This window comes from Clupea harengus, chromosome 22 (genome assembly GCF_900700415.2).
Source record: "Clupea harengus chromosome 22, Ch_v2.0.2, whole genome shotgun sequence".
Lineage (NCBI taxonomy): Eukaryota > Metazoa > Chordata > Actinopteri > Clupeiformes > Clupeidae > Clupea > Clupea harengus.
In genome coordinates, this window is record NC_045173.1 from 17,756,561 (window position 1) to 17,859,420 (window position 102,860).

A 102,860-nucleotide genomic window follows, 5' to 3' on the forward strand; every position below is an offset into this window, starting at 1 on the left:
ACTGCATTGGGTCTTGCTTTAACCACTTGTGCTGACCAATGGAAGTTTTTTCAACATGAATGTGCAGGCCCAAGGAATATTTTCCTAGAGTAATTGTCGTATTTGTCATGTGTGACCGTCCTCATGTCTAGGTTTTCTTAAGTGTATGTCAAGCCAAACAAAGTCTTCCATAATGTGAATCCTGTAACATCTGACAATAAATGGTGGTCTCAGTTACTACAGACTGACTTATAAGCACCCAATAACAGACATCTCTGTTTCTTCCTTTAAGTCTTCTCTGTGCTTTATCTATTGAAGTTTTTCCTCTGCGTTGAGTTGGAAAACACAAAAATTACATTGCACGTTGGAATCAGTTTCACCTGGAGCTGTGCCAGGTATGAGTCGTGCGCTGTGTTCCTAGCCTGGCTAAAGCCAGACCATGTACCCCAGCTCAGTTTTCGCTATGGGACTGGCAGAGTCCATCAGGCCACTGTGTTCCTGGCTAGTTTCAAGTGCTATGTCTTCCGCCAGTGCTAGTTTACTCTTCTTTATCCTACTGTCATGTGTAATGATCACCCCTTGAGCAGCACACATCAGGTTACACTGTCTACTTCACCCCTGTGAAAACAGCACAGGCAAAGTTTTGTGTGAGACCCTGCCCAAACGGATCTAATTAATTTGTTCCATCATCACCTGGAGGCTAAGATTAAAGAAGGAAGACTGTAACAGGCTGTGTGTGTGTGTGTGTGTGTGTGTGACTCTGTCTGTCTTTGTCTGTTATATAACTATTCAACATGTGGTTAATCTGAAAATGAGTCTCCTATTATAAAATAACATTGGAAGAGGAAGACATTTCCTGAGCATTTATCACTTCACATTTGTTTCACATCAAGCTTCGTGTTTGAGACGTTTATTGACTTGAGTATTCAATGCCAGTGGCCACTGTGCATCTTTTAGTAAAAACACTCAATGCTCATTTTTTGCCATTGCTGCAGTAACGTTATATTTTTATTCTCTCATTTAATGCTATAGTTGGTATAGTCTTATGTGGAATTATTAAAAAAAAATAAGGCATTGGGTATCTATGGACTATCAAAGAATGTAAAATAACAATGTTTAGTTCTGTGTGGCTGTTTACCAAAAGTTCTCACACAGATTTTCATAAAGTCCTTTTTAAAGTGAAGCAACATACAGTCGCTTATATTGTCTCTTGAAAGAATTGAAAGTTCAGTTGTGGATGTGGATGTTTGCGCACAACAGAGACTGTTGTTGTGACGATATCGATATCGAAACATATCTAAGGCAATCAAAAATCAAAGTTGGAAGAGCGACGACTCTCGACCCCTCAGGGGAAAAAAAACACCTTTTCTTTCTCTTTTTTAGAAATGCATTACATAGCCATAATGGTGTGTGCATGTTCACAAATCAGGGGGTATCAACTACTACTCAGACAATCAGACGGAACAGCGAGGAATGCTTCTGTTAACACCAGGAGACGTCAACACAAGAAACACAACCTCCTGAAAAAAAAACGCAGGACATTATACAAAAGAGAGCAAACAAAAGTGCTCAATAGAAACTCAGTCACTGGTTGTTTTGTTGAACTGTTGCCTTTGGATGGCAAAGGTGAGGTGTCAGGTGTTTAACTTAGCTCTGGGGAGAAAGGGCATCGGACAGGGTGACAACTACTGGGGAGGGGGGGGTTCACAATGTATCATGTTAAAAAATATGGCCTACTTTTGAACACGATTCACCCATATAATATCATATCATGCGTGTATTTTGATAACAGATAGATTACAGTGGGTGGACCACAACAGTGTGTTATTAGGAAATGGAGCTGATGAGACACAACACCAAATGAATCACAGGCTTTGGTGATGACTGAGATTGGTGCAATAGCTGTCAACTGGAGTTGAATGAAAGAGGTTTGGGGTCCCATGGTAGTCGATGAGAGCGAAAAAGACTAGTGCACCCTCTGTACCTGTCCTACCATGTGTAGCTGTCTGACTGAACCTCCATTTTGCAGTTTCACCGAGTCTGGTGGCAGACTCAGTGAATATTTTTTATTGGTGGCATAAAATGTTCGTCAGGAATAAATACTTTTCACAAAAAATACAAACATTCCATTAGACTGGTTTGAATACACATTTAACAAATTACATTCCATTACAGTCCCAAAGTGGTGTGGATAAAACACAGCTACTGAGAGCGGACCTGTGCGAGAGTTTGCTGGGGTTCAGAGCTCAGCGCCGGTTCTCTTCCCCGCCGGGTAGAGGCCGCTGAGCTTGCGCTGGAGCTCGGCATTGGCCAGGTCTGCCGACAGGCTCTTGGCCATGCGCTCGGTGGTGTGCTTCATGCTGCGGGCAGCCTCTATGGCTTTGTCCAACGTCCTACTGATGTCCTCATCCTGCGGAAGAGCAGGAGGAACATCACACATGAAACCTTCCCATCCGGGCCTGATAACTCATGATCTAGAGAACTGTGTCTGAACGCTTATGCAACATCATAGACGTTGAAATATGGGTAATATACTGACAGCAAATATGGTCTCTTTACCTTTGATTTACACATAGGACAAGGTGTTAAATTCCTTGTGCTAGCAGTTAGGGGCACCATACAATGGCCAGATCTTGCTACCACATATGGTTATCTTTCAACCTACCAAAACCAGCGGCCTTTTAGTCTAATCACAAATCACACTTCACTATAGCATACCACACAGTAAAAGGGCAAGTTGCAGTGGTAGGTCAAGCAGGCCCATCCAGACCTGATGCTTACCATGAACAGACCCGTTGCTCAATGCTTAAGCCACACCACATATACGAGAAACACTCAATGACAACAAGCACACAGGCTTAAAATAGGGAATTGCAAACCCCTCTTCACAGTAGTTATTCTACAGAGCGCACTGGAATGATGGGTCAGATAGAGGCAGTGCTTGCCTTGCTGCTTCTGGCTTTGATTCTGGAGCTCCTGGGCCCGGGGGAGTGTGGAGAGGCAGATGTCCGCTGGAAGTAGCCGTCGCTGGGCAGGAGGGCAGAGTCCGACTGGGTAGAGCGCCTCCTCTGGTAAGGAGTGGAATATGTCTGGCCCTCAAGGAGTTTGAAGCTGAAATATTGTGAAGGATGTCACACTGACTGAAACACATTATTTATTATGCTGTGAAGCTTCCTATTCTACTGAGATTAACTAAGTTTATTATACTTGCACTTTACCCTCTCTTTTGGCACTCTTTTTTTGGCACTTTTTGCACCTTTTTCACCATGTCACTATAAAAATTCAGACTTGATATAACCGATCTCAGATTGCTTAGGATTTCTAGAAGGCAAATGTGGTTCCTGGCTTCTCTAGGTGTGCTGGTTATTTGTCTGCACTGTTATGTGTTCCAGTAGGCTACCACATCCATGTCTAGTCCAAATTTGCGCTCTCTGATAAGAAGATAGAGAGGTGTGTAGTACCCATCTGGAAGACTGTGGGAGGAGGAGGCGTAGGTGGCCTGTAGCAGGGGCTTCTGTAGCGGCTGTGTTGAGAATGTGAGCTCCCTGTTTTTCGTATACATGTCTTCAGTGGCTTCAAGAGAAAAAAACACATGCATTTAAAAGAGAACTGCTGTCACCTTGCTACACAGCATCAAAACATCATGCAGATTATCATGTTACGCCAGCCAACACATGGTCATCTTACCTGGTGGCAGGTAGCTGGTACGCTGGGCCCGTCTCTGACTGCCGTCTCTGGTGGAGCCAGAGGGGTGGAGGTCTGGGGACCATCCTCTTTCCCCTGCCAATGAAGAGGACAGATGGGACACAGCTCAAGTAGACTAGCATCATTGTTTATAATGCAATGACTACTCAAGTTTATTTGCTAATAAATTATATAATACAATTTTAATCATGCTATATCTAAAAACATTTAATCATGCTACCGGTATATCTATACAATATTTAAATATCAGTATCACTAAAATCAACTGTTTCAAAAAGAATCGAAACATTCAGGTAACTCAATCAGAAAAAGGCACACAATGGGCACCATATGAGGCCCCTGTCTCATATCAGAGGATCGAATGTGAAGGCCCAGTCTGACCAGTGGATGAGCTGATCTGGGATTTCCTCTGGGGACTCAGGAAGCCTGATGCGCTGCTGAGTGACTTCTGCAGGCTCCCACTGAGGTCTGAGCCCCCACTGTCTGTACCGGGGGCCCCATCAGCAGACACACACACACACACACACACACACACACGCACACAGAGGACTACTGTTACAACACTGCACACTGCTTTAGACATGCCTTTAGCTGGTCTGTTGTAGTAAGTACATGAACCATTCAATTAGGCTACACAAGGCGCTCATTTTTAGCATTCCTCTGTAATGGCTTATTTCCTCATTTTGTCCCTTTTGGTGTTATGTTTCATCAACTGAGAGCTCACTGAGAGTTAACTGACCAATAGTATTCAACTTCTTCCACTAAGAGTATTGGTGCTTCCAACTGAAACTTGTAGGCGCACTACTACAACTGCCATTCACATTACACAGTTATGTTTTTGTCTTAAATGTATTTCTCACCAGCTATCAATGGTTTACTGATAGACATATTTGATTTAGGATCTGCTGTTAGTCAAATCAAAATTACCACATTCTACCTTTGCTCTTGCTTGGATCCATATCTGAAGAGATCCAATCGTCCACCTTGAGGGAGCTTGAATTGGACTTTGTGCACCTAAATCAGAGTAAAAAAAAACCCACCAGTAATTAATTCTATTGTACATGTAACTGATTACTCACACCTTTCTCAACGTGCCTTTGGGGGACCATTTGACGCCTAACTCCCTGCATACCTGCTGGAGTCGGGCCGGTGATGAGCCCTGGGCCTGGCCTTGGCTCTCCTCTCCTGCTTGTGCCTGGTCTGTGTGAGTTGGGTCATCTGCCTGGAGAAGTGGGGCAGGTGGGAGAGACGCTCCTCCAGCTCTCTCTTCAGACGGGCCACCTCAGACTGCAGGGCCAGGATGGCCTCACTGGGGAGATACCATCGTCAGGTTATCAACACAAGGGAGTCAGACATGTATGCAGATCGCAAGAATCAAATCTGCGATCCAAGAGATCTACTATTCAGAGGGATTCACTGTTTTTATTTAGAAGCTACTCAGTAAGATGTGAAATGGCTCACAAACAAATGGCTCCCTTTCATCTAATACCGAATTGTAATCAAAATAAAACTGGTGGACGGTGAAAGTGTATGTAAGCCTTTGCTTCAGCATTTTCTGCAGCTGGCTGTGCTCATTGTCAGTGTGTGGTTGCAGGCACAGGAGCATGGAGGGCAGGTCATGTCTGCTACCATCAGACTCACTTGTGGCAGGAGCAGACATGGGGCTGGGTTTCGCTGGGTGGTAGGCTGCCCGTGCCAACAGTTGCGGCTACACGTGAGAAACTGGACAGGTGGCCTTCAGGGGAAATATCGCCACCTCCTGGAAGGACACACAGCATGCGTCTAAACACCACACCAATCAGAAAACATAAACCATAATTTCTTTTCATAACTCAGCTAGGTCTGAGAAGAAAAATGTGACCTAGCTCTGTCCTGGGCCTCATAATCTGCTAAGGTTTTAACACAGTGCGGCTGTATAAACAAATCAGGAAAATCAGGGGCAGATAATGTGTGTCAATTATGTATTATGTACACAACACATCAACACAAGAGGGTAGGCTGTACAATTGTTAAGAGGGGTAGGAGTTAGCAGGAAAGGCCAGCGTTGCTGATGGTATCTTTGAGCATATGTGCACTCTATTTACTGAATAACCGAATAGTACCTTTGGGAGGGAGCACCATGCCCCCATCCTGACGTGTGATTGGCCTGTCCTGTCGGCTGCTCTTCAGCCAGTGGGGGACTCCAGTGATGCGGAGCGGCTGAGGGCGGAGCAGGGTTGCTGGAATTGCCGTGGTGATGGTGGTCTGCATGAGAGAGGCCGACACCTCGCTGTCTGAGCCACTCATGCTGAGAGGACTGCAGGGGTCTGAGAGGAGCTGCAGCCTGCAGAACAACACAACATTTATATAAATGAATGTATTTCCTCTCGCTCACTCACCCACACATTCATGCATTCATTCTCTCATTCAGTCATCCATCCACTCATGTCTTTTTTGGAATTATTGACAGGTTTGTCATCCATGCAAAAATGAACTTATTCAGCAAAATGTTTGTCAGTCTGATGGAAAGAAGTGGGGTTTGGGTTTGAGAGTAAGTTTGAGCTACAACTGTTTCTGGTAAACTATACACAATAACTCAGAAAACAAGAACTGCATCAACCAAAGTTTCAGAGGTCGTCTGCAAAGTGAGTCAACATTCATGATGAAATCTCATTTGCCTGTGCTACACACTCTGTTAGTTTGAGTGAGGATGGCACTGCTAGTGCTACTCTCTCTGTTAGTTTGAGTGATGATGGCACTGCCTGTGCTACTCAATCTGTTAGTTTGAGTGAGGATGGCACTGCTAGTGCTACTCTAACCTAACCACAGGGATCCAAATTTGTCATGATTTGTCCTCTGGCATTCAGCTGACCACCAGTCTGGTAATTTCCACCATTACCAATAATAATCGAAATGGCATGTGCCGGCAGGACGGAATCCAGGTAAACAGAGGACTCATTGTGTGTGAGTGACCCAGGATAAGAGTCTGGCACGTGGACGTCCTCTGTGTGAGTGTGTGTCTGTGTGTGATAATGGACCGAGTGTGTCTCCTTATCTACAAGAATGTGTGCTAGTGTGTCAGTGCGAGTTGGCCTACATACAGTAGTTCTTTGCTAAGCTGCGTCAAGACATTTTTTGTGGTTGTAATGTAACATATATTTGCTTTGAGAATGTTTGTCTGCACATGAGGACATATTTATTGCTATGTGGTACACACATACTTTTCTGGACATACTTACATGTGTCACTACATGTGTGTTTGTGTGTCTGCACGTGTACGTGTGTGTGTGTGTCTGTGTGTGTGTGTGTGTGTGTGTGTGTGTGTGTGTGTGTGTGTGTGTGTGTGTGTGTGTGTGTGTGTGTGTGTGTGTGTGTGTGTGTGTGTGTGTGTGTGTGTGTGTGTGTGTACCTCTCCGTGTGTGACTGTAGTTGCGACTGTCCTGAGGTTGGTCTGCTCAGGTCAGTGCTTCCAAATCCACTGTCTATCTCTGGACTCACAGTCTTCTGTGCATGTTCAGTAAATACAATCATTCAAACTTGAGAGAATGTACACAGATATGCACACACACAATTACATGCAGTATACACATGCACATCACTCTGTCACTGAGAATTCCCATATTGCATGGGTTGTAATTTACATCCACAATGACTCTGTCTGACAATAACTACATACAGTATAATCCACACATAGAATAATGAAAAATGTTTTTGTGTTAATTGAACTTTGTTGGCTTGCATGAGTATATGTGAGCTTATATAACGGACTGAGTTAAACAGCACTGCTGTGTGTACTGAGGTGTACATTACCTGTATGGAGCCCAGAGCATAGTCCAGGGGGTCTTGAGCATTTCCATTTGAGGAGGAGAGAGCTCCACCTAGTGGCCTCCTGCTGAACTCGCACACTGATTTGACTGGATGCTTCAAACCAGGGCTGGGGTGAGAGATGGGACAGAAATGATGGATGGAGTAAACACCAGATGCTTCTACTGCTGACTATTTATTATCTTTAACATTCAGTGTTTCATAACCTTATTTGACAGCATGCCTTAAATGTATGAAAAACTGATACATTTTCAAGCATAGAAATCTACCCAAATACCTGCAGCATTACAAAGCTACACAGAATTACTTATGTATTTCAAATGTAGAGGGTTTCTTGGTTAGAAAACATGCATATGCACTTGATCATGCAGTTTACTCTTACATGTACAGAGGAAGCATAATATTTAATATGCTGTGACCATGGTCTCTAGAGGCTGCACCTTTCGGATGCAAAGGAAAATATCCAACTGTCCCATTTATCTTTCTGAGGTAAGCTATCTTAAACTGTAATAACGTCACATAAAAGAGTTATGCAAAGGCTGAGGAGAGATTCATCATGTAAGCCCAACGATGCAAGAGCCACTCAGCCTTACCTCACTGAGTCCCACAACCTGTCCTCAGTCACAGAGTGCATAGAGGATGCCAGAACCGTGCCGTAGTCTTCCTCCTCCGATGGAGCGGACAGGCTCTCCTCCTCTTCCTCAGTGGCATGTATATTCAGCAGCCTCTCCAGGGATGTGTCCGAGTACCTGAGTGAAGCACAGAGCTAAGGCACGGGCCGTTCTAGTCTCGAGCGAAACCCACACCAGTACTGTCCCAGTAACCCTATCCCCCCATGGGAAGAACCGACGTGTGCCTGCTAACAGGGCCCACATTCTCAGCTTGCAACGGCAGTAAACATATTGACTAACATTAGTCGAGGTACCTGATAGCTTACTGACAATTCTCCCCATGTGCCATTGTTCTCTCTCTAAAAAGAGAAAGATTTTTATCTCTATTAAATGCTAAGATGATCATACATTTGTTATTTAAACCATTTAATATTAATATTTACAGTACCTGTCCTGCAGAAAGTGTCAAATCTGTAACTAAACTACCTGAGTACCTACCCTGAGCACAGTGGCTGAAATGACCAGCCCCGTCAGAGTGTTAAAAACACTTAGTGAAGCCTAAGAGGGTAAATAAAAGTATGCATACTGCAGACCGATGCCGCTGTCTCCTGTGAGGTTCAGAGGGGGGCCTGCTCGTTTTTGTCCATCTGCACTGACTCCATTCTCCTCCACGTGTTTGTCAACGCTTATGGAAAGGCAGGGCATCAGCTCCTGAAACACGACACCGTCAGAACAAGAAGCTCAAAGCAACCCACAAACAAGCAGCCCTAGTCATCTTTCCGTCTTTCACTCATGTTTGTCAGGCAAGACAAAAAAAAGAGGTGGTGTGAAATAGTGTGAAACCTGCATGTGTGCATGTGTTAGTGATGTCAGACAGGGTTAGGGAGTTAGAGAGGTGAGTTCAAGGGCTCAAGTAAGGAGCCGTGCATGCAGGTGTGGGGGTTACCTCATGCAGTGATGGCTGGGGGGAGGGCGGAACAGGGGTGGAGGTCGAGGGCGGAGGGGAGAAGCTCTGACAGGCGTTTGTGTCTATCTGCTCTTTCACATCCTCCAGGAACATGCCTATCCTGAATATCTCTCCCTCTACCTGCCTTTTAAGAGCCATGCACACAAGACATACAGCTGAACACTATAGCCACCTCCATCACTCTCATTACGTGCTACTCTTAGGGACCACAGCACACTAAAAATACTGTGTTAGATAAGCTAGGAGGTGTCCATTAGCTCTAGTTGACATGTTTTAGTGGTTAGTTCAGAACATCTATGTACATTAACAAAATAAAAGAGGGACGTGTTCATTTTCTCATGCTTACCTGTCTGGATCAAACTCGCCTGTATTTTTGGCAATGCCCATGTAGTTTTGCATCTCCAGAGCCCTGTGTTCTTCCTTCTTAATTATGTAATTCCTCTCTAACTGATCCTGGGCATCCATCATACTTTTAAAGACCTGAAACAAGCCATTAACTCTGCTCACTATCTTACAATACAAACGACCAAACTAGAGCACTAATAAAGGCAAAACGACTAAACTACAGTACTAATAAAACACTATCAGCCTGTAATAAACAGTGTTGACATTATACAACATTTCAAATGTAGTAGTAAAGATGAAATCACCATTCGTTGTTCCTCAACACTTATAGACATTGTGTTGACTCCATTTTTGAACTGTGCCACCTATAAAAAGCCAAATGATCCCATTCGTTTGTGAAAGAAAGCAGACTGAAATTCCGGCTATGCATTTTCATTGAAATCAATACTTTCACACCATTATTTTACCTTGTCCCCAAACTGACTAATAATAGTCATTAGTTCACTGGTCATCTTTTCCCCTTCGCTTTGGTCCTTTGGTTGGATGGGAGGAGGTGCTACTGTGCTTGGATCAGTGGCTTTGTTAAAGTCCTGATCATACACTAAAAGAAAACATGACAAGAAAAAGTCCAGGATAAATTCACCCAGCATGGAAGACACACACTGACTTTGTGTCTTATTAACTGGACCCAATTTTAACCACAGTTGTTGTGGTTAAATGTTTGCCATATTGCATCTTTGAAATTAAACTTAATTTCTGAGCCAAGCATAACTAGCTATTTGGGAGTGCTACAGTGTTTCCAGGTGTGGTGATGGTGATGTCATGATATGTTTCTTACGCAAGTACCCAAAACACATCATTTATGGTGTGTCTGGCACGCCTTAAAAGAAACACGAGTAATAAAAAACATGATTCAACTTCATGGTCAAACAGAGTTTGCTTGAGTTAACTTCACTCTCTTCTCAGGTTTCTGCTATGAAGGCTGCAGCCATGAATGCAACATGGACCTCATGTCACCCGACACGTAAGCCTTACTCAACACGGTGTCCATTTCTCTGTAATTTGTTGTCTGGGATACAGTACAGAATTTCAAACAGTGTGGACCCTTCACATCAGACAGAGGAAGGAAGGAGGGAAGGCGCCGTGCCTGTTTGAAGACGCTGGGTGGACCTCTCAGTATCTCCAATTCCACATGAATATATCCCAACTCTTATGACTTCTTCTTCTTCTTTATCAGAGCAGCTTGTATGAAAAGAAGGGCCACTGGATGCTTGGATCTACTTATGGAAAAACACAATGAACTGTCACATACACAAATACATATTTCACAATTTAAGAATGAACAACTGAGGTAACATTGGTGCCAAGTTTAATCAAAAGCTTTATTAAGGTGATTTAAAAAGCTTACGTTAGCTCCCAGTCTCATCTCATCAATTAAGTTTTCTGCTTCAGCATTTTTGGTGACCAATTTGTCATATTCCACCTAGAATTACAGAGGAATATATGTTACATTGTGATGTTCACATAATATTGAGTGGCGGCAAGCTAGTGTTGAAAGTAGTTACAACCTAGACAGCCAAACGCCTGTTTTGTACTAACAAGCTTTTGTTTATGTATATGTTTATTATTTAAATTTCCTCCGACTGCATTCTCTGGTCCGATCAAAAGCGAGTTTGAGGAGCACTGAAACACGGAGAGTTCCATTCAGCTCAGGAAGCGGTTAGAGGTTGAGTATTTCTTTTTGTTCCTGTTTTTTACGTCGCAATGCATTGCTATATTTTTTAGTTCTGAAGAGGATTGGTGTTTTTGTTGCATATACAGTATATGCATGTCAGTCCTTTTAGTGTGTATAATGCGGCTCAGAAGAAATATGCACGGAAGTAAGGAGGGTGATGTAAACTGGAAATAAAAGTTAGCCTGTGCTAACCCCAACCAGAATGGCATAATGCAGCACTAAGTCTCATCGGACATTAATGAGGAAATGTGAATAATATAAATTCCTACTAGTTACCTGCAAGGGATGAATAGACCCATGACACTTGTCTTGCTCTTTGAAGACAAACAGCTTATCAGGAGGCAGTATGGTGTCCTCCAGTACCCTGCTGATCACATCCATGGTGGCCATATTGGAGGCTGAGGACTTGGCCAGCATCCCTGGAGAGGACTGGGCCCTCAGGATGCCTGGAGAGGGGCACACAGACCTCACTACTATCGCACCATTAGCTTTGGGGATTTTCACCTTTGGAGCCACCTTGGAAAAGTCAGGTAGAGGATAGTGGACCTGTCCCTGTCCGTACTTTAGTTCACTGAAGGACCTCGTCCTGACTAAAGAGCATCTCTGGATGGAGTCCTCTGCGTTAGCTGGCTGGGCACTGCTGGATCTATGGCTCACCTCTGGGGAGTGCTCGCCCTCTGACTCAGAGTCTCTCGCTGACCCAAGGGCAAGTTGGCTGCTATGTGACTTCTCATCCTCTCGCTTTGACACCACTGGGCTGGCACCTCCACTCTTTACTTCCGATTCACGTTGGCTACTGTCTCTCCCTCCATTCCTGTGACTAAAGAAAGATGGTCCATGGTATGCGATGTGCTGAGAGACCATGCTCACCACAGTAGTGTCCAAGCTCTCCATCAAGGACACCTCAGGAAGAGTCTCTGCCTCAATGAGCTCAGTGGCGTTCAGCAAATCCTCTCGTGTGAAGTGGCGCAGTAGGAGGTCTGAGATCATAGTGCTTCCTACATGTTGAGGTTGGTTTGATGTGGGAACCGCCTCTTCTGGCTGTCTTTGATCAGTAGACTGTTCTTTACCACCATCATTTACAAGAGCAGCATCAACCCCAGAATTAGGCAACTGACTGACCACCATGGCAGTCTGTCGCAAGTTTAAACCTGTCGCTGTTTTTTTATCTGTATTTTTAGAGTTGCCCATTATTCTCTCCTCTTTCTCTGAAGTTTTTCTCCAAGCATAATTGAGAACACCCTGATTGGCCAGGTCATCATCATACGGAAGATCCTCTTGGTCTTCGTCGCTGGTGTTCACAGGATCTTCATTATACCTCCACATCTGCTTTCCCTTGAGGCTTACAGGTGTTTGCCCTGATGTTTGGGACAAATGTGTTGCACTGTCTCTAATGCTACTGCTGCCAGTCACAGATCCACCACTGGGAGTGACTCCAGCTTCTGTAGCTTCCTCTTCCTCCTCATCTGAACTGGCCAGCTGTGTGTTTTCTTTAAAATAAAACAGATAAGAGAGCTGTCAGTGAATTGCTGGTTTAGGCAAGTCAGTCCTAATCTGTTTAGGTGTGAGGCCCAAACTAGAAGAACCCTGAAAACAAAAGAGTCTGCATCCCAGAGACAGAGAGAGGAAGTAAAAGGCTGATTTTTCTTTATTGAATTTGTAATACACTAAAGTGAAATGAAAGGGCAGATGTTACAACACAATCACAATTTCACAGATGTTACAGTATTCAGAAAATATTTAGTCTTGATCATATCCTCTGCACACTACTTTCTAAATACATGCAATTGCGCACACCTTTATACTCTGACTATATGGCAAATCTATGTCTCAATGAGATTTGATAATATAATTTAGAATGTGTATCTACTGAAAAAGACTCTCTCTAGGACTGCAACTATTGGTAATCAAAAGCCTACACACAATCCCAAATACACATACAAAAAAGCATCTTACCTCTGATTTTAACGCTTGCCTCCGACGCTGGTGAGTCTTGATTGAGACAGATGTCAAAAGAGCCTGGCTTCAGGTCGCTGAAATGCAGGCTGTCATCGTCGCTTATGTCCACAAATATACTCTGCTGAATACATTTCGTCCACAACACTGAGGAAGGCCTCTCCTCGTCAGCCTCTGCCTCGTCATCTAGGTCTTCTGGTGTTCCCTCCATGCTTTGGCCTGAGGCACTTCTGGAGGCTGTGACTGAACCTAACACTTCTTTGCGATGTGGTTCTTCAGGTGCTGGTTAATTCACGTCTTAGCAACAGGGCAAGGTAAACAGAATCGAGATGAGAAACAGTAGCAATTATTGAGGGATATGCATTGTTTTCTGACTGAGAATTGTGTATGATGTGTTTGTTACTTATGTGGCCCCTCTGAATCAAACCTGTACAAGTGCTACTCTAAAAATATATGTGTACACTGACATAGTTTGACCTCTTTAACTCAGTGCAGATAACAGCAAGCTCCTGTACATCATACTGTTTTATTTGGTCATGCTGGAGTCCTGGCATAGCATTCCAAATAGCTACAGTTTTACAGAGACAAACTCAGAATGTTTACAGCAAAATGAACACATTTATCATGACATGTAACTAGTAACCTACATCAATACAACTTAGTACTACTAATGAAAAAACATCCAATCCAGGGCACTAACGTCGACCAGTCCACTTACTTTGAAGCAGTTCCATAGAGCTCCAGATTTTAGCCTTTATTGTCAGAGCATGTCCGTGACAGCTCTGCTCCCTGCACGTATTTCATGTAATGCTATGACCAAGTACCCGAGCATTAGTATTCTACTAATTTTAATGCTTCAATTTCCCTACTGTTACCCTCATCAATAAGTGAAAACCTGCATCGCTGAACGTCTGGACAAGACATAAGATAGGCAACCCGGGGAGGAGTTTGGTTGCTTAGGTAACGACACCATCGAATTGTTCTGCAGTTTCACCATTTCGATGGCATTTTCAACGTGTGATTTGCACATATAAGCATATTGTAAAACACACTGGCATCAGATAATTACTCTATATATAAGAAAAGTTAACCAACTTTTCCACACCTTGCAATGCAACATTTACAGTTTCTTCCCTTATTGAGATAGTGCATTCAAATTTGATTGGTTAGTAGGCAGTTGTTCGAAGGCGTGGTTATCTTTGAATTATTTGCTCTGATTGGCTGGTGGAATAACAACAGAACTTCGCTAACGTTGGTCTTTTCTATCGAAGTGTAGCTAAAAGTTTAGGAAATAGAGTAGTCCTGTTATGTTAGCGATACATTAAATACATAATAGATACATATTACTGTTGTTTTAATATGAGTGAGTTAGTCTGTAAAAATTAAGTGTTTACCATCTGGAGGAATTTATGCTTTTGAAACACACTGTGGGAAGTTCCGGGAAGTGTAGTTAACGTTAACGTCTGGTAAGTAACATTAGCAATTACTATATAACCTCAGCTAACAGCTAGGTTAGGTTAGCATATGAGTAACAGTAGGAAATGTCATCTGGGTTGGTCACTATGATAATCCTGTTAGCGTGTAACCAGCGGCATTCAGTTCCTACCGTCTTTTAAAAACTATCCTAACATTCCTTATGCCACTGAAGAACAACGATTGTAGCATGTAACAAACATAACTTATATGACAGTTTAGCTTAAGTCACGTATTGCTAGGTGTTAACAAGCAACCCAGCTAACTCGATGCATTAATGTTATCATTTGTTGGTCACTTTTTAGTGTAAACTGTGTAAACTGTCATCTAGTGTTTTTGCGATAATAGCCTTGTCCTTCAAAGGCCATGGGTGTCCATAATTTGAATTCAATCCATAAAAAATATTTCATCCATAGTATTTTTAAAGTTAAATATGACGTGGTCAAAGAAAACATGAAGGAAACGTCCTGTTAAGACAAATAAACTTAGGTAGCGACGATGTCATATTGTCATTCTTATGACTAGTTGAATACTTATCAAGCTAGACAGTATTCTTATCATGCTTGTAGACCATAAATTAACGTTATTGTTTTGTAAAGCTACAAATATTGATAGTTGTGATGGCTGAATATTGTTATTGTGAAAGATTCGTTTAACCAGTTTATGCTATCAGTATTCATTCTAAAATAACGCTTAGTCTTTACATTAATCAACTTTTCTGAACCCTGACTTTTGGCCGCCTTCATCAGGGTTAACGTTACTTGTTGCATACAACATATAACGATGCGTCTCAGTCTCTGCCTAATGTATTTTTTCCTTCTTCCAGGACACTAAAATCTCAAGCTGCGTTATTACTTGAGGTAAGTAGATTTTATTTTTTTTGCATTATGGATAACCGCTCTTTGCTTGCGTGGGTATTGCTTTAAAGTGTTGACAAAAGTCAGTGACTGATTGGAGTCACTACTACTAATCTGCTGATGGAGTTTCCTGGGGGCCTTTACTCTAATTATTTCCTCTTATGGTTATCCTAGTAGGGTCCCTTAAAATCATTTACCACAAGGCTAGTGTGGATTCTCACAGAACTTTCATTCTCCTTCACTCTTCACACTTTCTGCATTTGCCTGAAAAAAGTGTTGAATCCATTTGTCTAATTATTTTTATCGTTGACCTCTTGTGTGCCAGAGATGGTTGATGCATTTGTCAAAAAAGTATCATCATAGTTTCTACAGTATGTCCGAACCAAAGTAGAAAAATTAGGTCATGATTTATTATTTTTCTTGTTGACGTGTTACCCCATTGGCAGTTGTTGGCTTTTGAACAGCTTTGTGGTGGCGGTTAGTCATCTAGCCTGATTCGTGTCCCTTCTTGTCAGTTCTTGCCAATGAGCTCATTGGATTTAGTGGATGTGAATGTGTCCCCAGCAAAACCACCTAAGCCAGTTTGCAAGTTTCCCTTTGTTACACTACTGTCATTTTCCCAGCTGTTGGTTCATAGGGTGTGTGCTTGCTCACCTGTGCCTCAGTCAACATAAACCAACAACGTCCAGTTTGTTCATGGCGGTAGTGTCTAGAATGGATAACCTGTTGGGGCATACAGTATTGCCTGTCCAGTAAAGACTTAAAGCCTAGATGAATGCAAATCATCCCAACTGTATACAAAATCACCACAGCTTATGCATCTTTTATTTGTGAAATATCTTGTGTATGCAGTCACAACATAGTTTCAAAGCAACCAACACCCCCAGGAAGTGTCTTGTGCGTGTCTTTCAGTGCTTCATTGGCGTGTCTTTATTATCTGAATCTGGGCTTTCTCGAGCGCTACACTAAACAAGTTCAAGTTTCCAAGCTATAGGACTCTACGTGGAACTAATTTTGAGCCATGACATGATTGGGTGAGCGTTGTTTCTCTGAGTTTCAAAGATGTTAAGCCTCCAGCCACTAGGACTGTATTGGGTCTGTGGAGTATGGCGTATTACTGTGGATTAGGAAATGTATGACTCATCAGACTAATCTTTTCAATGTCAAGCCATTTAAACTGTGTTTACAGTAAACTAAGATTGGTTCATAATGAGACTACTTTTTACTCACAGTGCTTGTTAATTTGGTATAAAAACTTGATATATAAATAATTGAATTCATATCGCTGTGGGTTCAAACCGTTTGTAGACAAATGGATAACCTAAGATAAGATCATAGTCCAAGAAGCTAAATTAATTGTTGGCAAGAACCGGTTTCATCTTTCCCTTTTCTCTTTCTTTCGTTCTTTAATTTTTTGGTTGAGGTTTATGTTTGGATCAAAAGTGAAAGGTTTTCACAAGCCTTAAAGTATCCTTGCTTTATTGTGCTTCACTTGCTCCTAATCACATCGCTTGCTCCCATTTTTAGAGAGCAGAACAATAGTTGCTTTATAGAGCCCACAACTAGGTCATTAGCAGTGGTTATATAGTGGAAACATTGAAATGTGGCAAACAAGCTAATGCACTTTCACTGGCACCTCTCACTGGAGTCATCTCATGCCTAGATACACAGTCTGGATTCTGACACACACACACACACACACACACACACACACACACACACACACACAGCTGCCCGCATTCACTCTGCTTTTGCACGCTGCTTGATGGGTGTTGCCATGGCGTTACACACTCAGAATGAGGCTTCAAACACATCATCTTGTGTTCTCTTCACAGAGAGCTGCGGAAGAGAGAAAAATTCACTAAACACACACCAAAGCTAAAGCCACAGGAGTGTGAAGAACCGCCACTGTTTTAGTCACCGCGCCGGCTTGGGTTCCCCACCTCAGCTGTAGAACTATTGGAGGATACATCTGTGACGATAAAGGGAATATTAGACCCCCGTCTGCTGTTCTTGACTGATAAGTTAACCAATGTTACTTTATCCGGACCACCCAGCAGTTCTCTTTTTGTATGTCTTTTTTCCGTTTGCCCTCCTTTTGGCACATGTCTGAACAATTTTTGGGATCTTCTTCGGGATATCAGCTCTTGTTATGCCCTTCAATGGATGCCAATGGCTCGATGGTTAGCATGCAAAGCGAAGACCATTCCTCTCATGTCCGCTACAGGTAGGCATGCAGATCTGCTGTTTTTTCATATGTTTTGTATTTGAAGTCATGGTCAAATGAGACCAATGATCAAATGACACCATGGTCAAATCAAACTAATTGGATAGTTTCCTTACTCATAATATTTTGGTACCTCTCTCAGGGGATTTCAGACGTAGTAATATTTTGCCCCTGAAGTGATGGACAGAGTCTGTTCAAACAAAAAAAGTCACCTGGTCCTGTTCACCATGGTTACGGTGAAGTCGCAGTGCGCTGCAACTGCTGGGGTGGTGCAGCACCAGGTGCACTTCTGTGGGGCGTCACGGAGGGGTCCCTCTCCCTGCTTACTCCATTTTTAATGCCCCACTCAAATATTTATGATTATTTCCCTTTTGTTTTTTTGTTCTGCATTCTAATGCAAACATCTGCTAATGCAAGTCACCTTAATTGGTCCTGGTTGTTTAGGCAGGGGCTCACAATTGGGTTCTGATTTCTAAGGGTGTTAATTCGGGATGGTATTTATTCAATACATAATTAATGTGCTCACTCACAAAACAAGTCCTTTGTAAAGTATTTCTGTACTATAATGTCATTAGATTTCAATATTGCACCAAGGTTTCAAAACATCACTGTACATTTGGGTAATGTGACACCTAAAGGAGTGGACCATACGCTCAGAACAGAATTTGAATGGAGCACTTTTTAAGAGTCCAAACAAAGGATCAGCTTTTATTTAGACATTCCTGCAGCCACTACATTTTAGAAATGTACAAAAACATGCAATAAAGGGTAACTTGAGGCATCTCAATGCAAAAACTAGAGGTTATAGAGGCATGTGACAAAGCCCATGAATTGTTCTGTAATACAACTCTTAGTAGTGTTTCTGATCACCAGAGTGCCCAGAGAGAGAGGGGGAGAGATGAGAGGGAGAGAGAGGGAGAAGTAATCACAGGTGACGGCCGAGGGAAAAGGGTCAGATCAGATTATCCTCCGAAACGCTGACAGTCCAGCTCTCCCCAATCCCTCCTCTGCCCTATCAACAACAATGAAGCTGCGTCAGCTCCGTTTTAAAACCTTAATAACCAGACAACAGATCCTGACTTCATTCATTTTAAGCATTGTTTTTTTAACAATTTATTGTTATTTATATATTTATATATATATACACACACGTATTTAAGTTTATATATATATACACACGTATTTAAGTTTATGGCCAAGTAGAATCAGATGCAGCAGTAGGCCTCAGTATGACAGTAAACGGGTGCAGTTGTGCTGGACTGCCGTCTCGGAGGAAGCCTTCCCTTGCAGACCTGTGGTGCGGTGGCCCTGAAGGCCCCGGCGCGTTTTAGATGCCTCTGAGGTGCCCAGAGTGCTGCAGTTGTGTCGAGCCAGATGACAACAGGTAGGGTCCTAGCATTGCTAATTAACCCAGAAAAGTAAGCAAAGGAAACCCTGTTGTTTTTTTTGTTTTGTTTTTGTCTTGATGTGGTGCATGTAAGAAATATTTGTATGGATCTAATTGAGAAATGTCAGTATTTAAGGGTTTTTCCTTCTATAAGCTTAATCCTCCGAAATGCCTGTAGCTGATTAGCTGTGTTGCAGTATCTCGCTGTCTTTGTCTTGAAAGAGTGTGCATTTACTGTAGTATTCCTAACCTAAAAAGAACATAAGAGTGTCTGTGATGTCTGCTACCTGCTGCCTTGAAGCGGTAGCTAACAGCACAGATTTCTCTCTGTCCTCTGCTTTCACTTGGTTGGCAGCTTTTATAAGAGAGCTTATTGGATTCATCTCTGAGATTTATCATACAGGCTTTGTGTTACTCATATGTCACAGTGGGGTTAATTCCAGAGTCTAGGGAGCGTGGAGTTGGAGTTAGGCTATGCCAGCCTAATGTTTTAGCTCAGGGTCCACTGGCATATAGTCTGGAAACTCTCAAGTGAGAAAAAACCAGTTCCACATTTTCTGAACAACCAATCAGTAAAAAGGGCTAGAGACAGTTCAGGTAAAATGTAAGTTTTCTTTTGGTAACTAGCTTTTCTCAGAAAAAAAACAAATAATACATTCCACAAATCTCTTTGACTTGCCCACAAAACATTTTTTTGTTTTTAGAAGTGCTGAGCTGGTGGTTAGGATGCTTTAATTAGTAGAGGAATTCAGTCTACTGGCCTCCAACATCGTGCTGGCTTGCAGTCATGAAGGAGGCGTCAGGCGAAGAAATGCTTCATGGCTAACCTGTCATTTGGGTTTGCCTGTGGTCTTCATGAAGCACATCAGATCCTGAAGAAGAAGCAGTCTGCAGCAAGTGCTGTATGAACACCTACTATGATTACACGGCAGTGTTGTTTTAAACTTTCTCTTTTGAGTGTGCACAGAAGTTAGAGGAAGTGCCACTCCGTGCAGTTGTGTCTTGGGAGTAGCCTTCTCAAGCCATAGTTAGCACGCAAACTTGACAAATGACCATGAGCTGGTTTAGCGGCTCAGCCTCTGAGTTGTTTCAGGGCAGACCTCTAAATCTAAATCCACTGTATGCGTGCGTATCACAATTATGGAGAGACGGCCAGACCTCAACATAATTATCCATCTTTTTACTGTTATAAATTATATCAATATGTAATGTAATTGAATTTGACAGTTTGAAAGTATTTTTATGTATGAAAAACATGTGAAATGGAAAATAATTCTTGTTTAACGGGCACTGATAGTTGATTCATGACTTTAAAGGTGCCGTCCTTTCGACAAGATGGGAACCTACTTAACCCCACATAACCTCCTTTAGGAGTTTCCTGCACCTCCTGCTCTTGGCCTCACATTCATTACCATTATTACAGTTATTATGTTTCTATGTTCTTTATAATACACTTTACCTTTTTACTCTCTTATTTTTCTATGTTCTTTGTATCTGCTCATTTACAAAGCACTTTGAATTGCCAATGCTATATAAATAAACTTGCCTTGCCTTGTCTTACGGTAAAGGAAGGAATTGTACACCACTGAGGCCACATATCTAGGCCCTGCCTTAGCTTCAAGTCCAAGGTTCAAAGGGTTATGGTTCTTACCCTTTGTTTACAACATTGCTCTCACGGAGCACTCACTAGTCCCTTGTAGCATTAGTCTCATGTAGCTAAAGAACTGTGGTGAGGGCTGGACCAAATGAGGGTGGAAACGATTACAGCAGTAATAGTATTCAAACCTTTTTTTTTTTTAACTTAACCCAAACGCCTCCTGAAGGCGGGGCTTGAAAGAGGACTGGGAGTATTTGGTAGCCCTAGCCTCGCTTGCTTTCGTTTTCAACGCGCTTTTAGTCCACAATCCACAAAGAGCTGTCTCAAGACTGTGAGCTGTTTTCACATAGTGCTGACATCTTGCCCTGGAAAACTACGTTGCTTACAAGCAGGAGCGTTTGGTGTTTTTGTTTTAGTGCTGTTTATGAGTTGGTGTTGACTTCTGTCTCCTGTGTCCTCCTCGTCAGGATGGAGGCCTCCTGCCTGGAGCTGGCCTTGGAGGGGGAGCGGCTCTGCAAGCTGGGCGACTACGGCGGTGGGGTCTCCTTCTTCGAGGCAGCCATCCAGGTGGGCACGGAGGACCTACAGGTGCTAAGCGCCGTCTACAGCCAACTGGGCAACGCCTACTTCCACCTGCACGACTACACCAAGGCACTGGAGTTCCACCACCACGACCTCACCCTCACCAGGTCAGGCACCTGCCCCCCTTGTCCTTGTAGAGTATGATGAGGAAGTGCCTGTATCTTAATAGTCTTAACAATAATTCTATATCTTAATAGTAGCTCTCCATGCCCCTGTTTTGGACCTTCTAGAGTGCTGCCTCTGAGTGGGGTTTTCCCGTGTAAAATCACAGCTGAACTTGACTTTGCTAAACCCAGGATAGGCTTGGCTTACTCACTCAACATACAAAAAACATCACATCACATGAAACGGAAAAAAATACTTAAATGCAATAAATCCGTTGATGAAAGAAGGATTTCAAACAAGGAATACATAAGTGTAAAATGCTGAGATGTACAGATGAATGGAATAGCTGAAAATAAACTTTTCTGTGTGTTCCTCTCAGGACCATTGGGGATGAGCTTGGGGAAGCCAAAGCCAGTGGGAACCTTGGGAACACTTTGAAGGCGATGGGCCGCTTTGATGAAGCCGTTGTTTGTTGTCAAAGGCACTTGGATATCGCCCAGGTCCTTAATGATAAGGTGGGGAATTCCTGCTCGGTTTACCAACTGCTTACCGATGAATGGAGATTCATAGTTAATAAACTGTTGTAAATGCTGTCTAGGTGCTATGGTTATTCCATGGTATCATTTTGGAATAACTGCTTGCTGGAAACTTTAAATGCTGGTTGTTCCTATGAAAATAGCACTGTGGACTATGTTGTGCTCTCTATTTAGCAGTTCATATTTCAGCATGGTCTGTTTTAATTAGCCAATCAGGAAACTTCCATAGGCTAAGTGTGGTGGAAGTCCATTTGAGTTGAGACGCAGGTTATTTTCGGACCAAAGTTTCCTGGTGTGCTCTTTGTTAGGTGTAGTCCTGCATTGTTTTTGCTTTCTCTGAGAGTGTTTGCTTGCTTTTCCCGGGCAGGTGGGCCAGGCAAGAGCACTTTATAACTTTGGAAACGTGTACCATGCTAAGGGTAAGAGTGTCTGCTGGAGTGGGGCCGACCCAGGTGATTTCCCAGAGGAGGTCATGACAGCACTTACAAGAGCTGCAGATTACTACAAGTGAGTCCTGATGCCGGGTGTGCATGTGTGCGCGTGCGTGTGTGTGCAGGTGTGTGTAGGCTTACTTGTGTGTGGATGGATCAGTTAACATGAACTAACATGTATGTCTGTGCACAGTGTGGGTCTCGCATTTCCAAAGGTAAGCATTTATGTGTAAACCTGAACTTGACTTTCTGTTGTTTGTGCTGATTGAATGGTGTAGCGAAAACCTGGCTATCGTGAAGGAGCTTGGAGACCGGGCTGCCCAAGGCCGGACCCATGGTAACCTGGGCAACACATACTACCTGCTGGGAAATTTCCGCAGAGCGGTGGCGTCCCATGAGCAGGTGAGCATGAGTGGGGTTTTCAAGAGTTATCTCACTTCCCGTGAGAAACATTAACCAAGCAATACCAACTTACGAGACCTACTTCTAGCAACATACCTTGGAAAACATGATGAAGGAACATGGTCAACATGGTCAACCGTGATCAACCACTAACCTACATATTTGCTGTTATGAACAATATTATTTTCTTGAAATTTCTCTGAAAGGATTTTAAGTGAAAAATCATTTTTTGAAAACATTTCAGTCTTCAATGGGTCTTCGTCAGGGTGACTTTAACATAAGTGGTTTGTCTTTATGACAGCGTCTGCTCATAGCAAAGGAGTTTGGCGACCGCGCAGCCCAGAGACGGGCCTACTGCAACCTGGGCAACGCTTTCATCTTCTTGGGGGAATTTGAGGTGGCAGCAGAACACTACAAGTGAGCCAGACATTCATTCATCACCCAATAATGAGGTTTTCTGCCCCCAGCTGCCCCGCCTGAGAAAACAAACGCCTTTCTGCCCTCTATTTTAGGTTTTAAAAAGGCAAAAGTGACCTTCAGAGATTTCTAAAGACTGCCAGACTAAATTGTGTTCTCTTTCTGTTTTAACGTTGAGTGACCTACCAGAGGGACATTATTCCAGGTTGCTGTGTAGAAGGTTATGTACAGGTCTGTGGGTGTGGATGATTTTTTGGGAGGGGAAATGACTGCTAAAAAAAGCCATTTCCTCATAATGCTTTTGGCAGGCCTGTAGGCTGAGATGAATTATATGCCTTTTTGTAACTGCAGAGGAGAGGAAAGCAGTGCCCGTGTAATTAAAAGGGTGCTATTATTAACAGAGAAGTTCTTGCCACGTCAGAGTCTATTCATACAGCACTGTGATTAGAGAGGACGAAGACGGGTTGCAAGACTTTAAACTGTGACTATCAAATTTAAGTTTATTAGATAGTCTGTGTAGTCCTCTCAGAGCTAGTGTAAGCAGTAGTCCTTCGGAAGTCACTGTGTCTGAGGGTGTGTGTGGTGTGTGTGTGTGTGTTGTTCAGGAAGGCGCTGCAGTTGGCTCGACAGCTGAAGGACCGGGCGGTGGAGGCTCAGGCCTGCTACAGCCTGGGCAACACCTACACCCTCCTGCACGACTACGAGAGGGCCATTGACTACCACCTCAAACACCTCATCATTGCTCAGGACCTCAATGACAGGTGTGACACACACACACACACACACACACACACACACACACACACACACACACACACACACACACACACACACACACACACCACTCCATCCATCTCATACTACACACTTTCACATCATCTGTTTGTACAAAGTAGATGTGTTGCTTATTTTTAAACAAGGAGACTTGCAAATGAATGAGAAATTAATTATTGTATCTGTCTTTGTTTAATGTAGGATCGGGGAAGGCCGGGCCTGTTGGAGTTTAGGGAACGCACACACAGCCTTGGGAAACCACGACCAGGCCATGCACTTTGCAGAGAAACATCTAGAAATCTCCAAAGAGGTACATTTTCCACATACACATTCCCTCTTTCCGTCACATGGAATTCAGGTCCATTACTCGTATTTTGTAACAGTAGCTATAGCTGTGTTGGTCTTTATGAAAGCTCTGATTAATTTGATGTATTTGCTCAAAGACTTTTAAAGCGGTACCACTGTGGCCATATTGGCATGTATATGTCCCTGAATGGTCTATTCGTGTTCACTCCAGACCGGGGACCGCGGTGGCGAGCTGACGGCCCGTATGAATGTGTCCGACCTGCAGATGGTGCTGGGCCTGAGCTACAGCACCAACAACTCCGTCCTGTCGGAGAACAAAGAGATCGACTACAACCGTGCAGGTAGCCCACTGAATGCATCACTCACTCGGAGAGGCTGATTTCCGTACCATGGCCAATTTGCTTTACTGTAATCGTGAAAACAGTTTGCAGCATTAGTATTTATTGCTACTTTACTACTGTCAGACTAGTACACAAAAAGACCCCACCCCTCTTTTTTCTGTGTGCATTGTACATGGGAAGCCCATTCTCTTCTACATTCTGATTGGTTAATATTGCTGGATAGTGTCCAGACTTGCTCTCTTCAGAGCTCAGATGATTCCCAGGGACATGTCGGTTCTTCCCTTCTTTGTATACTGTCTATGTTCATGGCAGTTACCAGAATACAGTTCAGACTTATTCCCAAACAGCACCACTAACAGCACTTTAACAGCCATCTTTATTCCCTCTCACCACATACCATGGAGATCCATAATGACCATAGAGCTGATGATTTGTGCTGTATTATGAAGTGTATTCATATTTTGTTATTAGGCAACAGGCTAAGTTGAAGTTGGCAAAGTTAGCGAGTAATTTAGGTTGTGTATTTGTCAGAATCGAGAGGCTCATTTCATGTTCAGTCTTTAGTATCTAGTTCATTTTGAGTATTTTCTGAGTCTTGACTCAGTATTTGTTTTCATTTAGGGGCACGGCCAAGGATGAGCAGACGACACAGCATGGAGAACCTGGATCTGATGAAACTAACTCCAGACAAGACTAATGTAAGCTTTGCCAAACATCGCAGAAGCTGCTCAATTTACATGCAAGATTGCTTACTTGTGTTTAAATGTTGAAGTCAAACTACTGCATATCAGTCTGGAATAATTGTCTACTAGCTTCTCATAAAACAGTCACCGTTAGTTGTAATCCACTTCTAGTCACAGCTCCATCTTCAGTGCATGGTGGACCATGACTTACTTACCTCTCTCACACAGGGACAGAAATGGAACAGTGACATCCTGAGCAAGCCAGCGAAGCCCAGTCTAGGCAAGTCCTCCTCCAGACTCTTCTTTGTAAACCGCTTCAGGGGCAAGAAGCACAAGACCGGCTCCACCAAAGTCCTGCAGGACAGCAGCAACACTCAGGACACCACGCAGGGGCCTGGACCTCAGAAGGTAACGGTGAAGGCCTTATCTGTTTGACCCTTTAGGTTAAGGGCTTTCTGGTTTCCTAGGTTTATTATTCAGTTTATCTATCAGATTGATCATGTAATTACACTTTTAGGCAGTAAAGTTTCACTCGAGACCACTCTATGTCAATAAGTCTCTACAAAGTCTTTTGGAGGCTGTTGAATGAGTCTGTCAAATTAAAAGTGACACCATGTGCACTACCATCTGGACCAGACTGAGCCAATCACAAGCTTCTCCGATTTCAAATGGCTTTGCACTACCAAACCAAAGAAATAGCTCAGTTCCAGACGTATGGGTGCCTCACATGTTACCCTGTGTTCGCATCATGTCTCATGACTGTCTCTTGCAGAGGGCAAGTGTGGACACGCTGGGAGATGAGAGCTTCTTCGACCTGCTCAGCCGTTTCCAGAGCAACCGCATGGACGACCAGCGCTGTACCATCCTAGACAGGAAGAGCAGCGCATCCGTGCCTTCCAGTCCCTCCCGGACCCCGCCCCCTGCCATGAAGAAATGTGAGCTGCTTCTCCAATCATTATCTAGAGCAGACCCTACGTGTCAGTCTCCGTCTGTTTAAACTTACACACCTCTTGTCCTGTATGTGATTTGGTCTACACCAGAGTTATGAATCAGCTGCTGTCTATAGATCTCTTCACGTTAGAGACAAGTTGTTAGTAACTTGTAGCCCATTTGTGTATCAGCGCCCTGGCTTGGTGTGAAATCCTTCTACAGTGCTAAATGAAAATCATGGCCACAGGCTTCTTTTGATCATGTGTTAAACCTTGAACGATTACTGTTAAAGCTCTTTTTACATGTCCAGGTAATACATCTTGTATTACCAGGACCATAAGCCCACTTTGATGTAAAGACCATAGTTTAGGCTGATGGTTTGATTGTAATACCAACGGTAAATACATATTTCTCCTCAGCATTCTCTGAGGCGTCCCCGGGCCAGGAGCCGTTCTTCAGCCTAGTGGCGAGCACTCAGGGCCGTCGCCTTGACGACCAGCGGGCAAGCACGGGGGGCAGCCTGCCAGGCCTGCGGCTCACTCAGCACAGCAGCCAGGCTGTGCTTAGCCACCTGATGGCCAGCACCGACAACAACGAACCCGACGACCAGTTCTTTGACATGCTGGTCAAGTGCCAGGTAAACCTTTTTTTTTAAATGGAGGAGAAAGCCTCTCAGGATGCAGATCTCGTGTTTGCTGTCTCGTATTGACTTTCAAAGCATTTGCGAAATGTCTGCAAACTGATTCTGTCTTTTAAAGTATTCAGCAGATCCATTAACTTCTGTAGATGCAAAATCGGTAGCAGATACTTAATCCACTATTTACAGCCATTGCCTAGTATATACTACCGACAATTATTTAGGTGTTTAAACACATTCAAAATGTGTCCATGCAGCCTCACTCATCCCCAGTGTGTCTCCTCTCTCCTCTCCCTGTCATTCTGATTGCTCAGGGCTCTCGTCTGGATGACCAGCGGTGTGCCCCCCCGCCGCCCCCCAGCAAAGGCCCCACGGTGCCTGACGAGGACTTCTTCAGCCTGATCATGCGCTCCCAGGCCAAACGCATGGACGAGCAGCGCGTCACCCTACCTGCCAGTGCCAGCTGCCACCAGCTGTAGCGTCGGCCCACGCCGAGCCGACCCGGCCCGCCACACAACAGACTGCTCAAACACTACAATACATGTACATCCATACTGGGTATGCACATGAGATGGTGGTTCAGAGGCCAGCAAAGAGTTTGGGGTCAAATGAATTTCAGTGATAGAAGATTTCCAGGAAATGAACTGGAAGAGGAATGGAAAATGGCTGTTTTTGTCAAAACGGCATGATTTTTTTTAAACTCAGGTTGTCAGGGGCCGTAATCGAATCCAGGCCGCTGGATTTCTGTCCCAGTAAGGAACTCACAGAGCAAAGTAGTAGGACCCAAGTGCAGGATGTATGAAAACTTTGTCTTTTAATATTCTACCAACAAAAATAAGGATATTCCAAACTCACAGAAGATAACGGCAAAAAAGTCAAAGCTCATAAGTATTAAAAGAAGAGCAACTTGAGGTAAAAGACGCGGCTTTAACAAAACAAGAGGCTAGGAATTCACGAGACTTACAAAAACACACAGGGACTGTGACTGGAGACTATGGCACTGAGGCTAGGAAACTAGGAGACTTGAGACTAGAATTAACACCAGAAATCAGAACACCAGATAACTAAATAACAAAGACACAGCCATGAGCCTGAAAACCAGCCAGGTATAAATACCTGACTAATTAGTCACATGACTCATTAACAAGCAGGTGGAACAAAACAATGGTTGGAAAACAGAGGCAGGAAGTAAACAGAAGCACATGTACACACAACAGGCAAAGAGTGTTCTTGTTGGTGTCCCCTAGAGGCCTGAAGGTCACAGGTTCCATCTCTTGATTCGATTTCTGAACAGTACTGCATTGTAAGAATATACAGGAAATTGGTCAGTTTTTACGTTTGTATTCTTACATTCACTGCGTAGTATTCCAGACTCACCCTAAGTGTATCTTTAGATACATGACTGCAGGTTTTGTGTATATTTATTTTGGTTTATTTCAGTTTTGTTTTTCTTAATTAAGTAATTGTATACTGCCACTTCTTTTCTCCTTTTAAGGTTTTTAATCCCCACCAGAATTATTTGTAGAGTTTAGAAAGGTACAGTACTCTATAATTATATTTTTTTAACCGTCCGTATGTGTGTTAGCAGTGTGTGCATGAGAAAATTGTATAATGTATTTGGTAAAATAATGACCTCAGTAATGTGTAGCAGCTGATATCCTTTTGTAAATAACATTTTGAAGCACATGCTATGAGGAATAAAACCTCCTTTGTGTAAAACTGGTGTGGTCTTAAATTGGTTTGCTGTGTGACATACCTTATACATAATGTGCATGTTTATGTCCTTTCCTTGTTTACACTATATTGTGAGCAACTTCACATACCAAGTGAACAGCTACATGTCTTTATTGTCTTATTAGCATTCATATTCACATTACATCGCCCCATGATTCATTTGAACCGTTGACTACTTTTGAGGCCGACTCCTCCTATGCTCACTACACTACAGTGTTGGCCTCATGTCTCGGTGGTTGATTGGCAGTGCTTTGGCAATATTCACCGTTTCAAGAGGTGCCAGGATTTGCAGATGTTCTGGCTGCAACGTATGTCCATCACCCTGCCCAGACAGCACCTGAGAGTGTGTCCGTGCCAGATTTGGGTCGGGTCGGGTCTCAAGTATGACCAGATGTTATGTTTATTCTCTGGTCTCAGGAACTGGAAAGTGAAAACTACAGTATCTCTCACTATCTGATTCTGTTCCATCGCCCTCTCTGTCCAATGGATTTTGGGTATTCTGGAAAGAGAAAACGAGCAAACCCATATAGGCCAAGAATGTAGGCTAGGCAAAGTTCCTGATACAGTGGATGTCCACTAAACTGATTTACCATTTTCTATACTACTACTCACCATTATTTTGTACTTATATTATGCATATATTATACGTTTGTAAGGACCTTATAAACCCTTGCTACACTTACATGTGCTGGGAGGTTGTTTTCAAATTCAGGTCCCATAGCTGCTGGTCTTATCTGTGTTCCGAGTAAGTGGCCCTCAGAAGAATTATCGTTCTCCTCCACTCTCGGCTGAAGGAACTGTGGTGCCTCTTCTACTCCGGGCTCGGGGTCCTGAGGGTCGACATGCTCTCCATGAGCCTCACCCACAGCCTGAACTTGGGGCACAGCTAAAGGAGGAGGGTTGTGGTTGCCCCGGCGTCGGAGGAGGGCCCTGATGAATGTATGTCCCTGAGTTGTGTGAGAAAAAAAGAAATATCAAGTATTTACACTATTGTGTTAAATACTTAACTGGTTCACCTGTAGCCCCCCATGGCTAGTCAACCTAGGGACTCTGTTTTGGAAGCCAAGCTGTAGGTGAATTCAGAGAAATGTAATAACGAATTAAGCCTTGCGCTTGGATTCTTCACATTTGCGAAGCAGGCTACTCACCAGAATAATTAGTAGAAGAGTCATGCCGATCTTGAAGAGGTCAGCAAGCGGTGCATGCTTTAAAATCATAATCGGGGCCCACAACCCGTGGGTTTCGTAGCACTTTGCACATGGGTCATCCTTATCGAGAAGAAAAGACGATTGAAAATGTGCGCGTGCATGAGTGTGAAAAAGGCGAACGTGTTTAAACCAGACTATACATTTATGACTGAACTGAAAGAGAAAACGAAATATTGCTAGATCGATCAAGATTATCAGTCTTACCTTTCTTTTCATACTTTGAGATACCGAATCGTATCTCAGCATGTCTATGTAGTCAACCCACTCATCGTTGCTTCCTGTTGAATAACCCATCAGTAGGAATATAAATACCGGTAATACTTTACTCATATGCATGTTGTAAAGATTTGTGTAGTACAGTCACTCGGTTTGGTAGCGTAAATAAGACGGAACGGAAGAGACTGCCCACAGTATGAAACTGAAAGTGTTTCACCAGTGTTGCCAAAAATAAATTGACAAACTATCGAGCACGAGTTGAAAGCACAAGCAGGCCCGGCTGTAGGGTGCCATGACTGGTGGTAGTAGAAATATTTTGTATAGGTGAACATGGATTAATTTCTGGGGGTGGGGTTCTGCCACACGCATACCAGAAAATGGGCGCGGTGCCAAACAGGTAGTACACTCTGATTGAGTGAAAGTCAGAAAAATGGCAGTGACCAAATAACTTTTTAAAAGATGAATGTGCCATTTATACGGTAAGATCATCCATGGAGCATATTCTGCCTTTCAATCAAGAACGCATTTGGTCTCTCGTCTTCTGATTGCGAAATTTAGAGGAAGTTGCTTTTGGGGCATTTGAGATTTGCAAGGGGGCCAACATGTTCTAGTGTTGAACTGGTCTGAGGTAGGGTGATGCGGTTTGACTTGATTTGAGGGATGGATTTGGCCTGCAGCCCCCAACTGAATAGGTATGATATATACAGTATACAATATACAATATACAATGTGTGTGTGTGTCTATATATATATATATAGACACACACACACACATTGTATGTATTGGCCATGAACAATGTGAACAAATGTATTGATTGGTTCTCCCGATGCTTTCAGATATGTAACACCATCTGAATTTGTATATACTCCGAAATAACTTCAACAGTTGAGTAGTGACAGAAAGGCCTTTACTCCAACATCACTGCAGCAGTCACACTTATCAGCACTAGTAGCTTTTTACATCGTATTTATATCAAAGCTAACAAGATACAACTAAGAGAAATTATAATGTACATCAAAATAAAACAATAAATATGAATTAGTTAAATAATTTGGTTAAAATAAATGACTGTACACAATGCAACAATATTAAATTAAATATAATATGCATTTTAAAATATTAGTTCCTTGGAAAAAGTGCAACTGTAACATAAGATCAAGCCACTAATACATAAAAAAACGATATAAAAATTAATTGTGTTAGAATGTTATGCTTCTGACAAAATTGTTCCCTTTTGCAAAGACAGTGACTGACCCTGAATTACATTTAGTCAATGCCACTACATGACACCATAAGGAAGCGAAACAGAGAAGAAAGTTATAAAACATGTATCCCATGAACCTTTGAATTTTCAAACATTTGATCAGAACTCTGAGATTCACACTACATACTTATGAGTGTTACAGCAAATGCAAGCAAGCCAGGTTTTGTGGCTGCCACAGAACATTAATTTACAATAATCAAAATCGTTACAGAACACTGCTCATTTTGACATTTTTCATATTTTACGAAACAGATCAAAAGCTTTCAGACAGCGCAGAGCAGGCATTTGCCAGTTTCAAATAATCTTTTAGTAACACAAGTGACAACCTGGACAGTATATGACTATGGCCTAGATCTGGCCCAGGTCTGGTGCTGATCTGGCCCGGGTCCGGATGCTCCAGCATCCACCTGGGAAACACGGACTAATTTTGTTCTCATACCCAACTGAGTGCTTCATAATGGATAATAGGCTTGCATGACTTTACCTCACACTTGTTCTTTTTAAAGTAATAGCAGCTTTGCACATGCTCCAATACAACACTATGGAACTTGAAAGGAATGCCGAAATGTTCACATCATGCTTTATCATTATATTATTCTTTGTTTTTTTATTCTGCGATTGTGCAAAGGGATATGGAAAGGCTGAAGAGAGCTATGCAATCTTTTACACAGAGAACTTGGAGAAGTGTCTAAGAAAAGACAGAAAGAGTTGCTCCAGGAACCCCTGTACACACACACACACACACACACACACACACACACACACACACACACACACACACACACACACACACAGAGACACACACAGACACACACACACACACACACACACACACACACACACACACACACACACACAGATCCCTCACAGAAGGGTAGCATACTCTGTTTTTCTATAATTAGTAAAGCTGTTTTTTTAAACGGATAAAACTGGAGCCCATTTCACAAGGCACCAACTGAGCAACATTTGAGCTAAAGCCTCTATTCTTGTTTCATTCGTATTGTTTTTTAAACACAGGTGCACATGGGGAATGTGGTGGATCATGTCATTCTTCTGAGACACTAGCAGAGAGAGAGAAGGAATGATTTTAAATTTTTCACAGAACAGCTCTATCCCTTTTTAGTATATGCACATGGACAGGAAACATTATCTCGAGTCTTGCAATTTACAAGGTGTGGCTATTATATGACAAAGCTATAATTATATAAGTATACAAGTTTAACGAGTATAACAAGTTTTCTTTATTACGACTGAATTACAGCACTAGTCTTATTATTTAATAGCCACACCTCGTAGAGTTTCAGGTCAAGAGAACGGATATCATTTTTAGAAGCATTTCATGAGTGCATGGACTAATATAAATTAACACAAAAAGGTGCAGGAACTACAATACTGTACACACGTATTCTCTGTCTCACACATGAACACACACATACCGCCGCAGTCCAGGCACACACACACCCACACACAAACAGAAATTCACATACTGTGGCATATTGAACACACTAACTCATTCGCTATGACTACTCTTGATGTCACTCTCTGTCCGGAGAAAGAGGGAGGCTGCGGTAGAGTTGTGTGTTTACATCTCAGAGCACTGTCTCCTCCCGGTGGTGAGGAGGCGTACTGCTCTGTGCTGTGCTTGTGGCGGCTCCTCTAATTTCCTCCTAGGCGCTCTGTGACCACAGGGTGACTGTCCGGTCGGCAGAGGACGAGATGAAGGACATGTCGTGTGAGTGCCACCTGCACTGGATCACCTTGTCCTTGTGTTCTCCCGCCAGAGTCAGGGGCAGCGGCTTGGTTAGGTCTCCTGCAGAACACACACACACACACAACACACACACACACACACACACACACATGCAAACATGCATGTATGTACACACACACACACACACACACACAAACACACACACACACACATGCATGTACATACACACACACAAACAACAAACAATGTTAACAAATAAACAAATCAACTAATTTAGTTATGTAACCTTCCCTTATAAAAAAGGATTCATAGTAATGAATGCATGGTGAACACATTAAAACTGTGCAAAGTGTCTTTACTTTTCCACAAACACACTTAGACTTAGACTCACACACACACACACACACGGAAACCTCTGAAGCTGACCCAGCTAGCCCAGATCCCATCATGTAACCTCACCTTGCAGGTCGGTGACCATGACCTTGGTGTCGTAGGAGCCGGTGAGCAGGTAGTGTGCTCCAGGGGAGAAGCGGACGGAGCGCACGTCGCTGCTGTGGGGTTGGTACGTCTGCACCATCCGCCCCCCGCGGATGTCGTACAGCATACACGCGCTGTCCTCCTGCCCCGTCGCCAGGAGACGCCCGCTGGGGTCCACAGCAACAGAAGCTACAGGGCTACCTGTGAGGACAACAGGGGCAGTTAGGTCAACACTCTTCTGTGCCATCGACACCATTCCATGATCTCTTTGTAGTCGCTGTTAGCTAGCTAAATAGGAAATATCTTAGAACAGAATAGAGACAGACTCATACTTAGGTACAGTTTTTAGTATAAACATTTCCTTATACATTCTATACATTAACAGCGTGTGGAGTAGGACCCACCTGAGCCGTGGAAGCCTGTTCCCACCACCCTCACACAGCTGGGCGTCCTCAGGTCCCAGAACCTCACGGTCTTGTCCTGGGAGCCCGACGCAATCATCCAGCCACCCCAGGTGTACAGAGACAGGATGTGCCCTGAGAGGTGGACATACAAATATCGGAACAAAGCCTTTTACCACTGTAGCTTTATTCATTAAGCACGTTATTTTGATACATACATATATAATATAAATGTATACATATATCTGTAAAACTGTACAATGTAGTACAGATTTTTATTTGGGTTTTTACGGGTATCAATTCCATGACTTGGATGTTGTTAGCACCTTAGTCTTTCAGGTGACACACAGGAATACATAACATTATCATCACATAGCATTACAAATACATCACTCTGGCTGTCCACACACACTTACACAGGATGGGATATTCTAACCCTGTAATTGCTGATAATCTGTGTGTGTGTGTGTGTGTGTGTGTGTGTACATGTATACCTGTGTGTGCACTGTCTTCTTTGAACATACATACTTTGTCTTTGTCTATACATACACACACCTGTAGACTATGAGTAGGTGTGTGTGTGTGTGTGTGTGTGTGTGTGTGTGTGTGTGTGTGTGTGTGTGTGTGTACCTGTGTGTCCACTGAGCGCGTGCAGGCCCTGTCCTCTCTGGCAGTCGGTAGTGTAGATGTTGCAGTCTCCAGCCCCCGCACTGATGAGGATGGCCCCCCCACTCTCCGGCCCTTCCATGAAGGCCAGGTCTCTGATGGTACCGTCATGCATGCTGAACTCAAGATCAGGGCCTGCAAAACACACACACACACACACACACACACACACACACACACACACACACACACACACACACACACACACACACACACACACACACACACCATACTAAGTCAATGTCATTCTAGTGTGATGTACTTAACAGTACTAAACTACTATAGTAGACGCGACAAGGGTACTAGTATAGTAAAGATGGTCTTTCCATGTGCTTCACTGTCAGAGATAAACAGTTACTGCACTGAGAGAAGCAGGATGCAGCCAAATGGTGTTCAATAATCTGCAGGGGTAAACCACACGGCTGATAACTGGTCTGTGAACTGATCATGAACCTCTCTGTGTCATATGTCATCACTCACACTGGTTTCACTTGGACGCTGATCTATTTGTGGATAGTAGCCTGCAAGTAATGGTATGATGGGAAACAACCAACCAACCATCATAAACCAACTTTATTGCCCTCAGTCCAAATGCTGTCTCCCAAATCTCTCTCTCTCAGTCTCAGATACACACACACACACACACACACACTCAGTCACTCAGTCAGTCACTCACACACACACACACACACACACACACACACACACACACACACACACACACACACACACCTGTGGCATTGCAGGTCTCTGCGTTGAAGGGCAGCACTTTGACGTATTTGTCATTGGAGCCGGTGGCCAACAGCTGCCCACAGTGGCTCCAGGCCACGCAGTAGATGGAGCCTTTGTGGTGTTTGTTCCTCTTGAAGCGAACCACCGGCGGTTTGGAGCCTCCGGACCCACTGAGACAAAGACAAGCACCCAAACAACTTGACTCTAGCACAGGCCTAGCAAAAGTTGGTTTTCAATTTGCACCCCATTTAGCAAATGGTTTCATACTAATTTATTTATGGTACGGTATACGGTGCATTTCCATGAGTGTGTGTGCATGTATGCTCCCTGGGTAGAGATGGCATTGTTTTTCCCAATAGTGGTGTTATTCAAAATAAATAAATACTATGAAAAAAGGTCGAAATCCTTTCGTAATGACATGGGGAAGATGAGTTGAGCAACACCCTCAACAACTGTACATTACAGACTTTTCAAATGACAGGGGGCCCCCTAATAGCTGTCTCTGTGCTCACCTGGTGTCCAGTACATCTGGGTAGGCACACACTCGCAGTGTTTTGGAATTGGAGCCAACGGCGTAGAGCGCCCCCGTGGGGTGGAAGGCGACAGCGCGCACTGCCTGCGTGTCTTCCAAGGTATTCACGGCCACGAACGTGGCTTTGGACTTCTCCTCCTGCGCCATAGGGACAGAGTGTTAACGGTCAAGAACATGGCTCTGGTCTTCTCCCCCAGAAGGTCAGAAGGACAGAGATGACCCTGTGAGTCTGGGCTAACCCTGAAATCTCACATCCTCTCACAGATTGCTTGTCTCAGTGCTAAATCAGCACAACTCAATAGGCTGCAGAGATTAATCCAGTATGACAGGACGACCAGATAACACTGACATGCATCCTCTCTCTCACACACACTCTCCACATTCTTTTACCCACACAGACATGCAAACACACACACACACACACACACACACACTGGAGGGCAGAGCGTTGTCTCTATCTAATCTAAAAGACAAAATGAATCCCACACTAAGATTAGGATGCTACTACATGGAAATCCTGAATGCCTACTTACAGAGATGTAGATAATATAGAAGAATGTGTGTGTATTCAGTGTGTGTGCGAGTGTGTGTGTTTGTGTGTGTGTGTGTGTGTGTGTGTGTGTCTGAGTCAGCAGAGGCCAAGCAGCTTAAGCAACTGCCTTAATTAAAACCACACCAATGAGCCGACACAGCTGACACACCCTCACTCCAAAACAGACCTACTGTCACACTACCAAACGCACAAGGCAAGCAAGCACCCATCACTGAACCCGAGCTGTATCACAAGATCACTGAGTTGATTTTAAGTACATATATGTTGTGAATAGATAGCTAGTATGTGTTCCATCATTAGTGTACTGAAGTTACGTTAGTCTACACTGTCACATGACATGACTACATTGCATGACAAGGCCATCCTTACATACTCAACTCACATAAGTACGCTGTGCCGCTGTGGCTATTTCAGGGAAACAATTCTGGCAAACAATTCTTTCAGATAATGCTGCATTATCTTTCAGATAAGCATTGATGTCATAACTTTTGAAGCTTCTGCATAATTTTACAGTTAAGTTTGTGAAAATGACCACAGTCAGAAAGCCAGGCTATTGGCAGCATTTGGCTGAGTGACACTTAAGCTGCTGTGGTCTGGGTGCTGATGGGATATTCCGGAAGAATCCGTGAGAGATTAACTACCTCTTCTCTGTGCCCTGTCAGCATCTAAGCTCTGCACGGAGCCATGCAACCTGAGTGAAGACGTCTGGGAGTTTCACTTTAGTTTATTTTGTATTTATTTATCTGTTTTACCCAAAGTGACTTACATTATAATACATAAATGAGAAACAATAATACTGATGATAACAATATCAATTTAATAACTCACCTCTGAGCCCCTGGAGGGGTTCATGGTTATGGAGTCCTCCAGTCCAGAGCCTGGTTTTGACGTATCCGTCTGGACACTGTGCATAACACATGGACATTAAAGGTTCCCTATGCCACTCTGATGCAAAATTAACAAAGCTGTCAGCACCAATTTATGGAATTCCTTGAGAGCTACTGAAAATGTTGCCATTCTACACCTGACAATTGACTTTTAGTCATTTTACAACATTATGAAACCAGCAATGTTTATATCTTACTAAGGGGGAAACAAAAAGTAGTTCAAAATTCCTCAACAATTAATTTCTAAATGGCTGTCAGCAGGTAGACATAGTATAAACAAACCCAACAGAGCTACATATTTACAAGCAGGGACCCATTTGGCTAGGATAGGATTCCTTTGACCATGAAACATGTCCTTTGGCCATAAAACACTGATTCTGACTCCTTATGTAATCACTGAGGTTGCACTTGGCATTCATGCATAATAATTCACATTAACTACACACTGGTGGACTATGGTAAGCACTCATGACTACCATTCCAGAGATTATGAGCGAGTCACATGTTCCCCTCTCAGACTAATGTAAATGTATAATGTCTATATGTATAATATATATATAAATCTATAATTTAAATATATACACAATCCACCTATGATTCTCTCTCAGAGTAAAATGATAAATATATAATATAGATATATAATTTAATAATATAAATTATGCACAAATGCTCCTCCCTCACAGTAGCCTACAGGCTGTGCTGGAGCCTCACCTTGGGGAGTGGACTGGGGACTCGCTAATGGGGGGAGCCCCGCGCCCCGTCCCCGTCCCCGTGCCTGACTGCTGTGGGGTGCTGCACACCACCACGTCCCCCTGCGAGAGGGAGGTGTCGGAGGGGGCGCTGGTGCTGCCGTTCTCCGCCTGGCCGTTGCACTGCTGGGTCAGGGCCTGCACATCCTCCCCCAGATCGTCCATCCCCACGTTCAGTTCCTCCAGCTTCTGGATGGACCTGCAGACATGGCAATTTAGCCACTGCTCAGCTAGAAACACCATCATATCTATACACACACTATGGCTCTGATGAGCCTGCGAACACAACTGGTATCCTTACACAATATAGAGTAATGTAGGCATGTAGACTCACTGATCTTGGTACTAACTCATGATATCAGGTTTTGTAAAACAAGCATTAAGTTTACTCTGAACTCATAATCCACAATAAGCCCAGGTTGTGTTCCCATCAAGGAAATTAGATTTTTCAGAGAGGAAATTTCATTTAGTGAACAGGACAAAAAACAAACTGAACTAAAATAAAACACAAAGCCTTTGGAGTTGAAATGTTAGTGGTACACTGGTAAAACCTTAACTTTCCCAAACCCTTTTGTCATACGCATACAAGCAAGGCAAATCACACTCCCTGTGAAAATCAGGTCTGATTTAATCCAGCATCCAGCATGTAATCCCCCCCCCCTTCAGGACAAGAGAGAACAGGTGTATCGTGGGTACAGGGACAGCCCGGAGCAAACATGATCAGCTGAAAGACTAAAAAGGGTAGGCGGGTATGGGGAGGGAGTGAAAAAGCAACAGAGAGCCTGACAGAGAGAAAGTGTGTGTGTGTGTGTATATACACTTCTCTCCAGGGAGCTGTTTACCCCCCCCACACACACACCCTCCGTTCCCTGGGCACACAGCACCATCTGGGGCTCCCTGCAAGGCTTTGTTCTCCCTTTTTTTCGGCTCATCGCTGACTCCCCCATACTGCCTAAGGATTCCTTATGGGACTCATAAAAGACATGGCTCATTGTCAAGTGTGGGTGTGGGTGTGTGTGTGTGTGTGTGTGTGTGTGTGTGTGTATGTGTGTCTTGGGAGGCACCAACTCTTCTAAATTTGTCAGCCAGGTCACCTTAGCGCCAAAGTCTGTCTCTGGAGTCTAGAGTCACACCTCCATGCTCCAGCTCCGTCTCACTGTTATTCCACGTTGGCATAAGACAGGCCATAAGACATTATCATCTCATTACTGTCATAAGGTGCTCCACGCCAGACAAAGCCTCTCTGATCTCCCTCCCCCAATCTAAATTATTCATCGGTCACTCCATGACCTGGTTTCAAAATAAAAATAGATGTTTACATTGTTTTAAATCAAGTGTAAGCTAGTACAGGTGTATTTGTATATTTTATAGCCTGTTACACCTTAACACTTAACTCTGAATCAGTCTAACCACGCTCCTAGTTTTATGTGTCAATGTGTGTGTACATATTACAGCTTAATTACACTAGCCCAAAGGCTTGGTAATATCAATGTAGGTCATATTTAATAATGAAAAAACATATTTCTTCCCAACTGTGAAAGGACTGACCGTATCTAACTGTTATTTTCACAGATGATGGATGAAAATATTCCCTGTAGTGGGACTCTTTTGTGAAAAGGCTATGGGTCATTAGAGGGAGACTGACGCCAGTGGCTCCCTGCGGTGATATGGGGGAGGAGGAGGAGCAGGAGAGGAGACTACCGTAGGCCCTCTCCCCCCATGGTGCTATGTTAAGAAACACCCTGCCACCCCAACCTCCACCCTCAACACTGTTTGGCAGAGAGGCAGATTCACTTCCTTTCTGACAGCAGGGCCTGATTCATCCAGACCAGCCCAGAGTGTCTGACTGTTCTTCTATAAAAAGCTCTGTGTGTGCAAGTGTGTGTGTGTGTGTGTGTGTGTGTATGTGTGTATGTGTGTATGTGTGCATGTGTATGTGTACGTAAGTGTGTGTGTGTGTGTGTGTGTGTGTGTGTGTGTGTGTGTGTGTGTGTGTGTGTGTGTGTGTGTGTGTGTTGATAGTAGAGTGGTGGGTGTTGGGCACTGCATATAAAGTTGGAAGATAAAGTTAGAAGCCCAGCTCAAAGGCAAAGAGGAGTTGGCAATGAGCAATATAACTGTTGGGATGATTCCAATCAGTTCAACTCTGCTAGTCCCTGTCATGCATTCAAATCGAACAAAGGCTTCCAAAATGACTTGAGGAAAATGGCACAGGAAATGAACTGAACTACAGTGAAAACAGTGAAATAACTCATCAAGATGTCAGAAAATATGTCGAGGGATGGATCTGGTGGAGGGATGAAAGACTGACTGGGTTGTAACAGTAAGGAAATGATTAGCTGAGGGGGATCTCATGTTCTTTTGGGATTCAGATGTGTTATGGTCGACGTGTTAAACACTGACCTGGTGAGGAAGGCCTCAGTGAGGTTGTGTTAATGGTCGACATGTTAAACACTGACCTGGTGAGGAAGGCCTCAGTGAGGTTGTGTTAATGGTCGACATGTTGAACACTGACCTGGTGAGGAAGGCCTCAGTGAGGTTGTGTTAATGGTCGACATGTTGAACACTGACCTGGTGAGGAAGGCCTCAGTGAGGTTGTGTTAATGGTCGACATGTTGAACACTGACCTGGTGAGGAAGGCCTCAGTGAGGTTGTGTTAATGGTCGACATGTTAAACACTGACCTGGTGAGGAAGGCCTCGGTGAGGTTGTGCTTGTCGGCGGGGGGGCTCTCCTGCTGCTGCACTCCTCCCTCCAGGAGCATCTGCTGGTAGAGCTGCCTCTGCTGCTGCTTCTGCTCCAGGTGCTGCTGCACACGCAGACGCTGGCGGTAGTACTCCTCAAACTGCTCCGTGGAGTTACGCAGCTGAGAAAGAGAGGGCAAACACACACACACACACACACACACACACACACACACACACGTGAAGGCGGTGTAGTGAGAGGCTATCAGTGTGACAGCAGTCAGACAATTCCCCTGCTGTATTTGAATTTCAGATTGGCTTGGTGAATCATTCTGAATTACCATTATATATATAAAACATGAAAAAAGCGAATGACCTAGCTTCGTCTGGGGTAGTGAAGACAAGAGTGGAAGACTAGTGAGAAGGGAGAGACACCTTACTGTATTTCGGTTTTAGAATGGCCGTGTAAAGGACTTTGAGTTACCATGGTGTATGAAAAGAACTTGCTCATGCACGTTAATTTGCTTAGTCTTGCTTCGTCTTACTGCTGGTGTGAGAAAAGTAGGTGACAAACACACGTCAGGGAGCTCCTGATCAACTCCTTCACTACAGCTCCACTGACCTTCTAGTGTAGCTCCAGCCACGCCAGACTGTTTGGATAGGCATCAGCCCAATGGCCAGAGCTTTCACGAGTGGTTGACATTCCAATGTCCCCACAAAGGCCCCAGTAACTCTTACAGTGTTTCATACACAAACAAACTCCCCCTTGTCTCCTGAAATTAGTTTTCAGTCAACAAATCTTTAAGGCAGCAACAGCTTTAAAGTATACAATCTCATTCGCAGATGGCGTCAGGCTCAGAGATTTGTACACCCTGGGAAACGGGGTTGCTTTCTGAAGAGTTGCCAACATCCTGGGCACTGCACCCAGCGCATGTAATCCTCGACAATCTGTCAATCTGGAACCATCATAAGGCCAATTCAATACAACAGAGATGTTGTTTTTTTCCAGGAAATTCTCAAAAGAGGAAGCCACTGCTGAGATATTTTTCAAGGAAGAATTCATTTGCAAAAAGTGCTGATATTCAGCTGACTCTGCTGCTATATCTGTGATTGTCACACAAACAACTCCTCTCCCTCCCTAGATTGTCCACATTGCCTGAACGGATGGCTCATATTTCTAAGTCTCAGAGAGATTCCTAGAGAGAGAGAGTGAGTGAGAGAGAGAGAGGAAAATGAGGGGAAGCACATCAATGCCACCCCACCCTCTTCTCTCAGGCTACAGACAGAACACTTCCCCTTTGTGTCCTCCACTTCCTCTGCAGGCGGAGCAGGTCCAGGACATGGTCCAGGCCCAGGTTAGGGATGGCCTGCTGCCAGACACAGGACACTGCAGAGGTTGGGAGCAAGGAGGAGGAGGAAGAGGAGGAGGAGGAGGGGTGAGAACAGGAGGAGAAGGGGTGAGGGCATGAGGAAGAAGAGGAAGAGGCGGGGCGGGGCGAGAGCAGGAAAAGGAAGAGGAGGAACACTGGGCTCCATATGTCTGCCAGTGGCACAAGCCTTCTGTCCAACCTAAACCCAGACCTCCTATCAATCACTGTAATCCGTCGCACCATCACAACCGAGCAACAACCAATCATGACAGGGCCGTAAACCACAGCAAGCTGAAAGCTGAGGGTGAACTTTGCGCATGTTAATTTGCGATTCTGCTCAGGGGCCTCTGCCTGTTCAATGGGTGACAGTTGGTAGTAAATCCACACAGCTTGCACTGAGATGGCAGGGGAGAGGACACGTGTCTCTGATCTGGCCCCCTATTAGCACAGCCAAGCAGAAATGCCATCCTGTACCAAACATATCAAATGTGAAAATTACAACAAAAAGGCACAGATTTGTAAAGGTATCCCAAAGCCATGAGTAGTAGGCCTACAGTACTGGTACTAGTATAAACCACGCCCTAAATGTGTGAACAAATATACTAAACCCAGATACTGGGTGTTCAGGAAGTTGATACGCATTCAACTCTGAGTCTAATTTCCAGCCACATTTGGGTTTTCTTTTCTTATGAAAACACTGGTTACTGCAGCTTAAATTAGCTTCAGACTTTTAATGAGGGGTTTGTTCTCTGATGAACTACTCCTAGTCCCACACCTGCACTGAGCTCCTCCTGACCCCTTCCTTGAGCTCTGGTCCACCTGACCCCCCTGATTAGATGTAACGGGCCCTTCATCCTACCTCGTTCTTATCCGGCGACGGGGCGTCCTCTCCTGGGGCGGAGACTGGCCGCTGTTTCTGGGGTCCCGCCGAATTCATCATTTTGTCTGAGGGCGTGTCAGTCCTGGAGCTGGACAAACAGGGGGCCCACATTACTCAACGCTCAAACCCACGCTTCAGCTAATTACCACTGCATTTCCATGCAAAACTGCCAGAGGCTTATGGAGTAAATATAATGAGCAAACAGCTTTAAGATTCTGTTCTGCCTAGCATTGCAAGCAGTTACATTTTATATCTGACCTATTTTAGAAAACCCTCAATTGAATGTAACTGCACACACCCAACGGATACGCTTGCAATCTCACACCTAAAGAGCCACAGACATGGTGTTACACAGCAGTGTACTGTATATGCACTATCTAGCATTTGTATCTATATGCAAGCTATCTATTGAAGTCACAAAGTTAATGTCGGTTATGAAAATGTACAAAAACATACCCTCTTTTTGTGGAAGCAAAACAAAAGCAAAATAGGAAAACCAAAAAAAAATTCCTGAGTAAAGTTAAGCATAAACATAACCTCTAAACAACCTCTTTTGGGAAACCAAAGGCTTCCTTACCTCTCGGGAGACTCCTCGAAGATGCTGTGGCACTCTGAGCTCTCCATCATAAGGCTGCGGCTCAGCCCCTGCCCGCCCGGGTACTGGAAGTTGGCAAAGGATTGTGACATGGGCGAGACCGTCCCCCTCCCACCTCCTCCTCCTCCTCCTCCGCCACCTCCGCCCCCCGACCCCCCGTTCCGCTTGTCCTGCCCGGCCAGCCCGTGTGACAGCCCATCGAGCGCCGGGTTGAGCGAGCGTGACATGTACGTATCGGCGGACTGCGGTCGCCTCAGCGGTGACGCCGGATACGGCGAGAGCTTGCTGATGAGCGGCGTGAGCAGGTCGGCATAGGTAGCCTTGGCCGGCTTCACCAGCCGGTCGGTGTGGATCTGCAGCATCTTCTGCTCGAAGGCGCACGAGAAGACGCTGGACGACAGGTTCTGCATCCAGCTGAGCAGGCTCAGGTCCAGGTCGTCGCAGCCATTGCCACAAAGCATGTCGATGCCCAGGAGCACCTCGCCCTCAGTGATCGCCTCGTCAGTGGCCTTGCTCTGGCAGAACTCCACGCAGCACTCGTACAGCACGCCCTTGATCAGCAGCTGAAAGAGGCGGTTGCCGCTAGCCTTGAAGCCCGCCTCGCTCAGCTTACGGTCCGCCGGGATGAACTCGGCCACCATGACGCAGGCCTCCTCGAAGCAGTGCACGCGCGCCGTGCTGGGGTTCCAGTCTTTGAACTCGGCGTGGTGGGTGAGACGGGGCAGCGTCAGGAGCAGGCACAGCTTGCTGTAGTCATCCTTGGATGGGCAGAACTCCTCCAGCGCATGCAGGCACTTCACTGCCTCCTGCATGGTGTACTCCAGCTGTGTCACAGAAAGGTTCACAGAAGAAAAGGTCCGCTCAAACAGTGGCTAAAGATGTGGTGCATGGTTTATAATATCATGTAATATTATATAACAACATGCATTTCATTGTATATAAGTTCAGAAGAAGAACCAGCACTCAACAAATAACTAGGCTAATTTATTAATAATTATGAGACAATGCCTGGAATGGATGCATTTTTCTGTTACATCTTCCTCAACGTGCTCCAGACTTACCACAAGGGACAAAGCAGTGCATTCAGTTGTGCTTAACGTCAATCAACTATGCAGCCTAGGAGCAGGCTAACCTGGCCAGACTTGCTAAACCCCTGGTGGACTTAGCCAATGAGGTCAACACCCCCTCATGAGAACAGACTGTACACAGGCATGTTTTTGCTAAAGAATGGATTGTATTTATGATGAAACATTAATTTATTGCATGTAATGACACACATATAATACCACATGTGCATATGTAATAAAAACACCTACTACTGTGCAATATCAGACCTTGTTTTTATGGTGGACTATGATGTTTTGAAAAAAACTCTTAAGTGCTCTTAAGTACTGTAGTACAGTATTTTATGAAGTACTGTTGACAGTAGCATAACTGGTAATACACTGACCCTTCTTTAAGTACACATTCCCAGTGACAACATGTCCGTCTAAAATCCTCTGGCTGCCGTCACCCTATTTAACAACATACTCTTACTGTAATCACTTCCTCTACTTTGGACAAGAGGCTTAATGGACTCTCGCCACATAGAAAACAATGCTTTTTTACACAATATTATTACTATTATTAGTAGTAGTAGTAACATTTGTAAGCTATTGACAAAGACCTCCCTTTTGAATCCTATGAAATTTTCAACAGTGCTATGTGATATTTTTGACAGGTCTGACCTGTCTATCATACCACAGCACTGTACTTCAAAACACAGACATAGAGTCTCTACTCTGTGGTCATTGTTCCCGCGATTACGCCCATCACTCACATGCTGGGGTTCATCCTCTGCAGACATGGCGTTGTTGACACACAGAGCTTCCAGAAACTTCTGCTTCAGCACGATGTAGCGGAACCTGAGGACACAAGCTGACTCGTCAAGAGATGCTTGTCTGTGGAAATTCACACTGGTTCTCCCACTACTACCTGTACCGTCTCTGAGGATTTGAGTACTCAAAAGCTTCTATAGCTCAGTGGCACGATGAAGGACATGTTTTCGCTTTTTTATTGCTTACCTCCCCTTATTTCACTCACTGTTCTAGAACCAAAATGGGAAACTGCACCCTGACTTCACAGACACTTGATGAAAAAATATCTAGTAATGATTACTTAACTGGACAGAGGAGCTGTGTATTATTTATATTTATTCAGTGCCCGATACTGCAGTCTGAACACAAGTGCGCTCACCTTTTCTTTTCAAATTTGTCCATGCACTCCAGGGGCTGAATGAACTGCAGGACCTCGTCCCACTGCCCATCTATAATGAGTTGTCTTATTCAGGACAAAAGTCAAGTCATAGAAACAAAACAAAACAGTTTAATCATTTTCACTAGACACTGCAACAGTAACAGCATAACATTGGGCAAAACCATGTGCAAAACTTGTGAAAAGCTTCGACAAATCTTCAAACATGTTTCTATTCTGTATATTCAAATGTACCACCTAATTGTTATCACATGCACTGCATAATTAATGGGACAATCTAAGGCAACACATATGAATAGTCACTGGGTTAAAAACAGCAACCCGTGGGGGCCCTAACTCATTCAGTCTCTGAATGACTCCCTACCTTCAGGAATGCCACTTTCTGGCACAACTGAAAGAAAGAGGCCTTAAAACCTTCCAGGTCCCAGGACCTATTCAACAGTTCAAGCAAGCATTAAGGAACCTGTCTTCCCTCTTTTCCTATCAGTATGAGTTCATACCTTAACATAGAACTTGCATTTGGCTTTTTGTGCAAGGGAGGTAGACATACCGTAAAAAGAGCATGTCGTCAGAGTACAGGCCATTGATGACGCCACTCTCTTTTTCAAGGGCTAGCATACTGATGTGGAGTTTTCTGGAGTTTAGGAAGTCTAAGATCACTTTGATGATCTCCACCTCCTTCACATTTATGATCTCTTCGGCAGTCATGGTGTCCAGCTAAAAGGGGTACTGAAAGAAGTGAGTTTAAGGATTAGGATTATGTTCATCAAGACTTGGGGTTGTGTTCAGTTAACCTGTCATTCGTAGCAAATATATATATATAAAAAAAACGTTCATTCAAAGTCATTTTTTATTTTTTTACATGTAATGTCAAAGTCGACCAGTGGTACAACTTCACAGGGCAACGCTTATCTGAAATGGATTAACGGTAGCATCGTCCAGCTGTGGAAAACTTAGTGAATTTGAGAGAACAGATCATTTAGTCAGCGCTGTCATGCGACTCTCCATCGTTAGCCACAGTAAACATTATTGCTCTTCAGCATGAACGGAAGGCTAGCCTAACTGTGGCTGACTATTAGCTAACCGCCAGCCAGCTTTCTTTACATCCACATGGGCGGATCCGTTAGAATCGCGCTGGATCAATTCACGTTCAACGTTAGATATATAGCAATATGGAAAACACATTTAACGACAACATTCATATGCTCTGGTTGGCACTGTGTCATTGACAACACTAATTGACTGATAGTACCTACGTACCTAGATTGCTAGGATAGCAAGCTACTTATCGCTAGATAACGGACTCAATCGTATGCCTGTACCTGACACAAATCCAATTGTTACTGCAAAATAATAAAACCGTAAAATCTAGGCACAATTAGGCAATGCATTAGTAAACTATTATAGGAATATCGCTTGCCAGAAAGGACTGATCAGCCAGCAATTACCGCTACCCATAGTGGAAACTGAGCGACGCACCCAAAACGAGCTACGGCAGATTCAGAACATGACATAGCCAGTGAATGAGAAGCAAGCAAACCGTACGAAGACATGCGTCGTCGGCTAGCTACCAGCCAAACCCCGTTTCCTCTGGCTTCCAGGACAGCAAAAACAAGGGAACGACAAAGATTTGAACTCACATGCTGGTCTCTACGTATGCATGAATTCAATATGCAGTCTTTGGAGTGAACTTGTCACCGTGACAGCCACTGTCGCAATGTTTTTGTTGTTCAAATCCAGAGACTTGATTGTTTTCTCCTCTGTTGTCTTCTCCCACGGACAGTTACCACCCAGCCTCTGGTTGTCAAGCGGACAAACTAACCAATCAGATTCACGTATTCCTCGTAAGTCGCTTCTAGAAACCTGGCTAGTCCACTCCTCTCTTTCATCAGACAACCACCGTGCGAATATTCCCACGGCTATCACTTTCCCTAAACTAAGGACATATGCACTTACCGTACCGAATAGTATGCAAGATGGACATTCCCGACGTTGGGATAAAGAGGTCATAGAGGGGGTCTTTGAACTCGCAGCGATTTGCTTATAATAAATTAGGAGAACGAGAACCACAAGAGTTATTGCACAAGCCAATACTCTATATGTACCTGGACAAATCATTTTAATATAATGACAGCACAGAGGAATAGGTGACACTAATGCTATTGACCATCCATTCACTAAATCAAAGTTAAAGACCCAAGTGAATGAAATTAACTACGCAAATATTTAATCCACTATGACATTTTTACTAAAGGCACAAGATGGAATGTGCAGTACATACCCAAATAAAGAGGAATTAGAAAGTATTGACCTTTTACAAGAAATGCTTTAAGATTCTGCCAAACATGTGAAACTAAATAAAGGATTAGAGACAGCCAGAATGACTGACAGGATAGTGCAAAGAGGTAACACTTTTGACATCAGTGTAATAATCATATAGAGTATTTTTGTTGTTGACATGAATAATAAGCCCAGGTTGAGTGAAAAGGACCAGCACACAAATATCTGGTTCTATGTTTGCAATACAGCAGATTGACCTACCAGAGCCTAAATCAATAATCCTGCATTTCTGTGACCCTGTATCAACTCCAAAATATCCCCTCTCATGCAAGTCTTCTTACTGCAATTTTGTACAAGACATGACTGTAGCATCTGCAGATTTGGTACAACAATTACATGGCAATAGATGTTATGTCTTTTTGTCATGTTTTTCCTCACATACGTTCAAAGATAATTAAAAAAAAAGTCAGTTTGAACTGCAATCTGTTTGACAATTTAGAATAAATACACTAGTCAATTTGTTTGATGTAAATCTGTATTTATATACAGGTTAAACATAACATGGAACAAATACAAAATGATGATAAAATGAACAAACCAGATTTAAATGAAATGCTGGATGTGGAAGAAGCAACGTCTGACACTCTTATTCCATCTTAATACATCTCTGTCTTCTTAGTTCAATACCTCTCTTCTTCGCTGTCACACTCTCTTGGTTCTGCTTTGCTGTACACAAAGGTAATGATCCATTTTGTATAACAATCTACATAGTTTTCTCATTTTTATGTAAATTATATGTAATAAATGGCTTTCCAAAATACTTTCATATGACAAACTATATATGTACATCATAAACAAGTTAAAACAAAGGAAGTGACCTAATAGATAAAAAATAAAGACATCTCTCACTGTTCAGGACATGAAGGTAACAGAAAAAAAGAATCATATAAAACAGAGCCCTGCAAATGAAACATGTTATTTTAACACACGTTTACCAGTTTACTCGATATAAGTTAGCAATTAATTTAGCAACGTTATAGGCATCAACTATGTGGAAGCATCATAATACGATATTTAGGATTGTTTATGGTGTCACATGTATTTAGATGGTTCTGTGGCTACGAAACAACTGGTCTGGCATTTCTGTTCACACCATCACATTATCTATAGGATTTAGGATGGACTGCATAATCGTGGAGTTGTAAGAGTGTTTTTTACTCGTCTAAAGCTAAAAAGGTCTATCAGTGGTATGTAAATACACTTAGTTCTCTCGGATGAAAAGGCCTCATATTCACGTCAAATGCTATGTGAAGTAAGCTCGTTTCAATGAAGTCGCCATTATATACAAACAACTATTCATTTCTTTAACATTCAGGTTCTTTGTGAATGCTCTGCGATGAAGGGTAATGAAATCAGTGATTTTAAAGTTCCCATTGGTGCACACAACAGAAGGAAACATTTGAAGTGCTGGTAAACCAAATTATATTTGTTTCCCACTCAGTAATCTACCTCCTTGTGAATATTAAAAATAATGACAATGTGTTAAAAAAGTCTTAGTTTCTCTCACACTTTTGAACCCGCAATTGAACCATCTCTTGCCAAAAGCAAAACCTTTAGGCCTAAGGCTTGAACACATTTCTGTTTACCACAGTTAGAAGCTCATATTTCATGTAGGTGACACACCAGCTGTGATAGGGGACGAGGCATCCACAACTGAACAAAAACAAGCCTAAGGCCACCAAAGGCAACATATGAATAAAAACCATAGTTCTATCCACACAGAGTGACATTCAGTGCTTCAAATCTCTATCCACCAAATGAGGCATCTTTCCCTCCTGTTGTTTTTGGCACAGACACACATACACACACACACATAGGCATAGACATGCACACAAACACTTGTGTGCAACACACACAGTACGCCTAAACTCACACTAGTGTTGCATAACGGTCATCAGATGAAGCCTGCCTAATGATTTTTTTTCATTTACATTCAACTTGATCATGTCACTAAAGTCAAACACTGTCCAAATGATTGGAATAGGTGAAATACTGTGAATGGAACAACTTGTTAGGCTGTATCGCAAATCCAATTTATACAGTGAGGTGTTGGTTGAATGAGTCTGTCTCTTCACATCAGAGGAGAGAACAGTAGTCCTGATTAGACAAACTTTTTGGGCGTTCCCTGTTTCTTGGTCTGCCACAGGTGACCGAAGATGGTGATGGCGTCCACGTTGGCTGACATGGTCTTGGCGGGGATGTGGCTGAACTGCTTCTTGTCTGAGTTGTACTTGAACAGACCCTCGATCATCTTTAGTGTGATGGTCTTGGGTCCGAAGCCGACCAGACGTGTGATCTCCTCAGTCTCTGGACAGTAGGTGTAGAGAGATCGGAACTGGCACCCAGAGTCGCGGAAGAGAATCAGGAAGCTGTTGGACTCGGATTTCTCAATTTCCTGCGAAATATGATGCGAACAGGGAAACAGTGAGTGCAAAGGTTGTAGAGAAAGTTGGCCACCTTTATATTACGTGTCATTCTTACAGTGCACTTACGTAAGAAAACATTTAATTCTGTACTACTAACCTTAATCCAAAGAACATCCATCTAACAACAACATACAAATATAACAAGTACATTGCACTAATCAATAAATTAAGCATTAACTATACACTACCTGAGTAGTACCTAAACTGGGGCTGAGAAAACTCTTTAACTTGTTTCGACAAACGTCTTACCTCCAATATCTTGTTCTTCTGACCTTCATTGACCTTGCCAGCCAGACAACAATGGGCTAGTGCATTCTGAATGATGTATTTGTTGGATTTAGCACTTGGCTCCTTGTATAACTTTGGTCCTGGAATAGAATGAGATGGAATCATATACATTTAGTACATTCAGCCTGAACACAGTTTATAAACCCAAATATACAATATAGAATACTAGGGAAAACATATTTTTTTTAGCATTATCTTTTAGTCTAACGTGATAGTAAAGATCCAGAGTCTAGTCTGGTTCTTGGAAGCACTTCAGCTTCATTTGCAGAAGTTATAAACTGGATGATAAGCATACACAGATACTCCTAATGAAGTATGCCTTCTTTGGTATGAGTCCTGGATGATGAACAGCGGGGCTGAGGGTACCTGTGTACTCAGTGTTGGATGCCACAGATGATGTGGTGGACTCATTCTCCCAGTTTTCTCCGTTTCGACTCACAGACTGACATGGAGACAGGTATCCTTCTGCAGAGTCTGGCCTGGAGGTGGTCGCACGCACACATGCACACACACACACACACACACACACACACACACACACACACACAAACAGCTTTAGATATTTTGTAGAACCATTTCCATTCGGTGTGGAGTAGTAGAAGTGGTGGAAGCAGAAGCAGAAGCAGAAGTGGAAGCGGTGGAAGAGCGAATCGTTTTGAAGCAGGGTTATGAAAGCACACTCTCACACATAGAGCCTGACCAGCACTGAGACTAATGACAACTCATGTGCAGTTAGAAGCATTCGCACTGGAAGCAGAAGCCTGAATGCTGTGCTGGAATCAAATAGCTCAATGGTAGCAGTTAAATGAAGTCAAAGCAGCAATTCTGAATGGTTCATATTGTGTTAGATAAAGGTTGCTGTGTTTTATGGTGATTTTGGTGGTGAAACTGAAGACAGAGCTTGGGTAGCTGTACTACATAACCATTAAGCATGTTAGCTATTTTGTAGTTATGAACATTCCATCACAAAAAAAAGAGTGAAAACTAAAACTTATATCCATAAGTTGTATCTGTATTCATAGAGTGACAAAAAAAATTGTATGGCTGTAAATCATTCTTTTCCTAAGACTTACAAGTAATCACGATGCTATCCGGACTGGTCTGACTCAACTAACAGGAATACTTGTGACTGAGTATCTTTGCTTTGTGTATCTGAGACAAAACAAAAAAAGAATATTTTGCTTGTTTTCGAATGAAAGGCGGGAATAATGAGGTGACCTCTTGACCTTACTGAAGAGACTAACCTTCCCTTTCTCACTTTTGAAGAATTCAAAAAGAAGCTTAAATTGCCAGCAGACAATTTACTGCTTCTGCAGGTTCAGAGTCAGGAGGAGGCGGATTACAAAAGACAGAAAGGTTGATATTAAGTGCAGATTTAGAGATTCAGGTTACGCCATTAAACTGCCAAGAAACGCATACATTGTACAGATAGCTTAACAAAAGAGAGTGTAGGGGGTTTTTATGTGGTGAGATTGGAAGCAGCCTTACCGAGGAGTTCTCTTGTCAGATTGGACACTCTCATTGTCTGCAAGGTTCAGAGACGCAAGTGAGAGGCTGGATACTGAATACCCACGCGGTCGCGACCCTTAATACACACACACAGAGGTGAGAAAAATAGTCACACAGACGCCCAAGGGGCAACCAAAGTTTCAAAAACACTTTGTAGTGACAAAGTCTAGAAAGTTATAATACAATCCAGTAGGACTGATGAGTAAGATCAAAGGTTGCTGTCTAATGTCTCATGTCTAATGTCTAAAAGACTCATGGCTTTTTCCTTTAAACGCTATTGCTGAGTCATGCTCTGCTAGACTTTATCTCAGCTCAGTCATCTCTGGGATACAGACTGGAGACCCAGTTTTTCTGTTGTACAAATCAGTGAGCTACAGAGGCTCATTTAGGCGATAAAACACCTCAAATTTAATTCTGAACCAATTCGGTATCACTTGCCAATGCCCCAACCCCACTAGCCCACCCCCCAAAAACCAAAAAGAATTCTTCACATGCTTCATCAGCAGGGCTGGTCAGTGGGTAGATCTTTCTCCACACTGACATACCTGTGGCCTTGATTGGTGGCTTTGGGGACTCCATGATGTCTCTGTGCATAGACTTGGGGCGGGGCTTCTTCTTGAAGCTGGCGGGGCGGGGCTTGATGACGCCTTCCATGTCCTCAAACAGTTTCAGCTGCTTTCTCCTCAGAAACTCGTTTTTGATGTAGTCCCTACGTGCTTTCTCTTCCTCTCGCTTCTGACGTTCCTCCTCAGCCTTCAACCTGAGGGGACCATGTGAAGAGCAGAACAAGAGTCAGGTTGCAGTCTGCGTGTGCATTACGGAAAGAAAGACAGAAAGAAAGAAAGAGAGAGAGAAAGAAAGAAAGAAAGAGAGAAAGTAGAGAGTGAAAGAGAGAGAGGGATGCAAGACGGGATGGAGCAATTTTAAGTCCTAATGAAGTGCTATAATGAATGTGAAGTGTCTGAATGTGAGGTGTCTGAACAGTGTACTGTGTGTGTGTGTAATATTTCAGGTGTAATATGTCACTACTCTAATTATAACAAACCAACATTAGCTCCAGCTGTTGGGGCTGACACAGTGAGTGAGTCATGAGACTTGAATTTTTTTTTTTTGAAATGTTCAGGTAAGAGGAACTTCGACTCAAACTCAACTCTCCCAAGGCTGTAAAAAAAAATGCTCCTGCTGCACTTCATATCTGATAGCACTGGTCTTGGCAGGGACATTACCACTGATGTCGACCAAAGGTTACTGTCAACAAAAGCTATATCTTACTGTTTCAAATCTTATTAACAGAATTCAATATTCTCCTCCGTCTGCGGTCTGTCAGTCTTACCGTGCCGCTTCTTTCTTCTGCTCCAGCTCGGCCTCCAGCTCCTGTCTCTTCTGCTGCATCTCCCTCTCCCTCCTCTCCCTCTTCTCCAATAGTGCCGCCCGCTTCTGCGCCATTTCCTCCTCCCCCTGCAGGTCATCCTGGGGATAGCAGGCAGAGCAGCCACACAGCCACAGCCAGTCAGTCAGAGACGCTGCCTCAAGGCACGTCACGTCATGCAACACCCTGTCACATCATCTCATTTTAAATGCTTGATTTCTGCCTTCCATAATTCTAGATAAGAGAAAACCTGCTGAGGGCAGCGTGGATGGTCTTTTCTTGTTTCTAATGGATGTACCTTGTAATCATGCTTCTGAAGGCTATACATCCTATGTTTGGTTGTGCTACAGAGAGCCAGATAAAACTGAATTCTCCTAGGAGTGATCAGTGGCATCTTCTGTGATTGTGATATGATGACTGTTCTGATCTCTTAAGTTCAAGGCTGTGTGCTGCCGCAGCAAATGCTATGTGCTGTTCCGCCCCAGTAACTCATGAGGCTCTGGCCCACTTCAAGGCAGGAGCCCAGTAGCAGAGCGGCCTCCCCAGCCGGCATCACAGAGGGTTCACTGACACTGACTGACACTGACTGACTCTAACACGGACTGTTTCTGGCCTACGTTTGTATAGCCCGTCTTCATTCGCAAATAAATTCAATTTGCCGTTTCACTGCACAAATTCAGATGTCCATCTCCCCACAACGAGGACACATTGCTCAGATCCCCATGATAAACAATGAGGATTATGTAATGTAATTATGTAATGACAGTCATAGCAGGCCAATCTGGCTGCTGTTTTGAATCTTTTATTGGGCTGGCTCTTTTGTTTGAGGAAGTGAAGGGGGATGACCGCTGAAGGACTTACCCTGTAGAAGAACCCACAGCACATCTTTTGGTCTTGGTTCTCCAGTCCCTGTTCTCCGTCTGGGCCCGAGTCCAGGCCCGACTCCTGTCCCTCCACGGGCTTCAGCACAGACAGTGGTACCTCTATCAGGTCCTTTTTGGGCTGGGTCTGCTGCTCCGTGACGCTGGTTGTGCTGGTCGCCGTCACAGACGCCGGCTGAGACAGCACCTTGGAAGCAGCTCCAGGTCTGCCGTTTGCTGCTTTCTTTCCGGTATTTTCTCCTCCCTTTCTCTCCTCTTTTTTCTCTGCTGTTTTTCCCTCAGCCTGAGCAGCCTGGCTCTTCTCCAGCTCTGCGCCTGCCCCCTGATCCTTGTCTTTGGCTTGGTCTGGAGCCTGTCCCATGTCCTTGACCTCCTGCTCGCCGCTTGCCGCCGCTGTGGGCCTGGAGTCGTGGCCCAGGTAGGCGAAGGAGGTGGTCTGCGCCTGGCTGGGGGAGAAGCGGCGCAGGTGGGGCAGGCTGTCCACCGACTGGGGTGTGTTGAGCATGCGGCGGAAGGGCGTGATCTTCAGCTCGCTGGGGCGGGGCGTGCGCGGCGTGCTGGCGTGGAAGGAGGCCGACTTCCTCTTGATGATGCTGGGAGAGCGGTGAGTGGTGCGGGGGGATCCGGTGCCGCCAGTGACCGAGGAGGAGAGGATGGGCGAGAGGGAGCCCACGGAGCCTCCGCGGCCGGCGACGCTGCTGCTGCGCAGCTCCCGCAGCTGCTTCTGTGGCGACGGCTGCGACGGCGGGGATATGACCCAGGCCTGCTTGTCTCGCATCTGCATGATGGACTCCTGCTGGCTAGCCAGCCGCTGCATCTCAGACTGCAGGAAGCCGAGCGACGTGTTGAGGCGGTCGATGGTGCGCGTGTACTCCGTCATGTCCACCTCAGCGCCGCTGTCCTCCACGGGGGACTTGGGCGCTGCGCCGTCTGGCTTGCACCTCTCCAGTCCGGCGCCACCGACACTGCTGGGGGCTGGCCTCTGAGCCGAAGGGGTGTCCGCGATTGGTGAAGGCGAGGGGGGCTTGCTGAAGCTCAGGGAACTTGCTGTTTCGGCCACGGGGGAAGGGGAGGTGGAGCCGCCCTTCCTGCGGACCACGTTGAGGAAGGCGGTGCGGCCCATCCTCTGGCGGTGTCGTGTGAACGCCGCCTCCACCTTCTTCTTCTGCGCCTCAATGGCTCGGCGCTTCTCCTCCAGCTTCATCTTCAGATGCACCATCTCCGAGGCCAGGATGTGGCCAGGGTCGCGGGGCGAGGTCAGGAGTCCGGGGCTCTGAGCGTCCCGTGCGACCAGTCTCCCCGCTGCTGGCGCCGGAGTCGCCACTGCTGCTGCTGTTGTTGCGTTTGGCAGGTTGAGCTCGGAGCTCTCGGGCGTGTTGCTCCCGCTGCCGCTGTTCCGGCCCTCGGCCTGGTTCCGCTTGCGGAACTTCTGCTCCGCGAAGCTGGTCATGCGGATGCCGGAGCCTGTGGACGAGGCCGGGCTGCCGCAGCCCAGCGAGCGTGCACCCATCAGGGTGGCGCAGGGGCTGGACGACTCCAGCAGCGGGCACGACCGCACCTCGTAGTCCTGGTCCATGTCTGAGTAGTCCTTCAGTGATGAGTCCTCGTCCTGGCCATCCTGAATGTCCTCAGTCTTAACGTGGATGCCCGTGTCCACCTCCGTGGATGTAGAGTTCAGGTCACCGTCATCCACCCGTGCTTTGGAGTCGATGTCGTCTGGCTGGTCATCATCGTTGTCGTGGTTGGAACTGGCGGTAGCATCGCCAGTCTCCCCGGCGTGCAGGTAGAAGCTGCTGCCCCCACTGCCTGAGGGGAGGCTGCCGTGGGTCCTCTCTGAGTCGTGGATGATCTTCAGGGCCTCCTCTATGCTGGGGGTGCTAGGCTGGGGGGTATGGTCCTCTGACAGCAGTCCATTACAATGCCTGGGTGAAAGGGTACAAATCATCATCAGTGTTCTAAAACAGACAGGTGTCTTAAAGGGCTATCAAACCTTTACCTGTTTACATTTCTACAAACACCACACATCATTTGAGATGACTGACTGAAACTGCAAAGTGCAAAAGACAACAGCTGGCTCTCAAGAAAAGACCTTTTCCTTAGCCAGTATTTTGTTTCATACTCTGTTTTGATTCAGTTCTCTCCTGAGTGCTGTGTTGAAAAAGGGCATCAGGGTAAACCACACGTGTCATTGCTGCTATTATGAAAAAGTTAAATGTGATGGAGGGAGCAAATTAAATTGCACTATATAGAATGCAAACGATAAGGAGAATTAATTATTTCAATGGCCAATTTATAAGGCAGGCTAATGAACAATCTGTCACGAGTTGACTGCGGCCTGACACAATTTGCATCTTCAGTACTGGGTAATGAGGTTATGTGCAATGACTAAATCACACAGCACACACTGCAGACACTCCCACCCCCACCCCCATTAAATGTGCCTTGTCCAGGGAACAAATTACATTACATTAACTTCTGACCACAACTAAACAAAACACAACACGTGACATACACACGCCTGTCAAATAACCATAACTATACTCCCCATGGCTTCGGCCTTCCTACAGCTTTCCTATGTGTTTGCATATGCAACTTAAGCACTTCTATGCTAATACAGCTTTCACATCCCATGTAAAGTCTGCTTACAGCTAAGCGCCATACCCTGATGCTCCCACAGATAAAACAACTGGCACACATCACAGACACTCCCACCTCAGAGCACAAATGAACAGGACACAACGGCTGTCTTACTTAGCATCGGTCCTGATGCGAGGCCTTCCCGCTCGTCTGTTGGTCCCCGCAGCCTCGTTGCTCTCCTCCTCCTGGATGTAGCCGCCCTGGCCGTTGACGGGCTGGAAGGAGAGGTTCCGCCGTATGTCCCGCTTGGTGTGGTGCGCCCTGAAGCCCAGGCCCTCTGTGCTGGCGGAGCGGGTCATGCCTGGCTGAACCGGCACCACCTCGTCGTCAAAGGGGATCTCAAAGGAGATGCCGTGAGCAGAGGACCTGGGTCAGGGATGAGGAAGTCCGTTCATGATATTTGCTAAATTACTTAAAGCTCCATTTAACTAGAAGGTTCTCTCGGAGAGAGCAGACCTCTGCCAAGACCAATGCATCCTATCCTGAAAACAGATCCTGGATCCACCCCTTGATGTGAATCCGCACCAAAATGTAATGGGTTATTCCTTGGCTCATGTTTTCACCCCTTCACCAAGTTTCATGAAAATTGATCTGTTTGTTTTTGCATAACACTGCTGACAGACAAATAGATGAAACAAACAGACTGACAGTCAAACATTACCTTCTTGTAACAATAACAAGATACTATTACAATGAACTCCTACAATTTACTCTATTATAATTTAATTATATTATAATGTAATTATAATTTCAAATTTTATAGTGAAGTAAAGTGAAAGCCCCTGGGGAACAATGGTCACACTCACCATATTTGACATTCATTAAATGTTGTAGATGCACTCAATAATGCATTAACTATAGCAACTGATATTAGAGAGTAATGCTAATTAGCTGTAGTGTTGACACTCTTTTAGGTTTTTTTTGCATGTTTAGGCCGACCAATGCCATGAAGAATGTTAATTAAAAGATCCTGTACACACACTTCTTTCCTCTATTTTACAAAATAGCTTTTTCATGTTAAATGCATGTAAACATATGTAAACACATTATGTAATATTAATGAATGAAAGGTTAATGTAAAGCGTAATCACCGTTTCTCTTTGGGCCATGTTCCCACACAGCCATCCACATAAGACATAGAGGAAGATCGCTTTATTAGAGCTGCAAGGAAAAACCCTATTAAAACTCTTCTGCCCAAAATGACACTGTGCAAAATAATCTGCATGTATATTACTTTAACAGTAAGATCATTTTAAAACCTGCAAGACAGCTGCAAAAGATTTTTTTTTAGAAATACAGTAGTTGTTCACTTACCTGAGGGTTTTGCATTTGGTTGTGAGCTGTTAGAATTTAAAACAAAAAAAGAACATGTTTACCAAGATGTTTAAAAGCAACCAGGTAAACAAACAATACTTCAGCATTTTGAGCTAGTTTAACTGAACTTATCAGCAAAATGATCAAAGTGTGCACACTATGTTATCAGCTAAACGGTAAACAGCAGAGTAAACATACACACCTTGAAGGCTCAGGACTACATGATCTCTCCATGAAGCTAGGTTTGTTTTTGGAAATGGGAGCCATTTTTGTTGACGACTGTGTCGGCTCTGAAACTATCGAAACCAAGACCAACAGTTACGCTATTAGAAAACTTGCAAGACACACACACACACACACACAGACAAATGGTAAGTAGTCTGTAGTTGGACCTGCTCACCTTTGGCATCGAGGGAACGGGGCTGTACAAAGGAAGGCTTCACCACTTCAAACCACCAGAACAGTTCGGCCATAAACACAAGGTAGTTACTCTGCAGGACACACACACACACACATACACACACACACAGCCAGCAGAGACCAATGAGAGAGGATAATGGATACAAATCAAATATGTGTCCTCAGAACAAATAGGACAGTGTGTGTGTTTTCCCCCAAACAAGAGTTACTGTGCTCCGATTGCAGTTGCCAAGATTGTCCAGAGGATGTCTCCTCAAGCCACAATTCATCTAATTAAAACAACAGTAAACAACAGACCTTTGTCACACACATTGCAACTCATTACTTACACTGCATCAAGCTGAATTTGCCTGTTTGCCTTTCAGATCTCTGCCGTTGCATAACCTCTGTTTTCAAGAGAGGCCAAATCAAGTCTGACCCGTCCTCACCGCATGACAGTCCAAATATGATGTCAGCAAGAGACTTTTATAGCTTTGCTATCTTAAATCAGACCATTTTCTTATCCCTTTGTCCTTCTTTGTGAAATTCCGATGCTCTTAAAACCATGTGACTGTACCACTGAGAGCACTGCACTATACAAACCCTTTACTGTGCAAACATATTCTCTCAGTAACAAACAGTAGAATAAGACCCCTTCATTAAAGCGTTTGGCTTGTGTTTATGAATTGAAATTAGTCTGTGTGTGTCTGTGTGTGTACATCTGATGAGTGCTGTTGCCTTTCACAGCCAATACGAGGCAGGCACAACTGGTTTATATTCACGAGGCATAGAGGGCCTCCAGTATGCGGTGTGGGACGAATGCCTGAATACCACAGCTCTGCCAACTCTGTCTGTCTCTCTCTCTCTCACTCTCTCGCTCTTTCTGTTTTTCTTGCTTTTTCTCTCACTGTATCTTTTTTTGCCCTCCTTTTTTTATATCTCTCTCACTTTCACTTTCTGCCTTTTTCTCTTCTTTTTTTTTGCCAACTCTGTCATTCTCTCCCCCTATTTCTCTCTCTCTCTCGTTCCCTCTCTCTATCTCTCTCTCTCTCGTTCCCTCTCTCCTCCAAAAGGCTTGATGCCAAGTGTCATGTGCCTGAAGCCCGCTTTCACACTTCTGCTCTGTAACAAACTCTTGTTCTATCTCAGGGCCACCAGGCTGCTGCACTTATGAAACTCAGAACTATGCAAGAGAAGGAAAGAAAATGTGCAATGCTGAAATGTAAACTTTAAAGACGCCCCCAGGCAAAACCGTAACTGTATGTTCCGTTTCTCTAGTAAGTTTTAGGATTATGACCATTTAATTGCCAGTACTCCGGCTACTACCCTGTCACTGGAATGTATTACTTTATTCCTGTCATTGAAATATATATCATTATTCCTGTCAATGGAATATATATCATTATTCCTGTCACTGAAATATATATCATTATTCCTGTCACTGAAATATAAATCATTATTCCTGTCAATGGGATATATATCATTATATACATAGAGGTGAGATCAGCATCACTTAGAAAATGAAAACATTTAATGAAAACTTTGTAGTATTTGTCTTGCCCTGAATCCAGTTCCATTTGAACTGAGCCTGAACTTCAAAAATACACAACTTTCCAACATGGCTGTTGCCGGGAGACAAAAACAGAAACAGACGCAGGACATATATATAGAAACCGATGAAAAAATAAAGGGGAAAAAATCAGCCATCCGAATCTATCCTCGGGCAGGGAGAAAGTTCAGCCCAGAGGGAGCGAGTGTTCTCCTCATGCTTTGTTAGGGTGACTCAGCCTCTCATTGGAGTTGGCAGTACAGTAGGCCATACAGACACACACACACACACACAAACACACCCTGTGCTCAACACCATTCCCTCTTTCAGTTTCCTCACCTCACACAACCTCATTCAAACCTTGCGTGACTCACTCCCTCCAAACGGTAATTTCCTAAATACTCATAAGACTTCTTCAGTCGCTACTTTTTAAATGTGTCTGTGTCTGTAAACACCATGCTCCTCTATGCTCTGTTTAGAGCAAACTACACACACACACACACACACACACACACAGCTCTACACACTACCATTCATAGTAGTTCAGTTTGTCCATTCCATTACTTGTCTCTCATCTGTGGTTTTGTGTGTAATTTCCATGCAATTCAATATTTTCATAAACTAATCCAGGAACAGTTCTGCTCCTGCTTTGCTGCCAAAACCAGAATCTTAAATCAAAGTCAGACACGTCTGTAAATCTGTCTTGAGCACACTGAGTTTCAGCAGTGTGCCTAATTTGTGAAGTTAGTTCTTCAAAATGTTTATCTAAATCAACTAACTAGGGCAGGTGCTTATCAACACTAAGATAATGTGTCCAGTACCCAAAGAGTCTCTTTATTACCATGTGTTTACACTTCCTGAACGTAAACAGCTTTGCATAAAATCATCTGCTGAATGGCATAATGATAAAATGTTTGACTTTCCTGACAGTAACGGGTTTTACATAAAAGCGTTTCCCAGGCCTACCTTGATGGAGGAAGAGGCGTAGAGCATGTCCTCCAGGCTGAAGTGGCAGCAGCAGTTGAGGTTCTCGCTGCAGAACTCCTGCACCAGCTGAAGATTGTACAGGCTGTCTGCCAGAGACATGGTCTCCTTCAGGCAGATATCTGAGGGAGGGAGGAAGAGTAGGGGAGGGGAGGAGCGGAGAGGGGTGGGGTAGAGGCACGCACACACACACACACACACACACACACACACACACACACACACACACACACACACAACAGTTAGTGACGTCACACAGAATAACTCTCTCACACACTCACAAGACACGCTAAGGGTGTGGAAACTCCAGGCCCCCTGTTTATCTTTGAAAGCTGAAATATGGAGGCTGGCCTACTGAGACGCTCTCCTCCTCCTCTGATTGGGCTCGCCTGGAATCTAACCAATGTTTGTTTGGAGGTTACGTCATAACCTGGTGTCAGCAACAGCACATGGTCCTTAAAGCTATCTGCGTCCACACAGGTCTCACGAGCTCGAGCAAGGAAGCGGACATCTGGTTTATCTCTCAGTTAATTTCCCAAAGACTTCGACTCTGTTGTCCACTTCCTGCCCACTGTGTGACCAAGGCTTTGTTCTCTTATCAAACAGTCCACTCTGGGAAGGCCAAAGATCAGAGGAGGTTTCAATCTCTTTGTTTCCTACTGTGGACCCGCCACCCCCCAGCTCCATATCTACTGGTGCTGACTAGCTGTGCTGAGTGCTGGGGAGGTCAGGTCACTGGGAGGGGGGGAAGCTGTCGGGTCCTATCAGCAGCTCAGGGTGCTATGTGCCTGCTACTAAACCCCCTCTGGCTCAACAGAGACAAACTCATGACTGACAGAATACATGCCTGAACACACGGACAGTGCAAGGGCACTAACGCAGGCAGCATCAGTATTAGTGCTGATGTCTGATGTTATACATCATTCTTTATTCCACACTTTCAGATGTAAATACATTTACATAATAGTAAGGTCTGGTCAAACAATTGGACAAGAGGCATTCCATGAGCGGGGATATCCTGGCACAACTCCACCTTAACTTTTCACCTAAACCATACTTTAACCGTTGAATTGTATGTCAACATTCCATTCATTCAAAACAAGAGAGCAGAATAGCAGGAAGCGATTTTTTAAAGTTACATTTTTTTTTTTTTTAAGATTTATTTTTGGGCTTTTGTGCCTTTAATCAATAGTGTAGTGAAGAGTGGGACAGGAAATGAGAGGGAGAAGAGCTGGGGTGGACAGGAGAAATGACATCGGGCCGGATTCGAACCCGGGTCCTCCATGGCGGTCAAGCCCAAATGTGGTCGGGGCTACTGCTTGCACCACAGTGCCCCCCTTTAAAGTTACATTTGACAGTTTTGGAGTGAGAAAACTTGAACTATTTTCAAGAAAACTAAATCTGGTGTCGTAAAAACGCAATTAGTCAGTAGTATAACTGTTGTATGAAAGCAATATGACACTCGTGTTCATGGTGCTGTGATTACCTGCAGCACTTTGCCTCTGGCCTCGTGCCTACAGACGAATCACAGCCGTGGGCATATCATTTAACAACCCCACTCTCACTCTAGCATATTGTTTGAACATACTAGCAACAGAATAAAAGTGAATATTGTTCTGTTTTCATTTAGTCTTTTTGCAGTATGATTACTCATGATGCCTGGTGCAAGCACAGCTTGACTTCACTCCTTTCGTGTGAATATACCACAATAATAGCAAAAAGTACACACTGTTCCAGTTTCAGTGAATGTAACATCACTGATATGCCTAACGTAAAGTCAAAAAAAGTCAAAAAGATTTCAGTTGACAGTAGATAAGATCATATCTGTGGCTGCCACTGTGTCATTTTAAAGGAGTATTAGCTAACCTTCCAGCCTGACAGAGGTGGGGCAGTAGAAGTGGAGCAAGGCAGCCAGGGCGCAGCCATCTGTGTTGTCCTTCAGCAGGTTGTCCACCAGGGGGAGGCAGTGAGCTGGCCTGGGCTTGATGTCCTCCCTCCTGTAGCGCGACTGCAGAGGGAAAACAGCCCACAGAGACACTCAGACGGAGGCACAACAGAGGCACTTACACACACAACCCCACTTCACCACCTCCACAATGCAAATACATACACAGACATACACAAGCATACAAGGGCATGCATATGGACAACACTCATTCAAACAATACACACACTCTCTCTCTCTCTCTCTCTCTCTCTCTCTCTCTGTCACACACACACACACACACACACGCAGTTTGCTCTTCCCCTCTTTCACACACACAGACACACACACACTCTCCGTCTGTCTCACACACACACAAAAACACACAGAGGTCTCCGGAGCGGTTTAGTTGTGAGTTATTTATCCACTGCAGGGCAAAGAGGGGCAATGACCACAGCAGGGGGAATTACAGCATGCAGAGGAGGGCACTAGAAGCAATAACATCGTCATTAAGGCCACAGAACCCTGTGCCTTATAGACTCTATCTACTCTGACATCAGGGTCTCCCTGAAAACACATTTTACTCTGCATCTCCCATTAGTCATCTCTATTGTTCTGCCTTTGTGTTGATATAAGGGGAGCGATTCCATCTCTGGGTCCCGTACAGTTTAAGGAGAAGTGTTAATCAGTCTGTCAGAGGGGGGGCATTCTGCACTGGGCTGCACTTCTGCTGAGTAGTGGGAAAGAGAGAGAGAGAGAGAGAGAGAGAAGAGAGAGAGAAGAAGAAGAGAGAGAAAGAGAAAGGAAGAGAAAGAGAAATGTAGAAATTAGTCTAGACTGAAAGCACCTTCCATTAACCTGAGCTCGAAATAATAAATTGTCCTAAAGTGGGCATCCAAGGGGTTGATTTAGACTCTAATAATGCTGCTTTGGCAGAGAGATACATTAAAATACATTAAATCTGTCTACGCCTTTGAGATACCATAACTCTCCAGCTATACATCACTGTATTCATGTTTTAATTATCAGTCCAGTCATATAGACTGTGAAGCTGTCAGTGTGCATGGGAGGCATTTGTCCAGCTATGAAGGAGCTCCATACAGCTATCTGAGTTTCGGCCTACATTGCTTCCACATCCACTTTTGTTTTGACTGTTTTTAATCAGATATTTCATTCTGAACCAAACATCTGTGATCTGTTAAAGGAAAGAATGGCCATGTTTGTCTAACGTGTTTTTCTTTGAATGAAATGCACAGTGTTAGTGGCTTGGGGATAATATGTGTGAACAAAAAGCACGGATTAAACTATGACGGTCCACTGGAGGGGAGTGTGGGAAAGGGGGATCACAGGGGGAGGAAGAGGTCAAATCGAAAGAGAGGGGGGCAATCTTAGGGTGGGGTATCAAACTGGGAATGGGTTTGGGCTGGGAGTCAAGGTTCAGGGGTCAAATTTATGGAGGGGCATCAAACTGGGAGAAAGAGCTCTGGGATGGGCAAGACTGGGGTAGTTTAGGTTCCCCTGGTTCACACATGCACCAGGACACCGACAACAAACCAATCAGGGGAGGGGAAGGGGGCAAAAAACACAAACATGGGGGGGGGGGGGCAGGGGGCAGGGACAGGAAGGAGAAGTAGAGAACCTGATGGTGGGACTTACAGGTACCAGTTTCCAGTACCATTTGGCTGAAGACTTGGGCCGGGAAATAAGACGAGATGACACCAAATACAAGAGTGACAGAAGGGAGGAGAGAGGAAGAGCCATTAACATTGCTGCAGTGTCATTGGTCAATCGGTGAGCCCTATTCAGATCCAAGCATAGAATCAGAGTTGAGTAGAGTGGATGGAAGCACTGCTCTTACATGTTCTGTTACAATGATATACCCAGTGCTATACCCAGTATTACTGCTATGGATACCATTTAACGCCTCAAATGCTCAAATCAAATCAAAGTCACACACAAATACATTTTATGCCACTAAGTTATCTAACGGTTGTGGTTCGAATAAAAAAAATCAAGAAACAAAATATGTAATTAAGTCCCTTCTACTCATTTATAATTGTATGGATTCAAGGGTGCCAAGGGTGCCATGGAGAGTGCAAGGACTCCTATACAGTCTTAGAAAAAGAAGGCGCAATCACTGAAGCAATCCCCTGGGGTTCTTGCAGTTGGGGAAGTTTTATAGGGACTTTACGGAACCCTTTGGAGAACTACTTTGAAGTGCCACTTTGAGATTTTGCCCTTCATCTTTCCAGCAGTTTTGCAGCCTTGAGCTGTTCACGGACAAGTGCTACTCTAACCCTGAAAACGGCTGATTACGGAAAGGCACTGACCTTGATCAGCTGTGGATCAGAACCCGATCAGAACCTGACCGGAGCCAGTCCCGTTCCAGAGTCAGCTATTATGTTGACAGAGGGACCATCCCCTTTTTAAAGAACACAGGAGAAGCCTTTATATTCTAAGATTGCATTTAACAATAACTGCAATGGAAAATTACTGTAAGTGTTGATTTGGGTCTCAGTCTCACCCTGATCATACCCAAACCTCATCATGACCTTAAGTTCAGGACAGACTCTAGATCAGCATTCCTGCATTAGGCAGCTTCATGAAGGTGAAGACTTCATGAAGACTCTTAACACAGCATTCTGCGTACTTACTCTGCATTTGAACTAGGATGCAATCTAATCTAAGAAGAGATTTGAGATTTGCTTTGAGTTTATGTTGAGGGCCTGATACAGCTAAGCAGAGCTCTATTTAAAATGTAATTCAGTGGACAATTTATCAAATATAATTTTGCTCCGTAGTCACTGGCACCAATGGAGGTGAATGGTGCTTTTATATCCCTCTTTTACAGGCCTGCTTTTTGATGAGGTGGTGTCTGGTGCTCAGTACTTAGGTAAATTAGTTCAGAGTTTAAAGCAATAGTGGTATAAGGAAGATTACTGTAAATGTAATCTACGGGTGCTGCTCATTAAGCATATAATATAAAAATGGAGAGAGATGGAAATATTTCCCTTCTTGATCACCACTGAGGGATTTAGTGCTCTCGGTAGAGTCTGAAGCCTGTGAGGCAGCCAGTTGAATGAGAAGGCTCAGGGAGTAAATCTGTATTAAAGCAAAACTACCCTGAGCCTTAAGGCCTCACGCAGGCACACACGCAGGCACACACACACACACACACACACACACACACATGGCATATTGACGCATGCGCACACAGACACACACAACTAAGTGTAGTTCAGTCCAAACTGAGGTGTGGATTGTTGACTGTGCAACCCCGATCAAATTAAGTCTTGTGTCCCTTCAATTGGGTAAATCACCTTTGGTTAGATCTGTGAAGAAACAACTCACAGCAACATGGCCTGTCCTGACCTCTCCAGATCTCCTCTTTCCCCTCATCCAGGAGTCATGAGCCTTTTGTTCTTTCTCTCTCTCTCCCTCTTCTGTCTCTCTCTTCCTCATGTCCCTTACCTTCTCTCTCTCTCTCTCTCTCTCTCTCTTTCTTTCCCTCTCTGATACAATGGGCCTCTTCACAGAGATATTCCCACAGCCCCTGCCTGCTGAAAGGCTTCTCCTGCCATGAGGAGGTGATTGGATTTTGTTGCAGCTCTTTGATGGGCTATTGAAGGTCTGACCGATGTCCTCAGGTTGTCCATGGGAAACTCTCTGCTCTTGTAACCCAACCTTTACACAATAATGGCTTTAGTTTTAAATTGTCTTACTTTACCTTGATGTTTATGTATGTTTTATCTGATTTACTTTGTTAAATACAGCTAAGGATATAAAATAGATCATGGACGTATTTGAGCCTTCAACCAGGTCGGATCATTTTGATACTGTTTGTGGTTGTTGTTGCTTAATTGGGTTTATTGTGGACAAAACACAAACAGACTATGGAGTTACACGGCTTCAAAGGGCTTCTGTACTGTGTGTGTGTGTCTTTCTATGTGTGTGTGTGTGTGTGTGTGTGTGTGTGTGATCTTGCTATAATCCACCTTGCATTTAGAATTTGATGACATTTTACAGAAATAACAAAAAGGTGAATGAGTCTTCACTACATCTTTTTTTTGTGTAAAGATTTAATGGTGATCCCCACTGCAACCTCACAGAGAGGAGACGGTCATGCAGTTCAGGTAGATCCATGCATCTGACATCTCACAAGTCTTAAAATATTCAATATTCAATATTTCTGCACTTTACCCTGGCAATCATTTAAAACAATTCTGCCAGAAACACACACAGTACCGTATATCAGGCCAACAGGTCGTGCGACGCAGATAACAGCTGACTTCTGGAACAGATCTGCCCTGGTTCTAGTGCAGAACCGTTCTACAGTGAGCAATTATTCTGTAAAAATATGCAGGAGCAGCGGGCAGGAGAAAAAAAGAAGCGCTCACTGTTTCCTGTGTCTTGGCCTCTTGTGCTTTTCTTTCCACCGCTCCGACTGCACTTGACCAGCCCAGAGAGAGAATGAGATTGTCTCACATGAGACAGGTTTGTTGTTCTTGGCCGAGCATAGAGGGGAGGTAGCGGAGGAGAGGGGAGTCTGCTCTTAATGAGCTCACAGTGCGTGTCAATAGTTCCTATAAACCAACAAATTCAGTATCCACACATTACCCTACATTCAGTGTTTTATGTGTCAAACTTATATGTCATCTCAGGGATTTAGTTCGGTAAATTAACTGTTAAACCCTGTGTTTGCAAACTGCCCTGTAAAGTACAAGATGTAGTAATGCGTTTTCTTTCATGTAAATTATTAAATGATAGGACTCCATATGTTCTTCAAACATATATACTTAATGGTATGCTAATATCTGTGATTCATCTCCTGCTGTAACACGACATTTTCTGTGTGTGTGTATGTGTGCGTGTGTATGTGTGTGTGTGTGTGTGTGTGTGTGTGTGTGTGTGTGTGTGTGTGTGTGTGTGTGTGTGTGTGTTTATGTGTGTGTGTGTGGGGGTGTGTGCGCGCGCGTGTGTTAATGTGTGCGTGTGGACTCACTTTCTGGGCTCCAGTGTTCTCCCCAGGGGGTGCCTCTCTGGTCCTCTGGTCCTGCTCCAGAATGTCTCTCAGATGCTCATTCACCTGGACAAACACACACACACACACACACACACACACACACACACACACACACACACACACACACACACACACACACACACACACACACACACACACACACACACACACACACACCAGGTCATGTTATAAAACCTCTTATGTAATGGTCAGTCAGCTGTCTCCTACTGCTCATTTAAATATTGATGTGGAGATGGCAAACAAGGCCTTATGAGTCACATGTTGGGTTCAGACCCTTCAAAATAATCCGCCGAAGAGGAGAACATTTCGGGAGGAGAAAAGAGATATTCTGTTCTTCTCTGTTGACATAGTGTAATTTTCCTTTCAACTTTTGTTCCAAACGTGGTTTAAAACACAGCCATTTTTCAGGCAGTTTAATGTGCACGTTTTAACATTTTTAGATCGTTGTACAATGTGTTCTCCTGATGATTCCATGCTTGACTACTCCCCGGTATCCAGTCTGTGGCAAAGGGCAGGGCTCTATAATAGACAAAAAAATCTAAGATATGCAACAGAAAATGTCTAAATCCCAAGACTTCCCCACCCCCACCTTTGAGCTTATTTCCTTTTCTTAGGGGAGTCCATAGCCAGCAATGCAAAACACTGGCTCTAAGGCAAAGCTCTCCAACCGCATGGCACGCTCGAAAAAGCCTGAGGAGCTTTGCTTGTGACTGTGTGTGTGTGTGTGTGTGTGTGTGTGTGTGTGTGTGTGTGTGTGTGTGTGTGTGTGTGTGTGTGTGTGTGTGTGACTCTATGTGCATGTGTCATTGTAACCTCTGTGCTGGAGCAGGAAGCACATGAGCTTCTCCTCTGTGGAATGTAAACAAATACGTCCATTTTCAGCTTGGCTAGTTGAAAAAAATAAATAACCCCTCCCCACTCCCTACAGAGAATAAGAGACAACCCTATACCTACAGCACATGTAACATTCCAATGCATTTCATGATATCGGCGAATGAATCTCCCACTCAGTAAGTTAGGAGATAATGTGTGTGTAATTTGAGAAATTACATCAGGCTCACTAGAGGCCAGTCTGAGCCAAGTTCAAACACTGTGTGAACTTGGCTCAGAGTGTCTGATGATTTTTAATTGTGAAATAATTCCCAAACTAGTGGAGCGCACAAGAAATATAATTTCTAATGGGTTAAAGGACAAGCTCGTTTGGTTAAAGGGCTCAAAGCTAGTGCTAACAGCTGCTAGCTACGGAAATAGGTCTAGCCCAAATCTGGCCATCATCTGGCCCAGATCTGGCGCAGTTCTGCCAGACCCATGCAAGCACCAAGCCTCTATCTGGGAGCCTGCCGATGCTAGTGGTCCATGGCTGCAGGCCACAGCCTTCAGCTGCTATCCTTTTAAAACCCAAAGTCAAATCCCCTAAATCCACTGTTTAAAAAACACAGCGATAAAATCCAGATGATTGTAAGCAGATCTAAACTTTAATCACGATTAGTTTAAATCAGGATTTAAATGGGGCATTTATGAGCTGCCTCAATTCATAAGGCTGGTAAGTCTGGGCCGGGATTTGATCCAGATGATAGATTTGTGGACTCTCTTCTGGTATATGCATGAGTCATCTACAAAACGCCTCAATTTTTCTTTAAGCATTTATTTCATTTAATTTTATATATCTAAAAGAACATTATTTTCTCTATCTTTGAGGCCTAAACCCAAGTCATCGTGCCAATGAGCAGTGTAGTGCAGTGTAGTGTGTTCACCAGCAGTGTAGTGTGTTCACCAGCTGAGTGTAACGGTTTCCAAACTAAAATAATCTCTGAGGGTCACTTTTCCTTGTGTGACAGACACAGGAGAATCTTAGACATGTCTGTCAGTTTCCTGAGCAGCTGGTCTCAGTGACCTGGTGGGAGTGAAACTTCAGCCAGCGGTGGCCTCCTGGGAGTCCAGAATTCCTCCCGCTACACTCTCGACCAAACTCAAGATTCTTCTGATGCCGGACAGGATATAAGGGATCTCTTTTGGGGGTGGAGGCAGTGGGGGTTGGGGGCAGAGACTAACCTTGTTTAGCCAGATCGTCACAGCATCCTCTGCATCGTAGGGAATGTCCTCGTCTGGGAAGAGCGGACAGTATCGCTGAACGCAAGAGAGGACGCGCTCCACGCTCACCATCTCCACCGTGTAGGCCATCATCAGCGTGTCAATCATCGCCAGGTGGCAGCTCTGAAGCAAAACAAACCCGCCATCTTTAATCTTGTTCAATTGAAAGGGACTTATTTAATCCCTGTCCATGTTTTAGGACTAATGATTTTATTTAGACTATGGCTGTGGTCAAATAGTCTTTTTTGCTTAGGAAGGTTCCTAACTGAGATAAATGACCTGGAAGTATCTAAATGGCAGCCCTGATAAAAGCTGGTCGAACTCTCTAAATGTTTAGGAAAGGTGCTTGAATGATTCCTGTCTTATATCCTTTAGCATAGGGTACACTAGACCATCCTTTATGGAAAGGAAAGACTACTGCCTTACAATTTCTTGCGGCAGCAACATTTAAAGACCCACGTCAGCAACATCCACTGTTGCATAATTACGTAGTCTAGTGTTAGTGCAATCGGATTCTCTTAACACTGTGATTGTCTTTTCCTAAATCTTAATGAATTCTCCTTCACCTCTTTCCTTGACCTCATGACGTTTTCCATCAAGGTCAAGGAAAGTGGTTAGAAAAAGACTTAGAACGTGATTAGTCGACCGCAGCCTCTGTGTTATAACAAAAGAGACACTTTTTAAAAAGTCAAGTTGCTTTATTTGGACAGTCAAAGAGCTGTTTCTTTTCCTCTACTGAAACAGGAAGCAGAGAGCAACACAAAGACTGACATTCTGCTGGCCTTTCCAATCGCATTCCACTCTGTTCTAGGTTAAACTCCGCCTCTTCCTGTTTGCTAAGTCTCCAGGCCTTTTACTTACTGTGGCAGGATAGTGTTGCAGGCACACTAATGTGGCTGCAAAGGGTTTGGGAGTAGCTAAGGATGTCTATTTAAGGTACTGTGCTCTATAGTAAAAGTGCACAATTTTATCTTTAGGCTAATGGCCTTTGCATACTTCTGTGCTTGTGAACTCAAAACCCATTCACATAGCGCCAGTGGTATAAAAACAAATGGCAGACAAATACTGAAATGGCCTTTTAAACTCGCTTGGCTCTCCACAAAGGGTTTTCTGTCTTTCCAAATCTCTCTCATGATGCTGTTATTTCAATTACGTGCGATGTTACACTCAGGGCAGCATCACAGCCACTAGGAAACTCCCAGGCAAAAACACAACCTAACAGACTGTGACTCAAACACGGCACTCAGTACACAAGCCTCCATTCAGGCCCCAAGCAACCCCATAAAGGAGCTATTTCTGTTTACCAGTTTACTAGATCTTTGTGTTTCCCATCGAAGGAAAATCCACAGCTGTTCATGTCTATACATGCATACACTTATGCATGCACACAACCATACATGAATGCAGCCACAAATAAATCCATATATACAGAACATGCAACTATACATTATCATACATACACATGCATACATACATAGGTAGATAGATAGGTAGAGATATATAGTTAGATAAAAACCAAACGATGTAGAAATACTATGAACAGTATATACATGTGAACTACTTTGCTTGGTCAGTTGAAGGACAGTCATGTGAAACTTCGATGTAAACGGTATATATGTCTATACGCTGTACTAGGACTGGGCCATACATGCCGCGATAGACAATAGCTCACTTGCATTAAGACATTTGTTAGATAAAAGTTTCGATACATTTGGTTGGTTAGATGCAAATTTGTCAGCACAAAAAACACATATGAATACATGAAGTTCGGTTGCATGAACAAACCCAGAGCGTGCTTTTTCCCTGACTAAGAAACAGCCAATCACATCTCTTGATTATGTTGTGTGCCACAAGAGACACATAAACAGCCAATCACTTATCAGCTGTATTGCCCGGTTGCCCTCTCCACAACAACAAGCAGAGTTGAATGCTAGTGAAAGATGAGAGCAGTTAGGAAAGAAGCAAGGAAGATTAACAGGTGAGCTCACAAGGATGGTAGTTTTTAAAGGTTTGACTAGATCAGAGCACAGTTGTCTAGAAATTGTGTAGTTTTGACCAAGACCGAACCTGTTTGATCTGACTAAACTAGAGACTGACTAGCACTACTCCAGTTGACTTCAATGAAACTGGTTATTTCAATATGGCATTGCATCAAGTTCAAAAGTTTATAGTTTTAACAACTATGAGCGGTTGTCATAGTTTAAAGTGAAATTTGTGGAGTGCACTTTGGCTACATAAATGGATTTAGGCTGTTGAACTTAATAAAGTACCAGGAGCAAATGGCGCCTGGAGCTGGCATCTCTCTCCAATGGTTGCAGCTGCACCTACATTAGACCCGTTATTCAATTTAATTCAATTGAAATAATAATGTCAATTTCCCATTTATCGCTGGACGGGATCACTGGTGTGGAACTATTTGCCTGTCCATGAACCACGTGACCGTTCAGCGACATCTGTTGACCTTACTCTCGGATTTGATCATTTCAGCTGCTTCCACCTACTGGAGCATGCAACTTGTAATCAGTCACCTCCTGCTTCTGCTAAATCTACAGCAACAGCCCATAATCTACAATGAAGTGGTACTTAGCTGCAATGCCATATGATAAAACATTCAAATGTTTTTTTTTTAATATATATATATATTAAAGTAGTTAAATTAAAGTCTTAAATGATTTATGAATGAATTAAATGATTAACCCCACTAAAAACTCATCTCTGTGCCTCAAAAGTATTTTTTTTTTATAAACAAAATACCTTCATGGCCTTAACATGTCTTGGATGCAGCTCTGCACCTTTGTCTCGTTTAGTATTCACGGATCTATGAATATGCAAATTACTCCAGCCTCTATAACCAGCCACTCCCCTGCGGTGCTAACTCTGCTCCTCAAACACACACATTTTTTCCAGCGCATACACTAGACTGACAGATGGAGAATTGTGAGGAGCAATTTGCTGAATTTTACAAAAAGTCTACTGGATTCAAAAAGTGAACTGCACCTTTAAAATAGCTATTTAAAATGTATCAATAAGTATTGATATCGACTACTATGATCCTAAACGCACAGAACCATTTCCCCCTTATGTGTTTAATCAGCGGGAGGCCAGTGGAGCTAAGGAGTGTATAAAGCTGAAGCTACTATGGCTGGATTAATGTCAGCGCCTAATGACACTTTGCAGTCTGACTGACCTCTGCAAGGCACACGCTAGACATGCAGTCATGCGTGGCTGGGAAAATGCTGCAGTGTGATGATACGTGCAGTGCTGTATGCAGAGGCCCAGACCTCAGGACAGACCGCTAGCATGCGCTAATGTGTATATAGAGAAAAACAGTGTAACTGACTGAAGAACCGGTTTTAAAACTTTAAGCTGATTAAGTTTCTCCATTTTCGTAATTAAAACACAAAACAAACCCAGGTTCAAATAACCCGACAGTCATTAAAACAAAGTGCTAACATGATACAGGACATGTATGGGTATTATCTTACTAAGGACATAACACAGAGAGGACTAGGCTGATTGTACTCCACTAGCATGGCCTAATGTGTTGATATAAAGAAACAGGTTATGTCACCCTGAACAGCTAAAATTGCTGTAACTATTTAAAATGTGTAACTGCTGGTGCAGTAATTGAAGACAAACTCAAAGCTTGATTAGCACTAAGACGTGCATCTCCAGAGGTAAAGGCCACTGTGCAAAGCTCACTGCTGCATGGCCGTCTGGTCAGAACCTTCCTATCCAGGAAACCCAGCTTAAACTGGAAAACTACTGACTCACAAAGTCAGCACAAAGTAGCCTAACCAAACACTGAGGAGCACCAGGCCATGTCATTCCATGGCCAGAGAAGACACCTGGCAAATCCACATCCACTGCAGCAATGTGGGTCTCACAGCAGTGTGTCTGTCTGCTCTGAACTTGTGGACTCTGCGTAACATCTTTGGCTGTGGGTGCAGCTGTAATGTTTTCTACTTGGGGGAGAGTGTGACGCTGGTGCTGGTTTAATGTGGGTAAAACACACACAGTTCAGCAGCCCTGAATAAACAAGGCCCCTTTACAGGGCAAGTGTGTGTGTGTGTGTGTTGTTTGGTGAGCTGTAAGCTTAGCATGGCTTTTGGTCAATACAGAGCAGGTTCAGTAAGAGGCCTGACTACATTATGCTTTTTTATTATAAACATTATGGAAAAGGGTTTATTGTAAACGAACGCCTGGCCATCGAGTAGTTTAACACAATGTTTATGTGGATGTGATCCCTAAAATAAGTAAAATTGCACCTGATTATAATTAAAATAATTATTTTACCTCACGGTCACATCACCTAACTGACTATCAAATAAACAGTACTCACATGCGGTACGATATGATAAAAATGATACCAAAACAATTTACATTGCTAAGGTTCGTGCCAAATCCTCCTCAACAGCATGCTTCCTCAGTTAAAAGGAAAACCCTCCATGTTTTATTCAGATTCACTAAGAGGGGATGTGTGTGTGAATGACATACTGCGAGTGCTTAAGAAGACTCCAGCGAGATCAGAGAGGCTTCCTCGCGTGCAGAGACTGGATGACTTCAGTCCAGACTAACATTACTCCACCCAACTACTCTTCTTTCCACACGTTACAAACACTAGTAAGTATATCTTCCTTAACTTCTTACCATCTGTGAAACAGCACTGTGTATAGTAAATAATGGATTTTCTGAAGGCCACTGGCCCTGGAGTAATCCTCTTGGACATAATTGCTTGTGTGTGGCTGTCTAGGCATCTGCACAGACATGTCACGGATGGACTCACGAGGGACACAATGTCCTTATATGGCCCTCGGTCTTTACAACAGCGTGCATACAGGGCATAGTACATACATGGCTAGGTGAACACTCACTGTGGACAGACCACAGAGACACAGAGGGCTGTTTCTCTGCTGAAAAGACTATTTTAATTACATTTCCATTTCACTGTCTAGCTGACTGTGGCAGTTAATGGTGTTGTAAGGGTAGATGGACCTGGAAACTACAAAAAGAGCAGCTCAGGAATAAGGGAACCTGAGGACCCCTCGTTACCCAAACAAAGGCCTAATCAGGCTTTAAATCAAAGGCCATATAAACAGCATAATGTAAATGGAAAACACATGGCAGCTCGATAGTGGCCACTCACTGTGAGAAAAAAAGATCTTGGCAGAGATCAGCAATTTCTTTGAAGTCGCGCTAATCATGAGAAACACACTGCACTCAATATGGGCCAGCCACAGTTTCTCATTTTAACATGTTAACTGTTATTCATTTAACTTGGCTCCTACATGGATGTATAGTATAATGTCTGCAGTTGTTGCTTTTTCTTATCATCTGGGGGACCAACTTTAACTTACTGTATATGAGAGAACCACAAGTCTTCTAATTCTTTTAAACAGGCAGCTGTATACCTACCAAAGCCCCCTGCAAAGCATCTCAAGCATCTTAACCTGTCAATTCTGACCATATTCTGAAAGGTTAACTTCGCCTTGTTGTACAGCACAGCACACAGCACAAAATCACATGCAGAAGGACGGAGCTATCTGTGTGTGTGTGTGTGTGTGTGTGTGTGTGTGTGTGTGTGTGTATGTGTGAACACAGGGAAGCCTGACAGTGCATCCGTACAGACCTCACCCTGGAGTGAAGTGGCTCTTTTAAAAGCGTGCTGTGACCAGATAAATGTGTCGCACAGGTTTGTAATGAAAGCAACGCACCAGAGCTGTCTTAGAGACTCTCAGTGGCCTGAGTACAAAAAAACAATTAGCCCTGTCTGTCTGTCTGTCTGTCTGTCGAGCTAATGCCACAGGGAAGGATGGGGTGCCTCCACTATGACTTAGTAAGTAACACTGACAGAAAGAGAGAGACAAGAGAGAGACAGAGAGTTAGTTAGGGAAGGAAAAGGAGTGAGAGACAGAGGGAGACAAACCTGAGGAAAAAGATGAAGGATAGAGGAAGAGGGAGAAAGATACATGAGCAAAGAGAAGAGAAGGAGAGAAGAGAGAGAAGTAGGAAACTGAGGGAGAGTTGGAGAGAGAGAGATACAAAGAGAGAGAGAGAGATACAAAGAGAGAGAGAGAGAGAGAGAGAGAGATAAAAAGACAGAGAGAGAGATTTATAGTGCCCTTCTTCCCCATATCTGCCAGCACAAACTGAAATGGGGGGGGGGTAATAGGGTGGACGTCCTCATTGCATGTCTGTTCTTGCGCACAGCAGACTCCGCCTTCTGCGATACCGCAGCGCATACACACACACCCACACACATATACACATTCACAAAGACACACACTCACATTGGCACACACACACATATATTCACACTTCTCTCTCTATCTCTCTCTCACACACACTCTCTCTCTCTCTCTCTCTATCTCTCCATCTCTCTCTCACACACACACACACACCTCAAACTGACACACCATCATTTTTCCCCTCCACCTGGCACCTGGCCAAACAGCAGCCCGCCAAAATCTCTGAGGTCATCACATTTCTACCACTTGCACTAAATAACGGAAAACCTGAGCTCCGGAATGCCTACCCCTCTGTGTATGTGTGTGTGTAAGTGTGTGTGTGTGTACGTGTGTGTGTGTCTCCCTCCATCTGCATATACAGACACAAGCCAGTCACAACCCAAAAATCTGCATGTAAGATGGTGCGGCCGGCTCTACTCTCTGCCGCATTACCTCTCTCCAGTGCCAATGTGTGTGTGTGTGTGACGTCATGCTGGGACAGACGTGGGTGGGTGTATGTATGTGTGTGTGAGTGCATGTGCAAGTGTGTGTGGGTATGTATGTGAATGTGTGTGTATGTAAGTGAATGCATGTGAATGTGTGTGTGTGTGTGTGTGTGTGTGTGTGTGTGTGTGTGTGTGTGTGTGTGTGTGTGAGAGAGAGACTGTGGGGCAGTCTGGCTGGGTTAGTGTGTCGGCAGACTGGTAGGGAGATGAAGGTCAAGTCTTTGTTCCTTGCCCAGCTGTGCAGGTGCATTTCCACTGTGCTTAATCAATGCCTCCCTGCAACGCCAGATTCTAGAGCACTGCAGTGGGTGCAGTTTTCAAGGTGTAGTTTCAAGAGTTACGTATTACTCTTATATCCTCAACATGAAGATCAGATGACATTTGCAGCTCATTCATAAAATCCCTCTATAAACCTTTGTCTGTGTGAGTGTGTGACTGTATGTGCACAAAATGTATGAATATGGGTGTGTGGGTATGAGGGAGTGTGTGATTGTGTGAGAGCGTGTGTGTGCGTGTGTTATGGTGTCGCTTGACTGATGGGGTCCCTAAAAATGTGCTCCCATTAAAAATTCAAAGGGGAGAATCACTCCTGTCTTTTCTGAGGAGACCCATGGGACTGTGTGAGTCTCCTACTGCTGAAAAAGAGAGAAAGAGAGAGAAAAATGGCAGAGATACGGAGTGAGATTCATAGTGAAATGTGAAATAGAGAAGGAAAGCATAGAGAGAAAGGCTGAGAGACGCAGAGAGAGAGAGAGAGAGAGAAGGAGAGAGACAGAGAGTGAGAGAAAAGGAGAGAGAGAGAGAGAGAGAGCGTGAGATATGTGGAAAATAAAACCAGAGTAATTCAGACAGAGGGAGCTTAACCGTAAAAAAAGAGTCATACGGTGAGATAGAAAGAACTACGGTGTGAGGGAAAATAGGGAGAGCAGGAGAGAGAAAGAGAGTGAAAGAGAGGGAGAGAAAGAGAGAGAGAGAGAGAGAAAGAGAGTGAAAGAGAGGGAGAGAAAGAGAGAGAGAGATAGAGACAGAGAGAGAGAGAGAGAGGAAGATGGGTGAGGCACTGCAATGCGCTCCCTGCAGCTTCCCCCTAACACACCAGCCCTGACCAGCACTCATAAGCACAGCCTTACAGCCTCCAGCCAACCGAGGAAAGGCCACTAGACTACGCACAGCACGACTTCATCAAAATACAGCTTCCACTGACCTAAAACACACAGAGACTCTAACACTCTGACACTAACAGTGAGGGAGTTGTACAGACGGGCAAAGACAGAGCATTTAACAGCAGCAGCAGCAGCAGCGCTTTTACGTGCAAAGTCAAATTACGTCAATCGCACCAGTTTTATGAGTTTACTAGCAACATGCACACATGGGCACAGATGCCCCAACCAGTAGCTATGTTGGCAATTGTGGTTTGCTGGAGCTGTTTACTCAGATATTTGTTTCTTGCTCTCACAACAACACACACTCACAATCTCAAAGCAAAAGACCTATAGATATTCCCAGTCATATGAAAAAGGATGGATGGATAGATGCAAAGCTGTATACAGTGCATACATGCATAATTACACTGACTAATAGGAAAACCCTCATTAACCACTGCAATGCTGATACTAATGACGTCATACATGTGATTCATGTTAACACCAGGGCCAATTCTAGAGACCCCTCTGACACTGACTATTTGTATTGGGGTACTGTGGGGGAAGACAACCAACACGACAGACAAACAGGTCACTTTGTGCCCTTACTCCAGAATGGGACGAGATGCTATAAACTCCATTGCGTACTTATCGTATCAGATTTTTTGTTTAGATAATGTTAATGACAATGTCTCACCATCTGTATGGGGGTGTTGCAGAGATCCCTCTCTGTGACAAGTTTCTCCTGGTCGGTGACGTAGAGACCTCTCGTGGCGAGGGCCTGGATGACGGCATTGTGTCCCAGCAGCGGCTTGGCGGCGTCGCTGCGCAGGATCAGGCTCCCGGCGCGGCAGTAGAGCTCGGCCGACAGCAGCAGGGATGCCACGGGGGGCTTCAGGTGCTCCTGGTCATACTGGTCCCTGTAGAAGGGCTCCTGCAGGTCCTCGGGGATGCTGTCTGCTCATACACACACACACACACACACACACACACACACACACACACACAGGTGAGGCTCTGAGGTGACATTTTTTTTTAAATAAGCTTAACGTGCCATAATGACCACTGGAAGGTGCTTCTGACACAAGATAATGAGAGAGACAGCTGGACAGATATTGATTGGGGATATCAACTGATCTCATTTGTAGCCAATATCCTTTGGATGCAAGACTTGTTTTTCATTTGTTCAGGTAAAACTACTGAGAGTATTTTAAAGGGATTGAGACAGCGACCTACATCAGACTATTGAGACAGAGACCTACATCAGACTATTGAGATAGAGACCTACATTAGATTATTCAGACAGAAACCTACATCAGATTATTGAGACAGAGACCTACATCAGACTGTCGAGCACCGTATTACCTTATCATAACAACATGTACAGTAGAGGAACAGGGCCACACTGTTGTTGGCGAAAGCATCCTCTGCTTTCACTGCAACCATGCCACTGTCACCAGATTAATGCTCCCTTAATCAGGTAAGAAACCTCTTAAGCTAATTAACTACTAAACAGCCATTAAAGATAAGAGGAGAAATAAGTGTCTTTTACACAAACAGGGCCTTCAGTGATAGGGCTGCGGTGCTCTGCTGCTTACTGCTGCGGTCCTGATCAACATGTTGAGGCGAAGACACGCTTTCATAAACAAGGTCAGGATATGCCCAGGGAGACCACATCAGGCACATGAAAACAGGTCAGTGGCCACGTGAGGGCCACAGTGGCTGGGTGGGGGCCTCCCTCATAGTTATGAACTGGCTGATGGCATGGCAGCAGGCTTATTGTGTTCAGTTGTATTTGTTTGAAGTTAAAGTTGTTGGGGACATTTTGAAGATCGAAGGATCACGAGTGCATGTCAGTGCCACATGTTGGTGTGCTACAAGTTCAGCTCCGGCCAATGCTTTCATCACGCTAACAGCAGGGATGCCCAGTAGCACAAGCGCGCTTTTACTTACTCGACACACAGACGCCCACACACAGATTCACACAAGCACAAACTCTCTCTTTCTAACACACACAGCTTGGCAGGAGTGAGACTTTTTCTAGTCCCAGTTCTCATGCACGGGCATACACACATACACACACGCACACACACACATCACTGCTAGAGATGAATGAGACCACAAGTTGGGCAAGGAGTGTGTGACTGGGAGTCACTGTTTTTCCTCATAATCTCATTACTGTGCTCTGTTAATCTGATTTGCAGAACCTCTCTAAAATAGCTGAATGCTCTTTGTTCTGCACAGTCAGCTACAGTAACCCACACAGACACATGCGGAGTAAATGGACAAGTCTGCATTGGTTGGACTTGTTGAACTGATCTCTTCCCTCTGCCACCTGGATCAGATGACCCAGAGGAGGCTGAGACTGTGGAGAGAGTTGTGGGTAATGGCGTGTGAGTGTGAGTGTGTGTGTGTGGGGGGGGGATGGTTGAGCTCAGATGTTTGCTCTCCTGGGGTCGTTTCCCATCTCCTCGTGTGCATGTCTGCAAGCTCCCCTGCAACAGGAAACACGTGCCTTAAAGGCGCTGTGTGATCCAACCTTCCAGAAACCTTCCATGACGGTGCAGCCGTCACATCCTCACTTGTTGTTCATCACCAACACTGACAAGTCTCTTTTGATAGACCCTCTGTGACGGCTCTAGCACCACTGACGTCCTCAACACATTTTCTTTTTTTTCCCACACGGACCACCATTATCGAGCCATTACTCAGTATTACTGCACAGAACGTCAATATCTCTCTCACCTTTCTGCAATTGCTAATTGATGGCAGTAAAATCCACCCAGGCAACAGCCTATGAACATACATGAAGTCAGATACACAAACACACAAACACACACAAACACACACACAAACACACACACACACACACACACACACACACACACACAGCATTTATACACTTCATTTCCTGCCCACTATTTATCACAGGGGGTAGAACTCAGCTGACGATGGGCTGCCTACTAGATTTATCTTGATGGTACGCATGTTTTCCACCCAATAATAGCATTTCCCACAAGGCTACTGGAGAGGCAGGGCGGAGCAGCACCTATCTCCTGGACAATGGGCCTCTTTCGGCGGGTCAAAACAGTGGTTCGCTCCCTATGTCACAAGTCCCAGCTTTTTTTCCCTCTGTGTCAGCCATGAAAGAGGAAAGAAAGCAGGAAACTGCTCTCACAGGAGAGCCTGAGCACGCCAGAGGAGTGCTATTGTGCTGGGGGAAAATGTTGTCTGTAATGTCATGATTTATAGCTCTGAATCATTACGGGAGAATTTGTGGCCTCAAGTAATCATTTAATAACTGTGCATAGGGTAAACTCAAAGCTACATAAAACAGGAAAGAAAGGGAATTTTGATGTCCTCATTACACAGATTAATTGATAATAATTATATGTTTTTACTCTTGGAAGAACCAATACTGTCAGTTTGTATAATAACATCCTTCCTTTGATAGTGTCACAGCTATGGTGCCGCCATAACTGTGTCAAAAGGCGAGCTATTACAGTGATAAAAGTAAACAAAACCAAATTGACAAGAGCTCTCACAGTTAGTGGTGAGTCACATGCAGTAAGCTGCTGATACTGTGGCATGATCTCCTCAGGCTGCTCTGATGTAACGGAGACAAATGCTGTCAGTCTTTGGTATTCCTACCACGCCACAGATGTTAAGAGTGAGGGTGAGGGAGAGGGAGAGGGAGAGGGAGAGAGAATGGATAAAAAGAAGAAAAAAAAGATGTCTGCCTGTCTGTGTAGTGGGAGCTATTTACGACAGCTGTTTGTTGCATTAGAGGGTCTCTAATGCACTCCAGCACTGTCCAGAGACACTACACTAGGTTGGCTCAGGAGTCTCCATTTTGAAAAGCTGAGGCGGCTCTGTGTTCCAGGGCCTTTCCTTTCCTGTGCCTCCCCCACTTCCGGGTCTATTTTGCTGAGGAGGGATTTCAAACACCCAAAGAGACATGCAGTCAAGACGCAGACATGACATGCTCTCCCGTCCCCTCCAGGAATATGGGTCACTGGTGGTGTGAACAAACACCATCACCAACTTCCAACAGCGATGCAATGCATTCATCAGTGTGACTATATTGTTTGAAACTCATCTTGTACCAATTTGGGCTCTACAAACTACACACCAGGGTCTACAAACATACTAACCCATAATTATGGACGCAAGCCTGTCCTGCGCTGTGCACACCAAGCACACGAGCCGAGGCTGACGCAAGCAACGGGAGAGTAAGCAGTGGGAAGCACATCTAACCTCTGCGATGACTTCACCGTGCGTCTGGTGCCAGCAGCTCCTCTCCAAAGTCACGTCCCTTTTACAGACGGCCTTGTGGGACTCCACTGTTGTGGCCTGGCCTGCAAACCACTGGAGGCCTCTGTAGCTAACTTCAATTTCCTTCTGAGCGCCAGCCTCTCTTTCTCTCTCTCTCTCTCTCTCTCTCTCTCTCTCTCTCTCTTCACAGGCTTATTCATTCCTGAGAGTATCAAATGGTACTCTTGGAGAGAAAGGAAGTAGGCCTGTTAAAAGAATTAATTAAGTGCTTGAATTGACCTAGCAGAGATCAAAGCCAGACTATTACTACTGTAGTGGTATTCATATGGTTTTACTGTACACACAACCTTCCAGTTTAGACATCTCTCTAGGCTTTTTAAATTGGCAACATTAAGTGCAGACAGAGAAGGGAATTTTAACATAGTACTGTCATTTTCCTTCCTGTTCTGTACTACACATGTAGACAGCCTTCTGTGAAGCACATAATCCATATAATCACAAGGCGATGACACCAGTTCGGAGAATAACTACAGTAACGGCAATAAAGTGACTGTAATTAGTCTAAAAACAACTGCTTGGCATTCGGAGAGCGGTAGTAACCATAGTGAAATACCGGGGAGGCAGGAGATGGTGACACTACTGAGGCATCTAATTTCACATTAGAGTGCCAGAAGCATGTGGAGTATGGATTATATAATATGACGATGACATGTTTACATAGCAGCGATAAAGGTTTTAGTTGGTAATTAGTAGTTGGTAAAAAATAGTTTGTATTTGATATTTACGATACACAGTAAAGCAGGCGAATACATAATTGTGCTTCTTAAAGGACCCTTAAAATAGGCCCTTCTTTCTGTCCAACAGTGGAATTTAAACTCGTTTTTGGATGATTAAAGCATTATAGCTCTCATTAATGGGGCTGTTGTTACTGTTAATGCAAGTATCTGGAGATGAAACAAGCCCTACGGGATCTATTAGAGAACCCGATTCAGCCATGTTTCAAAGGGATTGCTTGAGAGGAAACGCGCAACAGTTAGTCAAATAATCTGTTTGAATAGTCGAGCGACCTCGGGACAAATACGTGACATTGATCATGATACGTAAAACAACTTACTTACTAAGAGTTTAGATGATTTTATGTCATTCCCTGGATGCTGACGCCAAGGTAACTGACAGGAGTCAATATCACTTGTTATCACGTTACCTTCACTTCTATCAACATGGGTTATAAAGTAGAATGTCCTCTAATTCTAAACCATGCGTTATAACTCGTACGTAGCGTATGTTACTCAAATATAAATGTATACATGGCAAAATAAAAACAAGAAAATGCGCCACCTACCTGACCCAAAGGCTTTGGCAACGAGCCATGCTAAACTACAAGATATTTTAGCCCTTGTGAAATCATAGTGATCAAAAGATTTTATGGCCGGCACGATGAATGTCCTTTTAGTCTCCTTGTTATCCACTGCATCACCCATCCTGGCATCTAACTGGAGCTATTCCTCTTCCCCAAGGCTGACGGTGAACTATGAAACGATACTGATGGATGACGAGGACATTCCAGAGAACTCTATGCGCAAAATGTTCTCTTCATTAACATTAATGTTCGTGGGTCTTCTGTCGGATAGAGTTTAGCACAATTAGAGCAACGTGCGTCAGTTACATGTGTGGCGGTGAAACGTTGAACATATTATTGAGCGGTATCTCCATGTGTTCGCGTTAGTACTCAGTCCAGTGACTTAATCCAGTCATCCGCAGTAGTTCTTCATCCATTCCCTGACATTATCCTCAGGTTGCCAAGGATGTTACAATATCGAAATGTCAATCAAACTTCCTCGTTTGTCATATGAGGGGTCGCCGAATTCCATATGGTCGAACACTGTGGGCGACTGGAATACTCCTCGTCTTCCATGTTGGAGATTTCTCTCTTCTTTAACTTTCTAACTGTCCTCCTCCCTGAAATCTCTGTCTCTCCCTGCGGTTTTCCTGCCGCACTGGCCTCAAAAGCAGGCACTGGTACAGCGCCTGCGCGTTACGCCCAGACACAGACGGACGTTGTTGGCTACACTGAATCCAGTGACCAAGTCGTGCGGCATGCGTTTCCGCTGCGTGATGTGTGCGGGGGGCGTTCTGATGCCACCTCTCATAAAGTAATTGTAGAGAACAAACACTTTTGTTTCTTTCATTTTACTACTTGCGATGTAGGCCCAGTGATGGCAATACTAACATTAGATATGCAAAGCTCAATCAGGCACTTTTTGATCCCCTTGCTTACTCAAATGCTCTCATAATTTCAAATGTATAACTGACCACCCTGCAGCTTCTACTTAAAATAATCCAATGACAAATAAACACACAAAAACATATAAATAGAGAGGAGGACCTAGTCAAGATCCTTAGAGATCCTTAGTACATCCTGGTAAAGGACCCTAGGAGACCTAGATAGATCATCTGTGCCAAAGGGGATTGATTTAAATGATAGTCTTAGAATAGCAATACAATCTCTGATTGACTGTATTGTTTTTTCTCAAAATGTGAATATATCCATACTATTGACCCAGTATTAACATATAACATAACAGGTGAACACTTAACAGTCCTGCCACAACACCCTACCCTAACAGACCATCACTTTATTATTATTATTATTATTATTATTATTATATTATGTGCTACCAAACTCAATTCACTATAGCCATTGCTTACATAACAGGACTACAGCAGACTTTGTTATAAAAATTCCATCTGCTCTTGGTCCGGTTCTGACTTCAGTAGAGTAAGGCTCCTCCACAAACCCAACCCACGTTGACCTACTAACAAACATTGTCATAAATGTACTAAACTCAACACTAGATTCCATTGCACCACTTTAGAAGAAGATAAGAAATCCCCATGGTAAGCCCAATGGTATACTGACCAGACTTGAAGCACTTAAACAAACCACTCAAAGACTGGTGCAAAATGGTGCAACAACCTTCTCCCCTCTCCCAATCCATTAGAGTACTGTGTAGGCATTAAAGGTCATGCATTTGCCTGTCTTACCTCTGGCTGTCGTCAGTTTGTACATGTCCATAATGAATCGTCTAATCATATGAAAGTAAATTATTGGGGACCCCCGGCGATCTGTACTGTACTGGTTCTCTTCGCTTTGTACATGTTGCCATTAGGCTCTGATACAAAATGCAGCTGCTTGTACACTTAATAGAACTAAAAAATACAAACACATTTCTCCTGTTCTCGCTTGTCTTCACTTGCTCCTTGTAAAAAGTAGAATCAATTTCAAAATACTCCTTCTAACATTCGAAGCCCTGAACGGCCTAGCTCCGGACTTCATTCAAGATTAATTCGTTCTGCCATCAAGAACTCTGGTAAGAGGCAGAACCTTTTTCTATCGAGCGGAGGTCCAACACTCATTGCAGAGCCTGTAGTGGAAAGGGCTGCCTTTGCAGTTGCCTCTCTGTGACCGGCCTGATAGCCAGCTCCAGACCATCCTCATGGTGGTGTTGGACCAAGGTTCACCATCCCTTGGTTATGCTGCCAAGGACCTCTCATGTGTCATATCATACAACGTCTCCCTCTTTTGTCTGACATCCCTCTGATGTCTGCGTAATGTACCATGTTATTTTAAATGTATGTACTAACTTGCCTCTCTTCTCTCTCTACAGTAGGACTGCCTCCAACACCGATGGCCGAGACCACTGTTCTCCACCATTATAAATATGTCTACATATACGATAATCTATTAAGAGTACCTAATTCCATTCTCTCATCATGTCTTCTCTCTCCCCTCTCATGTTACACTCTCTCCACTGCAAGGTGTTGCTGTCCCCTGCTTCCTGCTACCCATTCCCATCTAACAATTGCATTCAAAGTTCTAATAGTCATTGCTTACAATGCATCACACACACATTCGTATTTCCAGCCTAACTACCTATTTCTCTGCTCATATGATCACAACCATCCGCTCATTCTATTAATAGGAACCCTATGAGTATATTGCAACCCTTGTACCATTGTATTTGTGTGCTGGCATTACATTGAATACATTGTATACCCACTAAGCTGTTCCTCAACCACTACTTGAGCCTTGAGACTATTTCCATTGGTGCTATATAAATAAAATTGAATTGAATTTAATTGAAATCACCACTTTAGTGACTCCGAGGAACTGCCCATAATGTCCCTCTGGATGTCATAAATAAAGACTGTTAAAAATCAGTCAGCCATGATGCAACTGTTTTTAGAGGGCTCAACAATCTTTTCCCCCTTCAGTTTCTTCAGTCTTGTCACGATATTCTACTTGGCATTCTGATGGTGATGGTGCTAGTAGCTCAGTTGTGATAGTGGAGGTAGTGGCTATTTTAGAGCCATGATGACTGATCTCGACAGTAGTACAGTTGCTACAAGAGAGGATTGTTGCCATGGTAATGATGTTTCCGTTGAGGCGGTGTGGTCGGTATGGTCGTGGTGTCGTGACGACAGTGGTGGAGGCTCAGGCTCTAATTCAGACTGCCGCATCAGACAGGAAAGGGGTGTGTTTCACTGTGCCGAGAGTATCAGCCTACGGAGACGGATAATTACCGCCCAAAAGGAGCCTTTTATCTGGAGGGAGGACGGAGAGAGGAAAAGAGAGAGAGATAGGGAGGGATGGATAGAGGGTGAGAGAGAAGGAATAAAGAGAGATGGAGAGAGAGAGTGAGTGAGAAAAAGAGAGAGAGACAGGGAAGGATTGAGAGAGAGGGAGAGCGAGGGAATAGAGGGAAAGAGGGAGGGAGAAAAGGAAACTCAGGCTGGGCAGAGACCTCTCAAGCACAAATGGAAGTAATTTTGTGTGCTTTTACAGAGCAGGGACTCCGCCCATGTGTCGCGCACATACTGACACACACACACACAAAGAGAGAGAGAGAGAGAGCTACGTAGAGAGAGCTACGTAGCGAGTCTCATATCTACAAAGAGAATAAGTAAGAGACAGAGCATGGGGATGTCCAACTGTGATTTGCAGAACATACACAGTTTCCCAACAAAATGGCAACATGCATTACATGTCATAATTACAGGTTCTTGCAGTCCCCCTCGAGTCATGCCATACGGCCGAGACACAGCCTCCGCGTGCCTGCACTGTAATATATCTCAATCAATCTGCTCTTATAATCCAATCAGCATGATAGAGTGATTTTACCTGACTTATACTCGTTCACACTTTCCCCTGTTCTGATGATATGATTACGAAAATGATGTTAGCTGGTCATTTAGGGCCAGGGCCAAATACAGTGAAAATTGGGTTTTTGTGAAAAAGTAATTTTTTATGCCAATGAAGCTCTTTGCAATTAATTAAAATGCACCTTAGCTAATGTTATTGTTGCACCTCTTAACATTTTAGACATTTTAACTTGTGTTGTTGTGGAATGATAGATCAGAGCAACTCATTGATAGCAGGCAAAGAAACCATTCCAATAGTTGCACATCTCCATGACACTCTGGCTTGCCAACGTTCAGAAAATAGAACTCTACTACCCTCTAGTGGTAGAATGTGACTGAGCAGGATGAATATGGGATTGCTGCTGTTAGATTAAATGTGAGGGCTCAGTTTTGAACCAGTTATGTAAAAAAAACCTAATAATCCAGTGAATGCTTATTGCGAGTAGAATGGTTGCATGAAAGCAAACCTGTAAAATTATACATTAAATTAACTTTACTATTCTATTATATTCAATTTTATTGTATTAGATTTGCCTTTGATCTGGAATACATCCCTTACGGCCCAAACGATGAAAATACTGCATCACACAGTGCTTTAGGATATGATGAACAATGCAACCTTACTGTGTTTGTATTGCTACTCAGTGCAGGTAGTTTGGAGTCCTTTGTCATCCTCCCATGACTGCAGGTGACCTTCCCACTGAGGTCACTATAAGCCTTCTCTCAGCACTTAGCTTCACAGACCTATCAAGCCTGCCAAACCGAACGCCACCTCTTCAACCACATCCTTCACAGTCCACCACTAGATGGCAGCAACCATTCAATTTCAAGTTCATGAACCCAGGGTAATTTTGGTGTTCTTGCTTCTGAATATCTCTAATGTGTAGAGTTTAGTGTTTCATGCAGGCAAGGTGTTTAATATAACTGTAGAAGTGAGAGGAAGAGTGTGTAAGTCTAAATTAATCCTTATACCCAGCACTGTGTGTGAATAAACTATGATCCTCTGAGAGCGATGTGACCTTTAGGCCTCTTGGCCTTTGTCTGTATGTGGTGGAGGAGACAGAGTCTTTAAAAATATTGAGAGAGAGGATTTAAGAAGCTCCCCTACGATCTTACATCTATGCGACTGCGGAAAATTCACATGACGTGTGATTGTCACCCATGGGGTATTGTCATGCAAAATACAGCCTACAAATCTAACACACACACACACACACACACACACACACACACACACATCCACATCCATACCCACATACATACCCACACACACACAAACACACACACACACACACACACACACACACACAGGCATACACATCCATGCACACATACAGACACTGTTCTGTTGTACTGTCTCAGAAAAGAGCATACATATCTCACACAAAGATATCTTCACAGGAACACAAAACCCTTTCAGTGTTTTTCTGGGTAAAGTTAATACACATGCAGTGGTAACGCCTTCCCCATCCCCATTCTACTCCCACACAAAGCCAACACACACACAAACTTTGTACTGACAATCCTTAATCAACTCCTTTTATATAAAAAATTCTTTCACAACACAGATATCAAGACATTAGCTCCCAAGTTGTTTACAGGTCATAGACTCTTGAAGAGTTCTTTGCCAAAATGTTACCCCAGAAAGAGAAATACCAGTCATCTAACTCACCGACCTCTATGAACGTCAACAAATTTAACCCCATTCACATTATCTACGTGCTTTCACAAAATGCACAAAGTGACATTGATGCGAAACCGACACAAAGGCCTAGATTAGGTCTTTCCCATTCAGTATTTAGTGCTTGAGAGGGTGGCAGTGGTGTATGTGTGTGTGTGTGTGTGTGGGGGGGGGGGGGGGGGTACTCATCCTAAGTCCTTATCCACCACCACCCCCCTCCCGAGTTTGGTGGGGAGAATATTAGAATCGTTATTATTGTCGTGAAACAAAAAGGGCCATTGTCGAGAGGAGTCCAAAAGAAAAGAAAAGGAGGGAGGGAATGAGAGAAAGAGAAAGAGAAAGAGAGAGGGAGAGAGCCATGGAGCCATAATCCTGTGAGACTCGTAGTCAGTTATATGTATTTTTAAACTGCCTGGAACCTCAAGGTCTGTATTTATAGGGGGGGGGGGCGGTGTGGTGTGGAGCTCTGAGGGGAGGTGCCGGCGGGCTGGTCGAGGGCCCAGACCAGCGGTGGGGCTGTGTGCTGTTCTGCCTCCCGATCCAAAACTGCTCTCTCTCAGCCATACAGTTTAAATTTACACCTATAATCACGGCCTGTGCCAGAACTCCACCGGCAGATTGTTTGAACCCATTCCGTCTCTGATTCAATGACAGGATCCTGCAGTTATAGTGTGGAGACTCTCAGTGTGAGTTATACTGAGGAATACTGGGTGGTCGCGATATCTCCACAATTTGCTGTTAGAAACATAATTGAGGTAATTATCAGTTGCATCCATTAAAAGGATTGAAGGAAATGGTAAAGGCTATTATGTGACCCAGAGGAATGTAAATTTAAAGTATTAAACTTCCTCTGTTTTGACAAAAAGTGTATTGGATTAGAATTGCCCTAACCTTGCCCTACATTCAGACATGTAGTAGATGCTCATGCGTGCACACACACACACACACACACACACACACACACACACACACACACACACACACACACACACACTCACACACTCAGTGTCTCTCTCTCACACACAAGTACATCCACTCACACAAACATACATGCGTGCACACACACACACACACACACATGGTGAACTGATTATTTCCAACGCAGAGCTAAAGTAGTCAGGAATATAAAGAGTGCTTATTTATTCAGATTACTTATTACAATTGAAGCATTTCACACACACACACACACACACACACACACACACACACACACACACACACACACACACACACACACACACACACACTCAGTGTCTCTCTCTCACACACATGTACATCCACTCACACAAACATACATGCGTGCACACACACACACACACACACACACACACACACACACAAGGTGAACTGATTATTTCCAACGCAGAGCTAAAGTAGTCAGGAATATAAAGAGTGCTTATTTATTCAGATTCCTTATTACAATTGAAGCATTTCACACACACACACACACACACACACACACACACACACACACACACACACACACACACACACACACACACACACACACACACACACACACACAGTGTCTCTCTCTCACACACATTTACATCCACTCACACAAAGATACATGCGTGCACACACACACACACACAGACACACACAAGGTGAACTGATTATTTCCAACGCAGAGCTAAAGTAGTCAGAGGAATATAAAGAGTGCTTATTTAGTCAGATTACTTATTACAATTGAAGCACTCAGCTTTATGCCCTCAGTCACCCTTCAGACGTCATCCTTTAAGCCAAACCATTGTTGCCACCTTTTTACAAGGGCCTGCATAGAAAAAAATGACATGAATATAAAACTCGAATTACTGCTTTATTTTTTTCATACCAGACGTATTCTGTTGCAGATGAACACGTTTTGTAGCCCTTGTGCACAGCTGTCCTTGGCTGTGTGTATTTCAAGCATTGCGTTCTGTGCTCTGTGGAGAGACAGCTACAGGGGCGGTTCTGGTGAGCACCGGGAGTTGGCTTTACTCGTGTGCATGTAATGCTGATCTCTCATGGGTCCGGCTCGGCGGAGCGAACCACTCGTTGAGGGGCTGTTATGTGGAGCATCACGGTTGACATGTTTCACTTGCGGTTCAGCACTCCCAGAGCGTGTAAAGCACACGTCCACACATATGCCTTTAGCATGATTGCTTAACTCAGTATCTGTCTGTCTAGAGTATATGAGCTCTTCAGATTATAGTATGTGTAATTGTTCATTATTACAGTTTTTTATTGTTTTGACGCTTGTGTCAGTGCTCAGAGTTCACTTTTTCGAAACACCACACACATCAGTAGACTATGTGAACTAAACTGCCTCTCTCACCGTAGATGAAAATATATTGTATTTTCACAGACAAGTGAAACTATACACTTGAAACAAGACTATTCTGCTTTTAGCTAAGAAATATTTTTTTGTTTGTGGCCTAGTTACCATCTATACAAAAATGCACTGAAATATGCATGTATATACATGTATAGATGTAGTGACAATTTGTCCTTGGTGTCTTGATCGTTGGTGTATTTGTGGGGCGTGGGAAATAGTAGGGGTGGATAGGATATGCTAAATATTTGTTTCTAAAGATCCAAGGCAAGGGAGGATGTTGCATCAAATGTGAGGCTCATAAAAAGTTGATTCCATGTACAGAGGACACAATGGATCAGCATTAGGACTGCAGTAGACAGGTGATACTAGGGGTAGTATCTTGTGTTGTTGATTCACTGTACTGTTTCACTCTACCGGAAATGAAGAGCATCTTCACACTTTATGTCTTTCACAGACATTTTACCATAGATCTGTCATGAAGAATGATGTAAAAAAAAAAAATAGGATACAGGAACACATAATATATGCATTTCTGCAATGCTTCTGCTTGTTTCTGTTTTTTAGTCCATTGTACTTTGAGGGACAAAGTAGTCTTGCTGGGTGAGAGCATTTGCTATAGTTTTGGCTGAATGAAATGTTTTGCATTGTGGTGCATGTAGGGCATATTGCATAAAAGGTTAACTGATGTTTGTTAACTGACTGCATGTTTGTAAAGCACACTGTGAAGATTTTTGAAAAAGTGGACATGGTTTTAAGACAAGTGTGAAAATGATTGTAAAAAACTGTATTTTGATGTGATCAACCACACCTTTGCTGTTGCATTTACGATCAGGTCTGATTTGCTAGCTCTTGCCAGCTGCGTGGCTGCAAACCAACTGAAGGGCATTAAACATTTTTATAATTATGAGAGATGGTAAACAGACACAACACAAATTACTATGAGATCTTAAATGTTGATTGGGCATTATCAGCATCAATATTAGCATTTAGATACACTGTTATAATTGCTAAATGTTGCTAAATTGTATGTAGTCTTCAGTAATCATGCTAGCCTTGGCTCAGTCAGTGCACAGAATCAGTGGTGTGGCTGGTTACTTGACTGTGGCCCTGGCTAAACTGCTGAAGCTGGGGATGCTGTCTGGCCTGGTACCCTTGTTTCCATCACACAAAAGAACGTCTTTGTCAGCAGTGGCTCCCAGAATATATCTGGACAGTGAAAAGAGTTAGTCCAGCCATTCAGCAGCCACTGACCAGCAAATCCCTACTGTACACTGTGCGGGTGTGTGTGTGTCTGTGTGTGTGTATGTGTATGTGAGCGTGTGTGTGTGTGTGTGTGTGTGTGTGTGTCTGTGTGTATATGAGTGTGTATGTATCCACTCACTGCAGGGCTATGTGTGAGCTTGTTTGTGTGAGACGAGAATAGTACACAAGAAGTGTGTGTGTATATGCTTGTGTGTGTGCGTGTGAGTGTGTACTGTGCGTGTGTGTGTGTGTGTGTGTGCGTGTGTGTGTGCGTGTGTGTGTGTGTGTGTGTGTGTGTGTGTGTGTGTGTTTCAAAGAGAAATACAGGTAGAAACACAGAAAATAGCAGAATAATATGAAAGCCAAGCTCATAAAGCTCTAGACTCTCCTCCTCCAGCTCCTCTGCTCCTTGCCTGAGCTCTTCGAGTTTGCCACACACAGCTGAAACGTGGAGCTCCGAGGCTTTGTGGTCGAGCCGCTGCACTGCCATTCACACACACAGGGCTCCATGTCAGCCCCGGGCTCAGGACTGTCCATGTGACTCAGGCAGGGCGAGTAAGAGCACAAACGCAGAAAACAGCTGAGAGGGGCAAACACGCCAGTTACCTCTTCCTCTCCACAGGAAACATTGAGGGCCACTTCTGCTATGGGGTGCTGGGGTGGAGGGAGAGAGCTGGAAGAGTGGCTTTGCTTCAGACAGATCCAAGGGCATGTCCCCAGATAGGAGTCGATTCTGGAAGAACATGTCCGGCTCAGGCTCAGAAGTGGTGCGGTTTTGCCAGGTCAGTGTCGGATCTGTGCAAGAGAGTTTTCCTCCTCCCCCAAGCCCCCAGTCCCCTCGCTCTGCTCTTTTCCTCTTTTTCTCCTTGTCTGTCTATACAGTTCAGTGCTGCTCATTTCACTTGAGGCATTATACACGGGTTCACACTCAAATACACAAATCAACAAATATGTCCTGACAAATATATGTTTCCCCACTCAGACACACACAAACATACACACATGCACAGTCAAATACACCCACATTAACATACACACGTGCATACTCAAACATACATGCACACAGAAGCACACAGGGTTGCTTGTGAAGCTTCAGAATTTTCATTCTCAAATGGCCTTTAAAGAGATCCTTATGTAATGGCCAACTGTCCTTAATCATTAGGGGAAGTGTACACACACACACACACACACACACACACACACACACACACACACACACACACACACACACACACACACACACACACACACACACACACACACACACATTCAGCTCACAGCTGTGTCACTTCCTCTTTGCCCACCACTCTGCCTGCCTTCTGCCCGAAAGCCTCACAGCTCAATGTGAGGCCACAGCACAGAGCCCCCAACCACACACGCACACACACACACACACACACACACACACACACACACACACACACACACACACACACACACACACACATAAACACACGCACCCGCACACGCACACGCACACGCTCACACACGCACACACACACACACACACACACACACACACACACACACACACACACAACTAACACAATGTATGAGGCAGAGCCTCGGTGAAAAATGAAATGTGGTTCGGTAACTCTCTGCTTATGAAATTCACAGGCATAACAGAGTCCGGACTGAAGCTGATGATTCAGGCTAAATTTGGTATTTCGAGCTTCTGTGTAATATGTGTGTGATAAAATGCGTTGTGTAATTTTGTTATATATTTATAAGATACGTATACAATATGTTTATTTATAACAATACAAATGTACAACATTACATACAGTATATTTATGTGTATATGTATGTATACAATGAGCAGTTTGACAGAAGTATTTCATGATCTACAGTCAAAAGCTAGCTACATGTATGTAAAATGGTACATAAAAATTGTTGCTGCAAATGTTTATATATTTAAATTATAGTGTTTTTAATCAGCAAAATGAATGTTAAGGCATGTTATGGACTTTTTGACCTGTCTCCCTATCAATAAGGAAATATTTAAACAGGAAATACCATTTGTGTAGTGGACCACAGGCAAAACAGAGGACAAAACAACTTGATTCATAACACTGTAGTCTTTGTAATTCCATCATTTTGGCACTATTACAGCATCAAAATATAAAGACATAATAGAACTGGAAGTTGTGAATAATACAAAAGCCCTGAGCCCTGATATTGTTTGTTTGTTTTCATTATCTGCCCATGAGAGCATTCATTACTGTGTCACTGTGACCCAAATGCGAAACACAGTCTCGTTCAAAATCAGCACTGACAGCAGTCGTTCCAGATTTCTTTTTTGAGGCACAGCAAACGTGTTTGTTTGTGTGTGTGCGTGTTTGTGTGTGTGTGTGTCTGTATGTATGTGTGTGTGTGTGTGTGTGTGTGTGTGTGTGTGTGTCTGTGTGTGTGTGTGTGTGTGTGTGTGTGTGTGTGTGTGTGTGTGTGTGTGTGTGTGTGTGTGTGTGTGTGTGTGTGTCTGTGTGTGTGTGTGTGCGTGTGTGTGTGTGTGTGTGATTGCCCTTTGACAGCTGTGTCACTTATAATCCCAGGATAATGATACGCAGCTGCCTTGGAGGCCTGCTAGCCTGACAGATTTGCCCCTGCGCTCTCATCCAACACATACACTTAATTTCGCTGAGGAGGACCACAGTGCCAATACAACACAGCACAGCACAGCACAACTTAGCACAGAATAGCACAACACAGCATTGGGCAACACAGCACAGCACAAAACAATACAAAACAACATGACAACATGATAGCAATATACCACACAGTACAACACAAAAAAATATGCTAGAAAAAACATGACAAACATCAAGAGAAACAAGGTGTCTGGAGCACTACAAAAACACATGTGTCAGAAAAGACAGAAAAACACACACAGTATTGCAGTATGAAGCAGAGGAGAAGAGCCTAACCGCTGTTTTATAATCCAGTCTATTAGCTGGCCAATACAGGTGCACAGACGCTTGAAAATAGAACACAAGACAGCAAAACTGTGCGTGACATCGCACAACACACCATCGTGCACAGCACACTCCATATAACAGCATGGCAGGAGTCAACGTGGAAAAAACGACACGACATAACACACTGATGACACATAACGTCATAAAACAACCTGACTGACCTGACTCAAAAAAGGACACAATGGTACATCAGAACACAAAGAGATGACATAATATGATACAAATCAACACAACATAATGTCATTATGTCAACATGACATAACACAACACAACAAAATATTAAAGAACACACAACACAAACTGAAATACACAGGATAACACAGCACAATACTGTACAATTCAACACAGAAAAATGACATTACACAATAGCACAGACAGATGATGTAACACTAGAGAGGGAAGAGGAAGTAAAGGGAGGACATGCCACACAGAAATATTCCTTTTTGAAATACCATTTTAGTCATTTTGGCCAATTACAAAACAAGTATTTCACATACAGTATATGTATCTTCAACTTAACACAACACTGCTAAAAACACGGCAACGCAGAATTGCGTAGACCTCGAGACAGCACCACAAACTACAGTAAAGGAGGTTTCAGCATATTTCCATAGTGTTTTACTGTGCACTTAATCTGGGTTCATTTACTTTCAGTAGAATCAGTGAGGAGTACAGAGCTCGACATTCACAAAACACGGCACCACGGCACACAGAGCTTTACTCTGTCCGGCATTATGAAACGATAGTATTGGTATCTCCCTCTCCATTGGTGCCTACAGTTGATCAAACATGACATGTTATTTATTCCTTTTTAAATGCATGACTCTATCCTTTGTTCATGCTTGATTCCAAGTGCTTTTGTTATCACCTATTTTTTTTGTTAGATATTTCAATGATCAGAAATTGTCAAATGATGTGGTGGCTTGTGTGGCTTGCCTGCCTCTGTCTTCTGACATAAATGGGATGCGATGAAAGGAGGGGCAATGGGGCGGACATAAAAAAAGACATTCCTTTCTTTGGGCGATTATGAGGACAGAAAAAGACACAGTGTATGACAGAATAATACAGGAGAGAGAAAGTAGAGAAGAGAGAAAGAGAGCGAGAGAGAGAGAGAGAGAGAGTAAAGGAGGAGAGAGAATAGCAGAGACATAGAGAGAGAGAGAAAGAGAAAATAGTGCTGAGAGACACAGCAGAAATCAATATTTCAGATTTGAGGATTCAGAATGAGTGAAGTCTCAAGACAATCTTTTCTTAGGTCCACATCATTCACACATGCTAAGGGAATTAGAGGTCTGGCTTCTGGCTGGCAAACATGCCAAACCACAGAACAAACACTAGTTTCACCCTCTTTTGCTCTCTCTTTCTCCTTACTCTCCCTTTCTGTCTGTCACTTTCCCCCTCGATATGAGAAGCCTATTTTCACCGGACCGACAACAAAGGCCATCTCAGTTCCATCACCAGACAAAATTGCACAAAAGTGGCAGCACTCTTCTTCAAGGCTTTGGCAGTTACATCCTCTGAAGCACAAAATGGCTCTAGTTTGTCGATCAGACCAAACACTATGTCCTCCTAATATTTGACAGCATACACTGGATGTCCACCTAAAGATATGCATATGAGGTTATGAGTTTCAAAAAGAGGAGAGAGGCCCAATCGCTCTCTGATCAAATCTCTTTTTAAAAAGTCTTTCTTCTTTTAAGAAGACTGGAGCTGGAACTAGAACTGTGTAAGTGGAACTGGAATTGGAACGGAAATAAAATATGATAACTCAATACAGAAAAAGTCACATCTACCATAACAACACGGTGTTTGGTGCATTAAACAAGTTAAGAAGACCGGTCAGGCATGCTCAACATCTCCATGCACACACACTTTATGCCCTGGTCCAATTTTCAGCTTGATTCATGTTAATAGGGAATAATAGGCACAAGCCCGACATCACGTTAAAACATGCTTAATTCAATCATAACACACACTGCTTTACATTATAATGAACCGTTGTCCGGCGGACGTTAATGGCACAAAACAGCCCTCGCTTCATTAAAATGTGCCCCTAACAATGGTGTTGAGGAGAGATGAAGAGACAGAGGAGGAGGAGGAAGAGAGGATGAGGAAGAGGAGGATGGAAGAGGAAGCACTGCAGCAATGCGGGGGACGTGCTAGCGCAAAACACAACACAAGCGCATGCTTCACTTGGCATGTAGGCCATGCCAACAACAATGCATAATCTAGCCGGTGGGCACGAGGGGGAACATTCAGAGATGCGGCTGCATTGCTGTGACAGGACGCTTGGCCCCCGAGGAGCTCACTGGCCATCACTAAATTAATGGGAGACTGTGATTTCTTTTTTTATTACCCCCACCCCCCCCCCCCCACCCACCACATCCAGGGTCTTTGCAGTTCAAGAGAGAATTAGTTATGTTTGTCGCTCATTAAAGCATTCTATTCTTACTCATGTAGAGCAGGGAGCATGCTGTTTATGAGGATAGCACTAGACACAACATGCCACAGACCCACGAGGAGAGATCTATAATACTATCACATGTGCCAGACTTCTCCTTAACCCTCTCCTCAGGAGCAGCCGCAGCACCAGGAGGAAGAGCAGCACATGATGATGATGATGATGGTATCCATTGCGAGGCAGCTTCCTCTTGCTCTTAAGTGTTTGGCTCTCTGAGGACGCGATGAAGCCCATGAGCTGCCTGGCCCTGTACGCCCTACAAAGATCCCTTTAACTCCCCTCTCCTCCCTCCATCTCTGCCGGCATGGTATGGCGGCCATGTTACGTTACACAACCGTCTCTGAGGCCGCACGGCCCCACCTTGTCACTAAAGCGACCTGCTGCTGCTGTTGCTGCTGCTCTTACTGCTGCTGTGAACAGGAGTTGTTACGTGGCGCTGTAAATCTCTCACTCCCGGAGTTTGTCAGACTCCCCCCAGCTCTTGCGACACAATGCCACTCACTCACACACTCATAAACACACTCACACATACACAAACTCTCTCACACACTCACTCACACACTCATATACACACTCTCTCACACACTCATACATAGACTCTCTCACACACTCTTCCCATGCAGGCTGTGGGAAGCACACAGAGATAAATGCCCAGCTTGAGATAGCGTATCTCCAGAGTCGGACCAAACACGCTTCAAAAGTATACTGGGAGAGATTTTTTCCCCCTTTTCCTTTATGTTCTTTTCATGAGGTCATGGAATCCTTCCTTGTAAATCCATGGAATCTGAACTGCAGGTGAGAATCCAAACACACACCATAGTAAGGCAGGGCAGGAAGATCGCTCCTCTCAAAAAACAAGTTCACAATATGAAACCTCACACATTCTAAAAGTCAATTTATGTGAATGTTGCAAGGGCCCTGTTATACTGAGCACATACGGGTATTTTAGGTATTTGTGCTAAAATACCAAAATGATCTGTGAAATCATGTTTCCTCATACAGACATAATTGCATGCAGACTTTTCCGCCCCTTTTTATTGCACTGGTGCTGGGTACAGGAGCCCTCTTAGGTCACACAGAACCATGATCTATTTTGTTCTACTGTAGCAACTATGGCTTTTGTAGCAAGACACAATTGTAAAGTCCCAAAGACAAAACCAGAGCAAAAGCCAAAATTGTACTTACCCTGCAGAGAAGCAATGGTTACAGAGTAATAAATGATTCATTTTTAGTTAGTTGTTTTTCCACGGCTTGAGTCAAATTAATTTGCTCACTTTAAAACAAGCGAGTGAGGAAAGGAAAGGGCAGATTTTTTTTTTTTTTTAATTAGTCGCTCCTTTTATCAAAATCAGGTTTTATTGGCCAAGTAAGTTTGCACAAACAAGGAATTTGACTTGGTAAAGTGGCTCTCAGTGTGCTTACACAGAATATACATCACAATACAATACAACACAAACAGTGCAACGGTCTAAGAAGTCTAAAAAAGTATATACAAGGAGGAATGGCTATATACAGGAGCTGTGCATTGTAACACAACAATAGTGCAAAGAAGTGGAGAGTGCAAGAAGTACAGGGATAAATATTAGACGGTATGAGTATGACGGTTATACAGGAAGGGTGGGATGTGTATCTGTATTTGAGGATAAAATAAATAAATAGGATTGTAGGAGTAATTGTACCGTGGTTATTATATTGATCCAGGGTTATTGCACAGTGCCACAGTGGGTTAGCTTTTATTCCACTTTTTCACCGTGACCTCACCCGTGTGTGCGCGCATGTGTGTGTCTGTGTGTTTGTGTGAGCTTGTATGTATGTAGTAGTGCGGATTACCAAAAGCTGTATAATTAGAACGTGATGTGTCATCACAGTGAAAGCCGCAGAAAAAGAGAGATATTTCCCAAATTCACAGGCTGTCGGGCTGGATTGGGTGGAGTGCGTGTACGTGAGTGGCAGGCGGGCATGTGTCTCTTGTGGACCGCCCTGTCCCAGCCGCGCTGCAGGGCCTTACATCCGCACGGTAAACACTGAAAAACATTTCACCCTCTACAGCTGAGACCCCACACAGACATACAGTACATACACACACATTTACACAGTCGCACACACAGATGTACACACACACATGCACAAGCATGAGCTCACATGAACACACACACACATGTAAGCAAACTCTCTCGCATACACATACCCACACACACTCCAAAACACTAACACACGGACAGATGAGACCTTTTCTACATCAACACACCAGAAGATGAGAACACATACTCACATATATTTATCTACTCTCTCTCTCGCTCTTTCTCGCACACATTTACATTTACATTTACATTTAGTCATTTAGCAGACGCTTTTGTCCAAAGCGACGTACAAGGGAGAGAACAGTCAAGCTAAGAGCAATAAAAAAGCATGGTGTAACAATAAATACTACTTTACATGAGAATTAGAAAAACAACAACCTAGAAAAGAGGAAAAAGAAGTGCAGGAATGTAACTGCTGAAGTGCAAGTTAAGCGCTAGTCAGGTGCCAGTTAGGAGGGGAGGTGCTCTCTGAAGAGTTGGGTCTTCAAAAGCTTCTTGAAGGTAGAGAGGGACGCCCCTGCTCTGGTAGTACTAGGCAGTTCGTTCCACCAACGTGGAACTACAAATGAAAATAGTCTGGATTGCCGTGCTTGCACGGACGGCAGTGCCAAACGACGCTCACTAGACGAGCGCAGCGTCCTGGGTGTAACACATACACACATACACACACACTCACTCTCGGTCTCTTTCTCTCTTCTGTCTTTCCCCCTCTCACACACATACTCACTCAATGGCTCTTTATAACTCTCCCCCCACACACATCACACACACACACACACCTGGATCCCATGCCTAATCCAGCTGCCCCGTGTTTGTATCTGTTCAAAACAGTTTGGGTGGCAGCGGGGAGAGGAACAGAGTGCTCCCCGCACACACAGGGTATTAAATCACAGCGTAAACCATGGCCGCAAAAAACACACACATACCTGAGACCCCCGAGACCGTATCAGCCAGCTGCCAGGTTTGAGTGGAAAAGACAGCACAAATTCAGACACCTCTGTAAACAAGTGTGTCTAATTTATCTATGTCCATCTCTTTTCCACACTCAAACCACGTTACAGTGAAAACCAACAGAGGGCTTACTTTGTGTGTATTGCTTAGCAAAAGGCATAGGAATGTAATTAACAGTGGCCCCTGTACATTGTACATTGCATTTATTACATGCATAGCTGGGAACAATGTCCTAACATTATCTCCATCAGTATATGTGCTGTGTGGGCATGGGACCCATGACCTTGGTGGTGTTGGCATCTTCTTTTTTACCAGTTCAACTACAGTGCTCAATCTTTTTGAGTCTCTCCCGATCTGTTGCACTGTGTAAATGAGGCATTAGGCATGAGGCCTTGTTTTCAACATCCCCATCACATGGGAGTGCTCCGTGCTTAACAGAGACAGCAAGCCACAGAGCGTTGCCGGTGGAAGGGACACTCCCCCCCCCCCCCCCCCCCCCCCCACACACACTCACATACACACACCCCTTGCTCTACCTAATCATGGCAATTACAAGACATCTGCTGCAAGTTCCCCTCTGTCATTGGATTCGAGCAATCAGCCTTTATTACGAGCATTAACAAAGCCCCCCCCCCGACCCCAGTGCAGGGCCTCTGCTTCGCAGGCCTCAGACTGTGAATGAAGATCCAGCCACATCCTTGCCATGGAGGACCCAATCAGACTGTGAATGAAGAGCCAACACACCCTTGCCATGGAGGAGACATTCAGACTGTGAATCAAGAGCCAACCACATCCTTGCCATGGAGGACCCAATCAGACTGTGAATCAAGAGCCAACCACATCCTTGCCATGGAGGACCCAATCAGACTGTGCATGAAGAGCCAACCACACCCTTGCCATGGAGGACCCATTCAGACTGTGCATGAAGAGCCAACCACATCCTTGCCATGGAGGACCCATTCCCCTTGTCCTCAGACTCTGAGACATACGGGTTTCTTTGCTTTTTATCCAGCACTCACAACACCCTGATGAGGCCTTGGGACTCCTGTGATGTTATTTTTTCCAAATTTCCACAATTTGTATTGCATTTGGAGAGCTGAGATCTGCTGTTTTATGGCTGACAATGGTCTGTCTCACAAAGCCTGTTAGAAATGAATCACAGGCTTGTATAGCTTTTAGTATGTTATGATTATTCGATGATATGGAAAAAAACACCAGCTGGTTACCAGGCTACCAGTTCATGACAGCAGCTGAAAGAATACAACGAATAAGAGTTTTCTGTGGAGACAAGCCAAAGGTGGCAAGGCAATGGTTTGCCATAACGCGCTTGGAAGTGATTTGGTTAA

General features: G+C 44.0%; 5 protein-coding genes and 1 non-coding gene across 16 annotated transcripts; 1 reads left to right on the forward strand and 5 right to left on the reverse strand.

Moving 5' to 3' along the window:
• Nucleotides 1-9,313: 9,313 nt before the first annotated feature.
• Nucleotides 9,314-10,050, reverse strand: LOC105906929. The gene is made up of 3 exons (XR_004162896.1): nucleotides 9,879-10,050; nucleotides 9,717-9,776; nucleotides 9,314-9,546 (listed from the first exon to the last, which is right to left on the reverse strand). It is a non-coding gene; the product is annotated as an uncharacterized LOC105906929 (transcript).
• A 1,533-nt stretch (nucleotides 10,051-11,583) lies between these two features.
• Nucleotides 11,584-14,082, reverse strand: LOC116218485. Its single transcript, XM_031560368.2, has 4 exons — nucleotides 13,821-14,082; nucleotides 13,103-13,399; nucleotides 11,693-12,636; nucleotides 11,584-11,592 (listed from the first exon to the last, which is right to left on the reverse strand). The coding sequence occupies exons 2-4, from the start codon at nucleotides 13,311-13,313 to the stop codon at nucleotides 11,584-11,586; spliced, it is 1,164 nt and encodes a 387-aa protein (XP_031416228.1). The 5' UTR covers nucleotides 13,314-13,399; nucleotides 13,821-14,082.
• Nucleotides 14,083-14,315: 233 nt separating this feature from the next.
• On the forward strand, nucleotides 14,316-28,506 carry gpsm2 (G protein signaling modulator 2). 4 transcript variants are annotated; one of them, XM_031559596.1, is made up of 17 exons: nucleotides 14,316-14,568; nucleotides 15,402-15,435; nucleotides 16,345-16,466; nucleotides 17,268-17,659; nucleotides 21,111-21,332; nucleotides 21,710-21,845; nucleotides 22,234-22,373; nucleotides 22,576-22,699; nucleotides 23,001-23,116; nucleotides 23,722-23,877; nucleotides 24,092-24,200; nucleotides 24,408-24,537; nucleotides 25,159-25,235; nucleotides 25,449-25,628; nucleotides 25,993-26,155; nucleotides 26,570-26,787; nucleotides 27,102-28,506. In XM_031559596.1, exons 4-17 carry the CDS (start codon nucleotides 17,505-17,507, stop codon nucleotides 27,264-27,266), a joined length of 2,091 nt encoding a protein of 696 aa, XP_031415456.1. In that variant the 5' UTR covers nucleotides 14,316-14,568; nucleotides 15,402-15,435; nucleotides 16,345-16,466; nucleotides 17,268-17,504; the 3' UTR covers nucleotides 27,267-28,506. The 4 variants fall into 4 exon arrangements, with proteins under 4 accessions (XP_031415456.1, XP_031415457.1, XP_031415455.1 ...); XM_031559597.1 differs by lacking the exon at nucleotides 16,345-16,466 and having other exon boundaries at nucleotides 17,268-19,043; XM_031559595.1 differs by lacking the exon at nucleotides 16,345-16,466.
• LOC116218362 lies at nucleotides 28,222-30,673 on the reverse strand. The gene is made up of 4 exons (XM_031559599.2): nucleotides 29,934-30,673; nucleotides 29,670-29,789; nucleotides 29,205-29,468; nucleotides 28,222-29,020 (listed from the first exon to the last, which is right to left on the reverse strand). Exons 1-4 carry the CDS (start codon nucleotides 30,063-30,065, stop codon nucleotides 28,922-28,924), a joined length of 615 nt encoding a protein of 204 aa, XP_031415459.1. The 5' UTR covers nucleotides 30,066-30,673; the 3' UTR covers nucleotides 28,222-28,921.
• A 1,353-nt stretch (nucleotides 30,674-32,026) lies between these two features.
• wdr47a (WD repeat domain 47a) lies at nucleotides 32,027-47,646 on the reverse strand. 4 transcript variants are annotated; one of them, XM_031560141.2, is made up of 16 exons: nucleotides 47,340-47,646; nucleotides 46,250-46,428; nucleotides 45,682-45,765; nucleotides 45,266-45,350; nucleotides 43,429-44,270; nucleotides 43,308-43,310; nucleotides 42,831-42,939; nucleotides 40,602-40,783; nucleotides 37,881-38,117; nucleotides 37,111-37,186; nucleotides 35,710-35,867; nucleotides 35,198-35,367; nucleotides 34,430-34,600; nucleotides 33,803-33,934; nucleotides 33,381-33,599; nucleotides 32,027-33,020 (listed from the first exon to the last, which is right to left on the reverse strand). In XM_031560141.2, the coding sequence occupies exons 2-16, from the start codon at nucleotides 46,405-46,407 to the stop codon at nucleotides 32,878-32,880; spliced, it is 2,769 nt and encodes a 922-aa protein (XP_031416001.1). In that variant the 5' UTR covers nucleotides 46,408-46,428; nucleotides 47,340-47,646; the 3' UTR covers nucleotides 32,027-32,877. The 4 variants fall into 4 exon arrangements, with proteins under 4 accessions (XP_031416001.1, XP_031416003.1, XP_031416002.1 ...); XM_031560143.2 differs by lacking the exon at nucleotides 47,340-47,646 and adding an exon at nucleotides 47,022-47,316; XM_031560142.2 differs by lacking the exon at nucleotides 47,340-47,646 and adding an exon at nucleotides 46,960-47,316.
• An 850-nt stretch (nucleotides 47,647-48,496) lies between these two features.
• Nucleotides 48,497-84,646, reverse strand: camsap2b (calmodulin regulated spectrin-associated protein family, member 2b). 5 transcript variants are annotated; one of them, XM_031559443.1, is made up of 20 exons: nucleotides 83,947-84,645; nucleotides 79,027-79,286; nucleotides 70,416-70,577; nucleotides 68,322-68,405; nucleotides 64,976-65,008; nucleotides 63,262-63,403; nucleotides 61,378-61,517; nucleotides 58,864-58,954; nucleotides 58,666-58,759; nucleotides 58,464-58,489; nucleotides 58,241-58,310; nucleotides 57,264-57,515; nucleotides 54,493-56,434; nucleotides 53,596-53,732; nucleotides 52,808-53,022; nucleotides 52,242-52,338; nucleotides 51,998-52,063; nucleotides 51,120-51,232; nucleotides 50,715-50,833; nucleotides 48,497-50,434 (listed from the first exon to the last, which is right to left on the reverse strand). In XM_031559443.1, exons 1-20 carry the CDS (start codon nucleotides 84,083-84,085, stop codon nucleotides 50,141-50,143), a joined length of 4,476 nt encoding a protein of 1,491 aa, XP_031415303.1. In that variant the 5' UTR covers nucleotides 84,086-84,645; the 3' UTR covers nucleotides 48,497-50,140. The 5 variants fall into 5 exon arrangements, with proteins under 5 accessions (XP_031415303.1, XP_031415304.1, XP_012690619.2 ...); XM_031559444.1 differs by lacking the exon at nucleotides 64,976-65,008; XM_012835165.2 differs by lacking the exon at nucleotides 51,998-52,063.
• Nucleotides 84,647-102,860: the final 18,214 nt, after the last annotated feature.

Excerpts from the sequence above, each read along its gene's own strand:
- LOC116218485 (XM_031560368.2), bottom strand. The coding sequence starts at position 13,313 with ATGGAGGGAACACCAGAAGACCTAGATGACGAGGCAGAGGCTGACGAG. Across the intron at positions 12,637-13,102 it reads GGCAAGCGTTAAAATCAGAG|AAAACACACAGCTGGCCAGT; the intron begins GTAAGATGCTTT and ends TTTATTTTAAAG.
- gpsm2 (XM_031559596.1), top strand. The coding sequence starts at position 17,505 with ATGTCTTTTTTCCGTTTGCCCTCCTTTTGGCACATGTCTGAACAATTT. Across the intron at positions 25,236-25,448 it reads TAACTCCAGACAAGACTAAT|GGACAGAAATGGAACAGTGA; the intron begins GTAAGCTTTGCC and ends TCTCTCACACAG. Across the intron at positions 26,788-27,101 it reads ACATGCTGGTCAAGTGCCAG|GGCTCTCGTCTGGATGACCA; the intron begins GTAAACCTTTTT and ends CTGATTGCTCAG.
- LOC116218362 (XM_031559599.2), bottom strand. The coding sequence starts at position 30,065 with ATGCATATGAGTAAAGTATTACCGGTATTTATATTCCTACTGATGGGT. Across the intron at positions 29,469-29,669 it reads CTCTTCTACTAATTATTCTG|GGACATACATTCATCAGGGC; the intron begins GTGAGTAGCCTG and ends CACACAACTCAG. Across the intron at positions 29,021-29,204 it reads AAAACAACCTCCCAGCACAT|AATACCCAAAATCCATTGGA; the intron begins GTAAGTGTAGCA and ends TTCTCTTTCCAG.
- wdr47a (XM_031560141.2), bottom strand. The coding sequence starts at position 46,407 with ATGACTGCCGAAGAGATCATAAATGTGAAGGAGGTGGAGATCATCAAA. Across the intron at positions 45,766-46,249 it reads GACGACATGCTCTTTTTACG|ACAACTCATTATAGATGGGC; the intron begins GTATGTCTACCT and ends GTCCTGAATAAG. Across the intron at positions 40,784-42,830 it reads CGTCGCCGGATAAGAACGAG|CTGCGTAACTCCACGGAGCA; the intron begins GTAGGATGAAGG and ends TCTCTTTCTCAG.
- camsap2b (XM_031559443.1), bottom strand. The coding sequence starts at position 84,085 with ATGGGTGATGCAGTGGATAACAAGGAGACTAAAAGGACATTCATCGTG. Across the intron at positions 63,404-64,975 it reads GGTACTGGAAACTGGTACCT|TCGCGCTACAGGAGGGAGGA; the intron begins GTAAGTCCCACC and ends TTCCCTCTGCAG. Across the intron at positions 57,516-58,240 it reads ACATGGCCCAAAGAGAAACG|GTCCTCTGCTCACGGCATCT; the intron begins GTGATTACGCTT and ends TCCCTGACCCAG.